Raw genomic sequence first — 144,179 nt, 5'->3', positions numbered from 1 at the left:
ACAGGACAAGGTGTCTGAGCTCCCAAACTGGGAGTAGTTCTGCACGAGGGGTTTTTCCTGCATTTGAAGTTTTCTACTCTAGAGCAAAATGCTCCAGAATGACTAGGTCAGAGCAGCGGCAGGAGCAAGCGTGACTCTCCAGCTTAATGGCTGACACTGTGGCACAGAAAGCAAAAGAGTTCAAATATCAGGAGACTCTGTATGAGATCAGCAATAGTTCAAAGGAAAAGCCCTAAAATGCGTTGGGTGAGTATTGGGTCCCCAGCACCATGTGCTTCATTTTGTCAAAGTTTTACCTACTGTTCCTCAGGTGCTGCATTATTTGGTAAGGTAAACGCAGGCAAAGGCAGCAGAGCTCCCACCACAGTTCCAAAGACCCGCTGGTGTATTTTACCTGATGGTTGTGCTATGTAAAATACGTAAACAATGTCTGGCATGTAAATTCTGATGAGGTCGTACCATGCCTACGCCACTTTTTCCCCTCTTGGAGATTGTCCTTGATGAGGTCCCAAAGACACGCACCAAGTTTGCAGCAGACAGGAAAGCAGATGGCACCAGCAGATTTCTGGATCTTCTGTGCTGAGCACGACACTCCCTTGCGTCATATTATCGTATGTGATGCGCTAACTACCTTGCTGTCACAAACATAACAAACAGCTGTAACAAGCTATTCATCTGGGGGACAGGGAAACTGCCGGGTTACCCCTGTCACGCCCCGCAAATACTAACACCCAAAAGAGGCTTTCCGTATTTCAAGACTTCTTGTACTTCACCATGAAGTAGCTTCTACCTCATGAATATTCATCAGAAGGGGAACCACGGTAAATTTGCTGGGTCACGTCTGATTCCATTCAGAATTCAACAAAATCTGTTTTACCACTGTGCAAGCATTACACACGACTAAGATATTTTAAAAAACAAGACACCTGTATTAGCAGCGTTTCATACTTCCTTCTGATAACGACATAATTTTCAAGGCACTGCCACTTCAACGCCTTACTCCATCGGTTAGTAACAAGGTGGCTGACTGCGCTCCGCCACGGCAGCGCCTGCGGGCTGCTGCCCCGATGCGGGCCCAGAGGCTTCCTCAGGCCCGTCTCCGACCGACTCCCTCCTCCGGGAACGCACCTCGACCCCGGTGGGAACGTTTTCCGCCCGCCGGTAACGGCCGCCGAGCGCGAGGCTGGCGCGCTCCCGCGACCCGACTGAAGGCTGTTACGTGAGCCGCCATCAAGCGGGCCAGTTTTTCCAAAAGCACACGCAGACACGCACATTGCGGTTTTCCAGCTTCCAGTATTTTACCTTATTTTCAGTATTTTTTACCTAGGCCCCCAGACCGTGTCGCAACACGTTTCCAACCCGGATCGCCGTGCTCCAGATATGTCTCGGCACTTATCTCTAGGGAAGCCAGCGACCGTCTCCCTTGCTCAAACGAGGAAGCCGCGGGGGGCCGGGACGCCCCCCGCCCCCTCAGCGCCCCCCGCGCCCACCTGGCTCCAGGCGGCCGTGCGGAAGCCGGAAGCGGCGCGGTGCGCTGCGCTGCCCGCCCGGCCAGCCCCGCGCGGCGCGGCGGGAAGGTTCCGAGGGCGGCCCTGTCAGCGCTTCTCCCCGCGGCCAGCCGCCCTCTCCCGTCCTTCCACTCAGGGTGGGAAAAACGCCGCACGGCCGGCAGGCAGCCGGGGGGGCAACGGCCCGGCGGGCTGGGTAGGGGAGGCTGAGGGGGCAAACCGGGAAGTAAGCAGAGCTGGGGACGCAGGGAGGCGGGAAGGCCTGTGGCGCTGTCTGGCGGGGGGGGGGGAAACAGGTACCAGAATAGCAAGTGTGCGCTTTCTCCTCACAGCAGCGCAGTGCCCGCGGGTTGGACATCGAATGGTTGGGAACCAAGAAGGGACACGATTTCCACGCTGCAGGGCAAGGTGTTCCCAGAGTTTTGGAAGGAGACATCATAAAAAATGGTAAATACACGGATACCAAAGGCAGCACGCTTAAAAGGGAGTAGTTAGCACCTGCGTCTTGCGTGCTGCTAAGCACTCGGTGTTGTAACGCAAACTGCGTTTGCATGCACTTGAATCTTCCTGGGTTAAAAAAAAAAAAGCCAAAACTGTTATCTCTGCATGAGTGCCTGTGTCCTCAAGATAATTAAAGAAAAAAAACCCCTCTCTTGGTGTTATTTTAGGGGTCCTAATTAACATAATCTTTTTCCTCACTTAAAATACGCTGTGGGTTTCACTGTGGTTGGAAAAATCATTGCAAAAATTTTTGTAAGACGCTTGCATAGATGTTACTGTTCAGTGATTATTCCATCCGCCAGTTTTGTTTGCTTTCATGGCAATTGCCTGGCAACTTTCACTTGACAGACACCAAAGGTTAGGGCATAGTAATTGCAATAATTGGTTGTGATTGATTAGGGTTGGCACCTGAAAAGTTACCTCTGATATCTTGCATCAGTGGCTTTATCTGTTTTCAAAATACTGTTTAATCTTAATGGTAGGAATACAATGTAGCTTGAAAAGGGGAATGATATCCGTACCATAAAAAAAAACCAAAACCCTGCACACAGCTCTGTCTTGCCTGAGGTTATGCAAGTCCTGTCACAGATCGACTTGCCTTGCAGTAGGAGAGTTCCGTCTGTTTCCCAGCAATTTCTGCTCATTTCCCAACTTGGCCACCTAGAGGTCTGTAACCTACCTAGTGGTGCTTGCTTGAAGTCTGCAAGAGCTGTGAGCTCTGGAGCTTGGTTTGGTTGGACACGAAAGATACTACATGAGGTGTGAGGGATATGAAGTATGCGGTATGGACTTGCTGCTCCCTTTTCTATGTATGTACGATGAGCCCTCGTCTAAGTCCTCCTCATAAACGGCGTACAACACAAGTAGAAATGTCAGGATGCCTTTGATTCATTTTAATATCAAAAGTTCTTCCTACAAGCATGTTTATTGCTCTTCTGCATATTGCCTAGAAAACCCATTGTGAAATCGTTAGATGATGTATCATATAGATACTTAAATGACGATGAGTGCAAGAATCACGGAGCAGTTAGATTCCAGTGCATTTCATAGTCTCTTGCCGAGGAAGGGTTTGATACACGTTTCCTATCAATAAGTCCTAGGGTACTGTTTTATTTCTTGTGTGCTTTGATCAGCCATTTATTCAGGTGGGGCAATTGTATTGCTTCACACTGTGCTTGGTCATGCACTTCTTGCTGAAAGTTGGCTACTAGTTGTGGGATGTGATTTTGGCATAATGAGAGGCAGGTATTCACTGGCCACCATTGCCTTTCCAGGAAGACTCTTTTAAATTTTTTGAGGCCAGGGTTGTACCTCCCACAACGAATTGTTTGCTTGTCACGCCTTTCCTTCACACCAGGTTAATGGGATATACAGAAAACAGCAGTATTAAGACAAAAATTCATGATGATCATTTACTTGGACATTTCTGCTTTGTAAAAAAGCATATGGAGAAGTGATTTTTAACTATTGTCAGTAGCCGTGGCTATATGCTACTTAATGAACAATGTAAGTAGAAAATGTGATCTTTTGTGAAACCTTGGAGCTTTTTTGTGTCATTCTCATTTTTCTTAAGGAATGCCATTAATTATTAATATTCTTTTATTCTGGTTGTGACCATTCCAGTCTGTTTTAGGCAGCTGTGAATGCAAGAACACAATGAGAATAAATGATATAGCATTGGAAAAAAATACAAACAGAACGTTTTAATTTATTTTAGAATAATTATCCTAATCAGCTAATGTACTTTCATGAATGCATGGAGCTGTTGAAGAAAGAACACATACACATCCACAGACATGATGATTGTCCTCTCATTTGAATGGGCATTTTTACATAAACAAACACGTGAATGAAAAAGAGCGAAAAATCTAGAAAAACCCCAAGGAGACAGGCAGTCAGTAAGATTTTTATCTTAGTCTCACTTAAATGGCTTTTAAGCAGTTGTTTTATCCTGTGAGACTGTATCTGCCTCGATTATGTTCCGGAAACCACCCTCTAGATGGCAGGAGTTAGTCGCTTCACTCATGAACAGTAAAATGTCTTATTTTCAGAACCGGTAAAGTGGCCTGGGGCTGTAATACAAGTGAATAAAAAAAAAAATTAGATGAGAATAGCCACTTTAGAGCTTACAGAATTTCCATTAGCAATACTGGACTACTCTCTAGAGAACAATTGCAGACTATTGTTGTTTCAAAGATAGATGCAGAAGGTAGTGAGAGTCACCCTCATTTTTAAAGATGTTTTCAGTAACCTTTGTAAGAGAAGCCATGGAAGGACAGTGTGTTTGTCTCGGAACTATCATCATTCCATATTACCTTACAGAGAATCAGAACTGTCATGTTCTTGCTTAATGGCCGCTAACTGTCAAGCTGAGAAAACAGGACAAGACTCTGTGAGGGCCTCCCTACATTGCCTGACAAAGGTATTTGTCTAGTCAAGAGCTTGCATGACAGCACAAATATTGGTGACTCTCTTAACCCAAAGCTGTGCTACGCGCACAGTACTCGCTGTACACTAGAAAACTGGCTGTGAAAGTCACTCTTGTAAACTAAATGATGCAATAACAGCACAGCCATCTTGGTTGGTATTTACATGTTGAAGGCATACCCTGCAGCATGCATTGTTTTTCATTCCTATTTTACGCTGCTACACCAGCATGCATCTCATAAAGTTAGTTTCACCCTGTGCAAAGGGCCGCAGGATGCTAATAAATCAGAATCCCTCTAAAACAAATTGCTGTCCAGGGTGCAGAACAGTGCAATTTTGGGCAATCTTTTTCCACCTTGCTCCCTTATTTATTCATGTGGCAGGGCAGAGCAGTAGCACTATGGATTACACACTGCTGGTCAGATACACATTTTTAAGGCAGTAAATTCACAAACATTTTAAATGGGAATAATTCAGCAAAAAGAAGTTGTTGGGAACGATTATCTGAGGGAAGGTGGGGGTTACTTTTTCCAGTGACAAAGCTGAGTAGTACCATTGCAGCACAGTGTACCAGCTCATGTGGACACTAACCATTTTTAGAATTGCCCTGCTCATTCCTTTGTCATAGAAATTCCTCCTTTCCGGTGCGGGCATGTTTTGGGGATGGAAACTTATTTATTCCTTAAGCTACTCAAAAAAAAAAAAAAAAAAAAAAAGCCATCTCATTTCTACTATTGAAAATTACTGAGATCAGAAAGGAAAATCAGGAAATTAAGTGTGTGCACAGCCTTTATCAGAATGGCAATATTCTGGGAGAGACAGGACCTTCATACACAGTGACACTGGACTGTGCTGGTTGAAAATGAAACATTTTTACTGCCTTTTGCTGTAATATCTCAGTCCCTTTAAAGGTACAATAAAGCTTGTTAACTATCAACTTGAAATAAATACTGACCTGAGTTGTTGTAATTTACTTTTAATTTAATACACTGTGATTTCTTTTTCTCTAAATAACGTGCTGCTTGTGATCTACTTAAGCCCCCATTACCTACCTATTACCATAATTATCTTCATTATTCCAGTGTCTCCTTGCAGTATTCAATACGTTTGCCACCCTGGGGGTTGCCTTGTAAAATGGGTGCAGCATATACCTTTCTAACTGACCTTTGAAACGGCATACATCAAATTTAATTTGTTTTTAAATCCTGGCCTTGCAGCAGCTGACCTTAAAAGTCATGTCAATATTTGTTTGATGTAAGATAATTTTGTCTTTAGACATTTATCCTTGTTGATTTAACTACATAAAGAAAAGGGAAACAAAGACAAGAACTTGAGGCAAAAATCTTTACTGATGTTTACTGAATTGGCAGGTTAAAATATAGTATTTTAAAATAGGCCTTCCTGAATTAGGTGTTGGAAAGATTTTTTTGTGTGCGTGCTTTCTTTTTCCCCTGCTATTATAATGATGCTTACAATCATTAATCTTAGCACTGGAAAATTACTCCCCAAGAAATTTCTAAGTTGTTATTTTGTCTGGTCAATGTTTGTGAAATGTATCAAAAGGGAAAAGGAATAAAAAAGCGATAAAAGAAAAAGAGAAAATTTGCTGTTAAGTGGTTAGAGTCCTGATTCGGGGAGACCACTCAGTTGTCAACTTCTTTATTAAAATCTATTGATCTTTCCTGTGATATTCAAGTTGTATATTTTAACATTTCCTTCATGACTTCAACACAGAAGTGAACAGCATTTTATCATGGTAGTTTGTTGGGGCTTTTTTGTTTTGTTTTTTAAGATGAAAGACATGCAGTTAAGAATGCTGGGATTTCTGTAACGCATTTAGTGTGGTATCATATGTTAATCAAGATTGCTGAGGTGAGGGTGTAGTGCAAGACGAATCAATTACTCATTTTCTGAAAAAAGGGGTAAGTAATTATTTGTGATGGAAAAAGAACTTGTTGGCTGGTAGCAAGTTACTAGTATTGGTTTTTCATGATGAGATTGTAATACTGTAAATTATCTTGTTTCTCTTCTCTCTGACCCCATCAAAACGCTGGCACATGGTGATAAATTTGCTGCATATGTGACACTGGGAGGCTTTGTGTGTGAAGAAAAAGAGGGAGATACCTGACAGAAATAAACAGGAGCACCTGTGTGACAGAAATGGAAAAAGTTTTTTTTAAAAAAAAATCAAGGTCAGACAGCAGATGACTGATGACAAGAATTTTTCTCACAGTGCTGGAGGCTTATCAGGTGGAAGTGACAGAGGAGAATGAAAAATGTGAATGTTTTAATTGGACACAGGATATGAGATTAAGTCACCTAACTTCAGCTGTGTAATGATGAGCTTGTGGGTCTGAGCTTGTTGTCTGGCCTCTCCCTCAATCAACAGAGAGAGATGGGCACCTGAAGGAGGTCAGCCATCTCTCTTAGGACAGGATGATGACTTTTTTCAGACAAGTAAAGCTAGGTGCCATGAAACCTTCCCACGGTGCCTGCCAGCTGTCTGTGCCGAAGAAAGGTTCTGGGGTATACTGACGGTAGTGTTTCCAACAGGGCTAGGGAAGAGACAGTGGTATCAGAAAGGTCTCACAAGACATTTTCTAGAATACTTGGTACAGTTCCTGATCTGAGTTCAGCCCTGATCTAAAATGGGGGCTGCACAGCTGCAGCTGTACCACGTGAGTTAAGAGATGTGTTACATTGGAGGATGCTAAAGCAGAGAGAAAGGAGAAAGTGGAGCTGAAGTTCCTGTAGACTTCCCACAAGTCCCCCTGTAAGCATGGACCAGTTAATACCCGTGTATCCTTGTTCAAGGTAAAGAATTCATACAGACAGGTGGAAGGAAATTTTGCCAAGGTGATCAACAAACTAAGAAGCCTGTCATGTAGGAGGAGTCTAAAAAGATGTGCTATATCTGGCAAAATGAAAGGGCAAAATGGAGTGGGTCCATCAGTGTGCCATGTAAGGGGAGTGAGCAAAAAGCCTGTTCAGGCACAAGAGCAAATGGGTATGAAACTTTACAGCCTGGGGCCACGTGGTGTGAGAGAACAAGAGTGGGAGATTGTCAAGGTTCAGGGGCTGTAGTTGTACGATGTATGAAGGAGAGCTGAGGTGGTTTAATCTGGAGAAGGGAAGGCTGAAAAGATCTAATTGCTGTCTTCAAGGACCTAAAGGGAATTTATAGAGAAGACAGAGCCAGACTCTTCTCAAGGGTACACGGTGAAATCATGAGAGGCAACAGTCACAAGCTGCAGCAAGGGGAATTATGCCTGATATATGGAAAAAAAATTGTTTGGAGTGAGCGTGGTTAAGCAATGGAAAAGCTGCACTGGAGCCTCATGCATTGACAACAAGAAACTGTCTTGTAATTTAGAATGGATATTATTAAAAAAAACACAAGGAATTAAATTGGAAGGGACCTCTGGATGTCATTTAGCCAAGTCTCCTGCTGAACATTTTTGCTTCAAATAAGATTGGCCAGGGCCTTGTCTAGCTGAATCTTACATGTTGCCAAGGATGGAGATTGCACACACTGCTCTGGGCAACCTTTTCCCAGGCTTAACAACTCTCCCTGTAAAGATCCTGAATAGGAGGATCCTGTTGACTTCCAAGGCAGTTGAATTATGGCCTAGATGAGGCAGGGTATTTATTTGCCAACTTCTTCTGAAATATCTCTGCTAACAAATTCAGCATTTCACCTGTTCCATGTTTTTCATCAGTTATCGAGCTGTGTGACATGTTCCTCTTTTGTGTCACTTCGTATCTAGATAGCAATTTTTCTCCTTTAATTATGGGGTTTTTTTGTTGTTCAGTAGAATTCATTTGTAGAAATCCTATGCAAATATGAACTGAATGGTTTTCCTGTCTAATTATCGCTCCATTTAGATGAGACTAATATCAGTGGTACTAAGTACTGGCTGAATTAAATACTGAATTTATTCAGCTAATGAAAGCTGAAGGACAGATTGGTTGCTTTTTGGCATACAACATGGGTAGTTTAGCTGTTGGTTCAGAGGATTGAAAGAGAATTTTTGCATCAACAGCTCATTTCCCTGGTATTGCAGGGAACCCTCTCTTATAGTCTCTTTCACAAACTTAACAAGCTCCCATCTTATTTGCCCTCACTGTGTTTTTGACAAGCATTGTGGATGAAGAACAGAATTACACCCACTGTTTATAACAGCATCATGCAGCAGTTCATCCTGTACTGAGCTTCATATTGTAGATGATGTAATACCTGTATTATAAATAAGATGTTTGAATTCAGGTAATTGAGTATCAAATCATATGTTTATGGCATTATGAATAACAAGACTTGGAACCATTTCTAGGCATGGGCATCAGTCCTCAATAATTCTGATTGATTTAGAAAACCCATTTGGTTATGTTCAACTGCTGTTAGTTGATATTCTGAGAATAATTTCTATTCATTCTCATTTGTATTTTATCTGTTAGATTTCGTTTATAGTACAAAGTTGTAATAACACTTGTATTGCTTCTCAAGTACCTGTACCTTTAGAGTTATTGAAGTGTCACTATAAGTAGTCATGTGCTGACAATGTTCACTAAACTCCTTATTTATATTTATTGTGGAGTAATGAATCTGTAGTCCTACTCTGAGCTAGAGCTTGTCAATGGGTGATGTATTGTGAAATACCTTTTGATTTTATGATAAGTGTTCCAAGTGTGGTGGTGTTAAAAAGCAGAGCAAAAGCCTTTTTTATGGAGTATAAGGGGGAATTGAAGAGTCTGTTTATTTTATTTTATTTATGTATTATTTAAAACACTGATGGAAAACTGCAACACTGATGTACCTAAGGTAATCTCCAAAAGAAGGACAAGAAAAAGCAACCAGATTCTGAAAACAGCATCTGGTTTCGTTGCTAATTTTTACTAGGTTATAGTTCTTTTTGACAAGATGGAGTTCTCTCTAACTCATTGTAGATGTGCAGTCTCCTCATTGAGTGCATGCCTAATGGGTCATTGGAAGTATCATAAAGGTGTTTGAGGAGTTGGTTTTATTATATTTCTTGCTGCTGTCATGTCACTGGACAGTCTGATGCCATCTGCAGCTAGGATGTGGCTATCTATTTTATATGAAGTAAGTATCTACAAGGAATAGGGCCTTGAGGCTATGAATTTTCTATTTGCATGATGATGAGTGAAGTTAGATAGCGATAACTTTTGGTCACTGCCACATCTGAGCTTGAAGACCTTCCAGGCACCCTATGAAAGCTAGTTGTATAACAGATTTGGGCTGGGAAATGGATGAGATGCTCCTGGCAGCCGGTATGTTTGCAGAGCATTTCCATTTGTATCATTACCCAGCTGAAGTAAAATGTTACTTCCATTTGTTTTTTTCAAGCGGCTGCTTGGTGGAGTTTATTTGCATAGTGGTATTTTTGTCACTGGTCAGTTCATTTTAAATCTAATTTGTTTCAGAGAGCTGAGACCTTTTAAATGAGCATACTTTTTTCCAGTGTTAAATCCGGCTAAAACAGCCTGGAATGAATTGGAGCACTGGCCTAGAAAGGAAAGGCTTCACAGCCCATTACCAATCCCCTGAGCCATTTCATCCCCTTGACTGTCATGTAATGTTTGTTTAATGCAAAATTTCCATATGAAACAAAACAAAATAAAATCCAAAAAGCAGAACAGCAGCTCCTTGGCATTAAGATATTAAAATGTGAAGGTAGTGAAAATGAGATTTCCTTTCATAAGTGCATTAGCGACCTTAGGGGAACCCTCAGCAGGGAAATGCCACAGTAGTGAGAAAAGGCTCAACGCAGAGAAGGAGGTGGATGAGTGTGTGGGCTGGAGTCACTGGGGAGTTTTATTTTCAGCTTCAGGGGAGAGGAGGCCCTTGTGGGAGCCTGCAAGAATTTCTAACACAAGTGCCGTGGGCCACTCTGTCACTGTGCATGTTACAAGTGTGTCTGGGCAGGAGCGTGTCACTGTGTGAATTACTGAGGATTGCTATGCATAAGTAAGCACGTCATTTTGTGAGTCACTGAAGATTTCTATGCATGAGTGACCGTTTCTGTGCTGGAATATGAATAAATAACATCCAGAGCCTCCAGTCATTCTAAAAAGGTTTAATCAAGGCTATCAAATAACTGGATTGTCAAACAACATAGCTTGCTGAATTTATTAATGAGGTTTCATGGACTAAAGTAAACTCAGCATCCCAGCAGTTCCTCCCAGGTCTTTTAAAGTTCCCAGGACAATCAAAGACAGACCCCTAATTAAGATCCTTAAAAATGTATAGGATCACTTGTGTGAAAGGTGGAAGTACGTGTTCAGAGTCCTGTGCACACATCCCCTGTTGTGGGGTGCTCTCAAGCTCAACAAGCGTCTCCGCGATGGCGGGTGGCTCTGTCTAGCTTTGCACGGTGTCGGGCGTTGGCTGTAACGTTCATCCGTTGGTGGCTTGGGGATTGGAGGTACTTGACAATGAGGAGAGTACGTGTAAAATGTGAGTGACAGCCTGAAAATACTTGCTGAAGGTACCAGGAGAATGAGTTCAGAGCTGGGAGAGAATTTCAGAGCTCGCTCGCTGAGCATATGTTAACATTACGCTTTACCTAGCTGCCTTTTCACGCAGGCCTACCGCGTCTGGCACTTCCAGCGAGACGCTCGCCCAGTCTGCTGCCGCGTCCCGCTGCCCTCGCTGTCATCCCGGCCTCACCTTACCTCGCGCTGGCACCCAGGGGCACCTTTGTGTCGCAGCCCCCCCCACCACTCGCAGGTCTGTCATTTCACCTTAACCTCTCAGATGCCATCACTCCCACCCCCCACGGTGTGGCACAAATGACGTCAAATGAGGTGAGTAGGCTGTTCTGTAGATTCATATAAAGACATTCCAGGAACGAATACGATACAAAGAATTAAAAGACACCTGAAGGCTATCCAGAGAGGTCACGCTAGGAGGAAATGACTGGCTGAAAGGTTTATACAGCGGAATTCAAACACAAGGTGTCGAGGTACCTGCGGGGTCGGCAGAGGCGGTTAGGTCCCGCGGCCGGGTGAGCGCCCCAGCACCCCGCGCAGCTGCAGCCCTTGCAGGCTGTACCCGGGCCTGAGCACTGCAGCCAGCCAAGCTGTGCCCCGGCCGGGCGCGCTGGCTCCTCTCTTGCAGCCCCTTCCCGCGGAGGGCTTTCACAGCGGGAAGCTCCGAAGTCACCCTCTGCTCCCAGGGGAACCGGGTGCTTCTGTGGTATGCTTACAGCAGGCTGAGCTCTGAGTAAATGGATCTCTGCTACGAGCTTATCAGAGCTCTTCTAAAAGGCTATTTTTTTCACCACGGGTGTCACAAAGTTGGTGAGTGAGTCTGAGTTTGACCCTGAGAAGGCAAGACGCAGGTTTTGAAGCAGTACTAGTTAGAGAATGGTGTCATTTTTTTCATTTCGAAGTGGGTAGGCACAAGCCTAACGAGTCCCAGTGAGTATCCGTGCTGTACATCTCTTAAAGAGCACTGAGGGAGTGTGGAAAACAAGCTGAAGAAATGATACATTCTTTCTTCTCAGTAACACAGTCTGCCATTACATCAGACTCCCTTGGATCCACAGTTGCCCTTCAGCCTGGTGCTGATCTCATCCAACTGTTTGGGTAGCTGGCAGATGGCATTGTTTGCATCTGAAGCGAAGCTGATGTAAAGTTTGGAGTGATTTTCTTATTGCTGATACTTTATCCTTGCTGTGTAGCAACGTACACTAGAGGCTTACAGAGACGTGTGTGACACAGCCCATCTAAGAACAAAGCTGGGACCGAGGTGCTAAAATAAAAGCAGTTATTGAAAGCTAGTCAAATATTATCTGCATGGAGTTTGCTGCCCTATCTCTGTTGTGCAGCTACATCTGTCATGGAGCAGTTGCAACTAATAAATAGGGTATGGGAATACTACAGACATCCTTGGAAAAGAAGGACGCAGAGATAAATGCAGATAGACATAAAATACAATTATCCAGCTTGGAAATGGGTTGCCACACAATTCTTACTGCCTTTGGGGAATTTTACAGAAACAGGCCTTCCACTTTCATCCTCTGATAGAAGATGGCACCTCCCATAGCCTAATACATATTAGCAGCCCTCAGAAGCTTTTGTACAGTATTGACTGAAAGAGAACATCCTTGCTGTCTACTGCATCACTGACTGACAGGGCTGCGAGGTTTTCCCTAGCTGAGGCTTGTCGACAGTTGACTGATGAGCAAAACCTCTCGGCCAGCCCCGGGTAATCCCAGGGGTGCCCCACTGTGACCGTCAGCTGGGGGGTTCTGCTCTTACAGGGCAGGCAATAGAGGTCTCCTGGCTGCAGCAGCTGGAGCCTGTGGTGGCTGTGCTATGTCTGTTGGCTGACATTCTGGTTTCTGTCCTGAGCTCGTGGGAGTTGGCTGTTGTTTCTGTTTCTGGCCGTGGGTCCTTGGCGATGTAACTTTGCTCCAGCCCTTGGCCCTAACAAGTGGCTAAGATTGGTTGCACAGCCTAAGGTCGGCACTTCAATGCCCTCTCAGCCCACATACAGGGTTGTAGTGGTAAATCTCTGGTCACTTGTTGGTCTACACACATCCTTTTTCTGTGTTTTCAGCTCCTAGCTGTGTTTGCCTTTCCTGTTGCAGCTTTTCATGCCTTTCATGCTGATTTCAGAAATTATTCCTACAAACTGGAGGAAAAGTAAAGTTGCAGTTCTCTACGCAAGAAATTCAAATGGCTAAATATCTCATATTAATATTTTTTTGCTTTGAAATAGTAACTCATTCAACAAAACTGAGCAAAGTAAAACTGTGGGAGAGAGAGAAGGAAGTCCCCAGAACAGGCTATGTGTTTGAGTGCTTCCATAAGCTGTGTGAGAGGAAAGGGCAAGATATGCAGTCCCCTGTCATGTTGAGCTGGGGAATGTGCAAAGATCCCAACTGTGGAAAGTCATCAAACAGCAAGGAAGGCGGCAGAAGACTTATTTTCCTTTTGTTTTGAAACACATTGTATTACATCTTTGGCACTGGCAGATGGGACTTCCAACTCCTCCCTTTGCAATGGCTTCATGAAGTCTTATTTCTGAGTACCATGTAGCTGATGTAGCAGGTGCACCACTCAAAGCAGAAGCAACAGCCTAAAACCATGGTACCTGGTAGCAAGCATGGCCACATGTAGCATGTCTGTACTGGCCAAGTCCTGTAACAGAGACATAATGTAAGGCAGGAGAAGAAGAAACACGATTTCATAAAGTGGCCCTAGCTAAACCAGAGTATGGTGTGGTCTCTATAGCACCCCTTTTCCCTTGTCACTTGGGATTCTTTGCCACATTCCCTGGTGTAGTTATGACTGTAAAACTTGATAATGTAGGGAAAGCTTGTGTGACTTTAAGAGATAAACCCAGCTACACTTTTTGGCTCCTTATCTAGCCATCTGCAGGGAATTGGCAGACAGAACAGGTAAGCTGAGAGAAGGTGTGACAAAAGGTTACTAGATACAGCTACAAGAAAGGCAGTTACTTTGGGTAGGAGATGTTTGGGGTCAAATGCTGGATTGAAGTCATAAGCAGAGAAATTTGGGGGAAGGGGATTCCCTTGAACACAGAAGGAATCAAGGTTTTGTATAGGATTTATGAATAAAAAGAGTGAAAACTGTCATCTGTTTTTCCTCATTGCATTAAATATGTGGGGGATATTGAACTTTGAACTACCTAAAAGGGTCTAGATTCACTACTGATTGCGGAGCTGTGCTAGATTCATCCGTCTGGCTATCAAATAACTGATTTAGCAGAGTAATGAAAGCTAGTGTACTTTTGTAATGCTTGGGCATTAGTTAACAATATCTGTGCATATGCATAATATGATGATTTAGCAGATGGTGTTCATTTGATGGAAGGTGGAAGATATGAAATCTTACGTTAAAGCTAATATTTAGTATAAGAATTAAGAGAATTCTGCCTGCGTAAAGTATGTTGCAGTTTTCATGGGAAATACAATAGAGATATAAAACAATTGGAGTTGTTTTTGTTCCACTACAGGAAGTAGTCATAATAAGTTAGAAAATTTTAGATGGTATATTTTTTATCACATTCCTCTTGATGTAACATAAAAATGTATTTTGTCAGGACTGGTAATCTAGTTAGTATATTCAGCGTAGTTGAACATTAGACTATGATTCATATAGTGTAAAAAAACCCCCGAACTTTCTACGTGACGAGAAAGTCATCTATTTGATAGAGCTAGTCAGTATATTACAGCTTTCAAATGTAAGCCACAATGCTGTGCTTTTCTTATACATTAGTTGTATACAGTTATTCAGAATACCTAACACATTTTGTCTGTACTGCAAGTTGAATGTATATCAGCAGTACATTTATTTCCCCAACATAATTCTTCTTCAGTTTGAATCTCTGTTTCTCTAATGTTATTTAAGTGCAATGCTGATTAGAAAAAGTGAGATGAGGACAGTCATGGGTAAAATATGAAATAAATATTAATTGTGGAGTTCTTTTAAAATAATTTTAAAATACAATGATAAATATACTCTATAGCTAGAAAATTTGCATGTTCTAATATATCCATGAAATTAATGAATGGGTTTTCTTTCCTTTTGTAGTATCTGTCCTGCAAGCTTTTAGTACTTCAATAAATAATGGCTGCCCGTGAGAGTAGCCTGACACTGGTGCTAATTGAATGCTACTTGATTTTTAGCTTTGATCTGTGATGAGGTTTCCATGGTGATATCACCAGATGAGACTGTGGCCACTATAACAATTTCTTTGTGCTGATGTGATTCTGAACTGTCTACCTAGCTGAGGATGAAATCCCAGCTCTGCTGAAAATCAATGGGAGTTTGCTGTTGATTTTGGTGAATTTGATATTTTCTCTATCATGACTGGATTTGGAAACATTCTCTGGAGTCATATAGGTCCCAGATGAAGGCAGTCTGTAGTCAGGATAATACTTTGGTTTTAAACTGTTCACTGTGTTGCTTGAAACTATACGGAATTTGCTGACATTCAAACCCATTCGCAGACTGACCACGTCTCCACGTTAAATAAGTTACGCAAGCCATTTCCCTCATAATTTAAATCCTTAATCTGTGCTTATTTGATTTCATTGCATAGAAACCCTTAGAATGGAGTGAGATGATACTGCATAAGGGATCATAGAAATACAGAAGATGGTTCCCCTTCAAAGAGTTTACAGCTGGATACAGATGAGCTTATGAGAAAGACTGGTAAAGAGTGAGGTAAGGAGAACTGGCAGTGATCAAAGCAAATCGGTTGCCTGACTACGTTGGGTTTCATATTTTTCCATTTGAATAATTGACGTTGGTTTTAAGGAGGCTTTTGAAGGAAGACAAAGTGATTTGTTCTCCTGTGTGAAGCAAGTGGAAGAAAGCATGGCAGTACTTTTTGGAAATTGAGTGGGCAGCATGGGCAGAGGGAAGGCATCTGCCAGTACAAGACAAAAGGAAGCTCCTCTAACTACATGAGATGGGTGAAGCTCCTATTAGGACATGAGATGGCTTCCTAGCCAAGAATTTTTAGGTGCAAGTGTGGCTAAGACAGTCTGTAATTTTCAAGTGATTCTGTGAAAAGAAATTGGCAAGCTTTAGATGTAATCAGGGTAAGAGAATCTTTGGAGGGCTGCAAGTGTAAAACAGTTTTCAAACTTTTCTAGCTCCTTATGCTAGTGAGACAGCCTTGTATCAGATAACAAAGTAAAGAAGAAGTATTTCTGTAATATTTCAACTGTTTTTTAAAGTTGAGAATGGGACAAAGGACAGGGTTGATTGTAGAAGGTCGAAACATCTCATAAGGAAGGACGTGATCTGTGATTTTTACCATCCCTTCTTTCGGACTGATAAGTAGCTGTTTCTTCTAGCAAGAAAAATGTCCCAAATAATATCCCCTTCCTAGATCCTTGTGTCGAAGTTGAACTATGAGTGTGTGGAAAGGTTCAAGGAAAGTGAGAAAAGACGTATTAAAGAGAAAAGTGCATATTTTAAGAAATCACTTTGAATTTATGGTAGAAATTCCTTTTTTTTTTAAATGAAGAAGGCAGAACCATCTCAGTTGTGCCAGTTTTCTGTTTACTTCTTTAACTCGTGTAAATATTGAGTAAATCCAATACACTTAAGACGACACCAGTATTTTTCTTACTGGGCTGGAGAGAAACTCTTCTCACGGAGCAATGATGACCTCTTGTGGTCATTTGGTAAAGCTTCAGGTTTGTCCCGTGTATAAAGGAGTTCGAATTTTTATTAAATTAGGAAGAGTCACAACATTGTGTGCAACACTATTCCTGTACAAGTCCTTTATTTAAGTGGGGAGTACGAGCTTACTCTCAGAGAGTACGATTTTGCCTCTTTGCTAGAATTTCACTCGTGTTGAGGTTAATGTTCTAAGCTGAAGTGGGATTTTTTTTTAAATCCATAAAAATGACATAAAAATAGCAAATAACCTTTGTGCAATTAAAGCCTTCTAGGTAAATGTTCCTATCAGTCTAAATGTTTGCAACTCAAAAGTTGTGGCACTGTGCTTGTACACAGGAAAGTACTGTATTTTCCCTGTTTTTGCTGACTGAACTACAGAGACTAAACATTCTGCATCAGCTGGTGAAAAATGTATTTCTAAAATTACTTTCTTATAAATAATCTAACTTACATTCACATTGGCTAGTGTTTTTAATGATACTTCATTCTCACAGCATTCTTCTAGAGTTACAAAAGTACCTTTAATCATGTAAAAAGAATGTATTATTTAAATTGAAACTGTTTATATTCAACGATGGTCTGAAAGTTAAAAATCTTCTGACTGACTTGAAATGTGGGTTAAACCACCAATGGGTTTGAGGAAGGAAACTATCTCTCTTTTGTATAGCATCAAAATAATTGCTAGACTTCCTTTCTGCATCTGCTAGGCAATGCAGTATGCTCTGAAATGTGACATGTAAGTAGCCCTCAGCATCTGTGTAGAGCCCTAAGTTATGTCATTCTTCTTTTGTTATGCGTTGCCACCGTTAATGCAAAACCTGTAGCTTGAAGATTGGGAAGTCAATATAAAAAAATCTAATCTCAATATATCAGTGAAGGAGCACATCTAAAATTCTCAATAACCTTGGGAAGAAGGGCTTGATTAGAAACATACAGACAGACTTCATTACCATGAGATGTCATTGTAACCGAGAGTATTGGAAAACTCAGAGACTGAACTGTAAGGTATTTCAGGGTGCATCTGCCTGGTGGTTGATGCTAGCACAAAGCAAAGATCTTGTGCTTCAAGATTTAAGACAGTCATTTCTGGAAGGCAGTATAGTATGAGCTGGAGGGAATGATGAAAGGACAAATCACCTCACATCAGCTTATCGTAGGGCTTTTTGTACCTTCCCATGTGTTCCCTTCTTTTTGACCATTCAGAGGTGGGATGCTGATTCACATAGATTGTATATCTGCTAAAATACATCCATTTCCAAGGTCCTATGAATAAATCACTAGGTTGAGTACCAGAAAAAAAAGACCACTAGAAGAAAGCAGTTTTCTTTCTGCACAAATCACTCTGATATGCATGAAGGCAACACAAATATTTCCTAAATAGCGTGGAAATGTTGCCACTACCTGTGGATTGCAGCACACCAAGTATGTTATGTTTATTTTCCACCTACCCTGGTTGCTGTATCTCCATGGTTAGCGGGCACAATATTCTAGCAGTGTTAGCTGGCCTGTTATCCAGGACTAATCAGTCTCTACAGGACATCAGAAGGTCTGCAAGAAACCCAAATTTAGAAACCACCACATGTGCACGTTACTACACAGTCAACCAGGCAGTGCCTACACGCAAGCATTGTCATGGTCTGCTCCTAACTCGTGTCAGTGACAGACACCTGCCCATTGTCCCTACTCTCAGCTGGCCAACAGGCATGGGACACAAATGATGGATTTTCTTCTTTTGGTTTGGTTTTCTTTTTTCCAGGAGTCAGTAGCTCTCCAGTTCTGAAAGGTAGAGAAATGTTGCACTGCGGCTACTGCTTGTAAGCCCCATCTTGATTTGAAATACCATGAGGGAACTTTGGTCAAATCTCTGGGGTCAGTACTAAAAACACTTGAGCCGCCTGAAGTAACTTATACAAGCAGTCAGTTCCTCAGGGGGCTGACCCACAGCCACAGATGAACTCTGAGGATGTCTATTGAGTGCTTCCTTGTACTGAGGGATTGGCTAGCTACCAGGTACCACATAATTGCCCTAAAAGTTTTAAATGTATTTACAGAGGAAGTAGAGCATTTTCATTTTGGTGCACTTTTCCTTCTGCTTTAAAATAGAGAACGATGATTCCTGCTCACTCATGCAGAAGACCTTTCAGCAACATGAAAGGTGCCAAATGAATCCTCTGATCCTCAAAGATAATAATAATAAAAAATATTTTTTAAAAAGCAGAACATTGGCAGAAAACTCACAAGTATCGCTATCTCTGTAAAAATTGCACACACACATACCACCAGTCCTGTGATCTTCCACCACTCTTAAGAGTGTAATGTAAATGTTTCTCAGCCACAGCCTTCCTTCCCTTCCCCTTGTCCCTGCAGCACAGAGCCCTAACTTGCCCTGGCATGGTGAGGAGAGGAGGCTGTGAGGCTTCTCCTGCCTCAAGGTGGAGAGACAGTCTTTGCTTTCTCCGACGGTTTTGGAGGTCCTAACAGACTAAAGGGTTGAGGAGGGCTTCCTGCCAAATCATTTCAGCCTCTTGTCATTCAAAAACTTGTCTAAAGGCTGAATTTCTAAAAGCTGGACTGTGTAAGGCTTGATAATTACAATAAAATACTTCTCATAGACTCTCGGGGCTATTTGGAAGCAAGCAGGCATTTGGGGAGAAAACTTTTGTTAGCTTATGTGTGTCAGAACAGCTAGTTGCATTCAGTTACTAAACCAAGCACTTAAGACTGAAGTATTCAAGGTAAAGAAACCAGAACAAGGTTATGCTATGCCTAGACAAAAGAACCTTAGTTTTTTTCTAAATGCATGTTTTTGTCATCTACAACATGAGCAGAGCAGCCTTACTGCTTATTGCAACATTTGGCTTGTTTTTATTGATGGTTTGGATAGTAAGAGGAAAATTATTTATAGTAGAAGTAACTTTTGCCCATGTTCATGGGTAGCTTAGGATTCAACTAATGAATTTCTACACACTTAGTTTGAAGATCAAAAAACAGTTCGTAAAATTGGTGAAGCATAATGGAATATAAAACCTTATATAAATTCTTGAAATGCTAACATGTTGAAAAATTACTTTTTTTTAATGTCTCATAAAACATCGACCTAGGAATGAGATCTGATATTAAAAACAATATTAACAATTTAAATGTTAATAACATCATTAGCATTATAGAAAATCAGAATAGGTGATCATAATGGACCCTCTTACAGGAATCCTAATTAGTCTTTGCAATCTGTAACAAAACCAAATAAACCCATACTGACTCCAGAAAAGCCTTTTCTTCTCCCAAGACAACGTTATAATGAACTAATACATTGACAACAAAACTTTTAGTCTCTTCACAAAAAGAAGCTTTTAGACAAGATATTGACTAAGGCATATGCCAGATAAAGGTCCAATGTAATAAATTGGATTTGAGCAATTGGAATTTAACTCTGTCAGACATGCTGTGCTCAATTCTATATGAAAAAAAAAAAGCCCACATCAGAGATTAGAACTAGAACTTGATGAGCAAACTTCTTCTAATGACTTTTTTTTTGCTAAAAGTACTCATAAATCATTCATCAATTGTTACCCTGCATGGACCGTTTCTCTGTCGCTCTAGCATGGACCATTTCTCTGTGGTTCTAATTGTAGTGGTAAACAGTTTATAAATGTATGAGATAAGAGGACACAATACAAAGGATAGGGCTATTATCTAAAGCTCTAAATGCAATGTCTGAAGTATTTGAGTGATGAGTTCAGAACACTCACTTTTAAAGACTAGCCTTGTATAGGAGGACAGAGAGCACAAAGATGAGAAGTGGTAACAGCCCAAAATTAATAAAACCTATCTGAGCTCTATCCAATTTTTAAGTAACAACTATGTGTACTTTTTCCTTTAAGTCTGTTTAAAGTCATCATAGGCTGTAGTCTGAGTCACAGTCCAAGTAGCAAATATCCTTCCACTTAATTTTAAAGAAAGATCCAATGAAGGAAATAAGAAAATGAGGCAGCAAAATCCTGGGCACTCATCTTTTTCATGTGCTTGGCATCCCTAAGATTCAGTGCAATTTTCATTCAAACCAGTGCTAAAAATATCATTTGAAGAGGAATTTTAATACCTACATATGAAGGTGCTTCCATTGAGCAGTAGCAGTGCTTCTAAGAACCTGTTAGTCACAGATTTGAGCAGCAAACAAACTTTAATAGCATATGCAGGAACATCATAAAATATGCTTAATGTGACACAGCTACACAGCATTTTGGCCATAACCTGTAAAAATGGAAGCCTGGATGTGTAAGCTTATAAAACTGTCTGTGACAGCACCATCTGGTGTCTTCCAATAATACTATTTATGCTATTTTTAGGGGAGGGAAAGGAAAGAAATATCCTGTCGACTTTTAAAGCTAAGTTTGGATATAGACAAAGGGGATTTTCTGGATTATCTAGTCCAAACCTTGCTATTGCATGCAATCATTTAATAATTCCTTCACATCAGTTTATCATGTCATCTTTAATTCCAGTTAGGTAATTAGAAAGTTTCATAGTTCTGTTAATTAAAAACTTTCCTCCGTTTTTTATGTATTCAGTTACATACGATGAACTTGCAGTCTTTTTCTTAAGTACCAAATCCTAAATTGCTATTTTCCTTGTACTGCATTTAGCCTTCCTGATATACTAACAGTGAGCAATCGTATCCCCTTCGGCCTTCCCCTAGTTGCCAGGCTTTTAACTTTTTCATAAATAATTCTTCATTCCCTCACTCCCCTAGCTGCCCTTTCCTGCATCTTCTACAAGTGCAGTTCCTCTTACACACAACTCCAGGTAGGCTTTCTTGAGGCCTCGTGTGAGAAGATTTGTATGCCCCCCATCGCTGCTGATCCTATCTGTTAGTCATAGAATCATAGAATGGTTTGGGTTGGAAGAGACATTAAAGATCATCTAGTTCCAACTCCCCTGCCATGGCCAGGGACACCTTCCACTAGGCCAGGTTGCTCAAAGCCCCATCCAACCTGGCCTTGAACACTTCCAGGGATGGGGCACCCACAACTTCTCTGAGCAACCTGTTCCAGTGCCTCACCCACCTCATAGTAAAGAAATGTGAAGATTTTGAGATATGCCAGAACAGAAGCAGTCTATAAAGAAATACTCTGGCCATGTAGTATAAATGCATGTGCAGTCTTTGAGATAAAAACAGATAGTCCTATGCACAAAAAGGGTGACTGAAAAGAGGCTTCTCTTGTAAGGAATCATTAGATCATTTTCCTTAAGAATTATCTTTAATAAAACATATGCATTTTAAGGCCACATTTGAAGGGGCAGGGGTGTTTAATGTGATTTTTGTGACATTGACATCCTCATGAACCAGTATCCCAACGAATGAGCTTCCAGTTAAGAGCAGAGATATGTGGGTTTAGTCTGTGAATTCATGACCTGGCATTATGTACTATTGAGTTTCATCACATCTCTCTCAGATCAATAAGGTTCTCCTGTATTCCATACATGCCTTTCTCTCTATTGCCAACGGCACCTTATTTTATGTCATCAATGAATTTCCCATTTTGTTTGTATGCACTGTGGTCATTAATGATCATGTTAAATATGACCAATCCCAGGAATCCCTCCTGGAAAACCTCCGCTAGTAACCTCACACATCTGTTTTCAGCAGAACGTATTACTATCTTCCTTTTGGCCAAGCGTCTCTCTTTGCTACCTGTGTGGCACTGTGTAAATGCTCTACTGAAGTTCATCAGCAAGGTGTATTAGTATGGGGACAATGCCCCATTAATTCAAGTATATGCTTCCTGTCTCTCAAGCAAGACCAGGAATCTCTGCATGTGTCTGAATTGGGTCATATAAACATTCCCACCATTATCCTGGGTATATCTATTTTTCACTATTACATTCAGAGACTTGTTGGTAGAAGTCTTGACAAACATTAGCATCTCTGTGTCACTGGGTACACTCAACTTTTGATCTGAGTGTGGTAGCTTTTTGGAAGTGTAACGCTGTAAAGAAGATGTCACTTGTAAGCAATCTCTGAATCATAGCTAGAATGTGCACGTGTAGCTTGTCCCCTCTTACACACCTACTATGCTGGCAATTAATAGCTTCATTTTGGCAACGATGGAAGAATTTTAGGGGTGTCCTTCTCAAAAGTTGAGCCTTCCACTAGAAAATTTTTCAGTGTGACTATGCTACTCAGAACTTGTGGTGTAGCCTTGGTGAGGTGAGCTTTGTATTTTGTAGCTCTGCACCCTCTTCTGCTGGTGATTACTTAAGGAGCAAGATGCAGGATGTCTGTTGAGTGAGTAACTTTGTGTGAATACTGCCTCTTCTGCAGCATATTCACTGATATGTTTCAACCAAAATAGTGAGAAACAGGATTCGGATGCTGTTTGAAAAGAACAAATTAATTTGAAAACTGCGGTAATATTTAATACACTCTGTCCGCAATAGACAATGTGTTTTTCTGCACAGAGACTGAACTGTATTTCTTTTAAGCGTTAGAGAATGGCATGTAGGCTGGCAACCTCTACTTCCAAGAGTTACTATTATACCGCAGGAGTTACGAGCCACCTAACTAGCACTTGGCATGACTCTCTTTCATTCCAGATCACATGAACTTCCAGCATGAGGCACAGAGGATCTCTAATCACAAATTCCTATGTAGCTTCTGCAGGAGGTTCCACTTTTTACACAGTCTTGGCTAAAACATTTCCAATTTGTCTGTGTTTTTGGAAAGAACCTCTGTTACAAGTTACAGATTCATTTAGGTTCTTCACAATATTTCCCCTGGAAGATGATTAAAACACTAGGAACTGGCACCATTTTGGAGCTTGAATTCTTGTGTGTTAAGAAATTCTGCCTCAGCAGGACTGCACTTCATTCTGTGTGTATCTGTCAGCACCAGAGCAGCTAGCACAGGCACAGAAATACAAATTTGAGCCTAATCCCACACTTAAGCTGAAGGCTGTCTCCAGTCAGTCTGGCTGACCATTCAGGAAAGAAGATGGTACCTGGATCTGATGCTAGTCACAGTGGTTCCCTCCCTTCCCCCCAAGCTGTAGGCTGTGGAAGGTGGTAAGCTTAATAACAGTAGCTTGTTAGGTCCTAGTAAAACTTGGATCTATTTGGTTACACATGCTCTGCCTTAGAAGGAGACAGGTAGGAAAGGAGCAGTAAGTAAGGTGAGCACTTGTAGTCAAGTTACTGGCGTACTGCAGGAGAAACCGCCCGGCTGGGATGGCCCAGTGCTGGCACCTTGGCTACACTGCAGAGCTGGGTCTGGAGTTTGTCAGTTCACTTTTTCTCCAAGTAAAACGTTTAAATAACTCCCTTTATAGGAGAGCAAGGAAAATAACCTAGTAACAGGAGAGAACTTTGATATTTTAACATTGCAAAGGAAAAGCCAGTATTTTGACTGAGGGCTTAGTAAACCTCTGCATGAGATTAATGAGAAATACAGAAAATGCTCAAAGTTTAAGGGAGCTGAGTGAGCTATTATGGAAGAGAAAGAAATTGCAGAAAAAAATGCTCTTTATTTTTAAGAAGCTTTTAGAAGCTTCTTAAAATTAATATTTAGAAGAAGGTACAGGCAGAAAGATGTTCATCATCAGCAATCTCCTGGGTTCTTGTAGTTTACAAAAAAATCTCTGTAGCAAAAGCAGACGGTAAACAAATATGATAAGACATGGCAATTTTTGCCTGTGGGATACGGGGAGCACCATCTCACTATGAAAACTTAATGAGGATCAAACAAGATAAAGCTCCTTTCAACTCTTTTAATAATTTTTAAATGAAACTGTCACTTTCCCAGTACATTCTGTTGAGCCTTTCCTATAGCTCCAGTGAGGAGTTTATCTTGGCTGCAACACAGTTTTTTTCCTGGAACTTTACTCTGAAGATTTCTTTAAGGCGTCAGAGCATTATCAGGAATATTAAATTGACCCAAGTAAATGAAACCAGAACTACGGTAGCAACTATAGTAATTCAAACAATGTTACAGAAGAATGAAGCGGTATTCCAATCTAAGGCAGGTTCCTGTAATAAAGTTAAGTGACAGGCAATATAGCTATTAGCATATAAATAGGAAGATGGATGGAGTATTAACAATGTCAGTTAGGTCAAGAAAAGATGTATTGCTCAATTAACTCTCTAAATGAACAAACTTGGTTTTTTTAACTTAAAGCACAGTATTGGCAGCAAATGGGTGAGGCGATGGTATTGCTCTACCCTTTGTGTGGTCTCCTGCTGTTAACATCTCTTCTGTTCTTCTCCAGCTGTAAACAAAAATCAATTTCAGTCTCATAGCTAGGGAAGGCAAAAGAACGCGTTTTCCTGAGCAGCTGCAGAGAGGTTGTATTTCAGTCAACTTTCCCTGCTGTCCATCAGCATCAAGAAGCCTTCAGGCTGCATGGAAGTTAGCACTAAGTAAGTCTCGCCCAGCTGGCCCCTGCTGGGGTCGGGGGTCCTACCCCTGTGGGGACTCTTCACACTCAACGCAGAGGGCACTGAGCTGCCGACCGAAACCTCCTGAGAGTAGACGTAGAGGTGGCATTTCTCGCCTACCCTGTGGTGTGTATTTTCCATAGGTTTGCTTTTGCCTGTGCCCAGCTCAACACAGGATCACCGATCTTTGGCTGTATCTAGGTCCTATGTACAACAAGGCGTCAGGTTTGGATGCTCTGAATTGATTGCTGGAGGATCTTTCTATTAATGATAAAGGGAGACAACGCACCTAATTTAGGCTTTTTCAATACGCCGGAATGCCATCTTCAGTACTCTTCTGGATTAAGATTCCTAACTTCCAGGTAAATCCCTACTTCAGCAGAATTTAGGCAGCCTAGTCTTTTAAAGCCTAGCTTTTAAACCTCTTGCTATTTTACCTCTTGGCAATGATTGCCCGTACAGGCTGACGTAAAGGTCCACAGAACACCATGGGATTCCATAACAAAGGGGCTGTTACCATTAAACAAGAACAACAACAACAACAAAAAAGTCCAAAAGCATTCTTTATTTAAGTGCAAGATACAAAGTTCTTCACAATTAATTTATAATCTAGTGGTCGCTTCTCACCATAAAAGTACTCCTGAATAAAACCAACAGGATATTTGAACAATAATTAACTAGGTCAATGCTTTGACTTACAGTCACCCAGTTTGGTATAGTGTTGGTTGCCATCTACTTTTGTCTCTCAATGCTAATGTTCTACTTGCTAATTTTTTCTTCAGAGTTGTTGACTTTGCCTGTCCAGGAATAGGCTTTCAAGGAAAGTTGTTCTTTTGCTTGATGGTAAATTTTTTTGCAACCCACCATATTTTTCAGTAAAATTCTCTATTTTATTCACCTATTCACCTGTACATTTTTCTCCCAGATTCCCTTTTTTCAACTTTGGAGAAATAACTTTTTCAAAGCCATGTGTCTCTGTGTGTGTGTGTGTGTGTGAAAATATGGTTACGGCTGTCATCTGTTTGCTTAGATCAGTAGCAGCTATGAACATAAACTGGAAACAGGCAAATACTGATACTCGGGCATCTCATCTAAATGAAAGGGAATGGTATTTGTAGCAGCAGATTTTAATGACGAGGGGGGATAAAATAGGCAGTATCAATATCGTGAGACAACACTGGACATAGTTACGAAAAAGCAGAATTTTTGCTACTCACTTGCACTAGGACAGACAAACATAGGGTCAGTTGTCTTTTGACCCTTTTGAACGGCATTTGAGTCTTGGCCAAAACTCTCTTGGGGTGTTTTATATGTTAAAAATCCCCAGATCTGGGCTTTCACTGAGCCAAAATTAAACTACTCTTTTCTGTGTCCGTGGAGTTCACGTGTTTCCAGAGAATGGCTCTGTCATTCTTTAGAGGCTTCACCTTCGAGGTTCTCTGTCTCCCTTTCTGTTGCACACCCGGTTTTGGTCAACGTGCCTGTCAGCGTCGTTCTGAAATGTACAGTAAGAAATCTATTCGGTTTATGTTAAAACCTGCTATACAAGCGCTTCTCCCTCTAAGCTGTGTGCCATAATTGCAACACTGGCTTTTGCAATGTTTTTAACTTATCCTACAGCAGTCAGGAAAGGAGGAAATAAAAAAAAAAAACCCAAAGGTAAAAGCGCGAACCGGCGGCGTGGCGGACTGATCGCAAGGCGCCCCGCAGCCCGGCTCCCCGGGGCTCGAGGCGGCCGTTGGCCGCAGCCCCAAACCGCCGCGGCGGGGCTGGCGCGGGCCCCGGCGGCTCCCCCCGCGCTGCCGCCCTTCTGCCGACAGGTGTCGCTGCCGCGCCGCCGCTCCTCCCGCACCCGGCGGGCCCCCCCGCGCGCCGCCCCGCACCCCGGGGAGCGCAGCCCCTCCGGCGGGCCGCGCCGGGCGTCCGCGGGGGCCGGGCCCGGAGCGGGAGCGGCGCCGAGCGTTCGTGTGTGGCAATTCCATACACCCCCCCCTGCGCTTTACCCCGCCTGGCGGGCCTCCCAGCGAAGGAGAAGCAGCTGTGCGGGCAGGGCGAGGGAGGGGAGAGGGGCAGGAGGAAGCGAGGCAGCGGGGAGGGAGAGGGGAGGGCGGAGACGGGGGCCACCCGAGGAAATCCAACGGCCCCGACATGAATTAGGCAGCGGGCTGCAGAGGGGAGGACCCCCCTCCCCCTCCCCGCCCGCACGGCGCGCGGCGGGAGCAGCGCCGCCCCGCGCGGAGCCGGCTGCCGGGGGCACGCCACACGCGCGCGCAGAGGCGGGCGGGCCGGCCGGGCCGGGCCGGGGCGGGGGGGCCGGCAGATGAAGATGGCAATGTCTGTGATCCAAGCGTGCCGCAGCCTGGCTCTCTCAACATGGCTGCTGTCCTTTTGTTTCGTGCATCTCCTGTGCCTGGACTTCACCGTGGCCGAGAAGGAGGAGTGGTACACGGCCTTCGTCAACATCACCTACGCCGACCCAGCGGCCGGCAGCGCCGAGCTCCGCAGCGAGAAGAGCGAGTGCGGGCGCTACGGCGAGCAGTCGCCCAAGCAGGACGCCCGCGGGCAGGTGGCCCTCTCCGCCTCGCCCGCCGACCGCTACGCCTGCGACCCCGGCACCCGCTTCAACGCCCCGGCGACGGGCAAGAGCTGGGTGGCCCTCATCCCGCGGGGCAACTGCACCTACAAGGACAAGATCCGCCACGCCGCCGCCCAGAACGCCTCCGCCGTGGTCATCTACAACGTGGGCTCTAGCAACGCCAACGAGACCATCACCATGCCCCACGCAGGTGAGCCCCGACACCCTGCCCGCGTTCCGTGGGCGCGCCCCGAGATCTGTGCTGGGTGGGCGTACGAGACCCATTTTCCTGTGCGTGGCAGCCCGCTCTGCTGTCCCGCATCCTTGGGGTGGGAGCTGCTGGGTGGGAAGGTGGCCTTGCACCTTCTGGCAGAGGAGCAAGGTGGGCCATGGGCCTCGCCGGGAGGTGGGTACCCACCCCGGGGGGCTGTGGAGCACCTTTCCATGCTGCCATGGCAAAGGACAGATGCAACGCACACTGGTGCTCCAGGGGTGAAAAGTTTGGGTGATGCAAAGTTTGAGTCTAGTCGGAGGAATGGATGGGACCCTGAGCCCGCTGTGGGGCACCGATGTTTTGTTGTGTCCTGAGGATCCTCTGGCAGGTGTCATGTGGGATTGGGTGCGATTAAGATCTCCAGAAGAGGAAAAACATAGTGTTTATGGTACCGGCTTATCAGGAGCTGCAATAAAGTAGGGAACACAGCGTACACTGTCTTGTCTATGATACTGTAAAAGCTGTGGGATCAAGTAGGAATGCTGAGTATCTGATTTGGTAAGAACGTGAGATACTTTGTCCAGAATTGGGCAGGGGGGTGATTCACTCTCCCAGGTGAATACTCTGATGGAGTTTGTGCTCGCAGTGTCAGCACATGGGTGCTCAGGTCCCCACATGTGCTTGTCAGCTAGAACCAAGCAGAAATCCAGTCATCGGAAACAACCCAAGCCTCGGGTTATGCCCACAAAAAACACTGTTTTTGTAGCAATGTTTGATCTGAAATAATGTTGTTTTAAAAACAGATCACCAGATTTATATTTAGGGACAGTGTTTTCTGCCCGGGCTCACTGGTCTTTTATACCACCAGCCTATGCCATGGAGACTAAAATGCCACCTATTGTGAAATCTCAGTTTGGTTTGCATTCAGTGACTAATCATGCCCAGCTGTTTCATGCCAGTTGAATCTTAGCAGAGTTAGGGGTAAACTGAAACACAGAAAGGCTGCAAAACAGGATGTTATTCTAATGACATTTTAACTTTCCACTGTAAACTAGCTAGCATAGATGTGCTGGAAAACAATTTGTTGCCTAACTGTAGTGCTATATAATATTGCTGATGCAAAAACAGAGCTTTTCGAACCTCTTGTGTGCAGCCTCTTTAAGAGATTAGCTGTTTGTTTGGGCAAATTCATGTTTCTTTGGTAGGATTGGTGGAAGATGTCTTTTATTTTAGTATTTTCCATTGGTTCTGTGAGACAAGCGACTCACAACCTCTTGAGCTTCTTAAAACTGTGCTTTAAAACCTGCACAGTTCAGATAGCTGTTCAGATTATACTTCTTGGTGCTTTAAGTATCACAGATTATATACTAAGCAGTATGAAGTAGTTGGAGCATGGCATACTTACACACCCTTAAAGTAAAGCTCAGGCTGCTTCAAAAGTTAAGATGCATCGCTTGTTCTTGCCTAGTGAGTTTCTCTAAAACCGCCAACATGTTGGATCAATTAATGGTTTGCCTGTTTTTAAAGTATGCACTAAGCTGGTTTCCCACACAAATGGTGTTTTATTAAGAAACAGTGGGAGTAAAAAATGTGTCTAACCTTTTAAAATGTTAGAGCTTTTTTTTGTTTTAAAGTCTAAAATGAAGTAAGCAGTGAATCTTTCCTACTGAAAATGGCCTGAACATTCAAAAATATGAACACTGTATCACTTATCTTGGGGGCAGCTTCTTTTATGTCATATGACTCCTTACAGTTTATTCTGAGAATCCTTGTTGAGTACTGAATTGATACCCAGCATTGTGATTGTAACAGTACTATAGGCTGAAATGAAAGGGAACTTGCAGAAAATAATCTGGACTTGTTGAACATGGGCGGTGAGACTGAAGGGCTTTGCTGATTGATTGTGCGAGGTTGTCTTCGTTTTAAGGATTTTTTGTTATGCGAAGTTGAAAAATGGTTGTTGGTCCTTCCTTAGGGAAAACCTGCCGTCTGCGTACAGTCAAAACTCAGAGCAGTCTTAGAGCATAAGTCTGCTGGAACAGCAGGAAAAGTAATTACTCTTAAACAAATACTTGACATACTAGCAGGGTTTCAGAACTGGATTTATCGTTACTCGTGTACCATTGTTACGCTGGGACAAACTGAATGTACAAGCTGCGTAAAACTATCTTTCTGACTTGCAGCCTTTGACGTTTGCTTGGTCACAGTCTAAATGATAGCAAAAGATTCAAGGGAAGAATGAATCAGGTTCTTGGTTTCTGAGTTCAGCAGCATCTGTGATGCTCTACCCACGCCAAATCCTGGAGTGGGAAGAAGAAAATTCCATCCTGGAAAATACTTGGGGGGTGGGAGGGGAGGGTGAAACATGACCTAAAAAGCAATTTAAAAGTCAAAAGAAATATGATGTTACTCTCTCTTCTTTTTTTCTTTTTTTCCTCCCACAGATTTTTTTTTTTTTGAGGTTGCATATAAGCTTAAATAAACTCTTTCTATACAGAAAACCGTATATGCTGTTGCACAACAATGTGGCTCCTGCCCTTACTAAAGAACTATTACTCATAAAGAAGATGTTTTTCCTTATGTACATTCTTCTTTTCTGTATGCTTTGCCTTCTTTCTTTTACTGTCATTTTCTTTCTTTGTGCTTCTTTTTCTGCTCCTCTCACCTCCAGTCTCATCTCTATCCCTGTGCTTTGTTCTTCCTCTTGACCACGTTACTGTGCTACTTCATAGTGCTTTGCCCTTACCACTTTCTTCCCAAAGCTGTCTTTCTTCTGCCAAAGATCTTACCTCACAGCTGTACGTTTAATTATATTTCCTGTTTTCTGCTACAGTGCATGCCAATGATCCATTGCTAATATGGTGCCTCCTGATTTTAAAATCTATAGGCAACTGTAGCAAGATACCATTCTTTAATTTGAAGGAGGGTTGGTAAACCTCCCTCTCCCTTGATAACTCTACCCCCCCAGTCAAAACCAAGGTGGTATTATATGAAAGCTTGTTGTGGAAATCTTCAAATACAACTTCCCCAGGATTTATTTATAGTGCACCAGACAGAACAGAACAAGTGTTTGATTTGAACCAGTTCAGTCACCATATTGAAAGACTTTGCTTTCAGGGCACTTCTACTTAGCTCACTGCTTGCACGTCCAGAAGAGTGAGGTAGAGCTGTGACATCTGCATTCACAGGGACTGTAAAGCCCTGTGGTTCTCGCTGTAGGACACGCTTAGCTTTTGCATCATCTGCTACAGCCTTTGCAAACTGGCATCTTTATTTTTATTGGCTTGAAGTATGGTATAGGAGCTGTGAGTCCAACTTTGTTTGCTTTTTGACTAAGTACGTTTTAACCAGAAGGAGCAAAAGCATCTAGAATTTCTGTTTCAGATGCTTTTTATTTCTACTAAATCAACTTTTCTAGTAGACGAGTACTCTAATGATATAGAGGGTGGTGTTCTTCCTCCAGAATAATAATCCATGGTGTTGGCTAGGGTTTCTGATTGGCATTTTTTTCTTATTCAGAACAAATAAGCTGTTACTTAGATTTGAAAAGGCTCTAGCCACTCTGTCTACATTTAATAACTTAGTATTAATTGGAAGCATTCTTACTACTTGTTGTAGCACATGTCCTAACACTTCCTCTGAGCTCTGAATAGATACAGTAAGGAGCCTTCCAGAAGATGATTCAAGGTGGGAACTTCCCTCTCACCAACTTTTCTTTCAGGGAACCTACATTGACCACTTCTATGTCAGGTGCTTAGGGCTAGGGAGGGATGTTAACTGCGACTGTACACGTGATTCATGTGTGGGTAAAAATCAAATCTTTAGTATTCAATACAGTTTGTAACATTCAGTTTCAATTCTGGGGTGCATCAGAATATCTCACAGAATGGATTTGATTATTATGTGAAGTAAATTGCATCCTAAGTATTTCGCACCAGAAGCATATGTGAGTCAGGCAGTTTTGCATCCTCTGTATTCTGCTTTTCCAGTGCATGCCATCACAAATTTTAAGTCACGTGCTGCGTGTATGACAGCCTGTTTTCAATGAGAGGCAGATGCCTCGTTTTCTATAATGGCTGTTACACACTGTCAGCAACTGTCAGCTGTATCTTTGAGACATGAATCTCATATGTGGTGTAAGATGGCCCTGACTTCTTCCTTCCCTGTTCAGCTCTCAAGTGCAGCATGCGTGTGCCAGATTGCATGAGGAGGGCATGGCCGTCGCACTGCAAAACCAGGTGTGTCCCTCCACATGTCCTGTGAATGTGGCCAGCCTTTATCTGTGCACATTCAGTTCAATAGCAGTTTATTCCCCTGTACTCAGATTTTTGCTCCGTGATCAATGACTAGTCTTGCCTTTTATATATTTCAAGGTGTGTTGGTAGTAGTTTTGATTTTGGGCTCCCCTGTAGATTCGCACTGATGTGCAAATTAAACACTGAAGTTGAAGATTTCCCTCTTCACAGAGTTAATTCAGTACTGTAGTTACATTTGTTCCTTTACTAAAACAATTGTTTTCCTAAACTTTTGTTGAATTCTTATGAGAAAAATGTGCTGAGAGCATTCACACTGAATTTACATATGGATGAGTATGAATTAATCAAGGGCTGGAGATTTCAGGCTTCCAGGGCATGCTATAATTATTTTCTGTCCCAGGCACTCAGGATTCATTCCTAACAGAAATCAAATCAATCGGGGAAGGAGATGCAGATTAGTGCATCTCTGAACCTTATCCATCATGAAATTGAGGCATAGCTGGGGTATGCTGCCATCCTTAGGAGCTCAGAGGAGCTCCTGGATCCATCTGGTAGGCCTGGCTTTCAGTAGTTTTTGAAAATCTGGTTCTCGATATTTATCAAAATCAAGGATTTATAATACTGGCTGGAGCCAGCTGTAGTGCCGATAAGCCCTCCCACTGCATTCACTAGCGAGCCACACTTCTGCCTACTAGTTCTGCTGTGGTTCAGTGCTAGGCTTCTCTACTGTGGATGTGTTTAGTTATGCCAAGTGGTGAGGGGACTTTGTGATGTTAGGTAACTGGTTTAGCTTTAACTGAATGCAAAGGGGTGAATTTGACCTACACGGACTAGAGCAACAAAGTAATCTTAGTCTCCGGTACCACTTGGGACAGCCACTTCAGCACTGGGGTACTGAGTTTTGTCATTAGATGAGACGTGTTTTGCCTTGTTGAATCTTGCATCTTTCAACCTCACGACTGGCTTGTGCGTCTCCTTCAGAGCCCATTGCAGTCAATGGAAGGACAGTGAGTCCGCTGAGCTTTGGTTCAAGTTGTAAAGTACAGCTTTCCCTACAAAGTGGTGAAGTATTGATTCACTGAAGATTGCATTGATCCTCCAAGCTTACTGACTGCAAAAACAGTTAGATTTCTGCATGCCCTTTGGTTATTATCTGCAGCATTTGTTTGCAATGATATTCATACAAGTGCCGTCTTCAGATCTCTGCAGTAAGAAGTGACACATCCAGAAGAAAATCTTCCTCAGAAACAAATCTGTATCAGCATTGATTCTAACTGCTGCCTGGTAATCTGGAGCACCTCCTTTTGGTATACTGTCCATAGGAGAATGGCTTGCTTTTGATAAAGCAATGGTTTGTTCTAGTCCTATTGGTATTTGGCTTTAAAATGGTATATGTTAGCTTGGGTTATTAGAATACTGTGGCAGTCTGTGGCTAGTGTGGTAACTCCGTTGTAGCTCACTAATTCGTGCAGATATATTTCTGTGCTGCCCCCCTTCATAGTATGTCACAGAGCACGGGAACATTTTCAGCAAAAGGGGAGAGAAACCTACAGTTAGTGTTGGCCCTTTAGGAATCTCTTTTCCTGGTAAAACAAGAGGACACGTAATACTTTTCTTGTGTAAGTGAAGGACTAAAAGAACCCGTTATTCTGCCACACTTGTTTGATGGAGCTCACAGTGCATTGTGATGTGAGATGACTGAGTTTCAAGTGACCTCTGCCTCCTTACACCACGAGCCAGGCTGATGAAGAGTTAGATCTTTATGATGGGGTAGCCCGATGACTTCTCCACTTCCCAATAACTTCTGCATAGCTAACCTGCACAGAAAGAGCATTCATTTCAAGACAAGCCCCACTTTCTGCCCTTTCAGTTGCATTTGAGTGCTAGTCACTTGATGACTTCTTTGGTACAGAAGGGAGCAAACAATACAATCATTGACTCATGGTAATCAGATATGGAAAACACTGAGTAGTCCCATGTAATCTGTCACTTTACTAATGCAGGACTGCTTCCTACAGTGTTACCATCTACTACTGTCAGTGCTTTTTGCTTAGCATCTTGGAAAGAATCTTGGGGTGCTTCAGAACCAAATGCAGTCTACTTAAGCAGCAGAATGGTGCTGAGGCAAAAAGAAATAAAATGTAGGATGATATTAAATGGTAATACTATATTTTGCAATAATATTTAATTCTCATAACTTCCACAAAGTCATCTTGGCGGAGGCATAACCGCTAAAGGATAAGGTTTAAAACTAACCGTATCCAGCGTACCACACAGTTTAGGGGAGTATATAGCAATTGCAAGAAGAAAGAGGAGGCAAAATATTTTGTAACTGGTTATGTCCAAACAGGCTTACTCTGCTGTGTCTTGATTCCATAGTGGGATGTGACCCAGGACTTCATTAGTGCCCAGGTCTCTCCTCATTTCACTCCATAGTGTTTTGGTTTCTCTGGAAGAGAAATCTAAATGGATAGGCCACATGTCAGCCATTGCACAGTTTGACCAGGTCCTGAATGTGGATGAGCAGGGTCGAGGACCCACCAGGGTACCCTGCTTGTTTGTGAGTGCATTTAGATGTTGTATCTCAGAAGGTAATTCTATTAAGAACTACAATTTCTGTTACCTGGAGGAGAAGACCCAAATAATTTAGTTGAAACCTCAACTTTTAAAATTTACTGTATTAAATCTACCAGCTTGGTATCTACTGTCTAACCCACTGCCCATGTTAGTGGATGCCAAGCTTCACAAACCTACAAGTTTGCTAATGAATTTGCTGTGAATTGAAGCTCATCAATAATAGGAGTACTGTTCTTCAGTGCATTTTGTGGACTCCTTAGAAGTAATCCTCCAGCCAGATTAAAGATGACTGATTTAGATGAACTTACCACCCTGGTGGAAACAGTATTTTTTTAGTTCAAAAATGGATGAGTGGAAACATCTCTTCTTTCACCAGTTCCAGTAGATGGAGAAAGGTTGATGAAACAAGAGTACTATGCAGCTGTGTTTTATAAGAGAGGCTTAACAAGGGTATTTATTTTTTTGAGTCCTCTTCAATAAATTGAGATAAACCTTAGAAAACTGAACTGAGGAGAACTGAAGGAGATGATGAAAAGATTAACCTGTTTGTTTTATTGCTATTCTACATTGAAATATGAAAAGCTAGCGTCTTTGATTCTTTGCTACTTAAAGATATAATAGCTTTTTCAAATAATTGTTCATTTCTTTCCCCTCTCAATAGTGACTTACAAATAACATGAATAAAGTGAAATGCCTGTTCATTTGCTGCTGACAATATAATCATAGTGATATTCAATTATACTGCTAGACCTAAGGGTCTGTCAGAGTTTTGATCTCAAAGTTGATGTGTTTAACTGTGTTTATGTATTTAATATAACCTGCTGTAAATTGGAAGGCTAGCCCATTTATTTTAATCTTATTTTCAGTTTGAGACAAAATTGGAGGGAAAAAAAAATGTTTATCTTTTCCCAAAACACAGAAATGTAAATTACAGTCATGTAACTCCATAGTGTCCTGGTTTGAGTATACCTTGTATACTCCTTAAACACAGATAGAAGCATTACATCTGCATAGGAATGTAGTTCCTCCAGGGATACATGGAATAGGATGAGTTGGCAAGTGCTCCCTTGTGCTACATCCTTAATGAGACATAGCTTTTTAAAATTAATTTGTATTCCATAGCGTCTTGAAACCTTTATCATGAGAGAAGACCCCTGGCACTGGGGTGCTCCATAACAAAGCAGTTCTCTCTGTATGCTCTTCTACCAAGACAACACCCTACTACTGACATAGTTGTCTATAAACCATTGTCATTTGTTCCTGAACATTGGCTTAATTATACAGGATATTATTTTTCTTCATGATTTGTTCCATACCTTGGGCTTCCTCCCTTTTTATATGCACTTTGGTTTGCCTCTTACTCTTCAAATCTCTCTTTACAAGGCATCTCTTTTTTGCAAGTCATTGTAAGAGTATCTCACCAGATAATAATATATGTATTTTAAAGAGAATTATGCATCACTTTAATCTCTAGCTTCCAGCTTTATAAATCATACATCATTAAACTCTGCTTATCTATTTGTTGCTTGATCTTGCAGTCCCTGTCAAAAAATTCATTTCTAGCACAGTCACTGTTACATTGTGTTGAATGTCTGACATTACACAGCAGCGCTAAGAATGGACTCAAGAGCTGAGTAAGTAGATTCACCTTTAGTTAACATATATGTCTGTCCTGGTGGGTTAAGCCACAGCAGTGTCTAATCTTAAGATTACTGTAAAATATGTTGACATTAGTTGAGTATGTGTTGTGATTTGGCTGGGTTCAGACTCGGTACAATGAGCTGTATGGTTTTATTGTTTTGCTTTAATTGATTTGTGGAACACTCGAGAGGCTTTTGCACCTAGTTGTTATTGTCATACTAGCAGAGCAATTCCAGTTCCTTGTGATCAAAGCTCTGGGTGTCTAACAGGTTTCACTGTAAAAGATTTCTTGGGTTTTCCAATTATGCAAGAGTTCTGTATCAGTATCTGATAAAGATCTCTCTGGTTTTACATCCTGTGATACTAGCTAAAATGTTAGTATTCTTTTTCCTTTTCCATTTTAGTATTTTCTGTTAGAAGACAGAAATATATTTCAGCTTTTCCTTTGCCCTTTCAGAAGTCTCTGTATTAGAGAATCTTCAATCTTCGACCATATTTCTGGGGCATGTCTGTGTTTGTACTAAAAAAAAATAATCTTTAAAACAGAACAATCTGATGCTGCAGTCTCCTTTATGATTGCTTCTTATCCTTGTCCAGAATACGCTTTCCCCCCTTGTGCCTTTTTAAGCTTTTTTTATACGCTCACTGTCTCCCAGTTTTACCTGCCAGTATCATGTTCCTTGAGTGAGGCAGCTTTCGCAAGACTGTGTAATCTCTGTGCCCAGTCTCTTATCTTCATGCTCTTATATGTCCATGTATTTAAAGTACCATCTAGTTGTCCATGAAATTCATACCTTTACTAAATACTGTATCAAGACTTCTCACACTAGAAAATGAGGAGCTGTCTGGGTAAAATCCATTATGTCTTGTTATAATATTGCCTTTGATGTCTTTCTCTTGCCTTATTTTCCCATCAATCCTCTATCCTCTTAATTTTCTACTTAATTCTTTCTCTCTTTTTTTTGGGGGGGGGGGGTGGTGGTGTGTGTATGATTTCTTTACTTTCCATACTTCTGATAAATCTTTCCCTTGGACTTCTCACCCTTTTTTTTTTTTTTTGTCGTCTTCACTTCTCATTTTATGTGCTCTGCACCTATTTTTCATCACTTCTAGGGGTTTTTTTCCCATTCTCCCCACCCCTTACCAGGTTGACACAAATAGCCAGAGGCTATTGCTTTACCTACAAAGTTCACTGTAAGGGGAAGCAGAGCAGAATTATGCTCTTTTGGTCACTTTTGCTTTGCAGCTGACTCCAGGTTTAAAAAGCATCAGCTGACTGCTGTCTGCTGCTGAGGGTCGGCTTGGAGAAGTGGGACACCAGCAATCAGTGAGTGTGGCAGTGCCATTTATGAACAGAAGACTGTCAATCAGGCATAGCACATTTGCTATGCATAGAATGGCTTTGTGCTGAACACTCCTAAGTCTTTTTCATGAATTCTTAAAAGACTAAATTATGGTCCCCTCTATGTAAAGAGACAGATCCTGCTCTTTCATGCTTTTGCAGAAGAAGATTAGGTTTCTCCCGCTGGGTGCTAGAAAAACTGACCAGGAATGTTTCCATCAAAACTGTTTTTCTTTAGTAGTGAAATGCATTTTCAACAAAAAAAAAAACCTGTTTTGGAAATCTTTGCTCTCAAGAAAAGATCTTACAGTTCTGAGTTTGAAGAAAGATTTTATTTTAGTAAATATTTAATGTCTCAGAATTTCAGGTTTGGAACAGTTTGGTTTCCCTTTTCTTTTTTTGATGATACATTTTAATCAGCTTCTACCAGCTTTAGACAGTAATTCCACCCCAGAGAATGAACTTGAGTTCTTCCCAACTCAAATGTTATACTTCTCCAGGAATCAATGCATGCATTTGGTTACAAGTACTATAAGAATTATTGTAAGAAATTGAACTCAGGATTGCAATGCTGAGTTTCTTTGCCCTGTGGTAGTGTGCCAACAGCGTTCTGTCTCCCGGTAGTGCAGCCCCTGAGCTATAAGATCTTTAGCCTTTGCTTTGTGTGTATATATCCTTACTAACAGGCTAGACATGACTTTAGCACTGTGTTCAGATACACATGGGAATGATACTTGGTATGAGATAAAGATTGCCCTCATAGACAAAGACATAACAAGGATCAGTAGTTGTCAGTGGAAGCGAGACAAATTCAGGGTGGTAGTAAGATGCAATTTCCTAAATTATTGCCCATAACATAATGGCTTGGATAGCTGTCAGAAGTCCCATCCTGGAAAAATTACCCCATTCTCTGGGAAAATTGTGGTAGTATGTGTACAAGGAAGGTTAGAGAAGGTGATCATGGTAGTTTTTTATGGTTTTAGGGACTATACCTCTCTGGAACTACCACCCAGCTCTTTTCCACACTTAGAACTGTCAAAACAGCTCTGGCAGGAGCTCTGAAGAAGCTCTGCACAGTGGGCAGAGGTAAACCCTATGCCCTGAATCATCAGCTTTTCAAGACAGGATCTCTGCGTAGTGTGTCCTTTATCACCTGGAACGAGCTTAGCTGCGTGACAGTGATGAGCCAATGTCAGTTTCTTATTTCTTCGTGACTGTTGCTTATAGAAGAGGAAGCGGCGAGAAAATGCGCTTGCAAGAAAAACACAGTCTGAGCAACTCTATTTTTTTAGTGTCTGAAGGTAGCCAACAAATGCAGAGAGCTGGCTTTAAGCCTCCATAAACAAGCATTTGCTGGAGCATCTGTCTCACATCACAGAAGAAGTTGAAAGCCTTTCTTTTCCAAAACTTTGTTTCAGTGTGGATGCCAGCACAAGGGACTGTCGTGATTAAGTGCAACCCAGAGCAGCAAAGATATCAGAGGTGGGGATGAAATACTTCAAAAGCCAATAGAACCGTCATTCACTTTGCCAGAGAAACAGCTAAAATAGCCATTAGATGAAAGTCGTGTGCAGGAACCTGAATCCTGGATAGGTGAATTCATGTTGATGGGAAAATAATAGCCATGGAAGTAGATTGTAACCCCTGTGGCATTGTGGCTGGGGAGACATTCTTTCTCGCAGAGACTGTGAAACTTATTTGACTACTCCATATATCTTAATCTCCATTTCAACTCTTTACTGACTCCCATATCTCACTGGTACCCAGTGTCATGATCTTTGAAGATTTCTTGTTTGCTGCCTCATTGCTGTTTGTTCCAGTCCTTCCTTGCTGCCTTTACAGGTGGTGGTAACATTCCTTGAGATGATGAGAATCTTGGTCACCTTGTGTTCAGGTTTGAGCTTGTACATTTTCTAATTGCTTTTAGCAGTTTTGTGTGTTGCTTGGTGGTTGAGTATGGGGGATTGTCTGGCTCACAGAATATTGCCCAACTGGATCCATAGGTGAATTAGAGAAAGCTACCAAGCAGCTTAACTGCATGGGAAAGTAATGAGCTATATCTAAGGCAGTCAGGATTCTCTAGTGCATATTGATTCTTCAGAGAACTCATCTGTCCTTTTCACTCTCTTAGCCTGCTAACCCCTGCTTAAGAAACCACATCGGAAAATATTTTTTTTTGGTTTTTTTTTTCTCTAGAGACATTCTCTTTTCTTTATCTAAGTCCCAGACAATCATCTTTTTTCTTTTTTCTTTTTTTTTCTCCTAGTCTACTAACCAGAACTTCTTGAGATGAAGTTTATGGGAGTCCATAGCCTGTTTTAAAGAGAAAAACAGGACTGTATAACTATTTTTTTCTGAATTTATAATTTCTAATGGTTGGTAGTTCAAGGAACGTTTTGGTAACAGAGAATTGATATTATCTGGTTTCTAAATATGCATGACCTATCACTTCTTTCTCCAATAATTAAGGCCTTCATTCCCATTAACTAATCTATATAACTATCTTTCTGCTATTAGACTTACCAAAAATAACTAAGCAAGCACTGAAATTTTAGTATAGAATATCTTCTATTGATTATCTTGTATATTTGATGTGTAGAATCTGTTCTTAGTTCTCCACCAATGCTGTGTTCAGTCAGCACAATGATTGCTCTTGGTCTTTTTTTTGTGTCCATAGACCAGAAATATTTTTCACCAACACAAAGATAACTCTGCTAGTTTTATCACAAAGCTGTTGTCTTTGGCTCTGACTAGCCAAATCTGTTGTGGATTAGCCTGCAAAATTGGTGCATATGTAAAGCAACAGACTGTTTGGTAGTAATGATAACAGGGAGGCAAGTATAGCTGTGTCTCACCTAGACCAGTATGTCAACTCTTAAAAATCTCTTACTTGCCAATGAGACTGATACTTTAAAATCACTTCTCACTTTACGGAGGTAGTGATTTTGCTGTCATAAAACTCACTAGTAGGAATTTTAAAATTTAGGTTAGACATTGTTTCTAATGTCCATTATATTAAGGTAATTTGGAGAATGCTTCATGTCCCAGTTCAGGACAATGTTTGTGCAAATGGTTATAGTTCCAGTCATGTTTAGTTCTTGCTAAGAATGGGCCAGAAGTTGAGGACCTTGACTAAATGTCATTGAAAGTGGTTTTATGAGAAAATGTCATCTATGAAAGAGGTAGAAGTGTCTGACATAGCCCAGAAGTATATTACCAAGAATGTTACTGTGGTAATCTTGGGGGATCTCATGCCCTCCTGTAGCATTGTGAATAGTCAAGGTCCTTGCAATAAGGTGTTCTTATTTATAATTGTAAATATAAGATATATACTTTATATTAAAACAGGTGCTTTATAAATACCTATTAAAAGAGGTGCTTTAATTATTTTACATATCTCCACATAGATTGGCTTCTGTTTTCTGGGTTATCAGGCATGTCTGCATCACAGTAAGAAGCAAAGGTGCCTCTCTCAACTTCCAGTGAACACTGTTCCCCTTCCATCAGGAAGAGTTGACCACCCAAACCCTTTAAAACCCAGATGCTATCTCTTCTTAGCTGTGTTCTATTTAATGTCTGTTACCAGCGCATGCAGAGGAACAATCATAGCTGTGAGAAGGGTGGGCAGCTGGTTAGTTATTTGCAGATGTCTTAGAGATTTGTGTCAACCAGTCAATTGTACTTGCTAGGTGAGCTAGAGGACTTCATGTAATTTAGAGTAGCCACACAGCATTTCTTGCTAATCAGGGAGTTGCCTAATTTGGAAATACATACATGTCTAAGGCCTATCAGATACACAGCAGCTCCATACCTTATGCCCATTTCAGTTTGGATGTCATGGTTGTAATGTTTTGCAGGTTAGGCTCCAGTAGATAAAATTTTGCGTCCTCCCTTGTGGCCTTATTAGTCTGTCAGCTTCATTTTGTTTTGAGAAATTCAGGAGAGGTTTCCTTGGTGTTCCCAGTAGTGTGTATCAATTTTGAACAGAACTTTCAGCCACATGTACAGTTGTTGGGGATATGTTGAGAGGATGGGAAACTGTAACCAAGGAGGAAGGAAGTGTAAAATTAACAGATATTCCTGCATTAGACATTCCTAACAGGTTAACTGCCATATTTAGTTAGAGATGTGCCTGGAAATAATACAATAATAACCTTTAAGTACATAAGCGTGCCCCGTGACAACTGTGTTAAAATCACAGTACGAATTGCCAGACCAGGCAACTATTAATGTATAATACACAAATATTGATGAATACCTGAGGTGACTCAATAGTGTCTTCAGTGCTCTGCAAGTCTGTATTTATCAGCACAGGCCTCAGAGGTGCTCCATAATCTCAATGTGAATCGAGAATCAGTGGGAGTGGAGGTGACTAGTATCCGTTTGTGGGTGCTGTGCTTTTTGCAGTCCTGGGCCTTAGTTTGCCTTCTCCTGTGTCTCCTTGTTTAATAAAACAGAATTGGAATCCATCCATCTCAGAGTTACTGCAGGTTTGATTGATTTGAAAATAAACCTGATGTTCATGCTGTTATCCAACAGTTGTCTCCACCTGGTGGAAAGAATTTCAGGATCTGAGAGTGCATGAGGTCTTTATTCAAGTGCACAATATTCCATTAGCTGCAAAAAAAAATTAATTACAATTCTGTTGTTGTTTTCCATCTTTAATAATGGCAATGTCCTTATCACTGAAAGCGGTAATATAAACAGCATTTAAGCACCCTCAGGCTATAGTGATGAAGAGATTGTACCTTTTTCTTGTGTAAAGATGCTATGCTGTGCAGACTTGGTGTCATGGAAACTGAAAGAATGTATGAAGTTTTATATAGGCAGATGAGTTTTAGGTCCACCTCTCTAGCTACTTTGAAGAAGCACACAAATGACTTGGCTGGAAAACTCACAAGAAGGTCACAGGAAAAAAAATCTCCAGCACCAATATGATGGTCTCCATAGTTCTTATGTGGGGTATTGGGATTAGACTGGGCTTTAAGGCCATATTTTCTTTATGCAGACTGCTTTCAGGCCAGCTCAGATGCCCATTTCTGAACTTTCAGGTTAGCCGCTGTTATTTTAACAGCCTCCCAAGTCCCCGTTTCATTTATTTACATTTTTTTTAATGTTATTAAGAGAAAACCAATAAGCATCCTGTAAAATTCCAACTCACAAATCTTTCCTTTCGAAAAAGCATTGTAAGTTTGCTGATTGCCAGCAATGCACTTACCTATGCCGTTAATTTGTAACCTCTGCTTCTGAAATCCTAACCCTGGTGAAATCACTGCCAAAACCTCCTAAGGATTTCATTGTGAAGTAGTTAAAGCAGGAAAATAAGTACCTGAACTCATTATCGATCTTCTGCTGCCCCCATAGTATTTAACACATTGTTGTCAAGTACAGAAAAGCCCCATTCATTGAAGCCCAACAGAAATAATACCAGTCTTTCACCAGCAATCTCAGTGAAGTATTAACAGTCTGCATTTCATATGAATTGCACACATCTGTCTGAATCACGTAACACAACAGACAACACCAGGGCTTCATTAACATCATTTTGTAATTAAGTAAAATGATGGGCCAGTCTGTGAGTGCCTTGAAGCTGTATTGACTTTGCATGAATTCTCCAGCATGTTTAATAAAAGGTCCACCTGGCCTCAAGTGATTGTATAAATTATGTAGCCATTGTTACATTTATCATATAGGTAGAAGTTAATTTTCTTGCCTTTCAATGTGGTTGAGAATAGTAGGTCATATCTTATGTGTATTTCTGACAGTGGGCTTCAAAACAAATTTTTCTGAAATCTACTGACTAAAATTTAGTTCTTGAAAAGCTTACAGCTTTTCTGTGAAATGAAAGGAATCGAGGGGTGTGGTGGTGTCAGAGCTGCGTTGCAGGAAGATGCTGAAAAGCTTGGTTTGCAAGGTGCATGTGCCTGCTAGCTTAGCCCCAAGGACAAGGAGCAGCTGGGCTCCCAAGAGCTGCGAGAGATGTTGCTGCCTGACAGAAGTCATAGTTGAGAGAAAAGCGTCTAAATCTCGAGCAGGTACTGGCTGGATGCACTGCAAAAAGATTTGTTCTATATTTGTAGGGTGAGAGCAGTGTGGTTTTCACACCTTTCTTCACTAACTGGTATGCTAAGAAGGAATGGCAATGATGACAGCCTTATCACGGGGGGGAATGCTTCAGTAGTGCTTGTTAGGAGAATGCTCAAAATTAGTATTTGCAATCTCCACTGAAGGAGTAGACTCTATGTTTTACACCATCCACCTATATACCGAATAAATGTGGACAGTTGTCACAGAAATAATTACAGAAACAAAGTCTATCCACATTAAGCCTAGCAGAGGTCATTCCTTACCTTACCATCCTTACCTTGGTCATTTCCAATTTGACCAAGTTAAGATGGCATTTAATATGGGCTGAATTTGTTCCAGACAACAGGTTAGTTATTAGATCTTGAAATATGGGGTTGATTGGTGATATTTTTTTTTTCTTAATTTGCCTGGAAAGACCATTCAGCTGAAGAGACCACAATGCAGGCAGTATTGCATGCTGATTTCAGAGCCTTTGTTCTAACATGTATATTGTGTTTTGAGTGATGCTGATCTGTTCTGAGAGCTTGTGGGATTTTCAAAACCACTGCTATGTTAATCTCATTTGGCTTCTATAACATGCTTCAGATCACTCTCTCTTTTCAGGGTCTGATGACAAGATATTGAATGGTGTGATTTGTACTGCAAATGGTTTATTTTCAGTTTTCACTACACCTTCATTTTGGAAATCTGCGACTGTTTAACCCCTTTGTAAGTCTTCAGCATGCCTTATTACAGTGAATTTCTTTGCTAATCAAGATGTTAACTAATGAGAGAATCTCTGTCTCTCAGTTAGTGTAGGCATTGCTGTATCCTAAAGACACTTTGCCTTTTAATCTCTTTGATCCAAATTAATTGTAGGAGACTAAATGCAGACAGAAATACCAAATGCACAACTATGCTTAACAGAAATGCTACAATTACATAAAGGTGTCAGAAATCAAAGGAGAGATCCAGATAGGCGATTCAGCATAGAAGTAACAGGTTAGCTGAAGTTCATGGTTTAAGCTGTTAGTTCTGATCTGCTCGTACTTAGGATCTGAATCATCCAAGGCATAAAAGCTAAATGAAGAGAGGGAACATAAGCGATCATACAAGAACCAAGGTAAATAGAATTACCTTCCTTTCATGTCCTCTCACATATGGGCAGAACTGGTCTCTGATGCAATCCAAACACAGGAATATATGAGCAGCAGGAATATTACCAGCAGAGGGAAATTTCCAATAGTTATCACTAGTATTCCTCCCTGGGAACCTATATGCGGTTTGTTTGTTGTTGGGTTTTTAGGTTTTTCAGGCTTTTTAAGGGGAGGGGAAACAGGCATGTAAAACAGTATGTAAATGTCCGAAACAGCATCTAAGTTGCATATTGAGGGAATAACTAGAAGTTACCATTAAACTGAAGATTGGCTTAAAACAAACCTTGGTTTAGAGTAGGCTGTGTAACTTAAATACATACTCTTCACATCTTCAGCTGTGTCTTATGTACTAAGATTTGCTGAATTTGGTGCAAGATTTAGTTTCTGAACTTCCTAGATTCATATCAAGTTCCTGAGTCTCTTCAAGACTTATGAAATTCATATTTAATCTAGAACTCTAATCTGAAATTTCTGGCTCTGGTACATGTTCAGATAATCAGATTTAAGTAGGGGAATATGGCACTTACCTTATCTGTTACAGCATGGAAAACCCTTATAATCAGCAGGTACTATCTTGCACTGGTATTCATTTGAGTATTAAAAATAAGGAATCTAATTAGCAATGTACTGTGATATCAGCATTATGTTAAGTGCATTTGTTTTCATCATCCTCAAAGCTTGCCTGAATCTCACAGAGAAATGATGGAAACCATATAACGAACCATATAACAACATTGGTCACAGCTGTACAAAAGGTAGTGTGGGCAAAAATGTACATTTCTGTGAAGCCTGCAAATACTGACAGGTAACTGACAGATGCTTTATTTTAGAAATATAAGCGCATGCAACAACCTCTGAAGCGATCATTTCAGCAGAGCATCATGAAGAGATGCCTGACAAGTTATGTGCTCACAGGAATTTTTTTCTGACTGAATAGTCAGAAGCAAAGTCTAATACTGTATTGCCATATTCTTCTAAAAGGAACAGTACACAGGAAGGACTCTGCCTGCTTAAAACATATTTGGACCCAGTTATGCACAATAACTTCCATGTAGGCATCTAAATACCTTTTTTTAGCAGTAGGTAGCATGAATCCTTTGCCTATAGATACAGATGTGAGTGTATGTCTATGTGTCCTTATTCACACACATGTATCTATAAAAATAGTAACTTCTTCCAGCGAGATGGGCTACAGTGGATAACTCGCACCTACTCTTGAACTCACAGATGAGCCAAGGCATGTAGATATCTGATACAGTTATTTTGCCAATGAATGATCTATGTAGACATAAACAGCCCTATTTTGAGTCCACATGGCAAGGTGGTAGTACTCTTGCAGGTTGCTTTGGGATTCATTTCAACTGCAGTTGTGCAGAACATGGAAAAAATGAAAGAAATAGAGCGCTCTTAAATTTCTAGGCAGTTTTAAAGAAACATCTTTTCTGTGCTCTTTTCTGATTTGGGGGACTGAGGAGAGAGGAGAGAAGAAAACTTGTATCTCAGCCAGCCCTAGTCCTTAACCTTTCAGGCCTTAGGATGTAAATAAAATGTGTTACACAGTCAACTTACAATGCTGTCCTGCAGCATGTATATGCATAGGTGTAACAGAGTGGGGACAGGAATTTGTCGTCTGTCTTTAGTATTGCAGAGTACTACAAGCAAGAGATTCCATCTGGAGATGAATTTCTCAGTTTCTGGGTACAAAAATGAAATAAATGTTGTTCCCATATTGTTCCAATTGCTTGATTAGAAATTAGTCAGAGAGTGGTGTCTGTGTTCTTCACCATCTGGACATATGTATGCCATGATAAGCTTAGATTGGAAATAAAAAAATTCTGTTAGAAGTTTTTGTCTCTTCAGCTAAAAAGACAAGGTTGGTTGTAGGAAAACTGTAGCCATTAGTTTTACAGTCTTAGGCCCTCATGCCAAAAATACTCATGCAGGCAAGTACCTCATGCATGTAATGAACTTAGTTGTTCTATTTATAGCTTTACTCAGTGTATGTTTGTACCCAGATGCTGCTCCTTAAATTTCACTGGGCTGTGTGTATGAGCAGCAGTTCACACTACAGATCACAATGCAGGACAAGAATCCAGGTACCAAACAAATATTCTTAATTAAGTGGATGTTCACAATTAGTTAATACAATACTTAACAACTTTTTTTACCGGTGTTTCTCTGCAAGAAGGATCTGTTACGGATAGAACTTGTAAAATTGCTTTTAATAGCTTTTTAAAAAAAAGTTTAAATAATTTTCTTTACAAGGATAAACAAATAACATTCAATTTTAAGACTGGAGAAATTGACTAAAAGGGTGGAGTAGCCAAATCTTGCAGTGTGTGTCAGGAGCAGATTCCAACCTTCCAGAGTCCCCTTCTCTTGGTAGTAATGATCATTCCCATCTCCACAGCACCTTGCTTCTGCAAGCTTGTACTTTGCCAGTTTTGTTTCTTTGTTTACTCTTTCCATATGCTTGAACTCCCAACAAGATTGGTTTGGATTTCTTTTACAGTAAGACTCTCTGAAATTTTCCTCTGTGCTTAACCTGAAGTCCATTTGTATTCGCTTCTTCCGTAAGCTATTCTTGTAATTCCATTTAAAAAATATATATTAACATTTTAATATATATTCTGAAATTCTACTTCAATCTACCAATCCATGGTTTTGTTAAATCTCAAAAAAATCCATAGCTGTGAAGGGGGAACATAATCCAGGCAATGAATGCTTACATTAAACTATAGTTGGAGCAAATGCATTTCCCTGTGCCCCTCTCCTCCTACTGAGATACTAGATTTCATGTTAAATACAAATTTTGAATAATACACTTTTTTTGCACATCTCCAGCTACTGAATGGTGTTTCATCTGCTGACATCCTGATACTTGTGAAAGGTGTGTGGTACACATGAACACACCTACGATGGCTTTTATGACTTTTAATAGGATAAATTACTAGATTGGGATTACATTAAAGGAACTGTAGGACTATTAGCATTACAAATGTGCTTCTTGGTCAGAACTATTCAGCACATTGAGTTCAAGGTGGTGACATTAATATATTTCTGTAACATGAATGAAATCCATCTCAGGTTCTAATGCAGTCTCTTGTGCGCTGCATATAACTTGACTCTGTAAGTAGCCAGATGCTATGAGGTGGTAATTGCCAGTTTTAAGCTAACGTTAATTTACTGGCTCTAATTTAGGAGACACTAGAAGTTACAGGGAAGCAGTGAAGAAAGGAATATTGCCTCTTTAGGCATAGTACTCACAGCAGGGGCTCTTTCTTTATTGTAATTTCTATGTATTTGGCATAAGACCTTTATTTTTTAGAAAACATTTTTGTCACTGTTCTGAGAGGACAGAGTTGAAACGGAAAATGTCCTTTGAAAAAAATCTGCAGGCTCATTTTGATGAACTTTTAAATTTTTTCAAGATATTCATATATATGTATGGTTTTTAATACCATTAGAAGTTCTGCATTAGTCTACTCTTTCTTGCTCTTCTGTCCATGGCACAGTCTCTGCTTTCCTGTGTTCATGAAGACCCCAGGTAGAACATATTCTGCAGGTTGTCTGCAGAAGCCCTGAGACAACAGGAGAGTTAATGATCCAGTGTATTTTCTTCAGAAGCATAGATGTCTTAGCAGTCTCTCCTCATTCTCTCTTGCTCTCTTCCTTCCTTGTCTTTCTCCAGGCTACTTGTGTTCCACTCCCATATTGCAGTTTTCTGCCCTTTTAGCTGTTCCAAAATGCTGGTCTTTAAAGAGGTGGTCTTTAAACAGATTTTTTTTTTTTTTTAATTAAAAAAAGAAAAAAAGTCTTGTTTGGTTTTTAGATCATATTAGACCTGATTCACCTTGCAGTCCCTGTAGTACCATGTTGGCCCAGCTGAATGATAGGTGAGTGGTGGTGCTGCAAGCAGGAACAAGGAGCTGTTGGTGAGGAGGGCCAGTAACCTTGTAAAATGGCTTTGTTCCCAAAGAAAGTGCGTGGTGGAACTGCATATGGATTAAGTCTTCAGTTGAGCATCAAGTGCAGCTGTGTTTATTACACTGTCTGCAAAATAAAGCAGTAGTGTGCAGGCAAAGCTCCAAAGCCCCTTAGCGGCTTCCTAATCTGAGGTCAGTTGAGAAAGGATTCCCCTGTTTCTGGATGCAGCTGCCAGCTTAGAGGAAGGCCCTGTACATACATCAGCTGTATATTCAAATGTCATTTGAAGTGGTTTGGGCTACAGAAAAACAGCTGATAGCTTTGTTAGAGGACCAAGGGACTGGAATTAGTGTAAATAACTTACATGTCTTAAGTGGGTGTGGGACTGTCCACATAATGTGTATGCCCCAGCCTCAGACTGCTGACATAGTCCTTCCCTGGCATACAACCTCAGGCTATTCATGTTGGTTTTTTCTGACAGCACTTCTATCACACCAGCTGCAGCTTCCCACTCCCCACATCTTGGCACACCCTGTGGTTTGGCTGGCTTGATGATATTCCCTGTTCCAGCAGAGCCATCTCTTCCTGTAGAACATCTCTCATAACCTTGATGACCTTAAGGTTCCATAAGCAGTTCATCCTCACTTTCAGTCTCTTTCCTCTCTATTCCAACTGTGATTTCAAATTATGTCACATGCCACACTGTTACAGGACACGTTTGCTCTTTCTTAGGCGTGTGCTTGCCTAATCACCTTTAATCAATGCTTTTTCTAAGGGTGGTCTCTAGTCTTCTTGCAGTTTCAGTAGCTGCAGCTTGTTGAAACAGTTATAATATTCTGACATGTAATAGAACTAAATGTAGAATGTCTGACTTTCTTTCTAAAACACTTTAAGGGTCAGGGAGAGATTTTCAAAGAAATGTAGCTAGAAAATCTATGAATGCATCTTGGGTAAATCTGCCTGTGGCCTCTTGGTGGTGGTGGTGGTGATGATGATGTCAGTAATTCCCAACAGCATGTACAAATGCGATGTTCATGCTCATTCTTCACATGACATGGCTGCATGGCTGTTCATCTCCTATCCATACCCCAGTCAGATAAGGAGGAGCTATCAGTAAGCTGTATAGTAAGTGCAACTCTTCCCAAGTAAGCTTTTCTGATCAAGACTAAAAGTTGCATTTTTCTCTCTATGCATCTTCCTTCTGTCCTTTATGACTTCAGTGGAAAAAATCCGAAACCGTTTTCTTCAACATTTCTTTCATGTACATAACAACTTATTTCCTTGTTGTAGCTTCAGGGAACCATTATGGTTTTCTGCTCTACCCTCCGATTGTCACCAGCCTCTATAGATCATCAGTTGCTCTTCAGACCTACCAGAATTTCACCTAAATAGCAGAGACTGAATATTGCAAATCATGTCAGGATTGTGAAAAGCTGCCTGAAATGCAAAGTCCAGGTCAGTCCCAACCTGGAGTTGTTGGCTGTCTCTTCTGCATAGACCTGAGCATGGACAAGTATAGTTCAGTCTGTCTTCAAAATCAAGGCAGACCTTATTTTATGGAGGTGTATGTGATCAGTCTAGTACATGAGTACCCAACTGCACATCTCTCGCTAATGACAATGATTATCTGATTAAGTTTCTGCCTGTATCATGCTGTCTAGGCAGTGGACAGCATCTTCTCCTTATTGTTCTTCACATCTCTCTGAGTTTTCTTGTAAGTTAACAGAACTGCTATTAAATCATTGCAGACAAATAGAAAATCTAGTTCTAAAGCAATTACCCCACTTTGAATAAAACTTGGTGAATAAACCTATCTTTGGTTAAGATGCTGGACATTTTAAAATGCATTTTAAATTACTAAAATCATTTTATAGACCCTATATTTAGTCCTGTGCTGTCTCCCTGTCAGAGATATGCTGTTAATTCATTAACATTATTTTCTCTGTAATTTTGTTAGCAGGCTTGGCAAAGGTGAAAATTACAGCAATTGAAAAGGGGAGATAAAAAGTGAAGGCATTCACTGACCACAGTAAAGAGTGGAAAAGCATTTTTCTCAGCAAATGAAAAGGTTTTTATTTTATTTTGCAGATGGGAGATGTAATAGGCTAAAAATGCAACTTAATATGCTTCCACATCTCATTTGAATAGACATCAAGAAAAGCAGAAGACCTGTATAGCATCAGAGTACTTGGCCTCAGTATTGCATAAACATGGATTGTTACTTTTTGGCTGTTTTGGTCTCCCACATTGTCCAGTATATACTTTGCATTTAAAATATGTGCTCACATTGCATTTGAGATGGGGTCTTTGTGTATTAGGAAAATTTACCAAAAGGTCTGTGATAGGCAACAGAGAATAGCAGCTAACTTCATTAAATACTGCTTTTAATACATCAAATGTTACAGAATAGGTACAGATTAGGAGAGAAATATTTTGCCTCTTAAGTCAGTGAGGATGGATGGGGGCTTAAAAAAGCTGTTGGATTCTGGTATTAGTATAGACTTAAAGTCAGACTGTTCATCACCAGCTGGAAAGCAGTGCTAGTAATAATACCTGTTATCACAAAACCTTGTTAAGAAGCACATACTCAGGCTGCAATTTTTATATCTTGATGCAAGAAGAATGCGTTCTTTGTTTTTGGCTCTAGAAGAAAAAGAATTAGTTACCGCATTAAAAGACAAGAGGTGAGCATAATTAAATAGTATTGTGTGATCTTATTCCATTCCTGCTTCCAGTGTTAGTTTTCTAAGTGCCGTATGTACCAAAGGCATTGTGTACAGTGCTAGCAGCGCTGAGTACCTACTCACAGCAGACCAGTCTATGGCTCAAAGGCAGTTGTTTATTTTGTTTGTTTAAACTTCATCACTAGTAGAGTTGACTGTCCAATACATACCTCAGCTCAGTAAGGCTACCTGTGGCACAGCAGTCTTTCAACATTGAAATAGTCCCGTCTGAAGTCAGAGACAACTTGTTTCTAATGTTGGACTTGTGGTCAAGCACCCTGTTGTATCAGGGCCTATGACAAGGAGCCTTCTGAAGGAGGCTAATAATAAGTTTCCAGGTTTCCTTATTGTGTAGTGCATTGTCTCAAAATTACATGTGCTGTGCCATCACTTCACACAGTTTCATTGACTCACCAGAGGCTTGTTGCCAACATTGCGCTTCATCTGTTACTGCCAGGAGAACAATCTCGTGAAAAGGCAGGCGTGCATGTTATGGAGCTATTCAGAGCTCCAAACAGGATGAGAAAGAGGAAATAGAAATAGAAATGACAAAAAGCTACAGATGTTTGGAGAGCCAGAAGACTGCTGCAGAAGAATGCCAAAGGAAGAACAGCTAACAGCAAAAGTAAGTGGAAGTGAAATACAGGAGGGAAGGATGTGATAGAAATCCTTATGAAGGATTATGAAGGAAAAGATTTGAAATACTTGTTAAGATAGGAATAGTCACTCGAGCATGAGTGGATTATGGCATTTCCTAAGGTCTTTTCTGTTTCACCACAGTTTGGTGATTTGATTATATTTAATAAGGTGGTTTTATTTCTGTTTATACTAATTTATCCAGCTGAATGCTTGTGAGCTAGCAAAAATATCATAGGTTTATAAACTTATATAGGATTATCTTATTGTAATGTTTGATAACATTCAGTAGAAAAGGAAAGCTGGTGGTCTAGAGTGTTTGAAATGTAATTTTATACAAGTATCTTAAGTGGGGTTTTTAATCAGTATTCTGAAAAGAAGTACCTGTTCTCTGCATTTGTGGAATTAAGTTCTGCTCTGCATATGCAGATGTAACACTAATATCATGAATACACAATGACAAATCAGGGCCAAGCTTCATCCCACCAGCCAGCTTAAAGTATGCTCTCCTAGAAAACAAAGGTGTGTTTATAACCCCTGGGGCCAAGTAGTGTTACCCTGGACTGGTGACAATAATAGTGAGTGCTCAAGAGCATCAGTAGTGCCTGCATCAGCAGCAAGACTGTGTACTCCCGGCCTCTCCTACTCTGTTTACTGATGCATGCTGACACCTACTCCCTGTATCTTCAGTGTTACTGTTATTTGCGCTAGCTGAAGTAAAGCATGACAAGTAGGCAGCTTCATGTCGCTATATAAACATACTTCTAGGCAAACTTTGTGGCTTGCCCAGCTGCGAGGTGGCAAAAGGAGGCCGTTGTGGCAGCCAAGGAGTGCCAGGGAGCACAGGTACCTTGTTAGCCATCCTGCTCTTTTCCCATATCTTCACGCTGTTGCTTCACTCTACAAAAAGGTTCCTCGCGTCGTGACTTAACCCTGAGCAAGGGAAAGCACAAGTAATACAACTGTCTGCATCATGGATCCTGACTTCAGTATTTTTCCTTCTGTCATGTCTGTATTTTTCATGCTAGTTAAGAGAGCCCTATCTAGCACCCACTGAAGCCTTCACTGAGGGCTGTGGTGCGAATAAGTCCTACAATGCAAAAACCTTCGTAAGGCATGTGTTGTCCTCAATGAGGAAGAAAATGCTGCAAGCTGCATTTCCCTGAAGCTCAAGCAGAATCCTAAACAGCAGCCCCTTCAGGTTATTTCCTATCTCCTCTGTGCAAAATATCAGTCTAGGCCAATCACAAACTCATTTTCTGCAGTGCTTGTAAATATAACATTGTACATTTGTTAGTAAGAAGAAAATGACTTTGAGTTTCCCTGTGAAATATGAAAAGAAGGTAATCACAGAGACATGGAGGGCTCTGAGATGTTCTAATGCCACAGCTGTCAGCCTCTCTGTACATGCAAATGTTGTACTGTCAGAATTTAATAGGGTGAAATGGGTTTTCATTTTAGATGAACAAGAACTCCAATTATACCTTCTTACAATTCTAGTTACTGTACTCTGGATGAATGTGTTTAAATGCAATGCAATATATGGCACAAAAAAAGTCCTTTGCATGTTAGCTGGAATTACAGTGCTAATTATAACATCATGCTGTCTGTACAATAGGGTAGACAAGGCGCTTCCATTAATCCCCCTGTATTTTGTTTTTGTAACTTTTTTTAATATGACTGTTAACCTTGAAGTTGTCACTCTTCTCCTTAGTCCAGAACTCAATTTCTCTTGATAATTGGTGAAAGTCCCACCTGGCTAATTTAGAGCTCTCCTGGTTTTTAAAAATGGAGGTTTATGATTAGCTAAAGAAAAATAGTCTTGTTTAGTGTTTTAACATTTCTGAAATGTGCAAGATTAGAGTACTTAATATCATGAAAGAATTGTGATATCTATAATTGTAAGCATAACATTTCACTTGGCATTTTTGTTGTATTTCTGAAGGCAGTTGCCTGAAAAAAATTTTACTGAAAATTATGTAATTGGTAGCAAAGTCAGTAAACTCTTTCCTAAGCTGTATATGTGATCCTGAAAAATCTGGTTTGCAAATAGGTCCTCACAAGAGAATGTTCACGCATTGAAGTTAAAGAAACTCTGTCTAGGTTTTATGTATCCATTTGCATATTAAGATTAAAATATTTCAATTGTGATTTTTAAGAATTCAGCTTCTAAAAAGGAAGTGTTTCCATTTTAATTCCTTTTTGCGATAGTTTGGAATCACAATTAAAGTTTATTACAAATTTACAACCTGATGCATCTTTCTGTACTACTTATGTGAAAACAACATTGCTTTTTATCAGGATGGGCTAATTTGTTACATTCAAATCTATGCAATTTTAAAATACTAAGTTTATATCTTGACATCTAGGCCATTTTAAGATACTAAGTTTATATCTCCAATTAATCATAGTCTTGAGTTTTACAAACTGTGGCTTAGTCCAGGAAACACCCACGTGCCTAGAGAGTGCAAGGGTTGATGAGACAAGACAGGAAGAAAAACTATTTCATTTTACTTTTCAAAGGGAGCCTCTGTTGTGTAAAGTAGCTTTGGTGCGATATCTTCTTTTGCTAAAGACATCTTCCCTGTATACAGTCAAATTAATTCATGCTTACGGTAGTTTTCTGTAAGGATTTGAAACATTAACATGGCAGATAATAATTGTCAGTACGAAGTTCACTTTGACTGCCTGTTATGCTTAAGCCTGTGTCTATTATTGTGGTGGTGAACAGTTGTCCTTTGAAGCCCTATGTGAAGACTGGAGAATACTGAAGGTATACCAAGACTTAACAGCTACAACAAAGCTTGACTCATTCATTTGCTTATTTATTAAATGTGAGATGTTCTTAATCAACAAGTAAAATTGTTTGATATGCAAGCTATTGAAAAGAACTAGTTAAAACTTCATGTGTCTCTTTTCTTTGAAATTCCTTGCAGAATAGAACTCTGTTTAAAAAAAAAAAAAAAAAAAGGATCTATTACTACAGTCTGAAATGCTAGTATTAGCATTAGTATATATTTCTGTTGTAACAACCAAAGAAAGCAGTTTGCTTAGAAAACCTATGTACCTATTATGGGCTTGTCATTTGTATAGCCTAGCAGCCTTGGTCTGTTTGTGTAGGTCTGTGGTTGCTTTGCAGAGGGGTTTTTTTATTTTAAAAAAAGAACAAAACCACAATATCAACACAGTTTATTACGTATATATCTATTTCATGATCTACTAATTTAAAAAAAAATACATGCAATGCAATACCTATAAAATAATACACAGCTATAAAGCTATAATAGATTATAGTATGCAAGAGTATTATTTATGAGACATTTCATCACATTTCAACCTGAAAAAATAATCCATATCTGGGTTCTGTGATAAAAATAACAGTGGGATATATTTTGATCATGAACTAAAATGAAATTCAGCAGTCTGTCAACACTGTTGATCTATTTCTGAATGCCATTTAATCTGGTAATGAAAGACATGGTATCTTCCCCCCCCCATGTTTAACTGGAATGATTTTTTCAGGTCCTAAGCACCTGTGGCTCCAAATGAAACTGTAAGTGCCTTGTCTAGCATAAATTGAGAATTCTGCTTCAATCAGAAATGCTCTTCAACAAGTCCTTGTTATTGCAGAGATGACCGTCTGCCCTTGTAAGCTCTTGACAGTGCTATTTTAGGATGGTTTCACTAGTTCACTCTGGAATGATCGGAACACATCTTAACAGCAACAAAAAACTGATCTAAAACAAGTGCACTTAACTCTAGCTCTAACATGCTGGTAGATGATTTGAAATCACATTATATTTGCTTCAGAGGAAAACACTTTGGAGAAAATAATGTGAACGCACAGTGGAACTGGCATTTAAGGCACACTCACAGACTTTAATTCCAGATTAAACTTTACTGTCTGAATGCCAGTGCACTCACTTCCTTGCCATAAAAAGGTCCTGTCTATCTCTTCACTTTAGCCGATTGCTGGAATGTAGAGAAAATGCTCACTGATGGAGTGAGATACAAAATGAAGTGCTGCAGATTAGTGCAGTCAGAACTTTGAGTGAATGGTGACTTCTGTCTCTGAGAAATTATCCTTTTAGGCATTTAAATGGGGCTTGGGGCGAGCGATTGGTTTTGTTTTATTTGTTTAGTGGCAATATTCATTTTATTGAAAGAGAAATATGTTTGAGAGCAGGGTATGCTTTTCACAAAATGAGTGTTTAACTTGTAATCAGTGCCTCCTTGACCATGTTATGCTCACATCCAGTCTGAAATTATGAGGAAAAATGCAAGTGGAGTTGAGGGCAGAAATTTCTGCAGATTTACTCTCCTCCTTCCACCCCCAACTGTGGCTCTCAAGTTAAGAAATGAACACACTTGGAGAATTTGAGCAAGAAATATTGAAGTAAGAGCCAATGAAATGCAGAATGTGTCAGAGAGTAACTGACGCTGTCTTTTAAGAACAGCCAAAATAGTGTGAGTTATCTCAGCACAGATAGCTTCAGGAGAAAAAAAAAAAAAATCCCCAAACCTGTTTCATATACCTTACGATGTAAATGTGAGCGTGTTTTCTAGTTATGCAGTATGTTTTTATACAAGCTGTTCCTCACCAACTCCCATTGAAGCAGGAACTTACTCTTTAATCTCTTACAGAGAGTGGGGAGAGTCGGATAGGGCATGCTGTTCCACATGGATGCTGCAGTGCTGCTCTTCAGTGATCACTTAGAAGGAAGTATGCAGTAAGATGCATGCAGCACAGCCTCTCACCACTGGTGACAAAAGGGTACATTTTGGGGGCTGAACCTCTTTATGCTGATAATAGGTACTATTTTTGTTCAGGAATACTTTCTTTTGCTGAACTGCTCTGTCCTGTGGAACAGAAACCTAGTAATGAGGTATTTGGATTAGTTTTGGTTTTGCTGTGGCCAAGTTTAGGTTAAAAGTTTGGCAGTTTTCCCTGTGCGGTGTTTCTTCCGTACTGGCTGAAAGAAAAAACAAAATTTACATTTTAAGCACACATCCTTTTGCATAGGTGTGAATCTTTGTTTGCTTGCTTTAGCCACATTAAGCCATTGTAAGTTGTTTTGTTGTGTATCACTGCTCCAGACTGTGTCGCTTTTAATGAGAAGATTTACATTATTACGCATGCCCTAATTTGATATGAAAAGTTGCAAATGGTTAACAGCAATGACCTTCAGCGATTTAACTTTGGCTACATGCATGGTCTCTTTTGAGAGATGCTAAGCATTTGGAACTCTTCTTTTCATTTAGTGGAAAGAGTGGCTAGTCAGGACCTTTGAAAAGCACATCACAAATCTACTTGAAAATAACCATGATCCTCAGAAGCCCATTTCTTGGCATAATTCAGAGCTATTAACAAAATAAAGGTGATTATCTCTGTGTAAATGCTCCAGTGCACAATTAAGGGCATAGTTTTGAGTGTTTCAAAATCAAAATTATTTTGACGCTGTAATATGCTATAGCACATCCCCAGGCTGCTTTCTCCCAGAAAACATCACCTTAAGCTTCATAATATCAAACCCTGAGCAACAAATGCATTTTAAACTTGAAATTTTTCTGGCTAGTCATTTGCACCTTTTGGATTGAATGGCTCCTTTTTCCCATCCCTGAGCATAGTTTTCTTACCACTACTTATCTATAATGATGTGCTCGGTGATTAAGGAGATTATTACAGCCATGGAATAATTTTCATTTGAACTTACTCAGAGGCGAATACAAATACCTATAAATAAGCAAAATTAACTTTCTTCTTATACCATTGCAGAGGCATCTAAAAGACAAAAATACAAATGAGAGTGGATGTTAGGAGACAAAATATGGTTTTGTTTACTCAAATTCATGAGATTCTGTTCCACAGAACATGGAAAATAAAAATAAAAATTAACAAACGAGTGCAGTTAACAGGAGACCAGAATGGGGATGGAAAATTGGAAAATTAACTTGACTAAGGGCATGTCATTGTTGGAAGAGCTTCTGTAAATCACCAAGTTATGGACTCTTTGTGTCTTTGGATTGTCCCTTTTCTTTAATTTTAACATTGACCAAATAGCCTTTCGCAGATCCAGGGAACATGCAGTGCTTGTTCTTTCTGAGAGTTGTTATTTAAGATGCAACAAGGCTCTCATTAGTATGGAGGCCTAAGTATGAAGAACACTTGTAACATCATAGCAGTTGTAATGAATTGACCTGCATTCCCTTCAGGGTGGAGTGAATGGCAAGAGCTTCCCAATACTTATTGATCTGGTTTTGGAGAGTTTCCAGTGCAATAGCTTTGTCCCATTTTCAGACTGCTTTCTGTTGCATACTGAGGATTTGAGTAACATGTAACATGCCTAAGTGATTGTAAGCCCCATAGGGATAAAATTAAAACCTTGTAAGACTGAGCTCCCTCATGAGAGATCCTATACTTTGAAATGGTAAGGATGAATCTGGAAAAGATTATCGAAAGGACAGGAAACAGATGAGATGAGAACTTTGCTAAGAGGTGTATAATACATTGATGGTCAGGAATAGATGTCTTGGGTGTGTTAAGAATCTGTTTTAATAACACCCTTTAAACAGGATTAAAAAGGAAAAATAGGCAGATAGAGATAGGGGATCTAGCCTTCTCTGAAAACATCAAAGACATTCTATCAGGTTTTTGCTAGTGGGTAATTTGTCTGATGATAGTGATGGATCCTTGATACCCATTCATTTTGCACTTCAGTAATTCCTCTGAAAAGTTTGGGCAGTGTGGCAGTAGCCTGTAATCAGTAGCTCATAGAGCACCAAAAATCAGGGAGATGTGGGCTGAGGAGAACCAGTATTCCCCAGTTGGAATTGTACTCCGCACGCTCCCCAGTTGCCAGCAGTGAGTATACAGTTGCCAGTGGTGGTGACTGGGAGGAAAATCAGAGATATACTTTTATTTATTAACACTTAAGTTAAAAGTCATTCCATTATCTGTATCATTGGGAAGTATGCTGCATACAGATTAGTCAGAAGACCAAAGTGCTGCTTAGCTCATGGGAACGAAGTACTTCAGGAGGATGCACAAGGAAAGCAAGATATTTCAGGCTGTAGTTTTAGGAACTACACAGATTTGCAGTCCAACAGTCCAATTTGGGTGATGTTGTTAAAGTGGGATCTCTCATCCTGGACTTCTGTTTTCATGTCAGAGCTCACAGACTTCCACAAAGCTTCTGGTACAAGCAGGAGGCTCTCTTAGCAGATTGTAAGGTGGAACTAGGACTGATACACTGGCTGTGGTTTGCCTCCGTGTCTGTGCTGTGATTTCAGTGCAGTTGGGAAACGTTTGAATTGCATTGTCTATTCAGCAATTGAATAGTATAGTTACTGGAATGTTTGATTAACCACCCTTTAAAAAGCTTTTTTTCAGTCCTTCCTTCTCCTGTTCTAAAAGCAGATAAAATATTTTTAACCACATCTCACTTTCAAGTTCTTGTGAAGGTGTATTTGGTCAAAGAAGATGTTGCATTTCCCTCAGAAAGCATCTCTTTGGCTGAAGGTTTAATCTGAGTTGATGGAATTAAACAGAGATTATCTAGTACTGCTTAATAAGCAAAGGTTGATTAGTCAGGTATAAAGGCACAGTACTCTTCCTTTCTCTGAAAGCCTATTTCAGATCAAATTCCTCAGTTCAATGTAAAAGATTACTTGATCAGCTTGTAGTGAGCTGTAGCTAAATTGTACATAATGAGACAGAGTTGTGTGATGGAAGCATCTGTATATGTGTACGAGTGAGAGGGGAAGGAGGGAGGGCTTTTAGCTTGTTTAGAAAATAAAATGCATCATTAATCTAAATATGACAGTAGCATAAGCTGTGAGAACTGTCTTCCAAACAGCATGCCATGAGCCTGCTTTGTTTGCTGCTCTCTGCCAGCTGCAATCACGTTTTTGCCTAACTGCTGGTTCTTATCCTGGCGCTTGGATGGACCAACCACTGCCTCTGCCAGAAAAAAAAATATTGTGGGGAAAGACTGTCTGAAAAACATCCACTGAAAAAATAATCTGCTTGGTTGCAGTGTAGTGGGAATGAAGGGGCGGAAAAGAGAGATGCCAGCTCGTCACCATTCCCAGCTGGATCTCAACACCGTAGAGATATTTCATGCCCTCTGCCTGGAGTCTTAGAAAGAGATGTGTGTGTTGGCGGAAAGCTGGTGGAAGAAAAGGATTTGATAAGAAAAATCTGGCTGCAAAAGCCGATTTTGTTTCATTTTTATTCTTGTTGGGAGTAATCTTTAGAATGATCACCTTTGTATTTTGCTTTTCTTCTTCAAAAGCTAGATACAAAGGTAGTTATAGGACAGACTATGTCCTATGGAATAGGAACATATGTCCTCCAGAATATGAACACCTAATAATTTCATGTATCTGTCACCATACTGTTTTGCATACACTGTAGTTTTCTCTCTTCCGTAAATAGATGTTTTTCCTTTAAACACTCTGCAAGTGGTTTTTTTTGTTTGTTGGGTTTTTTCAAAAGGACAAACAGGTCATGGGTGAGAGAGTGCAAAAGCTAACAAACATAAGGCAAACAGCAGTTATGCATAAGAAATGCATGGAGAAATATACATAGATCTATGGGAAGTTTTAAAATAAACTGAATATAAATACAGTGAAAGCAGAAGAGGCTGAACTGCTGTCAGGAGGATAATTATGTAATTGATGGGCTTGTCTATGAGACTGCCTAATGAGGTAGGTCTCAGTCCCAGAATTTGGTCTCCTGTTCCATGTGTAAGCTTTAGATATACTTGGACAGTTCTATGAGAAATATGTCTGCAGCCTTTTGGAAATGAAATACAGCTCTTCTAGGTAACGCTGAATGTGTCTTGCTGGTTTCTGGGCCACACTATTTACCACTTCCCATTCGGGGGAAGGTGGCAGTGGGAGGTGGTACAAACAGAAAATTACAGTCATCTCGTGCGCACAGCTATTCGCTTCTCCTTTCCAACAGGAGTCATGCTTATTTACATGTATTTTCCTGGTTGCTTTTGTAACTGAGTTCTCATTTTGCCTCCTTTGTAGATCAATCATGCTCTTCATCTCATGCTTAAGCAGAAACTGATCTCATGGACAGATTGATGTGCTGATGAAGTCCATGAATGTCAGAAAAAAGGATGTGGTTCATAGGTGTGTGACTGGAAGAATCAGGTTGTTTCGGTGTTGTGCCACACCACAGTACTGGTGTTTTGAAAAATAATTGAGTCTAAGCTGAAAAATGTGTTACCTGGGACCGATGAGATGAGACTGGTTGAAAATTTATTTTGCTGTTCTGTTTCATTTGAAGATTGTCAGATATTTTTTTCTTGCTCTGTCTTTTAGTTTTCTGCTACCTGAATTCAGTTTGTGTCTTTGTGCTTTCCTGAATTCAGTTTGTGTCTTTGTGCTTTCCTTTAACTTTGTTCCCTCCTTGTGTGCACGCGCACACACATGCATATACACTCCACAGAAGAATGTTGAGAAATTTCCAAGGTCCAGATCTCTGAGGGGCAGGAAGACAAGAAGTTCCTCAGGTTTTCTGTTTCCTCCTTTGCCTGTATTCCCATCTTGCTATTTCTTGTCTGAGAGAAGAAACCCACAAAGCAGTATTTCCTTGCGCAGTTGCTACTACCTCAGAAGCCATTAGTATTGCAGCAACTTGCTGGTGAGGGAAACTGTCGCTCAGCCCTCCCATTCAGTGAGCAGTGCGTCTTTGCCATAGTCCCAGGGCTTAACGCTGACAGACACATTTTGATGAATATTTTTTCTGTCGTTCTTAAGAGAATGATAATTAGTAACTAATAGCAAGACTCCAACACACTCCTGTTTCCTAGCATTCTGTCTCTTGAATCCCTGTATATTTGTGTGCTAATTTACGTTCTCAAGTGACAATTAGGCTTCAAATCTAGAAATGCTGCATTTTAGTAGATAAGCTTAAAATAATTAGAAGTGTTTTGCAATTGGTACACTTTAGACAAAAGCACGGAGACTAGTTTAAAGATACAAACCAGAAGTTCCAAATGTATATCCAGTTACGCATGATTGCGCAATATGTACCTGTAAAAGAGATCCCAATGAGATGGGACAGCATCTGTTCACTGAACCAAAAGGACCTGCTTTTCTGCCCTGCCAGGCTTTGCTTTGCCACTTAAGCATCAAAGCTGGCATTTAAACCTTTACTGGACTTATGAGTCCTTAGTTTTAAAAAGACACAGATCTTGAAAAAACAGGTGACAAACCATTATAAAGGCATTGAACTGCCAGAAAACATGGGTTATGTGCGTGCGGCCTCAGATGGGAAGCATGCCACCAGGGTCACTTAAGTATTACGTGACTCTGGGCACAGGATTCAGTCACTTAAACAGAGATTTCTGGTACCCTTGCAGGCACTGTAGGATACCCTGCTGCTCACTGGGCTCCGGAGGTCCTGTGTTGTACCTGCTGGCCCTGTGCAGGTTTCTCACATAGCCTAAGGAGTGTAAAGTGGCACTGGGCACATCTCTTCAGGCCACTGAATTTGGTGGCAGAAGGAAGTGGCTGCGGGGGGCTACTGCCAGGAGTTGGGCAGCAATGAAAGCACAGCCAGAGTACATGACAAGGGGGATATGAGTGAGGCAAATAAAAAGAAGAGTGTAGGTGCCAAGGAGCAGGCAGATAATTAAAGAAACTTAAAATACAGGAGCCTGATTTTTATACATTGACATGTGTTTCTTGACAGAAAATCCCATTAGCGACTTTCCTCCTGCAGTAACAGAAAAGTAGTTCAGGCTGGATTTGTTTTTCTGTAGGTCTTTTCCTGTGTATAATATGTTGCTGTTCTGTGGGTTAGGTTTGTTGGCAAACTTTCTCTCCAAAGGGTTTGCAGTCTGCAGGCTCACTTATTTGTCAATACTCTACATGCCTAATATGAACCAAATTGATGGTTCAAAATTGTTTTGATGTAGATTGGTCTTGGCATCACGAGATATTTTCAAGTAAGTATAAAGCCAAAAATAGAGGTAAAGAAAATATATGCAGCAGAGCCATGACTGGAGAGTCATTAGCAGTGACGTCACTAACTAGGCCACGCTTTAAAAAAAAAATCCAAATGAGAAGAAATCTAGTATATGTATGCTGCAGCAGGAAGCAATATCTGGGTAAGCTACTGAGAAATGACTGCCAGGTTTATGAATTTAAACAAAAAGTCTATGCATTTCAAAATCTGGCTGTAGAAAGAATGACTTGGGAGCAAGTCAGCTTTGTGGCCGGAAGCTGAATGTGAACGCTGCTCAGGACAGCACCGAGCCAAGTCAGTGCTGCTCAGCGTGGCCGGCAAAACTGTGCTTTGTGGCAGCCCAGTTTGGGCAAGGGCTCCCTCAAAGGAAGAGGCAAGGAGGGAGCAGGTGAAAACTGAGAGGCAAGGACCCCAGAGAGAGGGTTTTGCAGGACTGTAGCTGCAGAAGGCCGGTGTTTGGCTGCACCTCCACAGTGGCTGCCGAGCCACATGCTCCAGACCTTGTCGCAGCACCGGCAGCTGGCCTGGCTCTGCCCTGGCTCTGCCCTTCCCTGACCTAACGCTGTCTCAGGCACCTGTGTGATTTGTCTAAGCCTAGAGCTGGCTCCAAGTTACTCAGTGAATTACTCACTATTATTCTTAATGAGTTGTCGAGAGCTAGGTTAGCTCAGGTCTTAGCCAGCAATATGTTGTCAGTACCTTTGAATTATTATTTTTAACTTTGTAAAGAAAGACGACTGTTGAATATATTGTTTAAGTTGTGTTTCTTCTGGTGGTAAAAAGAAATTTCCTTTTAGTGCTGCCATATCCTTTAATGTCCTCCTTTACCTCTTTGGTATTTTTTAGTTATAACATCGATTACAAAATAACGTGTTAAAGTTTTGCAGTTTTTTACACAATGATAAGATTTCTTTCACCAAGGGAGGCCATTGCACTAGGAACTGATGACTCCTAATCCAGCATCTGGAATTGAAAAAGAAAACAGACCCGTTTTGTTTTGTGAGTGGCCCCTGGCATTCAGGTGCTGCGGGATATGCCCGGGAGCAGGCGTCTCAGTGCCTGGAGAAGTGTCAAATCTCGTACAGGCGTGTGCAGTGAGTTGATGTGCCGACACGGCGAGTGGGCACAGGGCGGCTGGAGAGGAGGGTGCTGAGTGACGGGGAGCAGGAGTACTCCAAGTCTCTCTAAGTCTGCATTTAGGTCCAACTCTTTGCAGCCAGTGTCTTTGGTAGCTCTTGTCAAAAATATAAGTCAATTTGACTGAAGACAGTGCAATATATGCTTGTACAAGGCCCCAGGGTCATCTTTTTTTCTTTTCCTAGCTGTAAATGGCAAAATATGTGGGAGACAGTTACATACTTGAAACAAGTGTTACAAAGGCTGGTATTAGCAAGATACCGTGGCTGAAAAACAATTGTTAAGACTTTGCCATGAAGAAGAAAGTGGATTAAAACTTTTGCAGTTAATTAAATTAGTTAATTAGCACATTAAATCAGCATCCAATCAAAATCCATAAATAAGTATGTCACAAAATTTATGCTTATTGTAGATTGCATGAAAAATATTGTTGGGAATACTGCTTGGGAACATAAAGGCACTATGTCTGAGTTTTAAATCTGCTTTACAAGGGTAGTTTTGATATTGTTAAGTGCTATTGTTTCTTTACAAAAATGTGTATTAGATGGCATCTAATATTTATGTATCAGTGGCATTAGTAATTTTGTGATATAAAAATTAGATCTGCGTAATGAAACCACTTTGAAAAAGAAAACTATATTTCTTTAAATTTGTTATGCTGTTATTCTTTCATTTTTTATTGTGTTCCATATACCCTTTTTTCCTAAACTTGCAGAGGATCAGTATGAAGCTGACCATACAGTATTTTTATCCTTTCTAATGACCAATTAAATTTACTCAACTTTGTCAATTTTGATACTTATGCATTTTCTGCATCATTTTTTACCCTCTTTGCCTAGTATTTAAGCATTTTGTTTGCTCCAGGTATATACTGAGAGAAGTCTTTGATATCCGTAGATGGCCATGGATGTTTGACTGATTTGATTACCTTCTCTTGTCCCGTTTTCCCTTTTTTCCCCCATTAAACACAAACATTATATTCATGCATATCCTTTGTGGTTGTTACACTTACATCCCTGCTTTACTCTCTTGCAGAAGAACTTGTTGTTGGAGCCACTGCCTCTCTGACATGTCATTTGTGAAGTTCAGGGGTTTTTTCTTTGGTTTTGCTGGGTTTTTTTTCCTAATATTACAGTCATGGGTAAATATCACTTGCAAATTCTGCTCCTGTCCTTGACAAGGTGAAGTTATCAAGACTCATTTACAGCCTGTAAGAGGAGATGTCTGGAGACGAAGTCTAGTGCTGCTAAAACATTAGTATATCGGTCTACTTGTTACTCATCATTGCCGTCAGGTGAGAAGACCTGTAATACATATTCTTATCTCATCATCTGAGAATTTATTCACACAAATCTTAACCAGCATTAGTCTGAGATGGAAGGAGGAGGGAGACATACATCTGGCAGAACAAAGACACACCTGGGAAATTCATGTTGCAATGAAACATAGAAAATAAAAACCACAACAAAAAAAACCACATGAATACAAATGGTAGACAAGTATAAAGATAAGTTAATTAAACATTGAGCTCTCTAGTTTCCACTAGCAGAAACATAAGTGTTTGCACAGAGGATGTTTTGCTTTTGTTTTCCTTTTGGTTTTTTAGTTAATGTTTTTTAAAACAAGCTATTTTCTTGTTCTGTTCATACTAGTTTTGTAATTTCCATTTCAGTGCTTTACAGAAGCCTTTTCACCCTCAGCTCTGCGAAGGGAAGCTGCTATAATGTGACCTTTTTAGAAACTACAATCAGTGTTGCAGAGGACAAAGCTGTTGCAGTAGTCCTCTGAATATTGGGGATTGAATGACCTCCCCAAATGGAAGAAGTAATGGTGATGCTAATTAATCCTTCGTAAAATATGTTAAGAGCTCTGATTTCCATATGGTTAATTTGCTTTAAATAAACAAGGAAGTTGAGAGACGTTTTTAATAAAATATGAGTAAGACTCTTATCCTTATTTGTCTATACATTACTCTGTTTATATAGCATTGCTTATACCTAGAGAATGACTGCAGGAATGTCAGAAAGTAAAAGGAGAAAAGGTGAAAGCGTTTTTTTTTAATGTTGCTCTCCCTTCCTTACCCACTGTGAGTATTTCAGTCCCCTGCTATGAATTTTACTGTAAGTATCCATTTCAAAATATTCTTTTACCGACACTGATATAGTCCATCCTCACATATTTTATTTCAGGCCTCCAACCCTTTGAAAATGCAGTGTTTTCAACCCTCAGCATTCAGATTTCCATCAGTTAAGTTCCCCTTTCCAACGCCCAAACTGAGACAAAAAGAGTGCTGTAGGTTTTTTCTTTGTCACTTTCTTGTGCGAGACTTGAAAGTGTAGTCATTTTAAGCTTTCGCTTTTTTTCTTAAGGCTTTTATTTTTGATTTTTTTTCCGCAGGAAAGCCTCTGAGGTCCAGAAACATTTTCTAAGGAAAGTTGTGGTTCACACATAATTGCTTAATTTTTCCTTCCTCCACAGTGTCCTCTCAGCCCCTTAACGCTTCTATCTAGCTGCTTAACATTCAGATAATCTTTTATCTGAGGACTTGTTTTTGGAGAAGAGGTGGATGATTTCCCCTCAGACTCATCACTGTCTTTGGACAAGACCAGCACCCTCACTGTTCTAAGAGGTTGCTGGAGCACCCCACACTGGGAGCATCCTGCAGTCATTGAGTGCTTTGTCATCCATCCCACAGGCACTACCTAGAGCTTCAGCAAGGTGTAAGGATGTACAGCTTCTGAGGCAGGATACTAAACAGGTGAGGATTTCTTTCAGGAAAAACTTGCAGAGCTGTGTATCCTCCGGTCTACTTTGTAGTGGGAGGGATATCAAAGTCAAGACGGAGAAACCAAAACCACCGAGTTGCTAAATACATTCATGAGTTTTCCAGCCCTAATCAGGCCTTCCGTTACAATCAGGTTTTCCAGTTATGTTTGAGAAGTTCATCAACCCCAGTAGGTGGAATTTCTGGATACATTCAAGATTTTCCTTAATTTTCCACAGTATGATTCCAGGTCATAAGATTAACTACGTTTGTTACAGAATCCTAACAGAAATTTAGGACCCTAACTGTACTATGTTGTCAGCCTTGTCTTTTCCCTCTCAGTCATTCCATGTGTTTCTTTGAGGCTTTTTTTTTTAAAACCATCTTTTACACTGAGGAAATGAAACTTCCAAATTAAGTGTGAGACAGTCCCTTTGTCAACAAATAACTTACTGTAGTTCTGCTCTGTTATGGATATACATGTTCTTTGAAAAATGAGCTGTTATTTCTGCTCTGGAAACTCACTCTTTCACACTTTGTACATGCTAGGAAAAAGCTTTTGTACCTTTTCCCTTTCTTCTTTTTCTCCCCCAGTGGGCTATTAATGAATTATTCATCCAAAACTCTCCATAAAAAGGAAGAGTACCTGCATTCCCCAAGGTTTTCATTTTGCATTGCTTTTTCACTAAAAAAAAAAAAAAAAAAAAAAAATCTTGAAGTGATACATACATCCAGGCCTGTGAACAAGCACTACCAAATATATGGTATGTGATCCTGGGAAGATCCATGTGTGCTTTAAGTGCAGGAGCCGTTGACTTCAAAAACACAGCTACTGGTAATAACCATTCTATATGAAGCTTCATATGTTGAATATAAAGGAGTCAATTCGGTGGAAAGAAGCTGGGCTTTTTTATTCTGCCAACCTATAGTTGTCTCTTCTCTTGATTTATTCCCTTATCTATCTTCATTTTTTTCATTACTCCTTGCTTTGTGATGCTTGCATGTAGAAATTTGTGATAGTTAATGATGGTAATAGAGAGAAAGCCAAGAACTATGAATAGTTGAAATCTATTTCAAGCATACTTGAAATCTCTGTTGTTCTGATGGGACCAGCATTTCCAATACAGCATTAATTTCAAAAGAGCTTGCTTGATGATGGAGAAGTCTTTTAGAATATTTCCTTTGAGACTTTATGCTTGGTTGCATCACATACCATAGAATCAGAGAATGGTTTGGGTTGGAAGCGACCTTTAAAGGTCACCTAGTTCAACCTCCTTGCAGTGAGCAGGGACATCTTCAACTAGATCAGGTTGCTCAGAGCCCCGTCCAGCCTGACCTGGAATATTTTCAGGGATGGGGCATCTACCACCTCTCTGGGCAACCTGGGCCAATGTTTCACCACCTGCACTGGGAAAAATTTCTTCCTTATGTCTAGTATGAATCTTTTAGCCCCTGCTAAAAAGAGGCCTGCCTAACATTAGGCATATCATGCCTAATGTTTTTAAGACTTTGTTAAAACAGGAAAATTAGGAAATCTGGGGAAAATAAGGAACTTAAAGATTTTCTCATCTTGATTTAAAACATCTTTTCTGATGGCAGCCTGACTTCTCTTAGTCTAAAGAGTTATTGTGGAAAAAAAGTCATAACTCAAAATAAAATAAAGTTTTTGCCTAGGTGCAAGTTTTTTTGCATTTGCATAGAAATTAGTCTCAAGGTTCAAATGTGATGCTTTAGAGAGTTGTCAGCATTTGTACCACCCTGCAGAAAGTTATTTCCTTCTTTAGTGAATTTTACAATAAAAGCTTTTTCTTATTATTCATCTCATGAATTTTGTTGGCTTGGTGTTTTCAGAGTACTTCAGTTACAAGACTCAAGATTCAGGAGAGATCTTCTGTCATTAGAGCATAACGTGATGAACCATTATAATATTAATTTGTATATTTGATGTGGTTCCTAATAAGTCCGTTGTGAGTAGTGTTCTTTGTAATTAGAATTATAGTACAGTTCCCATAATTGTTTTCTTTGTCTGGATCCACTCCTTGTCTGTCTGTCCTCCACTCTGAAAAGCCCAATCTAAGCTGGTATTAAAAGGCCAAGTTCTGCTGCACTTTATTTTGAAGGCTAAGTGATTTAGGAAAGATGGACTAATGTTCTTTTAATCTAGAACATGGAAAACATTTTGTTTCAGATTTTTTTTAAGTAAAAAAACTATACATCAAATGTGGATGGATGTGGATAGGAAAATGCATGGATATGGCAGAACATTTCATAGGAATTTTTGCAGAAAGTTTAGTTTTTCATTCTTCAATATTTTATTAATATTTTTCATAGAAATTAGAATATTTTTTCAATCTGTACTGGCATGGGTGATTCATTCTACAGGGAACAATTTTTTAGTTGTCTGATCTGTCATCAGATTCATGACCCCACATACCAGTCATTTCTGCTCCTATGTTTTAGACGCTTTTTAGTTAGAGAAGAATGAAGGATACTGTTCTCAGCAAAAAACTATAATGATGATGATACAAGTACTAACCGATTTTGTGAACTGGGCTGCAACAAAGTTACTCATGTCTAAATGCAGTATGAGAATGGACATCAGAGAGAAGTAAATACACTAATACTTGAAATCTGTTATACAGGATGTGATTCTAATATAATGTAAGCTAATGTAAAGTAATTCACTACATGTCTACCAGTAGCTGGGTTAGGGGTTGCTTGTTGTGAGTTTGTTTGTACCATAACGCCCACAAATGGATGCTTTTCTTTCTCCCCTACTCGTTTATGGATGCAGTAAGCTGTAACCCTGGAAAGCAGCCTTGGTTTATAAACGGACTGCAGCAAAAAGGCTTGGATGGTGCAGAAATGTTTGGATTATGCTTTGTCCCAAGAGAGAAGACTGGCCTTCTAAGTCCATCTTATTAATAACACGATGAAAGCAGACAGAGAAATGGGAAGTATACAGGTTTTCTTCGTTCATTCTTTATTGGACATTGGAAAGCTGATTTCTGTTGCTTGTGTAGTAAATCTAGGAAAATAAACATGTACAGAACTATTTTCCATTACTCAGTTAACAGTAGTGTTGCAGACAGAGAAACACATCTTTTGTCATTAGTCATAAAACATCATATTTTACCACCTGCTTCATACTGAATAGTTATTTGTTCAGTCAGGTTCCTCCTGGAGCATAGCAGAGGTGGCAGGATTAGGCCCAAAATTTGAATGACACCCTTATGCTCTGTTTAGCTGCAACATTATTGTTTAAATGGAAGTTGATCCATCTGGTATTTTCATCCTACATCAAAAGCTCTTTCTTGAAAACTGTTTGTTATGAAAGAGGATAATTAGACTGTCTAATTTAATACAGCTTATTGAAATTGAAAACTGCGCCAAATACTTACGTAGTCATGGAGGAGAACAGCAGTGGCCAAAGTGACATGACATCAAGGTCATCTATCAAATGCAACTTAGCAGAAGTTGGGAAAGTCTTTGATGTGCATAGTGCTTTGGCTTTTGCACTCTAGGGAATGATGAACCTACTAAACACCGGATTCCTAAAGAGCACTGTAAGACTATTCAAAAAGTAAAACACTGAAAACATACCATATTTACAGTGGATGTTTTTAGAGAGCATAATGTAACACAGTGGAGTACAATGTGATAAAAAATGTCACTGAATGACATTGTAAATCTTAAATAAAATATACCCTTTCTAGCTCAGAACTTCTGTCAGCCTTTCATTTGCTGACATTAACAAAAATTAATTTATTGACATCAAACTTCTGTATGGTGCTACTAGGCACAGAAGCAACGACCTCAGTTTTTTTCCTCCTGCCTCATACATTTACTTACTTGAAATGCAGTATGAAGGAGATTCACGAAAGATGAAAACCTAAGACATTTTGTACAAGGAATGGTCCAAATCCTTTTTCAGTCCAGCTGCCTCCAGTCTAATTACCGACTTTGTCCTGCTAGGTTGTTCAGACAGGAGGAGGAAACTGAAGAATTAGGTTGAAAAGCTGAGCAGCCTGCTCCCAATTTTCTGTTCTGTTGAACCAGTGCCTTGAGAGTGAGGGATTTAAACACTTTCCCTGAGACCTCATTGAAGGGGCATGCTGCTTTGGTATTAGGTTTGGCATCTCGCTTTGGTTTTCGCCACATACAAAGAGCACTGAAAAGATTTTTATAGTGTGTTGGAGAGGAAAGGGAACTTTTATATGGGGATGAAGAATCCAATGTGATAAATCTCTTTAGTTTAGAAGAGAGGAGGATGGCAGTTTTTCTACCTGTGGTGGTCCCGATTTCACTGTGTTTTGGCTGGTTAATCACTTTATGAACAGAAAAAAAAATGAAATGCCTTAACCAGATTTGAGGTATCTGAGAAGCTGTGTGCTAATGTTTACTATAGAAAACCTTGGAGGCCACACACACACACATGCAAAAGTGGGAGAGTCAAATAGCATCTTGTGCTTTTTGGCAGCAGTGACTTACACATGGATCCTCAAATGCAGAATGCCTGAACCCTCGTGCCTGAGGCAAGATACGTGACATGGCAGATGTGTAGCTGGGGTTCATCCAGGATTTCTCCTAGCTTAGACTGAAATTAGCATAAAAATCTTTCTTGACCAAGAAGAGGTTGGACTAGAACACCAGCTAAAATTATGGCGGTCTACACATATGTCCAAAATGAGGTAAGAACATCCTGAGTACAGAAGGCATTTGATCATAAAAAAAGACTTTTTTGGACTAGCTTTTAAAATCAGTTTGTGGGATCTTTGGAAATTTGGCCATGTAGGTGGTATCTTTCCTTTCTGCTTAGTTAAGGACTTAATCCTCAGAGGCTGATTGTGTTCAGGTCCAAGGATTTGGCTCAGCACCCGTTTTGTATGTTAATGACGCAAAAGTTTAGGAACTTTGCAGCTTCTTTGCACCCAGGAACAACTGAACTATGTACTTCTAGAGAAATCAGCCAGGCTCCTGCTAGTTAAACTGTGGTGGAAGAAAAGTCGCACACGTGGAACTTGAGTCTGTTTCCATTGAAGTCAAGGCATTTTCATTCCAAGAAGAATAGGATCTGTTTTGGTTTTTTCCTTTCAATATTGGAAATTAGTGTCTCACAGATTTTTGAACTATGTGAAGTACTGTCAGAGATATTTTTCTATCTAGTATAATCTCTGCTTCCACTTTCTGAATCTTTTTGTTTGTTTGTTCAAAATAATTATTGGCATTGTTAGAAAAAATATATATGCTACATTGAGTGGGATGTTGGTTAATTTTTAAAGAATTATTTAGTTGCCTGACATAATTGCAAGAGCACATTTCTATACCACTAAATGCATCAGACAGATAATTATTTACACAACTTTAGGCAGAACTAAAGAGAATGTTTTTGTGATTTCAGAGCTGGTTTTATGACAGTATAAATTCAATGGCTCCCCTACAAAAAAAAAAAAAAAAAAAAAAAAAAACCACAAAACACCAACACAAAAAAAAACCCACCACAAATTGCATTGCTTCATTGAATGTTGCCAGTAATTTTTGTGTGGCAAAGAATCAAAACATCCCAAGGAAGTTGTATGTTTGTTTGTCTTTTTATTAACAAGCTGTTGGCTAAATAAATTTCCATTGTTGAATGACTAAGGCAGTCAAATATTTACGATGCAGACATAGGGCAGTTCCTTTTAAAGGCTGTGTAAGAAACCTCTGGCCAAATGACCGAACATCTTTTGTAACAGGGAATTTCTGGGATTAATGGTCAAGGATTCTGACTAATTGCAGACACTAACTCTTAATGTGCCAAATGTGCGCCCGTTCACCTCACTCTAGCCCCTCCATAAATATGTTGCATGGATGATGTTCTGATGGGCGATTGTTTTGTACTGTAGCTTTAAGGTAATTTTCCTGCAGTTCCGTTTTATTTCACACATCTGGGCACATCATGCAGACAACAGGATGTCAGCGCTGTTATTCAGCTGTAATCTGGTGGCTCTACATATGCACTAAATCAGTTCCTTAGGCTGTACGTAAGAATTCTTCTTGTACTTTGTGCTCTGTATTAGCCAGCGTAGTCAACTGTTTTGTCAGTATTTGTCAGTTCTTCAGAATTTCAGTGATTCCGTTCTGAGATGCCTTCCGTGCCCTCCAGCACGTAACATTACAGCCTGAACAAAGGCAAAAGAGTTTGCACTGACGATTTATGGCCTGGATCACTACTTTTCTAGTTTTAGATGGATTTAATGCCACTGCAGGGAATGGAGCTTGGGGACAAGGTGCTCTGCAAATCACAGTCCATGTCGGGCAATGAAGTTTGCAGAGAATAGGCCTCAAATACCCTTTCCAAGCCCGGTGAGCACAGATCTCACTCCTCTAACCTGCACTGTTTGCTGAGGTACCTGTGCTAAGCTGTGCCTTTGCCCTCAAGGTGCTAAACAGGTTTACAGAGTGAAAATCCCTCATCTGCGCAGTCCCTGTGGACCAGGGCCAGGGCCTTCCTAGGTCTTTGGGAGACTTCCAGCAAGCAGGCACATCCGTTGCACAGAGAACCTACATAGGCAGTGAGTGCCGTTGTACGGAGAGAGCTGAGCGTCACCCTGCAGTTGCAACGTAGGCTCCCATGCACCCATGTAGCACTCGGTATCTTCAAAAATGGAGACCCAGAATATAGGGTTGTGAAGACCTCATTGCTTGAGTCCTCAGCACAGAGAGCGAGCAGGGCAGGACCTCTTACTGATGGCTTTCTTCGGGTCCAGAGTAGCAGGAAGGCAGTCCTGTGAAAATGTTTGGCTTCAATATTATAATGCAAATATGCCAGAGGGATAAAAGTGAAAAAAAAAAAAAAATCTAGAAAGGACAGCCTACAGGCAAATCGCATGCCGGTAAGGAAACTAATAAATGGGACGTTTGGTGAGCTAAAAGTAGTGTCCCTTTTCCTCAGTTTAGGATTACAATAAATGAGTTGTTGGACTAAAAATCAGTAAGGTGAAACTTTCACTTAAATAATTCTGTAATGACTGCTTAAATCCATAAATGTTGCTCTGTTGTGAAATGGGGTATGGGATAGTCTCCGGTATGACTTTCAGAACAGGGTGCTTCGCAGTACCTTTGCGCACATCTTTCCCCTTTTGCACTTAGGAATGTAGACCTTACTGTACTTTATAATACTGAGGAAATACATAAAGCCACACAAAATAATGGTTTGTTTCTGAAGCCCAGACAAAAACAAATCAAGATTGTTAGCACCTGTATAAATGTGATAAATTACAAAAAGCAAACTCAGGTCCTAATTTTGAAAAGCCAACGTATTGCTGTGGTTTTTTCAGCTTGTTGCTGTCCAGCTGCTCTGGAAAAGCAGCAGCTGCTGTGTTTCATTGCCTGCTTCTTTCCTGGAAGGTGCTTTATGATTTAAATCACTTCTTTGGGTGGAGAAAAGCAGATCTCTGTAATTCAACAACAACCCTTTACATTGACTTGACACCAAGAAATAAAACCAACTGAAAAGGATCACTGCAAGGATAGAGAAGAATAGGCTTAACTAATAAAAAGCTGCTGAAAGCAAAATAAAAAAAAAAAAGACAACATACTGCTGGGGATTAACTCTCTACTTCAGAACACACAGTTTTATGTATTTAAAAGCAAATTGTTGTTTGGTGGTTTGTTGGGATTTTGAAGGCAGGTTTTTATAATATGCATTGCTTATAGGTCTAGAATAATTTCTTAAGTCAGACAGCAGCATCCATGTGCTATGTGGTCATTTTAAGCAAGGAGCTGACTGTGATCACATGAAATCCTTTTGCCTTTTTTGGCTGGAGAAGACATGCTTCCAAACTCAGTGAAGAGACAAGAGGAGGACCAGACTGTACAGCCTTATGTTTGTGACTCTCTGTGCCATGTGCTTTTAGGAGAGTGTGGCATGGCTAGTGGGTAGCTTCCCCCCCAAGACAGATTAGATAATAGTTAATCTGTTTTGTTGATGTGCTGAGCGACAGCAGCTCATTCAGGAACAGACTCAGGGCAGGAGGGGGGAGCAGTTCTGAGAGCAAGCTGTTTTAACCGAACATTTTCCTTTTAGTGATTCGCAGGATTAAATTTCAGGCTGTTGCCTATGGAACTTGGCATTAACAGCCAATGCGTTCAGCATTCTAGCTTTTCTCCTGAACTTGCCTTACGGAAAAAAAAAATAGAGCCATAGTTTATCACCATCAGTCTCCCTTGGCCATCTTATAAGGCTGTGATTACCCTTTTTCATCACCTTTTAATACTGACCAAAAGCTAGGTGGTTAAATTCACAATCCCCTCACCTTTTTTCCTTTGTGTCTGTGTGTGTTTCTTTTCAGTATATACAGAATAGTTCTGAAATGAGCTGGAATTGATGTATGCTACTCTTAACCTACTTCCTTTCCAGACAGATCATTATTACTTCTCAGCATATGTATGTATGTAACCATCCATATTCAAGCTATGTAGCAAGCCTATTTCATCCTCACCTAAGGATGGTTGGAATATGTGTCTTGTTTTGTCAATATTTATTGTACTGTCTTTCTCTTGTTTCAGTTAAGTCCATTAGTCTGCAGATCTTGATGTGGCTCCTGAGTACCGGTTTATACAGTGCTTGGTAGTTTGTATAATGTCTGAATGGTGAAGCCTCTTGTAGTCATCTTTCTTTTCATGACATTAAAGGAGAGGGCAGGGAAGACCTAAGTCTAATTAGAGTGAATGAATCTGTGCCTTGTACGTGCTGCTTAGAGGCTTTGCTGTCTCTTATCCATATTACTGTCGCATCTGAGGAACACATCACAAGGGCATCCTGGAGCGGATCCCAAATACTTTATCTGTATAGATTACTGCAGTGTGTTCATGCAGGATGAATCCAGACTCTGCAGCTTCAGCTTTCACAAAGCCTCTTCACAAGGGGAAACCAAATTACATTAGCTAACATGTAGCTAACTGTCAGGAGGTAAAAACCTAATGAAATTAAGACAACGTGCAGATCTCACAGGTTGCAGCAAGTACTATGGGGAAGCTGAGAGATAATCAGAGCCTGGTAATAGGCACTAAAACTACAGATATCTTGCCTTTTCCAGAATGGCATTTCACTTTAGTCTATGTGTAAGTGGTGTAAGAACATATTTTGACATCACAGAGACAAGATTTCAGCCAGTACAAATAGGGCTGAACTAATAACAGCGTAGGGGACAAGCCAAGAACTAGACAACCTTGCCAGGATAACAGGAAACCTCAGCGTGGGGTCACAGGGTCACAGCATGTGTATTTTATTTGGGAATGCTGTGTTTGCTTAGCTGGACCTGCTAAACTTGTCCTAACCACTGTAGGGAAGTGTCCTGTCTCATTACATACCTATGTTATTTGTATCTGGATATTTCTGTCCATGGAGATTGTAGAAATTGCATGATACTTCTCACCATGGTGTTTAGAAGATCCTGAAGGCAATAAATTGAGAGATGCCAAGTGGCCTTTTGAAAGGGCTCAGTGGTGCAAAATGCTTGGGAGAAGCTCTGCTTCTGGTGGTGAAAGATAGGGCATAATATCCGTATATGACTCTGGTGGCTTCAGGGATTGTCTGGGGCTGTGAGTAATCTGGGAGCTGCCACAGTCAGGAAAGAGTCCCCTGGGGCTACCGGATTGATACAGGTGGGGTTTTAGCTTCTAGACAAATAGCTAGAAGGGTCACAAATAAACTTTCTCTGTCTGTGATCAAAGGCGATGGTCTGCCATTTCCTCTCCATTCCATTTCCAAAGGATGGCAAACAGCAGTGGCTGGAGCAGCCCAGGTTCTTGAGTCTTCTATTTGTCCTCTCTGAGCTTGCTTTTTTCCCCATGTTATTTTTCAGGTCTAGTCCTATGTATGACTCTTGCTCCTGTCCCAGCTCTTATCCCTATTGATTATCATAGTTAGTCAGTCTGTTTCTAAGTCAGCATCTGTCATTCTGAAGGGTTTGACGTGGTGAGACATCTTGTACAGTGCCGCGGGGTATCCAGCCCCAGCCCTCATTCCCTCTTACTCAGCAAGCTGCTCTGAATGCCCCCTCTGAAATGAAGTACCCATTTGGCGCTGTGTGGTTCAGGCACCAATTTTGTTTCATTTTGAAGCCCAGCATCAGTCTACCTTGGCCCAAGACACAAGACTACAAAAGTCTTCCTTCTTTACAGTTCCAGATTTCTGGCTCTTTTGGGTCAGTTTCTCCTGTTCCTTCTAATTACACTCGTGTAACTCCAATAAAACTGCTAAGGTTTTGCCATCAGAGCATTTGGCTAATATTGTATGCCAAAGATATTTTGAACGTTAACTATCTGCATGTCATGAGTATGTAAATACTTACTATTTGCTGATGTAACAGGTTTTATTAAGTGGTGACTTTTGACAGCTACAGTTCAATTTTACTGTTTCTTTCTAAAAATGAAGAAAATACAGGATAGCAAGAGCAGAAATGATACTTTTTAATGTAAACGAGTTGGTTTTAGGGAGTTAATGAATGAAGCAACTATTGAAAGATGTAAAAAGCATTGTATTAGCGACTAGAAACATAAGGTGTCATGTATAATTCAAAACCAAATCCCCCAGGAAGAGTTCACATAATGTACATGAACTGTTGAGCGGTTTAATAAACAAAGAAACTAAAAAGGGCAGCATTTGCTGTAATCCAGACATCTTGTTAATGCATACAGGTATTTGCAGCCGAGGGAAGAACACTGTATTTAATACTGAAGTGTATCTGAGTGAGAAACAAGACAGGGAACTGAGAATACCACAGTGGTTAAGCACATTAAAGTAATACAGCAGTCCTCTATTCCTAAAACTCAAGAAAATTTTATCAAACCTCCAAAACCTTTTGGGATTCACTTTCCCAGTCAGGGGTAGTGATACAAGAATTTCTAAACTGAACACCTGAACTCTCTATACTCCAGCAGTATTATGTGTCAGTAACTACAGAAGCCATCACCAATATACAACCTGGCAGTATTTGGCTTATTTTCAACCAGCATTGTAGATACCATGTAACAGTGATATAAGAGTTTCAGTTCCTCCTGTGGTAACTTCTTCCCAGGATCTTGACAAAATGGAGAGCTCTAAAACCTTCACATTGTAATCAATGCTGCAGTGAACCAAACTTTGCTCCAAGTTGGACAGTAATGTCATTGATCCATGGAAGTCACTTTGCATCATTTGGCCCATGTGTTACTTTTTTCCCAGCTAAATCTGAAATCCTAGCAAAAGACACTGCTGTAGATCTTCAACGTGATAGCTGAACTGCTTGCTTTTTTGGAGGGTCCTGCTGCTCTATAGCATTTTTGGTAGCACTCTCAGTGAAGCTTTATGTAGCAGCTATCACCAACTTGCATAGACTGCAACTTCCAGTCAGAAGCAAGCCTCCTTGCCTTGGCGTGACTGCTCTGCCCAGTTTCTCTAGGGCTAGGTAAAAGTTAGCTTTTGTTTGTCTTTTTGTGCTCTGCTTTGTGCTGTCTAATCTGCCTGACATAGAAGGACTGATTTTAAAAGCTGCCCACAGTATTTCCTACGAGAAGGAAGTCTGAAGAAATCTGGCTGAAGAGAACCTTACATTTTTGCATGTATTTTTTGGTGTATTTCTGGATGGCTGTGTACCGCCACACATACAGGGAATAAAAATGTAATGGACTAACGTAGGTTTCAAACCTCTAGGTCGGTGCGGCTCACTGTGGTTATTGCCTAGTGACCTCCCTTTTAGATCCTTGACAAAGCCTGTCTTTTTAACAACATGTACTTCTGCTATGACTTCTGATTACAGATGTTAAAAAAGTATTCCATTCTTGGTCTTTTTCTCACTTCTTGTAAACAAATAGGCGTTGACTAGTGTGGTCATTATTCCCTGAGACCCTTCTGTGACCATTTTTCAAATAAGTCCATACTGAGATGAACAGCTTTGTGGTTCGGGGCGGCCTTTAGTGTGTGGCGATCGAGTTCCTTGGTCTCCTACAGATTTTATTTAATGACAGATAAATGAGATAGCTAACTTGTTACTAACTGAGTTGAGGTGACATTAATTCCATCTTATGATTTTAAATCAGACCTCTCATTGATCTTGATGGGAGCACACCTGAGCACCCTTTTATTTCCTTTTCTGGGCACTGACTCATCCAGCCTGAGGCATCCCATGTTTAGAGTATTAGGTTTAACTTTGCTGTGTCTTTCTTATGATTCCTCTAACATTTAGATTACCATATTCACGTTTTGAGATGAAGCTCACAAACAACTGAGTTGCAGGAGCATCTCAGGCAGAATGCATTGTTTCTATGGGTTTTTTTCCATACCTCTTTTTTTTTTTTTTTTTTTTTTTTTTTTGGCAAGTACATTTTCACTAAATATTTTTAGGAACTACCATGATGCCTGTAAGTCCTATAAACTAGCAACTGAGAATCTTGGAAAAATAGTATTGGAAGGAACCTCAAAAAGTCATTCAGGCCAACTCTCTACACTTCAAGGCAGAAGCAACTGTTCTTACGGGGCACAAAGGCTTTATTTGCATCTCTGTTAACCTCAGTGCTCTTACTCACTGGTGCTTAAATGTTTTTCACAATGTACCAGGATTTTTAAAAAGGCATGTCTTTTATTAAGCTAGGTGCATTTTACTTTATTTTGTTTGTAGATGGGATAAATACTGTCTGAAATGGCTGCACTATATTTGTGGGGCTCCATCTTACATTGTTAGTAACCTAACAGTCCTTCACAGAGCGAAGTAGTAGTCCGTCTGCAGGGAGGAAAGAAGGTCTAAAACAATTCACTAACAAACCTGAAATCTTTGTGGATATATTTTGTTTGCACCTCAGTGCCGTGTTGAAAAAACATTAAAAAATTACCACCAAAAGTCTGGATAAGAGAATTTCATTCAGTTTGGGGTCTTTTTTATTCTTTCTCTTTTGGCTTCTGGAAGTGGCTGTACAGGTCTAAGTATCTGGAGTATATTTTTGGCATAGAAGACTTGTATGTACTGACTTGTAATATACCAGTCTTTGAGACTGCTAGGCTCGCCTTCTGGGGAAATTTTATATAATTGGAGCATCACATAAAGTGTGTTGCTTTTTGACTAAATTCCTTTAAAGTCTTTGGTATTTCCCTCTTTTATTTCTGAAGTTCCTTCATTTCATGTCATAAAAAACACTGAACTTGCTGAATCGTTGCCCATGAATTGTTTCAAGACTGGGTGAACAGAAACAAAAAGGGAAGTGAGAGAGGATTTATTCAAACATGAGCAAGTGGCACTTTGAGGCACTGCCCTAAATACTAAGAACCCCAAAACATTTACCAGAATTACAGAACTCACGTGCTACTTTAAAGCCATCCTAAGCAGAACCAGAAAAATTAGCAGGAAAGACCGAAGGTTAACAGTGCTGCTCTCATGACACAGAGATGTAAACACCCAAGCTCACAGACAGCGGTGTTATCATTGTTAAATGTGTATATAATACAGTAACTTCACATTAAAAAAATCCATATCCTTGTATTCTCAGAATTATCATCCTTTCTGAACGCGGGCTCTCAGGAAATCTGTATTGCTTTCCATGAGCTTTGGCACCTCACGCAGGCGCAGCTTCGATGGAAAGTGACCACACATTCCTTGGTTTCTGCTGCCCTTGCCTTGCATTGCTGCTTGCACCAGCGGTAGCCAACCAGTTCTGCCGACTTTGCAGCCACTCTGTGCTCCCATGCCTTATGCGGGTGCAGACATGCCATAAAAACCACAGAACCATTTTTTTGAGCCTTTTACATTAGCTGTTGGAATAATGCTGAGGTTTTTGCAGAGGATTATTGCAGACTTTGTTTTACGTTTCCAAATGAAGTATGGAAGACACATCTATATTCTTTGAGAATCTTGTATCTCTTCGAGTACTACATGAGGACTAGGTGTCTCCTTCCTGTGGTGGTAACTCTTCTCACAAAACCAGGCTAATCCCTGGATAGTAGGTAGGAGTGATACAATAATTGCCTGATTAGTCCAGAGTACCTCCCCATGGGGCAGGAAATACTGTTTTATTTCTGGATTTCATTTCCAGCCTTTGCTTAGTAAATGTCTTGAGAGACCCTGAGTAAAGGTAATTTTAGGAGAAATGTACTAAAAGTGTTTATGAAGAAAAATGCTTGAAATAAAATTGTTGGCTGATATTTTCACTGAAGGAGGTTACTCCTAACTGCCCTGGTGTTATAAATAGTGGTTTTAAGAAACACGAGATTTTCTTTGCCCAATATAGCATATACCAACAGAAATATGCAGTTGTGTGTATATCCTGCATGTCCTAGTGTGGTTAGAGATATTTCAACTTGATTTGAGTCATGTGTTTTCTTAAGTCTGCCTTTCCAGTGAGGATACTTAAAAGGCTAAGAAGCATTGCATGTAAGCGTAAAGAAAATCAATTTCTCTGTATCATTCAATTATGAAGCATGCAGCTCTATAGGATTTGATAATGGTGACATAAAATTAGTGGTGTCTTTAAAGAAATAGAGAAGTTTCATCTGAGAGGCACATCAGAGCTATAACCCTTTTCTTCTCGTCATGCGTGCATGCTTTTGACAGCGGAAAAAGGATGCGCTGAGCAGATGAAGAGGGATTCCTTTGTCTATAGGGGGAATGTTCTTCAATAAATATAATTCCTTTTAAGTAACTCTTTGGAAATAACATCTCTGAAATGAGATTGTGAGTTGCTTTAGCCAGGGCATATACCTGGCAGTGATTCAGACACTGTTTAAAATGGCTTTTCATGAAGTCTGCAGTTCTACTTTGCTGACAATGACAACCCGTAAAATGCTGGAATGTACTGTAGCATTTTAAGAAAATGTTTTTGCTCTTACACCTGCCAGGACATTTGGGGCCCTGTTCCCTTTCTCCAGGATGTCTGTAACTTCCATATATAATCAATAGGAATTGTTCATATCCTGTTCTAGGAAAATAAGGCCTGTGAGCCAGTGTTGTCTAAAGAGCAGTGTATAAATACCACCAGGTTTTTCAGTGGTGGTAGACGTTTTTCCTTCTCTTACGTAGACCTTACATAGTTGGCCTTATGTACTAAAGGTCTGGTTCTGCATCATTTTAAGCCAGTGGGGGGTTTAACTTTCATTTCGTGGTGGCGAGAACTGGCCTTACAGAGGAAAGGTGTGTGACTTCTCAGTGGAAACACATACCTTTCCTCGCTGGTTGTAAGGTGGGAAAAGAAGGTTTAGAAGGCATTTGCTTTTCATATATTACAAGTGTGCTTTTGAGGTATTTGTATTACTGTCATAGCAAGCTGTGCATTGTTTTTAAAAGAAGCTGCATATCCAAGCTCCCCATAGATTTAATAATCATCAGATCCCAGAGCATAATTGTTTCTCTGTATTGAGTTAGAAAGCATTCCAGCACTTTCTCCATGTGAAATCAGGAGAGATAAACAGTGTGCCTCTATAGAAGTGTAAATATTTTTCTCCAAGACATTTAGACTTTCACGTGCTGTTGAGGGTTGTTTTTCTTTTTTTTTCTGCTGTGCAAAGGCCTGCGTATTCAAAACATTTTCAGGCTTGATATGTAGTTTTAGCTAAGGGTGGGTGTATCTTGCAGAGCTTGAGGTTTGGTTAACACTGCCAACTATTTCTGGGTTCACACGGTTCATTCGTCTGGTTGAAGCCTGAAAAAAAACACTTCTCCTGTGTTTCATTTGTGGAGTTTTTCCTCTTTTTCAGTTTGTTTTTGTTTGTTCTGTTTCTTGTTTTGAATTAGGATTTCTTCTCTGTGCTCCTGCAACAGATGTTAGAATGTCACCTTATGAAAGATTGTGTGTGCTTTGTAATGTGCAGCTTGTGGTGCCCCTCTGGTCTCGCTCCTGGAGCCAAGGATGACCACCTCAATAATAAATATTAAGGAATTCTTTAGTGAGACTGTTACATGTGAACAGCAACGTCTGGCGATCTTGAACTTCCCATCAAATAATCTCATTTTCGGAACCTGGGTTACTTTAAACCTAAATGCAACGGAAGTTTCAGTTGCCATGGCAGGTATTGGTGACTGTACCAAATAAACACGGGCACGTACACGTCCTTGCTGAACGCTTGTCTGGAATCCTGTCCACATGGAAGGAAACCCAGTGAAGTTCATATTTTGTCAAACTTTGTTCTCCTGATAGCTGAGTGTGTTTGAAATTAGACCAGGTAAGTTTACCATCCCTAAGTTTCAAAGCTTCTGAGAAGCTGGGTGGTACATCTAAAAATGGCAGAGTAGTTTTTACATTTTTCTAATCTGATCTGTTTACTACAGATAATCACGTTTCAGTCAGTTTCTCCTGCACTGCCTGAATGGGTTAGTCAGCTCAGATTACATGCACCCCCCAAAATTACTTTTTTCCCCCCTGTCTAATCACCCTCACAGTTTAAAAATTTGTGATGTATTTATAATTTATTTCTGATTTGAAAAAACTACCTTAAGACTCCAGCTATTGATTTAGCTACGTTTTTTCCAGGTAGACAAAGGCCGTTTTACTAACCATTATTTTCTGTCATTGAGAGCATGTGTACATATATAGATAGATACAGAGATATATTTGTATACATATAATCAAGTCAACTCCTAATCCTGTTTTCAATAAACCAAGCTCCTGGCATTCTTCAAGTCTCCCCGAAATGTTTTCTCTGCATCCGCGAGCAGTTGCGTTATTCTGCTGTTCTTCTCAGTTGCTCTTTCCTTCTGCTCACCGTTTCCTGTTTATAAATCCCAGGATCGTACTTTTTTGCCACGAGGTTACCCTTGAACTCCATCCTGATGTGGCATATTTTTGTTTGGTTGGCTATCCTGCCAGAAGAACCGCTTTCCATGTTTCAGTCTCTTTTTAAAATTTTTTTTTTCATTTTTTCTTCCCACTTTTCTTTTTTTCCCCCTTATATTTGTTTGCCCAGTCTGACTTGCTGGGTCCCAGACACACTGCCTTGCTTGTAGGCATGTGTTAGGAAAAATGCATTGCCTCAGGGGCCAAGTGATCCCTGACAACCCTCCCCTGCCATTCAGTCTGCTTTGTTAGGCTATTTCATCTAAGAAACAGGCTCTACTGTGGTATTGCACGGTTTCCTCAGGAACTTTACTAGGTATGTGTTGGGGAGTTACACAAAGTAAAGGAAAGAACTAATGTATCAGAATATATTCGTATTCTGCATTGTGTCATTAGTGAGTTGGACTGCGCTCTCCTGTGCTTTAGTAGAGCCAGAAAGTGGGACTTGCAGACTAGAGCATGGGTGAGTCGGGAAAACCAGAGCTGCATTCCCAGCCCTGCTAATGATTTTTCTCTGTGAATTGGACACTTTGTCCCACTCTAAGCTGACAATATTTACCCACTGCATTACAGCCACTGGAGAGAGAAAATGATGGTGTTACAGCTGCAGAGAGTAACATCCAACTTTTCGGTGGGACTGGAAAGCAATTGTTTCTAGACAGGGTCAAATGCAGAAAAGCAGAATCCATGGTGCTTTGACCAGACTAGGTCAATTTGCTGGTACTGCTAAAGACTGGCATAGAGAGAGCTCAGTGGCTGTGATGGTAAATGGAGGATTTTTGCTGCTTCCAGACATTCTTTTGCTATGTGAGTCAGGACTCAGGTTGGTTATTTACTTAGACTGAACGGAAGTAGGCAAGGTTAAATCATCCCTACCCTAGACTACAGAGCTGACAGCTGAATCAGTTAGAGGAATATTAGCTAACACCAAGATAGCTCACTTGGGCAAAAAAAAAGCCCAAACAAAGCAAAACAAAAGTCTAGGATTTTATTTAGCAAACCCTCCACTGCCCCAAAACAGTGTTTTTAGGTGACTTGTTCTTCATTTTGTCTCAATTGTTCTTAATTATGTCTCCGTTCCTGACTCTGTCTCTTTTATCGTATAAACCAAACTGTTACTGAATTTTGCCTTTAGAAGACCCTGACACCATAATTAAAAATTGAGTTTGTTGCCTGCCTTGATGAGGCCCTGGGAGTTTTGTTTTATTTTACTCTAAAAAGCTCTCACGTCCTCTGAAGTTGATGTTCTTAAAAATTATTTTTAATCTGGTTTGCATTGGTGTAGGTAATTTAACTATATCAGTTTGAAATCCAATTTTAGTTAAGCTGATCTCTGTTCATAATGTAGGAAAGACCTAACATTTATCTTCTGCTTGATTTTTTTTTTTTCTTTTTGCATTAGATATTTTAAGTGTTGTTTACCCAAAGGGATTGTAGGGACAGCTGGAGAATTGGAAAACTAACAGTGTTAGAGACTAATGAAATAAAACTTGATTTCTTGACAAAGGAGGTGAATTTTATTATCTGAATAACATGGGTTTGCCCTGATTTTTGTCTGATTTATATTAGTTTTACCTTTTTGATTTCGAGGTGACATTTGGAGGGAAGAAGCCGACACTGTGCTGCATGTTTCCCTTCCTTTCCTTCCTCTGCTCCTCTTGCCTTAGCACACGGAGGGTGATTTCTTTCCCATTCTCACAGACCTGGAAGACATGCAGTGCTGCGTTGCTGGTGTGCAGAAGGGTTGCTTTGCAGGCGAGATGCGAGGCTGTTGTTGGACCCATAAGAGTGTGTGTTTTACCAAAGGGCTGGGAAGGCATACAGGGAAGGGTTACTTGAACTGAGAAATAAGGACATTTCCACATTTCTCTGTAGTTTTCTGAATGGTTTTGTTATCACTGATTAAAAACAAAGGAGGACTAATTCTACATGAAAGCTAGACTACCGCTTTTGCAGAAGGTGCAAAGACTTGTGGCATCGGTCATCCCATGACACTAACGTGAGGTGACAAAGAAGGTTCAGGCTTGTGGCTACAACGTACGCTGAGCGTAATGACTGAAGCCTTTTTTCTTCCTGGGAAAGTCTTTAAGATGGCAGCAACTAGAAAAAAAGTGGTGGCAAACGTGCCACTATTAATCAAATTTATCCATCCCCTGTATGGAACAGTATGTTCAAAGGTATGGAATAGCTTCCACATGAGGAGCAGCTGAGTAAGACAGCCATCATTCAACTTGGAAAAGAGATGTCTAAGGGCACATATTGTAGAGGTCTACAAAAATGTAATGGCACTGAGGGATGTTCAGCAATTTTGGGCATTTGGCAATGTGTTGGTGATATTCTGCCTCAACATTTGTCTTGTTTCATTCTGCTGATGTGTTCCTGGCCCTCTGCCTGAGATTTGGCTTATTTGTCCTCTTGTTTTGTTTTTACCATTAATTTTCACCATTGTCTTTCTTTTGCTCCATTTTAATTCATTGTTCTTATCAGTTATTTTTAATCCCATCCCCCTGCACAGTTATAAAATCAGTTTGTGTTTTTGCACCTCGGGGGAAGTTTTATCTGAGTTAAGAAAGAGGAAATCCCCTGAAGTAATTTTACAAAGTTCCTGGATTGCTGCTCCAAACCTGTTTCTTGCCCAGCTAATTCAGTCACTTGAACTGGAACATGCCCAGCAGCATTGCTTAAAACCACACCAAATGTGCTGTGCTGTTTTCTAGCTCTTTACTCTTTCAGTCGTCTGTGCTTTTTAAATAGCAGAGCCACTGGGGTTGTAGTATGTGGCTTCAGCCAGAGTTGTCTTAATCTCTTGGTTTGGGGATTTTCTGTGTTGGATGTGTAGGCAAGGGTGTCTGAAGGCCACTTATGTGAAGCTTCGTCTTCTCTGGAGGAAAAACGGGTGCTCTGTAAGGCTGTTCTGACTAGCAGGTTTGATGGTGCGGGAGGAGGATCTGCACAGTGGTGCAGCAGACAGTGTTGCCACGTCCCCTTTCCTCCAGCCAGCAGCCCGTGGCACCCAGTCCTTGGCTCAGCATGAAAGCAGGGGGAAGATGGGGTTGCAGGGAAGCTATGGCAGCCTCAAGCTGACCCTGCATAATAACTCAGGTGACAAGGTGGAAGACCTTCAGCGGGAGCTCTGCTAACTGCTGGGGTGACCTGCTGCACCGAGGAGGTGCAGGGAGGGATGGGGAGGGTGCAGAAGTAACGAAGGGTCAGAGCAGCACCGCGGTGGGGGCTCCGCAGTGTGCTGGGGGCCCTCACCAGCCCGTGGGTGCTGCAGTGCCTTTGAAGCGGCTCGGACTTGCGCTGGGAACTGACGTAGTCGCAGTCATGGGGACCGGTGGTGAGAACTAGTGATTAAGAAAGGCTCATCTGGTCCCCATCTATTTCCTTTAATGAATAGTTTTCAGCCAGAGTTGCAGATGAAGCCTCATGGGCTTAAGAGGTATTTTCAGCTGTCTTAAAAGTATTCGAAACATCATTTTAGAACACAGGCATTTCAGTTGAAGTGAGATTTTTGCATACGTGTCTTTCTCTCCCTCTCTTCTCTTCCTTTTTTAATGGCTTAGAAAGTTCCTCATGATACTTTACAGGGTCAAATGTTGTTTATTGTGCATATGGCACTAATTTTTTAACACTTTTCCTTACACGAGTAAATGGGCAGGATTTGTCACTACATCAAAAAAAACCTGATTCTGTCTCTAAATTTAGATTAAAAGCTGTAGTTAGTCTGCATAGTAATGGCTACATTTTTTCTGTGTATAGTCTCATGTTTACCTCCTAATTTTCTGTGTGTTTTCAATATTCTTTGTTCATGAAGTTCACAAGACACAAACAGCACATAACCCTGATAGGACATAATTCCATCCATGCAGGTTATTTCATTAGGCAAGCAGCAGCTCCAGTTACTTCCAGTGTCGCTAATTTGTTTCCCTTGTTTTATCTTTGAGTATTCCATGCATCTTTGCGTACCTGTAGGTTGCATTTCTACCAAACATGTTCATGTATTGTCAAGGTACGGGATTAAATTTTGGAAGGAGGAATTGCAGGTCCCTGCTGCAGTCAGCTGTGCTGGAGGTAGCTGGCCTGGTGTTTGCAGCGGGAAGCTGTGCTTCTTGCCAGGGTTCACCAACTCACGCCCCTCCCGGCTGGTGGCACTTTGCTGTGCGGTGTGTACTGCCTTCCGAAACCATTCAGGTATGATCAGCTGACTGGTTTTATGCCATACTCTGTGCAAGCCTCCTGATTCACCAAATACTGGCTTACCTGGGGAGGGTTCCGTAGTTTGGAGGGAGGAGGGTGTGGAGCAGGGGTACAGTGACAAACTCGGCCTGCATGTCCCCAGGCAGGGAGTGGACAACGACAGCATCTACCAGCTCTTGCCGAATTGCCCTGCTAGCTGAGGGAAGGGCACCGCGGGCAGGCAGGGCTGTGCTGAACCCTGCCCCTCTTCCTGAGGAAGACAGGAGCAGCTCCAGCCGTCTACTTATTCATCCTGCCTTTTGGGAGGAGTATTGGTGCTGCTTCCCTGTCGGAGATGAGGCTGGAATTTAGATGCTCTGCCCTTATCTTTCATGAAAGAGTCATTCAACACACTTGCTCTAGTGTCCCCATTTGTAAATGAAAATATATTTATACCTGTTCTAAGAGCGCCAGGCACAGTAACTAGCTTGTGTTTGCATTGTACTCTACCCTGACTACGTAAGATGCTATTTAAGACATTTTCTATTGGCACAATTCCACTGAAGATAGCAAAGCAGCTTCTGCTTTAGACAGTGGGTGTGTTTTGCCACAACTCTGAAAAGGTTACTAATAAATTATCCCCATGGCATATTTTGCTATGATTTGGAGCATATCCTAGCTGTAAGGCCTGCGTGAAGGAGTCTGGCCACTTTGTGCATGAAAAAAATCACAAAGCATTGCAGTGCAAATTCCAGAACAGAGGACTTACAACAAGCGGCATTTGCCATTAATAGTATATATTGTTTATAAACCAAGGGAAATTTCTAGAGAAGTCTTGAGTACAAATGATTAGCAGTTATAATGAAGTGCTATCCTGGTTATGATAACATAGTCTCAAAAATTTGTGCCTTGGATTGGGTAGGGGACTGAAGAAACCTCTTGGAGAACTGCCCATTTTCTGTAATTAAGTGTGAATAAGTAACACCACGCTGGTTCATTAGCATCGGTTAGTTCAGCAGACTGATGAACTGACACTGTGGGAACCAAGCCCAGGAAAAATGCAGCTATCATGCTGAATTTGATTTTGTGAGTTTTGTAGCTTTTTACTTCTTTTTCCTTCACTGCAGTTTCAGCATAAAATCAGAGGAAGTCAATATATTCTGAGCTCTTACAGCCTTGGCAAGATCAGCATTGATTACAAAAACATGAACAGAAATTTCTTTATCCCTAAACAGTAATAAACAGTGACTGAGGCTGCTTTTCATAGGAGCGATCACAGCCAGAAGCATCTTGCCTCTCATGGTTTTAGTATCAAAAGAAATGAACCCAGAGTAGCTCTGCTGGAGGTCAGTGTTGTTCACTTCGGGACTGAATAGAAAACTTTTGTATCTGTTACTTAAATACTGTAGCCCGTCATTAACATTAACATTAGTAGGTCTTTTTTCTTTACAGGTCACTTAATTATCCTACTAGATATTTGTGCTTCTGCAGTGAAAACTGTTTGGTGACAATACGGTTGTCTAAGAAAAAAAAATAGTTTGTGTAAAAGTGTTTCCTTCTTTTACAAATGAGAAAAGTGCTGTGGGGAAAAGGTGTCGCTCCGCTCTCTGTAGTTGCTGCATTTGCCTTTTAAGGAAGCCTGATTTACAGTTAAATGTTTTGGAAGACGGGCAAAGGACCAAGGCGAGTGCTAACAGTGCCAAGGAGAAGCGGGAAATGAGGGAGAGGATAAGTTGAAGGAAATATCTCTCTGCTTTTAAACAGAGAAGGAAAACAAATTGGAAATGTGGGCAGGAGGAGATGAAAGCACCCACGTCATTGCAAAGCAAGGGCTCTGGAGTAAAAAAGAAAAAAGATTATATGGTGAAAACTCGTGTTCTGATAACTTCAGTAGCTTGATATCCACAAAACTGGGGCTACGTGCTGCTATGCTGTCTTTGCTTCTGGCCTTTCCCTGCATTTTTTTTTTCCTCTTGGGCTGGGCACTCTAGCAGGGGGTTAGCTCTGCCTGCCTGGTGTGTCTTAGTTTTAGCAGCGGGGACAGAGAACATTCACGCTCCTGCTTTTCTTTGGTGGCTGGCAGCTCTCCTCCTCCACCCAGCAGGGTGCAAGAGCAGCGTGGGGCTGCTGCGTGGGGCAGGCAGTGCTTGTGGGCCCCACAGGTGGGTAGGCAAAGACTTCTGCATCGTGCTCAGTGGCCTTCCCTCCCTGTAGGGTGAAATCCTTCCCAAAACCTCACCAATCCTTTGCCCTTGGTGACAGTGATACTTTTCTGGGATTGGCACTGTGAGAAGAGGCGGACAGTCCCACCTGGAGAACCCAGGTGTGATGTTCAGCGTAGATGGTGATGCAGTCTGTCTCTCCAGGCCGGCAGGTGCATCTCCCATCCTGCTATTTACTGCTTTCCTCTGCTTTGCAACTGTGTTCATAGCCCTGTGGTGGCAGCTAAACACTTGATGCTCACATACGTGGTGCACAGCTCTGAGCCACCAACCCACCCTCCTGCCTCCACATCAGAAACACACCCTTCTGCCTTGGCTTAAGCCCTAACTGGGGCTTTGAGGAGCAAGAGGCACCAACTGTCTCAGCCCTGGCCCTTTCTTGTTCATTACCAGTCCAGAAACAGGTATAGTTTCCCCACTCCGGCTCAGAGAGGGTCTTTTTGGCATAATCAGACCTCTGACTTTGACCCTATTGTTTCACTGTCATGACTTGACTTAATCTTTCTTCTCTCCAGGGGAGATACAATTTTCAGTTCCCAGTTAATGTAAAACCAAGTCTGCAGTTTTAGAGGTCCATCTGTCCCAGCATTGTGTTTCTCATAATGACAAACAGCAGCAGCTTGGGGAAGAGTATAAGCACGGGATGAACATTTAGTCCTACCTCCCCAGAATTGCTCTCCCAGCCTCCAGCAGTTTGTGGTCCGTGGGTGTCGTTTGTACTTGGTGGCTCTCTGATGTTTTGGAACACCAGGGTCCTGGGTTTTAACCCCTTATTTTCTCATGTGGGGCCCTTTCTGTTTTATTCAGAGATGCCTTTTTTGCTTAAGAATCTTTGGTGAGGAACCTCACTCAATAACTTTGAACAACCTAATCTGTAGTTGCCCATGTCTGGCACAAGTTACATAGCCTAAAATTCAACTGAAATGCCATCTGATTAACCTATATACCATTTCCCATGTAATTTCATTGTAAAGAAAACCAAACACGATTATAAAGCAATAGTCTTTTCGAAGAAAGCAAGGTCTGTAGCAAAAGGTAGTATCTTCTAATAGCCCAACAGACCATTCTTGGTTGTAGCTTAGATGATCGCAACTACAGCACCATCACCATGGATTCCTTTTCATTCTCCTCAGTACTAATTTTTCAGCTGCTGTTCTGGAGAAAAAAAAAAGTATTCTTTAAAAAATAATGTCTGTGCTTTGCTCCAAATTTGCTTTGAAATGTTATACATCATCCAGATCATACAGTAAAATGCATTCACACAGACGCAGGCAGCAGCAGGAGCTACGGCAGGAAAGCACTCGAGTGGTTGGCAGCACAGTAAGTCCTTGTGCAGAGCAAGCACTGCTGAGCTCGCAGGAATCACCACCACCGAATTGGCTCATGCTGTGTGGGGCTGTCAGGACCCACAGACCACGGGCTGAGCCCAGGGAGGGTGCTCCAGAGCTGGGCATGGGCAGGCTATCAGATTGTTTAGATCTGTGTTTGGTTTGCTTTTTTCCAATAGCTGTTAGTTACCAAAATTACCTAAAACTGAAATTATTTCTTCGAGAAGTAAAGGAAGAGTTGCTTAGGTTCTTGCGCCCTCCTGCAACATGTCTATTCCTGGTCTCTGAGCAGGACTGAACACTGTCTGTTTTATCAGGGCAATTTCTGAGCTCTAAAATAGTTTGAGTTTTCAGTTTCAAAATCTGTAAAAAGGAATACGTTAGTACTTGATTTTGATGTGCAACATGAGAGAAATCCTTACTTCCATCTTGATAGAATATCTTGGAGAAGACTCTATATGCCTCCCAAGTTGGAATTCTATTCAAATAATTCAATTAATTATTTCTCTGACTGACTTCTGGCAGTTGCCAAGCATGAAGAATTAAATCATCTTTTCTAAGATGTGTCAGAAACATACCACTTTTTAGAGTCTGCATCAAAAATTGACAGCATTAAAGCAGCAGCCCGCTACTGCTGGGCCTGACTGCTAATTAGGAGAACAAAGGACCTTTTTCAGGATCACCCCTGAAACTCCCAGAACAGAATCAAGTATCACAGGTTTGTCAGCACAGCCTGTGGCCAAGGTGGGGAATTAACATATATCTTCTGGCCGTAAAATCTGTTCGTTTCTTCTACAAAAGCTACCGTTAAAGAACTGAAGTCTTTATTTTACCCTGTCACCAGTGTATAGATTGTTACACTTGAAAAGGTTCGCAATTTTGCATAAAAGCATCCCAGCTGAAATGTATCTCCATAGCCAAGTACTGTGGGGAGGAAGAAGGTTTGGAGAGAGTCTTTCTTCCGAAGTGCGCATCTTGCTGTTGAAAACACTCTCTGACTTCATCACTGCTTCACAAGCAGTCTGTCTTCAGACTGTCGTCTTCACAGGCTTCTGTCGTCCGCCGCCACACGTAGGTGTTGGAGGGTGGCTGGCGCCTGCTGCAGAGTCACTCTCCATCTCCCCTCACTCCATGGTTCCTCCTTGCTATTAGCAGTTCGGTAGAAGATGGGACTCCTTCTGCAGTCTGGGGCAAGGAAGAGCCCAGGATGACCCACACAGGAAGGTATAGTGCATGGGGGATTCAGTATATCAAGAACTATTAATTCCAGAGCAACTCTTCGTAAGCGCACAAAGTAGCCACAGCTTGGTGCAGCTCTTGTGCCGTCGATGGATTAGCCACAGGGCTACACGTTTGGCCCAGTGACTGGGAAACAAGCTGAGCCTGTCCACAGCTCTCCAGCGTGGCCCCGCCGGAGCCAGCAATGCCCGGGCCTGTCCAACGCCCGCCGATAACCGTGCCGATGGCCCTCCTGCATAATGCCGTGGGATGCAGAGCCCAAAAGCGGAACAGCTGCCTGAAGACCGGCAGCGCGTTTCCTCCACCCAGAAATACTTGATTAGGCGAATACGCATCAGCAAGTTAAAGTGGCTTAAATCATCCCAAATGCCTGTAAGTTCTACCTTACTTGTTTTGTTATTGGCTTATAAGGAGAGAGCACTGACATGTTAAATGTTTCCTAAGCCAAAAAAGAAGAAAAAAAGTCCATTCGCTGCAGCGTGAATACCTTTGATTTATGAATCTCTGATTCATCCTGACAGCTACTTAAAAATTCATGTCAGATTCTGCATTAATCTTGGCCAGAAAAAGAAAAGAAGTGTGTTAGGTAACAAGAGTGACACTAAATGCAGTTACCATTGTGGGTGTGTGTACTGGAAGGCATCGTTAGCATTTAACTCACCAGAGAAGCATCAGTACATATTACCAGATATTTTCTGGTTTTTGAAGTCTTTTATACAAATGTGTATTTGGGCGTAGAAAAGCATCTCTAATATTGATGTCTTGTTACATTATTTCTCCTCTTTAGTGTGTATGGTATTCATGTATGTCAGAGCTTCCCGTGTATCATTAGCTACTGAAACTGAGATAATACAAACATTTTGTTGTAGAAGGGAGAAAAGGGAAATAAATTACTTTCTCTTTTTTTTAATTTTCTTTTCTTTCCAATATTGAGCATTTTTTAGACTAAAAACATACTTTAATGACTTGACTGATCAAATAGCATTCTCTATAGTGCTTTGGAGAAATTATCATAAACTCAATAAAATGTTTTTAAAAATCCTGATTGTTATTTGCTGCTGATTTGGGTTTTTTTCCCAAGAATACTTCATTACAAATGGTAATGTTTTCCAAGAAAATAACCAGATAGCCTGCAATTTGAATATATTAAGGGCTTGAATAAATAAAAGCAACTGCTTTCCTCTTGCAATAGCTGTGTCTTCTACTTTGCATTTCTAAATGTAATTTTACTTAGCATATATCCATTGCAATTTACTTAGTATCTTGTGTTTTTTAAAGTATGTTAAAAGTCCCTAGGCCCGAGGTGGCAGTAGACCATCCTGGCAGAGAGTGGAGAAGGGAGGGTGTGGTTGCACTCCTATTGAAAACCAGTTACGTTTCCACCATGAAGCCAGAAAGCTGCACTATAGCTTGATCAGAAAGGGCAGGTGATGAAAAACAGGAATGAGGTTAAATTTATGCAGGAGATCACAAATTTTTTCTCCTTCTTTTTCATTACTTTGCTGTGAGGTGCTTGTTTTACTATTACAAAAATTACTTTCATAATCGAACAATGGTATGTGATTCTTTATTTGCAACATGTCATATCTGGCCTGTGCCCATTATTTACAGTTCTTCAGAAATATACTAAGCTATATTCAGTTGAATTAAACATGTTGTTTAAAGTTTTTAAAGAAATTTAAGGTTCAAGATAATTAAAGAGTTAATTTTTTCTACTGAAAATATTTTTGTCTGTATCTCCATTTTTATAGGCTTTCAGGTAACTTCATTCATACAGTGTCCCAGATTGTACTGAAGACGATGTTAGAGGTCTGTACTGGACAAGTGAGTGGGACAGAATGATGGCTTTTGAGAGGCTTTTTCATTTCAGTATTTTGGGCTGTGGGATTTTTCACTATGGGTTCTTTTTGGCTATATGTGAGGTGGTTACTTTGGTTTCCTGTAGAGTGATCTTAAAATTTTTATTTTCTTTAAAGAAAGGGAAGAGAACAAAGGCAGGCATGTGGACAACTAAGCACTGCTCCAGACAATTTGTTTTATTGACTGCAGGAAAATTACTGGCGTGGCACCAGTGCCCTTCTTAGCCACTTTGAGACTTGGCAAATTCTCCCTAGGCTGTTAGGGTAATGTTTGCATTAGCCTTTTATACTAAACAGGTATCAGAAGCATTTCAAAGGTAGACTTATCTTGGCTTCTGAAGGTGGGCTCTCACTAGACAAATAAAGAGAAATAACTGAAAATTATTAATGCTTTATGAAAGAGTATCAGCAGAAAGGTTAAGTTTCCTATCATGGATATATAAAACTCTAGACTCAGCTGAACTATTGATTTCCCCCTGTTTGCTGACTGGCCTGTTCATAATCAGGAAAGTGTTATGATGGAAAGTCTCATGAGAGGAAGAGTGGTGCAGTTTGCACTTCTACTCCAAGACTTCAGAAAGGAGAGTTCAGTTCCCAGCTTTGCGGCAGATTTGGTGTGTGAGTAGCAACAGTCCGTCACAGCTATTTCAGTACCTCAAATTGATCTAGGCACCCAGCAGAATTTGATAAAGTTTCCACCACGGTTAGCGTTTTACATTGAATGCCACCCACCTGTCTGCTTTAGTATATCCAAAATCCTGCTAGACACCTCCTGGTCTTTAGCATCTAAATACATTTGAAAACCTGGTTTATGCCTCCCAGGGGGTTTTGGTGGAGAAATGTCTGAGCTGGACCATGAGGACCAGGGCGCAGTGCTGCACCATTGAAGCTCAGGTTGGATATCAGCTTGTAGGAGGATGCTGTTGGAAACACAAGTTGCCTCTATCTGCAACCAAGTGATCCTTTCCCACCTCCACAAATGTCCCAAGGCAGGCAGCACTTTGTCCTCCTGCCACAGTCAAAATACAGGTAGCCGTGGGGTGAACGACATGTGGGCTGATTTCCTGGGATTTCAGCTGAAATTCTGATACCCTACCCCAGCATCGTCTCTCTGACTTCAGACATCCACAGTTTGTACCTTTCTTTCTAAATGCCCATTTGTAATCATTTCATATGCTGTTGTTTCTAGCACGTTTCTACATTAAAATATATCTTGTTTGTCCTTAGCCACTTAGTACAGTTCAGGATTTCATGTAAAAATTGTCTATGTACTTGTTTTGTGAAGTGGAAGAACAGAATATCCCTAATATTAAACCATAAAGGAGTTATAGTATGTTTATAAAGCCAGAAAAGGCATTTAACAAACTGCCTAGTCCCAGATAGTTTCAGACTATACTTGTCATGTCCCTAGGGGACATAAAATTATGGAAGGAAAATTGTTTCAGCAGCGTGTGATGCAAGTAAAATGAAACAGCACTGTACAGAAAGGAAAGGTGGTGCAGAGTCAAGGCTTGATAGATCTTTGGAGGGCCCATTTCACAGGGCCGTGGCTTCAGAAAGATTGACAGGACTGTAGGAAGTCCCTGCCCCATCCCATTAGTAGACATCACTTTGCCGCCTTGGCAGTGCTGACTCGTGTCCTCCTGGGGCCATGCTGCAGACTGCGTCAGGGGCTGATCTGGGCTGTGGTAGCGCTTTTTGTGGAATAAAACAGAGCTCTTGACTTTAAACTTGCATCAGTCGGTGAGTCCAGCTCCCAGCAGGGCTCCCAAACCTCTGCCTGGGCTTGGACTGTGGGGAGCCTGTGGCAGCACCAGGCAGCGGGTGAGCTGGGAACGTGTTGAGCTGCTCTTGTCCCCACAGGCTTTTCCTATTGCCAGCCCCAGGTGAGGGCATGATGCTTTGGTGCGTTCAGGTTATGACACCATGTGGGGATCTGTGATTGAAAGTATTTTTGATCTGAATGTGGAGTGGGGGGGGGGGGGGTGCTTCTCTGACAAAAAAAGCCCGGCAAAATGGGCTATGATAAATGTATGTGGAGTGTTGGACGGAAAGATGCTGGCTGCAGCGTGTCTCCCTTTCTGCAGTGCTTACAGCAATATTGTCTAGAATAGTGCTGGAAATCTGTGCTTACATCAACCCATGAAATACATTTTACATGCCTCACCAAAATTAGTTCATAGAAACACACTGTGTAACGGGTTCCAGGTGAAACCTTCACCAGATCCATCTGACTTATTTCCTGGTGAGCAGGAGAACGGGGAGCTTTTTTGTTACTGTTTTGCCTTGTTTTGTCACTTGTTTTACCTAAGGTTTCTTTTCTCTCTCTTCTGTCTCATAGGCCTAGAAGATGTTGTAGCAATAATGATTCCTGAACCCAAAGGAAAAGAGATAGTGAGCCTTCTGGAGAGGAACATTACTGTGATGATGTACATAACCATCGGGACACGCAACTTGCAGAAGTACGTCAGCCGGACCTCTGTGGTGTTCGTCTCCATCTCCTTCATTGTGCTGATGATCATCTCGCTGGCGTGGCTCGTCTTCTATTATATCCAGCGATTCCGCTACGCAAATGCCAGAGACAGAAATCAGGTGAGCAGTGCTGGAATGGCTGTTTGTGTTTCCAAAAAACCACCATGAGATTCAGCTTAAAGTTGAGGAAATTGTAAATGTGTGGTAAAAATTACAAACCAAACCAAAAAAAAAAAGAAAATTGAAAGAATGGGGAGATAAAAATGCTTGTGTTTGCCAGATGTCTTGGCTTTTCCCAATATAGATAGGATTCAGGAAAAAAGAAATTAATAAATATAGTGTATTTATTTTATGGGGTTTTTCTCCCATGCAAAACACACAAGAAACAGACAGAAAGTTCATAATGTTTATTAGTGAAAAGACTGCCTTGGTACATCTAGCCAAGTGACACAGAAATGTATATAACTAATGACCCTTGAGATCAAAATTATGACTAAAATATAGCAAGGTATATGAATGTCTGTGTGTGAAACAAGGGTTCGCAATAAGAAAGAAAAAAAAAAAGTGTTTTCATTTTAATACTTCTTTAGAAGGGTCCTGCGCTTGAAAGGCAAACACGTCCCTGTGTTTGACAATGATCACTGAAAATGTAAGTGCTGTAGTGATACCCACCAATATTATCAGACCATTGCATTTGGTTTTGGCATCTTGTCCCAAATCTCCTGAAAGAGACAGAAAACCTATAGAGCTGGAAAGAAGTCAGCAGCAGTGGGAATGAGCCCTAGGTCCTGAGGCCCTCTGGATTTATAAAGCACTGTGCGTCTTTATGGTAGTTCAGCATTGAATAATAATAGCAATAATAATAATAAATTTAATCTTTTCTTGTCTGGATGCAACTATCTCAGCATCAGCAGAACTGTGAAGCTGAGACTTTTACATTTCATTCTAATGGTACAGTAGAAAATGTTATCAATATATGAAATCTGAGGAGAAAACCATTTTACTTCAGGGAAAAAAATGCACTGTAATTCAGAGATGTTTCTGGACCCTTAATAAATTGCTGTTGGGGCAGCGGGAGAGTTGCCTTGCTTGCTCTGCAGAAAAAGTAAAACTGAGAGTGTTAATAATGATCTTATAGAGAAAAGTACTGCCACACACTCTGTAACGTATACGTTAACGTATAGGGATCCCTCACCTTCCCCCATTGAAATTCAGGCATCCTCTGACATAGAGAGCAGCTGCTCTGTATTTACAGACAGAAAGAATATATTTTCCTTTTAAATATACAGTATGAAATTTTGGATAGCAAGAATGAGACTATCCCAGCTGGAATTTGAACATGACTGGCAGCAGATTCACTGTGACTGTAATGGCTGTGATAATTTATAGATGCTTTGGCTGCAAAAGCACGTGTGCCTAATTTACGTATGTGAGTACCGTAAGTGTGCTTTCAATCAAGTAATTATACAGGCAGCTTAGCAGTGTAAATAGACATACATAAACATGAAAGTCAACAAAGAAAGATGCTCATTCAGGTAATATGCTATAGTTTGGAACTGATAGGTTTATATGTTCAAGCAGATTTCCATATTTTCTTTCCAAAGTTTGAATGAGACTAATGTGTGCACAAGCAGTTGTCCTGTGCAGAGGTTTTAATAACTTTCTTATTATACTAGTTCTGTTCTTCAGTAGAATAAGAAAGCATGCCTCCTAAGCAATTATGTATTATTAATTTTTTGCTGAAGCTGTAGTAATGACATGGGGCGAACTAGAATTTCTTCATGTACTTTCTTCATCCAGTTTTGCCTGACATCTTCTCTAATCTCTTCATTAGCTCTTTTCATATGAAAAATGGTAGCAATGTACAGACATTTGTTTTAATAAGTCGCTGTGGTTTGGTTGTTTTTTCTTTTAGTCCTGGCTATGGAATATAATGATGTAGGTAGTTCAGAAGAGCTCATCTTGGTCGTGCCCTTTCCATGAGAGTTCCTCTCTGTTCCTCTAAATTTCTGCTTTTTTTTTTCTTTGACACATTTTCTTGTAGCAAAAGGATGGGATCACAAACTTTTATGGTAATATCTTGGATATTCAGATATATGCAAGAAAAACTGTGTTGCTTTGCTGGAGCAAGATTCTTCTGTCGTGCTCAAAATCTTTTGCCATTATAACTTGCATGTGTCTGTATGAAGGTATTGTGCTTACTTGTTGGAAAGCCTTGCATGTGTTGTAAGCACCTTCATTGCTGGCCAACTTTAGGAAAGATGCTTCCTTCTGTTTGTATTTGATATACTCAGGCTGAAGTTTGTCCAAAGGTTGAAATGTTTGGATATACAGAGCATCAGATGAAGGGTGAGCCAGCTGGACTATTCAGAGAAAGTTGTGCTATCATTTCCTACCCCACAATGCATTATAATCTAACTATGCAGACTGACTGCCCTATTCTGAAAGTGCAAAAAATTGTGACTCATTTATTAGACTTCATTTAAAATTTAAAAAAATAAATAAAAAGCTTAAATTAATTTTGACATCTGAATGATTTAAAATCATACATTTTTAAACAAGATCTTGTGAGGACCTATGTTTTCAGTGTTGAATAAGAACCTATGCCTCCTCTTTGTTAACCTCTGTCATGCATGTACTTCCTAGGTTTGGCTGGTACCGGGAGCTACCAGGAGCAGTTCAGCCTCCTCTGGATTGGTAGTTTGGGCACTGCGGGAGGGAATGGGACAATGTGAGGGAATGGGGTAATGTGGCTGACTGCAAAATATGATTAGCAGACAAAGCCATTATTATCTCTGAGCCGGAGGGGTGTTGCACTGGTACATGACAGCAACATTTCTGAACATCTTTCCTTGATTACTCCAGGTCTCCCTAAGTCATCTTCCATTTTGCCTCTTCCAAGCTGACACATTGCAACTATTTCTTCCTTTCATGAAAAACATCGTGTGTCCTTTTGTCAAGCCTCATAACCACCTTTGATTCCTTGTCCTCTTTTATATAGTGACCCTCCTTTCCAGGTCCATTTCCCTTCTTGCACACCACTTAAGTTGCTGATCAAGCAATAAACCCAAAAGGAACCAATATAATTATCCATCAAGAAAGCAACGAGTCCAGCTAGTGAGAGAGGCAGCTAGAAAGACTGAAGAATCTCCTGGAATCATTTCCTGTGACTCCCCAGTGAGATGGAACCTGGACATACAGTATGTATATCTTCAGCCACCACTCTTCCTCACCACGTGTGCAAAATCCAGGTTCATGTGCCAGAAGGAAGACACAGCTCATACCAGTTAAGTTCCTGATTTTGATGAGCGGAGAATCAGGACTTCAAGGATTCTCGCTGAATGCCCTGGTCTATTCGTCCCAACTTGGCTGGCAATTAATGCAGTAGAGCGCAAAACTGTTCTCCATTATGGGCTTGTGCACCTGCAGCCAGGGTGTCAGCTACAAATATGGTTAGATTTCAATTTTGGTTTTAATACATTTAATTTTTAAGAGTATCTCTAGCACAGGAGACTGTACGGTACATGTGGAAGTAGAAGATAGGTAGTAATATTCACATGGATGAAAATCCAAGGCCTCCTCTTTTTTTCCCACCTAACAAGGTGTCCAGGAAGTAGGTGGTTGCCCTGATGATACTCCCTTTTTTGATATGAAGAGGATAAATTTGTATAAGGAAAGCATAGGCAATCTGGTTCCTCAGCAGCTTGTTCCTGGAGCCCTCCTGAACAGAGTTTCTCTGTGAAAGAATGTGGGAATTGTTTGTACCAAGAGACATCAAGTTGCAGAGCTAATTGGAAGCAGTTTGGAATTACATGACAAGTTAAGTCCTGGAGATAATTCAGCAAAATGTGACTTGTTGTCTCAGCCCTGTAACAGCCAGGACACAGGCTTAAAAAAACCCAAAACTAACTCTGTCAGTGTGTCAGATTTCATATTTCAGCAGTAATACTAGAGTTCTCTTTGTCGTCTGTGAGACGTGAGATAGGAAGATGGTCAGGGGATGATGTTTAAGTGGTAGACCTGTTGACCTTATTTCTTACATGTCATTTCTTCCCATTGGTTTCTTGTTAAGATGTTTTCTGTAAAGTCATTTTGAAACCAGGTGGGCTCCATGAGTTTTGCAGGATGGCGAAAGCCACAACAGGCAGTGATTGCACAGGGGCTGAGGAGGGTACTGTGTGTCCTGAGTTAATCTCCAGTGAAGGATCTACTTTAGTATGTGACTGGCAGCATGTGGCGGGTCAAGCAATTATCTGAGAAGGAAGACTGCTGGCTGTGGCTTTGGATGAGAATTTTGGGCCACTGAACAGAGACATTAATCTTTGAAGTAGTCTTGAGAAGATGCTTCCCATGATGGAGTCTGCAAACTATCTGTCGTACAGGAGATGTGTCTGATACCTCATCCTGATGGTGCGCTTCATTCTGCGCAAGGCACAAGGCGATCTCCTCCCTGCAAAGGTGACAGTTTAGTAAGGCCATTAGGAGAGAAGCACTTACCATAATTTCTCTTTCACAGCATCTACAGTCGTTTACTTCCTCTTTTTAACTAGTATCACCATCTCCACAAGACCGTTGCATCTGATACACTTAACTCCTTCTAGTCCAGTACTGAATGTTGCAGTCTTGCTAATGAAATCATGAGATTTATGGTTGTAAATCTCTAAGCCTCACTTTAAACCCTTAAACTATTGTAATGCCTCTTATCTTTTAGGGGAAATCATTGGTTAGTGATAGCATGCCTTTTGTTCATATGGTAGAATCCTTTGAAAGTATGACTTTATTCCAAGATATTCCTGTTCTTTCAAAAACTAAATTATTCTCATTTGCATATAAGTAATCAATTTGTCTATTTAAGATAGATAAAACAAACATGAAAACAAGCAGATCAAAGATGTACATGAGTCTTTAATCTTGTCCTTTCCCCTTGAAGAACATGCAAAGAAGAACTGAGACATTTCATTAGTTTAAGTAATAATAATGATGAAAAGGAATCACAAGCAATTCCTGAAGCAGGACATAATGGCTCTTGTCTTGCTTTATGTTATCAGTCTGTCTTTGATTTACATTAAAGAAACAAATAGCTGGCAAGAAATGTTTCCAATTCTCCACTGATCCCGTTATTTAAGGGAGACTGTGATGAAAATGTACCACAGAAAAGATGTTGTATAACTACAACATACTCCCTCACATGTAATAGCTATGTTGGAAAGCTTATATGTAAATCTCATATGATAGCCAAGATCGTTTTCACCTCTTCAGCTAGATCTGAAATTGCTCTCTGCTTTCAGTATTGCATGCGTTTTATTAGTCTCCCATGTCTTTGCAATCCAATAAGCCTACTCTCCAAATTTAATTCAGTGATTTTAATTGAATCTGAAGAACAAAATGGTAATTTATTAATCATATCTGTATGGTGATTAGGTCTCAATTTACAAACTACATCCAGCTTCCTTCCATTTTTGGTTTCATGCTCTCACCCCCTCCAGCTGGAAACCCTTCCCGCTGACAGGCCCCTCTGAACTCCGGCACAGGCGGTGGTCCCAGCCCGAAAAGTTGAATGGCTTCTGAGTCACCAAGATCCTAAGTCTCCCTCCTATCTAACAATGGCTGGAAACATGGATGGGGAGCGGAGGTGAAGAAGAGAGTTTAAGTCACGTATTGGTGGCAAACTGGGATGTACTGTATCATGAACTGTTACAAAACTGACAAGAAAACATCGGAGTAGGTGTTGCTGCATGAAACTGTACGAGAAAGGCATGAAAAAACTGGAGAGACTCCAGAGGAGGGTCACCAGTATGGTCTGGGGACAGGAGAACATGATGTCTGAGAAGAGGCAGAGGCAGCTCAGCTTGCTAAGCCAGGAGGAGAGCAGAGGAGGAGGAAGGCCTCTGCCTGCAGCCTTCAGCTGCATAACAGGTGGTTGGGAGAGGAGGCAGAGTCAGACTCTTCTCGGAGTGGCCAGAGACAGGACAAGGGTAACCGTCACAAATTACAAGGGAAATTCCATTTGTATGTCTCAAAAAAAAAAAAAAAAAGACTGAGAGAGTGGTTAAGCGCTGGAACAAATTATCCACAGAGGTTGTGAAATCTCCCTTCCTGGAGATATTCAAAACTTGACTGCACAGAGCTCTGACTTTGAAGTTGACCCATCCTTGAGCAGGGGGTGGGAGTACATGACCTCTCAAAGACCTTTCCAGCCTGTGAGTCTGTCTCCACATCGACTCGTTGTTGGGTTAGCACAAGTGAGCCCCCAGGTCCTTTGAGCACTGATACAAGCTCAATAGCACAGGGTGCAGAGGTAGCTCTGCTGAGCAGTGATTGTCTGAACTGCCCCATAATGTTCTCAGCCTCTTACAAGAGACAGGCATCTCCAACTTCAGCGTTTGAGAGCAGGGTGTTTTGCATCAGGCTGTTATTACATACTTTAATCCTGAGTGGCTGTGACCCTGCCAGCACAGTAACAGTGTTTTGGAAATATGGGAGAATAGTCAGAAACATCACGTGGTAAGCAATTCATGGTCCACTGGAGGGAAAGACAGCAAGGCAACGAACAAGCAAATGGGTATGTATGGATAGCATGTTACTGAGGACTATATAGTGCTTTACTTGTAAGAAACTGCAGATGCTTTCGCCTCATTTTAATACCTTGCATTGCTCCTATAAAGTAGGCAACTCTGTTGCAGGAAAAGAGAACAGCAGAGAAGATCATTCATATTTTTTGTGGCTAACAAATTAACAGCTTACTTTCAGCACTTGCATCTTGCTGAAGATCATGAACTTGTTCTGGAACAGCGTAAGAATAAAGACCTTCTGAATCTTAAGTTCAACGTTCACTCTGCTTCATTAGCCCAGGCCTCATTTAATAATGTATTTTTTACAAGTGTTATTAAAAAAAGAGAGCAAAAAAGTAAGATGCCTAAATAGTTGACTTTTTACATGTATTGCTACTCACTGGAACAGTAAAGATGGAGTCACATGCATTCTCCACTGGAACTCCATTAGAGTAGCTTTACCTCATCGGCCATGGGTTACCAGCAAGCTTAGACTACCTCCTGTGCCCTTATTGTGAACAACAGCATGACTGACCTCATCTGTTTATATTTATACAGAACTGTCCTGTTTCATGTACAGTCACTTCAGATTATTAAGAAGCCTAGGGAGAAAAGGTGATGATTTCTGCATGAAGAAATGCTTAAGAGCAAATTTTGTATTACAGCGCCGGCTTGGAGATGCTGCAAAGAAAGCAATCAGCAAGCTGCAAGTCAGAACAATCAGGAAAGGTGATAAGGTAATTTTTCAGATTGCTCATTACCAAATGAAACTCTGTGCTGAGGATTCCTTCAGACCACTGGGACAATGAGACAGAACAGAAATGGCAATTGCTTATTTAGCTACTATGTGTCCTTCAGGCAGGGAAAGAATACTGGTAAGCAATATACAGACGAGATGGAGTAGCGAGAGAAGGTGGTGATTCTGTGAAGATGCAGAAAATCCAGAAAGTTAAAACATGCTAATTAAATCTGCATGCTTCCCAGGGCAACTTTCCAACTGGAAACATGTTGGAAGATCTGACTTGCTTGTCAGTGTCTGTTTTACTTTGTCAGATAGGCTCTTGTATGAAGAGATTAGCTGACAAAATCAAAAAATGAAAATGATTAATGTTCTCTTTCCTTTAGGAAACTGAGCCAGACTTTGATAACTGTGCTGTTTGTATTGAAGGCTACAAGCCCAATGATGTTGTCAGAATTTTGCCTTGCAGGTAAGTTGAAGGTTGAAGGTGCTTTTAGCTCTCATAGTCTCTCTACTTCAAGACAGGCTCTTGCTGATGAGATTGCCTGAGAGCTTGGGGAGGGAAGAGTGAGTTTATAATTTTGATTATTCAAAGTCTGTTGGTAAAGGTATCTGAAATACCTCTTTATTCAACTTGAAGTAGTAAATAGTAGAAAGTAGTATTAATGGTGGCAAGAACCTGAGTTTAGCATGATAGTCAGAAATTTTGTCTGATCTGGACCTATTACAAAGTCTTCAGTAGTATTTTTAACCTAAAAGTTTTGATTTCTCAGTTCTCCTCACTGTTTTTATATCAGTCCAGAATAAATGCCTTAGAAGAATTTGCCCCTGACTTCAAGGTGAACCCCAGGCACAGAAGCCAGGGATAGAGCAGGCTGCTGCTCCCCAGAGAGCTGCTTCTTTTGCTGTCCTGGGCCATGTCCAGATGCTGAGAAAGGGATGACTTCTATCAAAAAAACCCAACCAACCGTAAAAGGAGATATGCTGAGTAGAAACAGTAAAGCATAAAGGGAATGTGATAAAGACCACGTTATCTATTGCTGCCATGAAAATATTCTCAGGTGTGTGGGACATGGAAATGACAAGCAGAGCTTTTGGGCTTGTTCTTTCTCTTCTTCCCCTCATGTGAACGTGCCCTGCGCAGCACGTACACTCGCAGTGATGTGACACAGGAGCACAGGCTCTTGCCACCCATAACAGCTGTATTCATCTCCCTGTGCTATGGTATTGTCATCTGTGAAGTGTTAGCTAATGAAGGATTCCTCTAAGGAAATCAATCTCTTAGGAAATTTCCTAGGAACAGTGGTTCCCCTAGGAGAGCAAGAGCAAGTCTTTGAGTTCCCTAGAAGTAGTAATCTCAAGTGCTGTACATACAGAGCAGAGATTATTTTTTTAATAGAGTTTCTTCTCCTGCAGACATGTTCACTGGCTTGAGAAACTGAAATATTTGTTTCTTTTCCTGCTGTGTTGTTCCCTAGTAGATATTTGAATGTTACAAGCTGTCCATTTCTGTTCATGTGACTCATTAAATCTGTTTACTGCTATCACTAAATGGCAAACAAAAAGCAACAGATTAATCATAAATTTGACCTACTGTAAATCCCCCACAATGACAAATTGCGTGTGAACTCTTTTTTTTTCCTATGAACGGACACAAATTCATCACTTCATGAAGCAGAAATACAGAAAAATGAAAAATTATCAGAAAATGTGGACCTTGGTTTGACAAAGCTTGTTTTCATAGAAGCATAATAAAGCTTGGAAATTTTGCATGATAGAGACAGGCAGTTTTGGGAGGCAGTTATACAACAGCAAAAAATATTTCTAAGCTCTATCTTTCACTTAGGTCTCGCCTCATAATTCAGTGAGGCTCCAGTCAGACTTTGTCATTGACAGTGTTGAGTCAAGCAGAGTGAATAGGAAATGCATAGTTAACAGGTGATGTTCAGTTCTTGGCTGACTTAAAAGGTCGCCTAGAAAATGACTCATGCTAAAAGGGTAGCAGCAGTAGAACTGTCTCGTGAAATACTAACAGTTTGAGCCTCAGCAGTTTTGAATTATAAAAACTCAGATATCTTTCTCCAGCAGCTACTTCACAAACCCTGGCTTCCCTGCTACACAAATTGTGAGGGCAGTATTTTACACATAGGCATGGGTTTGGACTTCCAAAACAGGAAATGGTAGTCATGATTCTTTCTGCAGTTGTCAGTCTTGTCTCACATCAAAAAAAAAAAAAAAAAAAAAGTGGATTAATTTCTGTCTTAAGTGAGTAGGAGAGTGTTATATCTTGATAAAAACCTACAGACTCGGTAGGTTTTGTCCTCCAGCATCCTCAGTTAAACTGTGTGCAGTTTCTAGTGTGGGAACCTCATTAGACTGCTGTTTAATAAGAGGCTGGCATTTCAGCAAGCCTTACAGAAGCCAGCACCATATGACACCAGTGCTGGCTGACCTTAGTGTTTCTATCCAGGAGGTGCTTATGATGTAGAACTTTTTACCTGCAAAGCCAAATATGCCCCAAGAGCCGCACATGAAAGATGCTGCTTTGTACTGCAGACAGTACTGGGAAAACCACTGCTAGCAGGCACACTCTTTATAAAGCCCTATATATCTTGAGATTTCTTTTTACGGCTGGTGGAGCCTGAATCTCTTAAGAAATTGGTACCAAAAATCCACCAGACAATACTGCAGTGGATGAGCTCTAAAGTCATATAGATACATGTTTACTAACACTTGCTCTGTTTTCCCACATGTCCTCTCTTTTCTGTTGGCAGAGAGCAAGCACTGGGATAGCTTGTTGTGTATCCCATTCTGGAGATCTAAGAGAATTTCAGTTAACTAGTGCTTCTTCTCTGTCTTCTTTAGCCAGCTCCCACAACTGACTGTATTAATAAACTTCACTCTACAGAAAGTATTAAATAAATAAGGACTGACACTTGATTAAAAAAAAAAAAGTGTTGTCTTGCAGCTGTTTTTATGTTTAATGGTAGCAAGCATCACTGAAGTTATTTTTGAGGGCACTGACACAACCTCAAATGTAACCAAGTTCATTGTTCCCAGAGTGACATCTCTTGTCATAGCCCTGGTTCCTTCTGCTTGTCCTCCATCTGTGGCTTCAAAACACCTCTGTCTTTTCTGCTCTGTCTTTGGAGAAGTTACTGGTGCTGCTGCTCCCAGCGTGTGCCTTTTACTAAACTTTACTAACTTGACTACACTTCCAGCCAGTCAAGACAATTCTTTCAACCTCATGTCTACTGAGTTCTTCATAACCTCTTTTTTTGGTTGTTTCATTTCTGTCACCAATAAATGTGCTCTCTGACCCCATTCCAGCTCTTTCCCTTCCCCTGAACCTTCACTCCAGGAACAACTATGATTTCAGAGACTGCTTCACTCCTCCTTTCTCTTTTTATTAGCTTTCCATGAAAATTATTTCATCACACACATTCCCTTTGATTCCTTCCTCTCACTTACCCTCATCATCACCTTCTTCCTCAAAAATAAACAAATAATAATGTACATGCACCTCTGAAAGCCCAGACCTTCTCGTTGGATACTACAGTGCTGCTCAGTCTCTCACCAAAATCCTTCTCAGTCCTCTGTCTCAACCCTATGTCTAATCCAGGCAACTGATGCTCTTACTCAGGGCCCCTAGAGATGTACCTCTTTTTCTGGTTTTGCCTCCTTTTCTCTTAGCTCACGCTTTTCTTCTGAGAAAAAGAAAGACTGCTAGAAAATAAACCTAGACTGCTAGGTTTGTTTGCATGCAGTTTGGAAAGTTGGGACTAGGAGTAGAAGGTGGGAGGATAAGTTTCCCTTAACCTGGAAAAAGAACTTCTCAAAATTGTTGGCAAGCTGAAAGCTTTATGATAGCTTTACAACAATCAAATTATTATCATTTTGGGGTAAGCCTGAAATGAAAATTTTTTTCTTGTATGATTAAAAGTAATTTCCAGTTAAAAAATATGAAACACTCTTTAGATAATAGTAAATGAAATGCTCTGGGATTTTGAGGTTCTTTTTCTTTCTTTGTGCTCTGTGAGCTTTACACAGCCACGTGCAGTCACAGAGTCACGGAAGAGTGCAGGAGGGATCCCAGGAGGCCACCACTTCTGGAACAGCACAGGGGCACTGGCCGTGCATGTGTCGTTCTTGGGAGTTTTTTCCAACACGCTGCAGTCTCCTGGGATCAAGACTCTGCAAATTCCCCTGATAGTTTATTGAAGTGCTTCGCTACCCTGACTGTGGTGAAGATTTTCCTGTTATATAACGTGGATCTCACTCGCTGCAATTTAAACAAATCCTTGTGCCTCTTATCCCTAGGAGAGGTGAAGAACAGTTGTTTCCTTTCTCCTTATGGAAGCTTTTGTTTTGTATGAGGATTGTTACGACATCTTCTCTCCTTTCGCCTTCCTCTCTTTCAGCTAATCAATTACAGTTCTTTGGAGAAACTTTTCAGCCCATCTGAATCAAGATAGTTTTGCAATGCATGTGGTTGCACACAACAAACAAAATCCTTATTTTTTCTAGCTCTGACTTTGATTGTCAAAGCCATGTCCTGAGCCTGTCCTTGAAACATCTCTCTTACTGTCTCCCTGTATGGGTCATTACTTCTGAACTCATCCATGATGCCTCTACCCTCTCATTCCTTTTAAAAGTTGCATCAGTCAGAACTACAGAGGGAGAGGGATTTTTGTTGCAGTTGATCTTTTTATATTTTTTTACATCTTTGTCCTACCATGTGACAGTTGCGCTCTCATCTTTGTGCTGACCCTTATTTTGCCCGATTTGGATGATAAACTTATCACGATATCAAACAATTGACAATTTGTTGAAAGCCATAAGCATTTATATCGTGCTGTAGCTAATAACAAATAAAATAAATTTTCAAACGCAAATCTGCAAAGCCTGCCACCTCACTTCTGTGCACAAATGTTTCTGTGTTCAAAAATAGATATTATGAGCACTCTAATTATATAATGTGGTATAAAATTTTAAAATGCAAATCTTTATCTGATTTCAATTAACATTCCATTTTTCTGTAGATATCTGTCAAATAATCAAGTATGTTCTGTTGTACATACTATATCTGAAATTAATAGAAACATAATACGCTGTGCTAGTGTAGTATTGAGAAGTGCAAAGTGACATGATCTGTCATTTATTTAAATTACTCTGCATTGGTATGATTTCTTTTAGAATACTGTTTTTTGAAGCTAACTTTAGGAACACTAAACTTCAGGTTTTTAAAGTCTTTAAGGCATGAAAGTTCCAAGCGTTTGGTAATTAACAGATATTATGAAATGCTGTAATATGAACCACAGTTTGACTGAGGCTTGCAAAGCTTGAACTTGAAAACAAAAGGAGACTTTCTAGTCTATGGTAAAATTGCTTCATAGAAGTTATGTATTTTTTTTATCCAAAACAGATTTTGGAAATCTAATTTTTTTTCAAACAAATAATAAATATCTCAGATTTTGTAAATGTAATGATTATTTTGGCACAAATGTGCATCAGATGTTTGCAGTTGAACATACTTGTTTATGAATTTGAGTATATAATTAAAGAAAACCAATCACTATCAAGAATTTCAGTTATCTCAAATAGCTGAAAAGCAAGACATTGACTTTCAGTAGCCTCCATGAATTAACACATCCAAGGAATTCTGTTGGTTAGACTTCTAAATGTAAAATTACACATGCCTGAGGACTGCTTTCAGCTATTCAGAATGCTTACCTGATGATATACTGACTATGTCCCTCCTGAGATAAAAGGAAGGAAGAGTTATGCAGGACAGAGACTGAAATCTGGTGCATTGTGTTTTTACCCAGTAAAGCAAGTCTTGTTTGGGAGGAGGCTTGTGAACTTTAGCAGCCTTAGTAAAGTAGTGGTTTAAACTTCAAGTATTACGATGCTTCATTTGTGTTAATCATGTTGACATACAGGATCAGATGAGGTTTGACAAAAGTTTGGTATTGCAGCCAACTGATATAATTAGACTAGGTTGAACTTCCAAGAACAAATTTGCCCTTTCCCATAGTTGTGTGAAGTCAGACCAAGTACAGGAATGCGATAATTTGCCACGTAGCTTTGTTTCACAAAGGACCTGTTTCTTCTAGAAGCAGTGAGAAAAAAAAAGCGCAGTGAAAAGAATACGATTCTGAGATTTCACACAGTTTTAGCTTTGAATGTCTAGTGTTATTTAGGACTGAAGCCAGCTAGTAAGCCAGCCAGCCAGCTAGTATGTCAGCCAGTATCGTGTTAATAAGAGCCAGGGTTGCAAATCGATATTGGTGAAAGTGCACCTCAATATCTTCCATTAAATTGCAAAGCTGTGTGTATTTTGTTGTATGAGAGAGCCCGCGACACGATACAGCGGCCGACCCATTCAGCTGAATACGTGCCACTTAAATATTTAAAATTATTTGATGCATTAAGTCGTGCCGGCTTTCTCGGAGATTGCATTTCCGCGTGGAGGCTGGTATGTGCCCTGCTCCCGACAGAGCCTTGGGCAGCTGTGAGCTGTGTCCACCTGCGGTTACCTGGTGGGTTCGTATGGCTGTGTTGTATGAGCGACGCACACGGGGCAGAGGCAGCACAGGGAAACACAGGCTGGGGACTGCTCAAATGTAAAAGTTCAAGCAGACTGAAACGTGACTTTCAGGCTCTGCCAAATAAAATGTGGGACACCTGTTGCAAGCCTTAGAAAGGAAATTTAGAGCTGATCTATATGGTGTTTCAAAACAAGCTAATCAGTCTTAGTTTACACATTCTGGACCAAGATTGTGTATGTATATTGAGCCTCATATTTCAGAATAAAATACCCTCTTTCAATTTTTCTTAAGTTATTAAGATGTCCCTGCTCATTGCAGGGGGATTGGACTAGATGACCTTAAAGGTCCTTTCCAACCCAAAGATTCTATTATTACTATTGTTATTGTTATTATTAGGTTATGTTAGGCAGTTGGACTAAGGTCCCTTCCAACTGTACTATTCTGTTCTCTTCAATTAATTGATTAAAACAGATTTTTAGAAAGGCAAGTCAATTTTCAATTTCCTACATGCCAGCGTGATTCCTGAGGCTATGTGCATGGTAGGAAACTTTCCCCCTTTTCTTCAGAAGGAGTGGAGCTGTACAAATTTCACTGCTGTGGGCTGAGCCCCGACTCCTCTACTTGGCCTACTCAAGAGCATTTCTTAAATCCCAAGCCCCACATTACTGCGTTTTATCACATTTGTTTTCTGCAACCACAGGGTAACAGAATATGCTTGCAAGAGAAAATAGACTCTCTCAGTCAGGTACATGCACTAAATACCTCTATATTGAATCTCGGTTTGTGTCAGGCGAAGATAGACAACGAACTTTCAGTTGCTCCACCTGGATAATGTTTAAGAAAAGTGGCCCTCAGCAGCCACAGGGCTCAGGTAGTCACCAGACCAAGCACAGGATTAGCTATAACCCCTTCGGGGCTGAAATTGTTTAGGAGCTCACTCTGATGGGCAACTTCTAAAGAGCAGGAAAGTCAGGGAGAATGTTTTAAAAAGCATCATCCTGTTTTTTACATTTAAATGAAAAGTAGCCTTTTTTTAAAATTAATTTTATTTCTTTATGCCTGCTTCCTAAAGAATACCAGACCCCTGATGGCTTTGCATTTAAATTATGTGTAATCAGGTTTGTTTGTAGAACCATCAAGAAACACTAATGTGATTTTTACCTTTACCAGCAAGCAGGTTTTGTTTACTGACAGCCTTTAACACTTAAAGAGTATGAGTTTTGCTGATACATTTTTGTGTAATTTTCATAATTCTCTAATTAGGTATATGTTTTCTTTTCCAAACTCAGGTGAGCAACACTGTGCACACATGCTTGAGATGCTGCAGAAATAATTTTAGTCTTGTGTGCACAGGGTATAGTTTTGGAGTCCTTGCAGAGGTCACAAACCACACCATTTGAAATACTCTAATTTTACTGAATTCAGAAGTGTCTGGTACTAAGTGGTAAATCGTGCTGTGGTGGATTTGAATTAAAATGTCCTGGTTTTCATTGCAGGCATCTTTTCCACAAGTCCTGTGTAGATCCTTGGCTGCTAGACCATCGTACCTGCCCGATGTGTAAAATGAATATTCTAAAAGCTCTAGGGATCCCGGTAAGCATGTTGCAGAGCAGCCGGTTGGGGCAGAAGGGAAACACCAGCTACTTGGGTATATCCCTATCCCTTTGCCGGTCTGTTCCCATCCTACTCTTCTTACCATGTTACTGATTTATTAAGGGGACTACAAGCTGAAATGTCTGACTCTACCTCTCTCCTTGCACCCTACTTTTATTAGCAAGGAAGAGAGTGTGTATGGGGGTCGGTTGGGTGTTGGGATTTGTGTGTTGCCTGCTTTGTGAAGCAGAGGATTGTTTACTGGTGTTTTGGTGGATTTCTAGATTCTTTCACATAGCTTTTGTTTGTGTTTTAATTCAGGACTGGATTTATTTTTTTAATCATGCTCTCAGTTCAAATCTCAAAGCAGAAGGTCTGCAAAATGAAATTTTCCCTGCTATACTAGTCGAGGACAGCTAGTGGCTCATTCTGGGAAACCAAATCTTTTTTCTGTCAGATTTCTCTTAAAGTCTATCTGTAGCAAGCTCCGTACTCCTAATTCCAGTTAGGGAACGTTTCTCCCAGTAACTAAGCATGCAGCAGACCACATGACATACAAGAAATTGTTAAGCTCTTTGTTATTTGGAACATTCAGATGCGGTTAGAATTGCCAAAGCAATTGATCTTTTTAGGTTGCATGTTTACATTCAGATAGTGCACGTCCTGTCTGCCATCCAGTTTCCTAACCACAGGGGCTTCTCCAGAAAGAAGTGAGTCACTTTCTCACACCATGCAAGGCTTGCCACGTGATAGTGAAGTTCAATACTGAAACACCACCGGTTGCTGTGTTAACAGGTGCTGTAAATACCCTCCCCAGTTAGAGATGGTGACATGCCAGCTCATATAGGAAAGAGCTATATAAAGTAAAATAGCTCATGTGAACGTATTAGGGGAGCTGATGCAGCCGTTCCCCAAGAGTTAATTTTCATTGAGACTAGGAAGCCAAGCAGGTTGCTGAAGAAGTGGTTCCGCAGCAAGTGATGAAGTATGTTTTTATTGAAGTAGGCAGATATGTTAACCTAATATAATCCCAGCTAAAAATATTGAATGAGCAAAATGAAGTAGAGCATTGTAGTTAGGGTGACATGTCATTACAGTTGGCCTATTTTTTCTGCTAAGCGTGTATATTATCTTTAGAATATTAAAAGTTGATACACCTGTTAAATCAGTATTTGAGATGTTGGGAAAGGCTGGAATGAAGGCTGGCTCTGCCATTCAGCATCTCTGTGCCTAGGCTTAAATACAAAAGTTTTTTCCTAGGTTCCATGTCTCAGTTCACAGGCCTGCCAGTGAGCAGTTACCCAGGATTTTGACACCTCTTCTTCATACCCAGTATATTGTTCCATGGCTTTCTTCTGCACCATGCAGGACCACAGGATTTCTGCTCTCACACTGGTCCATTCCCATTTTTGCCCAAGCATTTCATTAGTATGCTCTTCATCCAGCTTCATAATCAGGGGATATAGCCAAATCAGACCTCTACATTTTGGAGGCCTGCGGTGAGTTGTTAACGTCTTTCCGGAAAGTTTAGTACCATCAGTCAGTTTTTACATCCAGAATACAGCTCTCACTGACTTCACTGACAGCTGCTGAAGGCTAAGCTTGTCCGCAGGCTGTCTGAGGCTGGGTACATCAAGGGGAGGGAAAACATGGCCAAGAGGCCATGTGTAAAGGTTTTGGTTTACATGACTCACTTTTACTACGTATAAACAGCTCCATAGTGGCAGGTATAGAACCTAATTGCCAGGAATAATTAAAAGTGCCATTCAGTTTCCTCAGCCATTGTTTCTTTTCTCACAGCTCCCTGTCTTGTTCTCTCTGTATCATGTAGCAGAAGGGCAATCCATTCTGCTCCCCTCACTGAGAGCTTTCCACATGGAACTTCTGTGGAAATAATTGTACTGGGCAGGTAATTAAAGATACTGCTGTAACCAACATAAACATCTGGGTCAAATTAAGATTTCCGAATCAGCCTTAGTGCTGGTCTGTCTTAACACTAAAAATCAAGCCCTTGGATGTTAATGTTCCACTAACAAAATTTGATTAGAGGATTTTATTGTATAAATTTCTGTAAAAATTTCCCTAGGTTGTTCTAAGACAACAAACTGAAAAGAGCCCACTCCATCATTTGGAGGAAGCATACTGGCTCCCACCCGCAAGGATCATCAGTTAAGGTCATGAAGGGAGAGCTGACTTACAGTTGTCCATGGGAACTGGGAGCAGATGGTAGCCTTTGTGTCAGGGCTTTCCTCTGGCTGACAGCAAAGGAAGTAGGACTGTAAGAGCATCTGGTAGCTTGGGGGTTAAAAATTCTTGTACTGCTGTCAGTTGCTCCTCTTCCTCTGTTTTTTCTGTATTTCCCTTTCTAAAATACACCTCAACTCCTTGTCTCCCCCTCTTCTACCTCATGCCCTTTCCTGCTTCTCCTCTGCATAACCCCTCCTGCCCAACCTTTATCCTTTTGAGCTCCTGCTCTGGGGTTGCTGCTCATGCTCTCTGCTCAGCTCGCAGGACCTGTTCTGTGCGTCCTCACCCTTCGTGCTGCCCGGCACCAGTTGGGGGCAGCCCAGCATGGGCATCGGTCCTGTGGGATGCTTTCTGGTGCCACCATGAGCTTGCAGGCAGCATGCAAAGCCCACTTCTCTTTGGAGAGTGTAATTGTCAGTCCCAATAAGCCACCAGTCTCTATCAGCTCACATGAACTGGTATTTTCAGAGGCTCATAACTCAGCCAGATGTCAGTAGGCTGTTGTGGGAAAAGACATTTCTCTGGAAGAAGCTGTAAAGCTCTAGGGCTTCTCAGTGAGAGGTGGCAAACATTTCTGTTGAGTGGATAAAGCAAAATGCCATTCCCTAACCACATTCTTGAGTCTTGCTGAGCCATCTTAACTGAAGTTTCCACACACAGGAAAGCAGCCTTAGGCAGGCAGCAGTCTCTGATGGGAGACTTGAGCGCAAATTTGCAGAAGTGCTTTTGCAGGCTGTTACAATGGGAGAAATGAGGATATCTTACCATAGGCAGGGCTAATATATGGGTTTCTTTTCCTGCCAGCTGCATGTTTGTCCTTTGGTTGTTATTAAAGGGCTGGCTTGCGTGACTGTGGCTATACTGTGCTTCATTTAGCAGGAGGACTCGGGATTTTCCAGGAAATGACTGGTTAAAACTCAAATATCTAAATGTTTCAATTCAGTTCACATCTAAACTCTCCATTTACTTTGTAACAGAGACTTCAAATATTATCTGCCCTAAAACCAGCTTCCCCAGGCTGCTATGAGGCACCAAAATGACTGCATTTTCATGGTAGCTGAGCACCCTAGAATCTCTGCTTTTCACCGTGGCTCTCTGCAGCTCCGGAGGATTATCAACTAACTATCTTATCAGCAAACGGTTGGCATAACCTTTTCCACTCTCTCTTTGCTGGTGAATTCAGCTCAGACTATACCTCTTTTGGCTGTAATATTTGAAGTGACTTATCTGTGAAAGTGTCTTTTACTTTCAAAGAGCTACATTGCTATTGGAGTGATCGTATCACATAAAATAGTTTCCCTCTGCTTCTTCCCCTTTTCTGCAAATATCTGCTGGATGTGCAGACAGCTGCATTTTTGGCAGCAGATTGGGTGACTTGAAGCTATTCACTAAGAGCCTTAGCCAAGCCGTCAGAAGTCAATACAAAGCCTTCCCTTGACTTTAGTGGAATTGTGCCTTCAAAGCACTTACATGCAGGGAATGAGTGAAACCAATATAATTAAACTTAGCAAATGTATCTGGGTCACTCTTACAGCAAAAGCCATAATGTCTTTTTTTCGATCAGTATTTCATATCATTAGTTTTATAGGATGCTGCTTAGTTTGGGGTATTTTGTCCAACTAAAATTATTTAGGAGTAAAGGGATTAATTCTATTGAGCAATGTTATTTTTGCATCTTTAATGTTTGGTTTGGCTTTCAATTATAATCCCCGTTTTTAAAAGTTTAAAAGTTAGTCATAAAACCCCATTCTAGGAAAAACTGGAATCAGAGCAAAGGACAGACAACTGATCCCTTGAAAAAAATTTCAAATAGTTTTTCCTAGAGTAGAAAAGAAAACACAGGCCTTTTTTTTGTTCTTTAAGATACACTTTCATCAAAGCAAAATTTAAATTAAAAATGGAATTCTGAAAGCATTTGTTAATAACAACTAAGGGCGAGTGAGAGAGTGATAGATCTAAAGAATAATTTTGGATCCAAGTCCTACAGGTAAATGATTGATATTTCACTTAGAAAAGTACAGGTTCAATAGGTTTCATTAAAACCTGGTATAGCTTTATCCCAGATATATGCCTTTATCCCAGTTCTGAGGAGCTCTTGCTGCTTGTGAATTAGACTGGAGCCAGACAAAGACAATTCTAATTTTTATCCCAAATTTCAGTTTGTGGCTACAAGTCACCTGGGGATTGTTTAAAATGCCTGCCTTTTTCATTGTGAAAAAAATATTTATGAAGTGGCAACAATCAGACAGGGAATGTATGGGAAAAGAGAAAACATGCTAAATTCCTGGTTCTGCAAAAAATGTAAGCATGTGGTAACCTTCTATGCCTGAGTTCAAAGGAATTACTCTTGTGCTTAAAGCTAAGCCTCTGTTTAAGTCTTTGCTGTATCATATTTTGCTTAGTTTCTAGGTGCCTGGTGTTGGAGATAGGCAGGTAGTGAGATTTTAAAAAATGTCTTAGCAAGTGAGACAGCTAAGCATAGCAAAAATCAGATCCACAGAGTTGAATTCACCTCCTCTGACTTCAGCCATCCAGATGCTGGATTTCCAGTCTAACTTCTTAAGCCCCATCTTTGCTTAGCACTGAGCAGTGGGAAGGCAGAGGGGGCAATTCATACCACTTACCTTATGGTGGCATGAATCACACAGTGGAATTGTCTCCAACTGTTGAAGTTAGAGGAAACCTAAGTGACTGATCCAGATTAGCTGTCTGACTGCTGGACAATAAAGATAAATGGGAACAACTTAACTTCGTATGTTTCTTAACAAGGTATCTACGTAATTGCAGTTCAACCTTGCTATGTCCCTCTGCCATTTTGGAAGCTTTGCACCCTGACACGTAGCATCCTTACTTCTGAATTAGCCTTGTTTTTGTTACAATATGTTAAAACTTCAAAACCCAGTTCCTGAAATAGTTATGCAAACAATTTTTCTCCATGCCTTGGGGAGAACTAGACCTGGTTCTATGGGCAAATGGCACAAGAATCTGTTTCCTTTTAGAGGAAAAAGAGCTTTTTTTACTGTTATATTTGTCACCAATGTTTATGGGGAGCTCCATAGAAATCACTGCTGTATGAATGGGAGCATTCATAATAGGCCCAGAGAAATCAAGGGTTGAAACTAGTCTTGGACATAGTGTCTCTGGACAAACGATCCTCTTTGTTGCCCAGTGCCCACTTGAAGTCTCAGTGCAGTTTGTGAACAGGCATTCAGTGCTAAGGATATTTAGTTGCCCACAGTGCAAAAGGTGGGCACCACAACCCCCTCTGATTGCTTCCCTTGACTTGAAGAGCTTGGCTTGTTCTGGAGGTGTTGGTGTGTTCACTGTGTAAGTGCAAGAGAGAAGTGTCTAAATACCCCAGAACTGGGTTCCATCCTTGGTTTCTCTGAATCACAAAGTAAGAAAGACTATGATTCAAATAATACTCTTCAAATTCCTGTTATTGCTTGTTTGTTTCTTTTCTCATAATTTTATTTTGTAGGAAATATAGCATTAGCAAAGGAAAAGGTCTTTTGATGTTAAAAGACTTGTCTTATAAACAGCTTTAGCTTCTATTTTTGCACCCCACACATAGATGCGCCCACAGGCAGTTCCCTTGAATTCTGATTCCTTAAAGCTCTGATATAGGCTCTATAAAACGTATATTTAGGGAAAAGATAGTAATTTCCCTCTGGCTGCTGTCTCTGTTTACATTTGTAATCTGACTCAGCAATCTGCCTATATTGAGCAGATCATATCAATAAGTGAGTTACTTTTTTAATGTGCACTTGCCCAAACACTTTTAAAAGTATAAATAAGAATATTTAGAGATTGTAGGTGACACAGTTTAGTACTGAATATTTCCAATGCATACTTTGGGTCTCTCTTCCAACAGATTGTATTAAGAGATTTTAAGTACATGAAAACAAATAAACTGTGCATGTTTATTCATCATTTTCAGTACTGAAAGTAAGTGAAAAACTCTAAAGAAGTGGGAACAGGTAAATTAAATCCTCATATTGGGTAAAAGCGCTTTTTTTTTTTTTTTTCTTCCCATTAGCCAAATGCAGATTGCATGGATGATATACCTCCAGACTTGGAAGCGTCCATAGGAGGACCACCAACCAACCAGATAACAGGAGCCAGCGATATAACAGTGAACGAGAGCTCTGTAGCCCTGGATCCCCCAGTGCGGACTGTGGGAGTACTACAAGTCATCCAAGATGTAGACTCCTTTCCCCAGGCTGGGGAGGGTAACTTTACAACAAGCAGTAAGTTCCTCTTTCTGGCAGAATTTGCACAGAAATAAATGTTTAGAAACCCGAATCACAAACCAACCTCTAGTGTGGGCAAAGTGGCCTTTGAGAGCTTTTTCACTGGAGCAGTGGCCTTACTTTAAGCATAGCAGAAATCTACAGGGTAAGTAAATTTAAATATCATGTCATTCTGCTGTACTGCTGACACTTCCAACCCATGTGCAAATTAGTGTGTTGAATAGCAAACTCCAATTAGAGTCCCCTGCATGGACAGAACAAGCTATTTAAGTCAACACAAAACAATATAAACTTACGGTCATCTTCAGATATGTTTATAGTAAATGATCCCGTTCACTGTGATAACCCTGTATCATCTGGCTTCTTGGTGAAGCAGACTGGTGCATGTCCTTTGGCCTGCCTTTCCTCACTGGGCCACATGTTACCGTGTGGAAGTTATACTTACCTGCACATCATAAAATAAATAATGAATGCAGCAATCACTTTTACTGCCTTCAGTCAAGAAAAAAAGAATGCTGGATTTTGCTTTTGCATTTCCTTTTATCTTCTTACATCAACTGAAGTTCATCTGGTTATTTATTCATACTTGAAATTCTCATTTCAGAATAATTGCTGGTCACACTTCCTGCTCTTGAAAACCTGAGCGTAGTGAAATAATGCTGCCAATTTGTACAAAAAAAGAATTGTGGATGTTTTCAATATGTTTAGTTTTCACTTGTTTAAGGGGCACCATTTGAACCAGTAACTCTCAAAATATCTGCATGTCTCTCTGTTCCCAAAAATTATGTTCTTTGTTGAAAATCTACTTCTGACAGTTTAAAAAGAATGTTGTCAGCTGTTTTGAGTGAGCATTGTACTAGTCTAAAATTCTCATTTTTAGGTAAAATTGCAGATCAGTAGAAAATACTTACCTGTTTGATACCAGTTGGTGTATTAGTATGGGCAAGACTATTGCAGAAAATCATCAGATATACTTGAAGGGAGGTAGGAGAATGTGGTAAAATATAGATTTGTATATGTAGTCAGCATAGGTCCTGGAAAAAATTATACATTTTCAACCATTCCTAGGTACTACTCTGGGCCTGGGTGTAAAAAAGAAGGCAAGTAATAATATGATATGTAAAAGGTAGGAGGGAGAGCAGGGGACTAGGCTTAAATGATTTTACATTAGTCTCCTTATTCCATGGATAATCACATTTTCCCCCATATTGCAGCCAGTGTCATGGCAGTGAAAATAACTTCTGGAAGCGCTGGACTTACAACCTTAGCCACAAGTGACCCAGAAGTGGATTTTTAAGTTCTCCCTTTGTGGATTAGGTACTGGTTTCAGGTTTGGTCCTTTAACGGTCTAAGTCCTGGATCCAGCAGGGACTGAGCAGGAAGGTTATAGGCCCAGCTGTCATCTGTGGCCAGCCTGTCAGCTGGTGGCATACAACTTTCTCAAGCCTCCTTGAGTGCTGGCAAGAGCTGTTCAAAACGAGATGTTATTTTGTTCCTTCCAGTAGTTGTTTTTAAATGCATTTGAGCCTGATTTAAACCATGAAGATTTTACTTCATGGTACCACAATGTAACTAAAGACTGGGCTAGATACTGGTCTCAGCTCTACCCTCTTAACACTCCTGAAATGAGTAGCTCCTCTGGCAGATAATTGTCCTTGTCCCGCTGTTCTTTACAAGGTCGGCTATTGAAGTTGGGAAGGAGGGCCGTGGCGTGCCCTTTAAACCCGCAGCTGCATGGCACATGCTGGGAACAGCCGGCAGCCTGGTGCAAAGCCCAGCACTAGGGGTAGTCCATGCTTTTCATCCCAGGATCTTGGCACACCAAGAAGCAGTTCTTCTGGTCTGTCATCAGGGGTAACAATGGTGTTGAGGCAGCCAGGGAGCACAAGAGCTCAGTAACTCTCCGGCCACTCTCCCCTCCCAGTTTTGTTTCCAGAGTCTGCAGAAGGATCAGTGTCAGTCCACAGAAATTTGGTTTTCATTTTCCAAGTTGCCAGCCAAGCAACTGTGTGAAAAACTTGCTTTGAGCCATCAGGGTACTGCAAGGCCTGCAGAGATGCTTTGTTTTGCCGTGGTGCTCTCCGTTTTATCCCTGACCTTTAATAACGTTGGGCAATAGGCGCTAACATGGGGTATTCCTGAGGGCTGACAGCAGAGCCCATGGACAAGGAACTTGCACCGAGACCAGTGGTCTGTCCAGGCACATGGGTAATGAGGCAGCAAACCATGGAGCTTCAGGACATCTCCATCACCTGAAGAGGCTGGTCACGTGGTCTGGCAAAGGACTGTGAAGAGGGTTTTTCCCTGGTTATTTGAGAGAGGGAGAAGAGAGCAGGGAGGGGAAGCTGGGAGGTGGCCTGAGCTCTGTGAAGATTGTGAGCCTCACGCCATGACAGGAGTGGCTGGGGACCCACTGCTAAAAACAGCCCTTTCCAGTTGTTTTGTGAGGAAAGAAGAGTCCTGAGAAAGGCTCGCAGGACCTTGGGAGCTTCCAGACCGTGGTGTGTACCTGCCTATGCTGCGCCTGTCACGCACAGTCACTCGGGGAACTCTGATTTAATGCTTGGTTAGCTGTTGTCACTCACCCATCATTGATATGTAGACATGAATCTTCAGCTGGATTTCCCATCTCAAAGCGGAATACAATGCTTGAATATTAGTCAGTGGTAGGTGTGCAAGTTTGCATGCTGTCATCACCACATCTAAAGTGGTGCAATTTGCAGTAGTTCTGAGAAATGGAGCCATTTATTCCCCTTTTTTGCAGCACAAGCTCCAGCAAAGAAGAGGTCTTTGATTAGGAGTTAGGGGCTGAGTCCCAGCAGTGATGGGAATTTATCCCTCCATCTGCTTTAGGTGGATTTGGGCTATTCAACACTCTGAAAGGTAGAACTTAGCATCTTAGGAAGCCTGAACCCTTAAGCTGGCAAAAGGGGAACATCCAGGACCACTGCACAGTTGTGGTATGAAACCAAATGCTAAACTAAATCAGAGGGTAAGGTAAGTAAGGTAAGTAACTGGGTCATAGCTGTCATATAGATGGGGCTTTATAGGTGTTGGGTCTGTTTATTGTATTCAGGCATTGTATTTCTCATTTCCCAAATCCTCATAGTTACACAACTGCAGAGCTTGCTGAGCATGCCCTTTCTGTGAACTAGCCTGCCTGGTAATTTGTAAGCGATGACACTGATTGCTCCTAGGAATCTTTGCTGAAGTTGCTAGGTTCTGGCCTCTTTATATAGCATTAGTGACAGGAGCATACTCCAAGGCTGAATCTGTGCTAGAAGTTTTTCTTCCTTGTATTACTGAATCTGAGCAGAATGCCTCCAGTGTAGTCTTGACGTGGCAACGTGTATCCAGCACCACAAGTCCTTGCATCCCTCCTTATTCCTGGCAAAGTTCAGTAGTCCGGGAAATAAGGGTCTTGCTGCCTTTTTTCCACCCACTTCTGCAATACTTTTTGTTTAACTGTTGTTGCATCCTTTTTGTTTGTTGATTAATCATTCTGGTATTGTTGTCTTGGTTTGGGTTTAATTTCCCTTTCTGTGTTTCCAGTGAGTATTCATTGCCAGAAGAGCTCCCACAGTGTGTCTGGAGGGAGGATATTTCCAGAGTACTGTTCACATCGGGTGAAATTCTGTCTCCATTGAAATCTGGTGGCAAAGCTCCCACCTACTTCAGTGGGGCCAGATTTTCATTTCTGGAACTCAGCCAGTGCTTTTCTTTTTATTTCTCTATGTGTGCTCGGCAGACATTTCCTCTTTTCTCCCTCCCTTTTTCTCCTCATGCTCCTGAATATGATCATGTCTTTCATCGGACCCTGGGCAACGTGGTGTACTGTGGGCATCTGGATGGGACTTCATCTAGGGGTCCATCCCTAGGGTTCCTTACTAAACCAAGCATCTCCTGTGTAGTAGCACTGAGCACTTAAAAATGGACCAGCAGTTTCTTTCAGCTGGCTTCTACTAAGATACAAGCCTTCATCAAGTCCCTTGGGTATATCTACAGCCCAAAGTCTGTTCAGTATTTAGTCTTAGTGACTGTTTGCTCTCTGTAGTGGGATTTTTTGCAGGATCCTGGGATAGCATCTTGTAATGTGTATTTCTGTAATCAGTTGTTGAAAATGGATATATGGAAAAACTGAAAAACTGGAGTTGGAAAAAAAGGGGGGGGGGGGGAAATTGGGTGAAATACATAAGAGTTCATCTCAATTGAGTTTCCTGCTTTGACACTGTTACTTTTCAGCTCTCCAGGGGGTATGAAAGAAGACAAGCTAAGGCTCTTTTTCCACAGTAATGCATCAGAGCAATCTGTGTTGCCTAATTTTTAGTTGCGAGTTATGCTATGCTAGCATCTTTGGAAATTTCAGTGCGGGCGGAATTTCCTGCTCTGTAGATGATGTGAGTGTGAGCTGGACTTGGCTAAGATCTGAACTTGAAGATGTGAGCTACACCAGCTTTGGAGGAATGGAGGGTGAATTTGGGATTTGAGGGGGACATTTCAATATTCTTTGGGTCATGCTCAGCTGGGATTGAATTACATGGTTGAAAAAGGTAGTTCACTGGCATCTGGATATTTTAAAGGTTGTATGGTGACACTTGCAGGGGAGAAAGTAGTTACTCCTTTTTTTCATCTTTTGTAGCATCCATGGTCATTCATCTCTCTCAACCCATGTGGCACTTGTTAATTTCTGCAGTAGATAATGTGCACTGCCTGAGTCTTTGCTCTCTGTTGGTGAATACCTCTAGTTTTTCAATTTAGACAAGCTTTTACATTCTCTTCAGCGGGATGTCTCATCACACTGCATAAGGCCTCAGAAATGCCACCAGCACTCTGTCTGTAGTTGGAGGAAGATCCAGAAATAATTCTATGGCAAACATGGGCAGGAGTTTTAGTATGAAATCCCACAAGCTCTCCTGCAAAGTGTCACATTGCCTGCGAAGACCACTGAGTTTGGCAAGCTGTACAGCAGTGTGGGCAGTCTAGAGAGTACCGGCAGTTTCCTTTTCTGCCTCTCATATTGTTCTTTCCATAAACCCCTGCCAACGTATAGCTCATCATGACTGTTAGGACACTTTCAAGTCTCTATGGTAGCTCTTCATTAAATCTATTAATATAACTTCGCAGGTAATTATTTTGATCTGTATATGCCTAGAATGTCTTTGTGAAGAATAATCAGCCTTTGGAAGTGGATGAAAGTGCATGTTAAGAATCTGATCCACTGTTGTCTTTCAGCCACTTGACTGTTCCTCCTTGATATTAATACGGGGTTTTTTTAGGCACAATGTAAACGGGGAGGAAAAGGTGGAAAAACTCCCTAGACAGTAGTTAATATGGAAAGTTATTAACACTTGCGTTAGCACCTAACACTGTCCTGGAGACAGAATACTGATGGGACCTAGTTAAAGATTGAGCAAATTGGGTCCCATGTGCCTGGAGTATGACATAAGTCCTGGTGGCTCTATTAAAAGCCTGTGCGGATGTTGCACTAAATAGTTATCATGGACTGAAAATTCCAGTGAGCTGAGGTCCTAGATTTGTTTTGAGACTCACACCAGTGCCAGCATAGCATTGGCGGTTTGAAAGGTCAGCAGTGGTTTGAAGGAGTCACCAAGTGAAACCTAACTGGCACTGAAAATGTGCTCTGGACTATTACATACACTTAAAAGACTCCTGCCAGGCTCTGTGAATGGGCAGTGAAGTTTTCCTGTTACAAAACTGCTCTTCCTTTTCGTATGTTAAGATGTGAAATACAGACAAAGTTTCTGTACAGTGAATTGCAAAAGGCATGTACAAAAATGCTGTGAAACAAGGAGCACATTTAAACTCGAATTTTTTTTTTGTTTTGTTTACTGTTTCACATCTGCTGTGTACATTGACGTTGCGTACAGAGCAAGGATGCAACCATCGGTTCCCGAATCTCCCTTCTTCCCTGCAGACACACTGAGCTGTGTCTATAGCCCAGTCTTGGGGCATGGTAGGTACACGCGGTAGTCTGACCTAACCTAGGGTGCCAGAAAGGCTGCAAATCTTAAGAAACTTGCTTAATGATTGACTCTAGGGGGGAGATGTAGAAGAAAATGTTCTCCTTCAGTAGTGGAAACTCCATTTATAAGTCTGTCTCTACATATAAATGCTGTGGCAGTTGCCAGCTTGCCTCTCTCTCTCCCCCCAGATTAGTTGTTCCTGCCTCCATGTTGCTCTTCTGTTGTGCAGCTACGTTGTGAGCCCGATCCAGAAGCTAACCAATTCCTTCCTGTTCTTTTTTTTTCATTTGGATCAGTTCCCTGATCCAGAAGTAGTTGTGCCAGTACAACAGGAGGAAAGAAATGTAGAGCACAAGAGAAGAGAGGGACATATAAGCCAGCTTTCACAACACTGTTGCCAAAAGGAAGCACACTATCTCAAGCACAACTAGACCCTACACAGCTGTTTGTTTTGCCCAGAAATCAGGATAAACAAATAAGCAAAGTAAGCATGAAGTTTCAAATCGCATTTGAATGCTCATATCTGAGTATACAGGCGTTTTATTAATGATCAGCGAATATGAGAGACATAAGGGATTTTTTATCTATGACAATGAAACTCAGTAAGGAAAAGTGCCATTGTAAAAACTGTGATGACACACAGGCGTGTCCCTTAGATACATCACGCCAAATTGCTCTGAATGTGCATTGCATGCATGCAGGGGAAAAGGGGATCTGAGGACTGGGATCTGCGATAACATAGCTTCTATCTTTTTTTATACTTCACTGTCTTAAGCAGACAGCTAGATAAAACATTGAACAAGAAAACTTTTAAAGCAAAATGGACAATGTAGCATAAAATACAAATCTGACTGCAGAGAGACTAGATGACTTACTACTAGCTGACCTCTTTGATTTATACTCGAGAATGAAAGCCTTGTCTTTGCAAGAGAAGTTCATCATCTTGCATACAATCTGCTTGATTATTTAGGACTCATTCTTATATCTCTAATGTCTGTGGAGTTTTTATTCTCATCAGTTTTTACACAAAAGCCTCCACAGAAATCATCAGGAAGCTCTGTTTAAGATACAGTGAGCTACTGTGATTCTGAATCTTCTTCTGACCAATTCAGGAACAAAGACAAATGGGAGACACAAGGTACCAGCTTGGATCAGCACCTGAAAGTAAGAATTAAGAAGTAAGACTGGGCAATAGCCCTCTAGCTGGACAGGCAGAGAAAAATTTGGTAATAGTATTTGCTCATAAAATACCAGTCATGTCCCAGTGTATTTTTGAAACAACTCTTTCCTTTGTTACTTACCTCCAACTCCAGCAGAAATTAGGTGCCTCAGGGATCTTTTACCACAGTAACCAGGTCACTTCATATAGAAGTGCGAGTTCTCACTAAAACTTTACTAATTGGACTTACCCCTTTATTGTGCTGGATGTGGTTAGTTTTAAGTGAAGAAAGCACCTGAAACTCATGCTTTGAAACGGATAGGCCAGATGGAGAAACTAGCTTATGAGTGTCTACAGAAAACATGAATGATCAGAACAAAAGTAGGTAACAGGTCAAGCCCAACATCTAGGAGGAAATACCCAACTGCTGGCATGAGTGTAAGGAGAGGATTTTTTCCTGCCTCAGAGCCTGTGGGGATGGGAGAGGTGGGTAAGCCCTCGCATTTTGGGATGCGGAAAATAGGACCAGTATGGTTATAACCTAACTAGATGCCATCTTTGCTACTGCTGTGACAAGGCTGATATTCTGAGGAATGTACGCAGGCTGTATGCAGCAGAGTGCACAGTAGCATCAGAGTTGCATTAATGAATATCTGGGCTTCCAAAGTGCCTGGGAGATCTATGATGGAATATCCACCCAACTTGGCCTTTTATTGTGACTGTCGCTTTTGCAAGTGCCGATACCTTTGACTGTTCTTTTCATTTTAACTCATGTTAACCTATCTGAGGCACTCAGAGAGTAGACAGGAACATATGTTCTGTGTGGCAATAATTAAACCCTATGTTAATACACATATTACTGTGCAAAACAACTTACCTGGAGATCTCTGTGGTGAATTTCTGCTGTATTTGCCACTGCCTAGGTAGCATAGTGCTGTAAGACAATGAAAAACCATACAGGGAAAATGCATAGAAAATGTATAGAACAAAGATACCACTGGCAAAGTCAGAATATGAAAAGCCTTTAGCTAAAATGGCTTTATTAAATTGTAGTGTCTCAGTGAGGGAAAAAACTCACACAAAAGAGGTTTAAAAATCTGCCAGTTCCTTATGCAGGTAGTTAAATACCGCAATGTTTTCAGCTGGTAATGTTTTTTTGGGAGACAGCCACCAAATGTGGTACGTCAGGTACATACGACAAACCTTGCTTCAGATTTTGCCCCCATGGGATGTGCATGGGATATTGAATTCAACTGAGATGTTGCGAAACTTTACTACTTCTTTATAATGGCTTTTTGAAAAGGTAGTGGCACCAGCAAATTGTCTTTCTGTACATGAAAAGCTATCCAAAATAGTCTCAGAGTAGGACATTTTAGAAAAATGACCTTCGGCCAACCTGCTTTGGGAGGTGTAACGTACCCTCAGCTGCTGAGTAACCTGCAGCCTAATGATACATTTCAAAGGAAACAGTTTTGAAGAAAAGCTGTGATAGAATGATTATATTTTCAGTTGTTCACCCTCAAAAGTGCTTTGTTAAACTACTCTAATGGCTGCATATTCCACAGTGTGGAAATCAATCACATTTGTTTGCAGTAATTCATTCCTTCTGTCTCTTTTTTTAATTAATCCTTCAGGTTTTGCCTGATTATGACTGAAAGATGCAAGTCCACTTCCCTTGCAAAAACTGAAAATTTACTGTAAATTTATATCCAACTTCTAAAAGCCCTCTTTCCAGACTAAATAAATAATGTAACGATATTTTAATCTTTAATTCTTTCTAAAAGCTCTTGAGGTCTAAATATTCTTCTGGAACTGCCTGGGAACCTTCTGGAAACTACCACTTTTCAGTGAGAGGAGCTGAAATTTAAGAACTTGAATGGAAAATGAAAGGCAGAAGCGGTTAAGACCAAACTTAATGTCACAAAATTTTTACTAACTTTACGGTAGTGTTCCCAAGGGAAGTAGTAATGAACCAGTGCAAAAGCATTTATATTTTTTGAAGTTATAGGGTGGGTTTCCAGGTTTTCAGAGAGCTTATGTTATTTTTACTTTTCCAGAGACTTATTGGTGCATAGGTTAATATATCTTTTCTGCTGCTCAGAATGCAAAAGAGGGTGGAACAGGAGTATATATTCACTGAAAAGATTGAAACAGAGACAAAATGTTTTAATGCAGAGAAACAGTGTTTTAAAATTATTCTGTTCCAATGTGAGTTTCACTTGTAGAGCGTTAGGGAGGTCTTTACGGTAGTGGTGATGTCCAAGTGACCTAATGAACATATTTTCTAGCAAAATTCCAGCTGCAGTTTGTCGAAACTTAACTTGACCTTTCCTCTCCACTGGTCCGACAAGAAACTCTCAAAACGGATGTCTTGGTCTTGGCCTTTCTCATGTTCTGGTGAGCATTTCAGCAAGAGTCTCTGATAAAAGCAGTGGCTTGGAGGGGATTTTCTGATGCCAGAAGTTTTTCACTTGAAACTAGATTGTGATTGCAAGTTTCTTTGAAAGGAAATGCTAAATGGCCCTAGATTTATATAGCCTAGGACCAGTTTCTGTTATGTCTCTACTGGGTTTCCTACCAGCCAGACCCAGGCCTTCAAGAGCACTTGGCCAATGAGAAATTATCCTGGGTGCTAGGACTGAGGTGCCCTTTAGGCACCTTTAGTGGCCTTCAGGTGAGATTGAGTTCCCTCTGTAGTGTTAGCCTTGCTGGTTATTGTCCTGGTTGCCTCTCTCTGGGTTTTAATTGTCACATCTAGCATTTTGTAAGCAAAAAAAATGGAGCTCACTTTTTTGGTGATGTTACTTGTGTGAACCATGAGCAAGGAAAGGAGAAGGATCTAGTTAATTAAGCAGGGAGCATGCTTGCACTCTTGCTTTAGGCTGGTTAGACAAAACAGCTGGTTTCACATCTCAAGTCAAGAAGTCGGGTCAAGTAAAACTCTGCTGTGTTCTTTTTCATAAAGGCACATTTTGGGAGGAAAGGGGAGACAGGCAGGAAGGAGACAAGGGATCAGAGGGATACTCAGATTAAATTAATTTAAAATCTTTAACTCAAAAAGCTTGTTATTTTGGTTTTAGTCTTTGTAAAGGCTGATTTTTTTTTAATTCTTTACATAAGGCATTTTTTATAAATATATTTTCAGATAAGATTCAAATGTAGCAGGCCTAGCCAGGCAGATCAAAGATTTATTTTTTAATGGGAAAAAACAAAAATGTTGAGCTCTTGCAGCATTGTCAAAGAAATGTTCCAATTAAAATGAGATTGGCAGCCATTGATTTAAAATTTCTTAAATGAACATAACAAGAGAGAAACTGTTGACCTTTTTCTGTATGAATGCTTTTCTCAGTTGTTTTCTCGATTGTTTCTACTCATGTGTTTCTCCATGAATGTGCATTAATATACACAGCCTGGCTTGAAGGAATTTTATCTGGGCACTAGCCCTGCTGCAAGGAACAATAACATTTTGACATTTTTGTTCCAAATAGACAGTGTTTCTGTATACCTCCTAGTTGTATTTTACTCTTCATTTCATGTGCTTGTGATGACTTTTAAATGTACTTATTTTTCTTTCCTATAGAATGCTTTTGGTTACATCAAAAATATTGCTAAATGCTTTAAGCAAACTGAAAGCAACCTAAAGGAGATCCAAAGGGCATTTAAGAGGTTTTACTTTTCCAAAAAGAAAAGGTTTTGATATGGTCTCTGTTTGGGGTTTTATTTTTTTGATTTCTCAACTAATGAAAAAAGCCACATTTCTCATAAAAACTGTCATGCATGGACAGGTTAAATCAGGTTTTTTGCTTAAATTTGCAGGAAGTCCTGGCAAATGTTCCTGCTGGAAACTATGGGCTGTTTCTGGCTGCATAGAGCTACTTTACTCTTCCTGCTAATACTCAGTCACAGTTACACAGGATTCAGAGATTATACCAGCACTGACAATGTCATATCCCACCTGCCAATCCATAAATGTCAGCAGCAGTTTGAGTCATTTTGCACCCTATTCAAAATGCCAACCCACAGCCTGGCACAAGGCACGTTCTACTTACAACTGCCCTGGGGCACACATGAACCTTCCTGGTGCATAGACCATCCAAGTAGCGGTAAGGTCTCATTTTGGGAAATCTTAAGTACAAAAGTTTGTATTTTGATAGGGAGATGTCTGTTTGTGGCCATGGTCAAATTCGCTTCTCAATCAGAGAACTGGCCACAACTGTAGATAGAAAATCTTACTGGTAGCGAAACTATTGAGTAGGCTGCAGGGAAGATCAGAGCTGGAATAATTCATGTTCAAAAACTGCATAATTACACTGGAATGTAAAAGGTGTTGCAAGGTTTGATAGACTTGTGAGGTTTAAGAGAAAGGAGCGTTAGCAGCTGAACTCATCTGTCATTGTAGGATGTAAAAAAAAAAAAAATCTCTGTGGGTTGGTGTTGCATGAAGGATCCTTTTGAAAACCAGGTATTACAGCTTTTAACTGACATCCGGCTGCAGTTCTGCACTGGCAAAGAGATGAACGAAGTAGCTGGGGAGCTTGTACAGTGAATGATGCTAATTGCTAGCAAATCTGAAAAGGATTATGTTGTGCAGCCTCTACAATAGTGGAGAGTAGGCTCAACTACCCAGGACATCCCTTCCAGTGCAAGTCTCCTAAGGCTTCTTCTTTAAGTAAAGAGAAATACTCCACGTGTTGAAGAAGCTGAAGCTGTTTTGAAGGACGGTTTCTACACTATTTGCCCTTTTGCGCTGTTGTTTTAAAACAACATTGTCACTTAGACTCCAGAGAAGATGAAAAATCTGAAAACAGCGATGCATTTCAGGTTACTTATTTTGAAGGAGACATTTATGGTAGCTCCAGCAGTTGTTAGTGACTCATCTTTAGCATTTGCCAGTGCTCAGTGAAGGTCAGGGCTGTCCTTTCTGTGTGCATGTGAGGAAGGATCAGACACAAGTACCTACCAAGAGTCCATCTGAACACAGGGCACAAGAAATGAAGTGTACGCTGTTTTCAGTTAGGGTAACATTTCCTTATGTAAAGATTCTGCAAAACTGGATATTAAAGAAAGCTTCCTTGCAGAATTTTTTAATTATCCTAGGGGCCTCAAAAGAGAAGTGTATGAATGCTGTAAGAAGCCTGTAGGAAGGAGATTCAAATTAGTAGAATATGTTACTTTGAAAGCATCTAGAATTTATTTTTAAAAACTACTGCAATTCTAATGAAATTAAGGGGTGACTCTTTAGCTTGTCACATTAGTTTTCTTCATTGCTAATGCACATATAAACGGCTGAGGTTTTCTTCTGTATGGAAAACTGGATGTTCTTATTTTATTTAACTGATCTTTCTATTAATTCTTAAATGTTTGTGTAGACATAAAAAAAGCCTGGCTAACCAATTGAACCTTCCCCTCCATTATTCAGAAAAATGTCTGTTCACCTATGTGCCCGTCCTAGCATAGCAGAAATAGTAGAGCTATAGGGTATGGCTGTATTCATCTGTTCAGGTTCCTTGTTCCAATACATGCATCAGACCTGTCTGCAGAGTATTGTCCTGTTTATGGTGCCACACCATCAAGAACGACTACATCTTCCAGTGCCTGGTAGAGTTTGAGAGACTGAAAAGCGTGTGCTTTGCTTTTAAACAGGGGATTTCTTACAGAGTCACTGAGACACTGTACAATTGGGGCTCCATAATTCTGCTTTTTCTTTTTAACGAGATTTTTCTATAGCTGAATTGCTCTAAATCCATATTTATCTTTTGAACTACAGTAAGTAGATAAGCCATGGCCTGTGACAAAATACATAATTAAGTTGTCCAATTCAAATCAGGTTAGACAGTCCTGTGAAGTTCAAGAACATATTTTCTCTGGGTTGTTGTGCTGTTTCTGTCATGTATTCTCTGTTTTTATGGACTTGCGACAATTGATCTTTAACCTAAGCAGTGTACTTTGGTCAAATGTCTCTCAGTTTTTTGGGGGACATAGAATCATAGAATGTACTTGGCAGTCCTGTAGGAGCATGAGCATGTGACAAGAGACTAGAGGTGGTCAAATCCTGCAAGTCCACATGTGTCTGATGGGAGGCAAGACACTGATTTGTCTGCGAGGTGTCGGGGAAAAAGAAGTGTGACACACAGTGTTACGGTCTCTGCATATGTCTGTTGTTTCTGGGCAGCCTGTGGGTAGCGTGGAGGATGCTGAAGCTGTGTGGATGGATGACAGTAGTAATCTGCCCAGACTTGGCAGGCACGGTGGTCCCACAGCTGTGCCCTGCTTCAGGCGTTGGAGCTGTTGCTGCAACAGAGCCAGGCGCGTTCTTAGGCATGTTGTTTCCTTATAATGAACAAGAAAGAAGACTGTTTTCCCCTTCACGTAAAAGTTACGCTGTTAAAAGTCATATTTTGCTAGTGGCAGCTGTAAAAATGACATATCAGATAGGTGGGTTCCTCCACCACCACTGTGGGGTTTTCCTCTTTTGGCTTCATTACTGTGTGCATTTTTTTCACACCTAATGAGAAGGCATCCCTGGGTAAAAGTTTTATTATAGACATTTCTAATGGAATTAAATTTCAGCCAAACGTCACCATCACCAACGTGCATGGTGAGGAAGGGGTTCCTAGCGACTTGCACAAAATTCAAGAGCCCAGGAGGTGCTGGGCTAATGACTTGCCTCTTCATCCTGGAAATGTCCTGGAGATCTCAGGTGGAGCCCAGAGTTAGCAGCATTGGAAAGGAAGGCAGGGAGAGAAGATACACATGCACTTTATTCAATTAATTCCACCACTGTTGAGCTTTTCAGCCGCCTACTTGTGCGTTTGCTCATTAAATCCTCTAATACATGCACAGGCATTTTTGTGATGTCCTTGCACAAGAATGTTCATTGTAACTGCTCTTGAAATTCAGTATATGATTCCTCAGTACTGCGCTTTGCTAGTGACCTAGGTTTTTTGAGAGCCTATGCAGTAAAAGGTATTTAAAGAGACAGATTTGAAAATCATACACATGCTGCCATGACAGACAAACTCAGATCATGAGCTTCCAACCCCCTCATTCAAAAATTAACAGGAGTTGTCTTCAAAGCAAGCTGTTGTTTTCTGATACTGCTGTGTGCATACTTGTAATTGAGGAAGCAGTTCATAGTGATTAGGCAGAAATGTTTTTTTTCTTCTTGTCACTGCAGACTACATTTCACATCAAGTTCTCAGAATTAATTGCACCCATGCAGATTTTCACTGGCTAGTAGCCACCTTGTACGTGACCTGAAGTAGGGGTGAGAAACTTCCAACATCCGTGAAGAAAAGCTGCGGTAATCTGAGATCTCATAACACCAGCCTCGCCAGGCTTTGCTCTGCAGGTCCACTTTCATGTCCTAGTCCCATTGTGTGCTCTTGGTGAGTTGCTCTTCCAAGCACCAAATGTCCCTTCTGGCATTCCCCCAAGTGCCAGAGGTGGCATTCCCACTTCCCAGGAGGGCCACGGTCCTGGGTGCCTTTGCAGGGTAGGTAGAGATCATAGCAATGGGCTGCAATTTCACCCAGGCCATGCTATGTGCCAGCAGATCCTGCTGAGCCTCGGCCACCACGCAGCCGCAGGTGCTCTTGAACGGGCCCTTCGGTTGCCACAGTGGGAAGGAAGGTGCCTGTGGGTTGAGCATCCCTTTTCTCGCACCTCCTGGCCAGGGACAGGGTGCAAAGCAGCAGGACAAAGCAGAGCTGCTGTGCAGGTGGGGTCAGCAGGGATCTGCAGTCCTGAGGAGGAGTGATCTCGGGTGGCTTTGTGCAGCAGCTTCTTCCATGGAGTCCGCCCAGGAGAGGTCACAGCTCTGCAGCATGATCAGAGAAGAAGGTTTTGGAAACCACTAGTTTACACTGAGCCTTCTGGTTTAATACTGTATCATGCTTGGGGGTATTGTGATACCTCTCCGGTGTGACTGCTCTGAGCGATTTGTGTGGTGGTGGCCAGTACATCTCTAAATCACCCCATGAAAGGATGTTTCTTCCTCATGTTCCTTAAGAACAGAACTGAAGTTTCTCTTACCATTACACTCTTGCTCATTCAATCCAGCACATTATGTGTCTGAGTTAGGCTGTAATTTCCTAATTAGTGGTTGAGTCACCATCCCTGGAGGTATTTAAAAGACATGTAGATGTCTTGCTTAGGGACATGGTTTAGTGGTGGACTTGGCAGCGCTAGGTTGACAGTTGGACTTGATGATCTGAAAGGTCTTTTCCAACCTAAAAGATCGTATGACTCTATGTTTCCTTCTCCTTTCGGGCTTGCAGAAAGCAGAGCACACTGATGACACGGGTTTTTTAAATATAAATAAGAAAGCTCAGTCACAATAGCAGTCACCAGTATAGCCCATGGAAAATGAGATGGGCTTTAACACGACTAAATGGTGTGATTATACTTCTTGGCTGTAAAAGTCTCATTATTATGACAACCTGCCAATAGACCATATAGTATGTAACACATGCTAGTACATACAGAATTTAACTCTGCTTTTGTCACATACTTGCTATCCCTTCAGATTTTTAAATGGCTGGCAGCATGATTAAAGGCATTTGCTCACTGCTCAAAGCATCTATGTCTCTCCACAATCCTCGCCTTGGCTACTGAAAGCATCCTAGCAATATCCCTTACACACCATTAACATGACGAACCATGATTATTTTTAACATTATCACTTAATGCTCTTTGTTTTGCAGTAACACCAAGAAGCCCTGGTCATTTACCAGCTGCTAAGAAATACAAGTAAAAAAGTAGTCCCCATGCCACACCTGACATTTTAGACGTATAACATCATGGTACCGCAGGGACAGCTTGCAGATGTTGAATGCAAGGGGGGAGTCCCTTCCCTTCCTTTCTCTCTCTCTGTACCCTTGTTTCCTGAAGTTGGCTGAAGTACTCACCTTGTGACTGAGCCAGCCTGTTCAGCTGCTAGCCTAGCAAAAAATGTTTCCAAGGTAGTTTACAGACTTTTTTTAAAATTAAGTCAGCTCCCTGGGCAATTACAGGAATAGCAGAGCTGGCTCAGGATAGGTGGCAGGGGGGTGAGCTAGGGCAGGGGAGTTGGACTTCCATTGCTTGGCTCTGTCATGCTGCTGGTGCATGGAACTGTACTTCAGCTAAGTCAGAAACTTGGTCTGCATACAGAGAAATTAAAAGGAAGAATAATAGAAATGATCCCAGAATAATACCTGCACATCAAGCGTTGGTAGCAGTTCTTGGGAATGCACAATAATGGTGACTTTAGTTCAGTCTGGGCCTAAGAGACTTTTTTGTGAGTGAATTTGGTGAAGAGTTGAATTAGACTTTTTCACAAAATGAGAAACTTAATTTAATGTTTCTTAGGAAACATAAAGAAATGTAGGAAGTGGCAGGATGTTACCAAAAGTAACATTCTTTCAGAATTAAAGACTTTTTTACTATTTAATACATTACCAAAGGTAGCTAAGGTACTTGAGAATCAAAGCTGTCATGTAGTTACAGCCCTGTGCTTCAGTATTTTTGAATCTTTTTCTATGGGAGGATCATGGGATCTCATGTTCTGATTTTCCATCAAATACATGAATAATTATGCATGTTCTAAATAATAATAGTAATTTCTAACAACCCACATATCGAATGAAATGCATTCAGATTTATTTCTGAAACTTACTGTAGGCATAAAAAGAACATGCTGTCCTGACCAGAGGTGCATCTGGCATCTGGTGCAGTATTGGGCACTGAGGATGGCCAGTGGTGAACGGTAAGGAGGGTGTGCAGTGGCATCCCACTGTCACTTTCCCCTTCCAGACAGTGGGAAGGCTTGGAGGGGGAAAGAAAAAGGAGCTTTGCAAAGGTTTGAGAGGCTGGATGCCCTGTTGTGAAGGAAGTAGGATGGTTCTTGTCTGGCAATAAAACAAGGGAGAATTTGGGACTGAAGAGTGGGGTCAATCAAAGATGGAAGAAAATACTTAGTAGTGAATGAGACCAGATGTGCAGATAAACTGTGAAGGACCTTGACTAATATGAAAGATTAGCTCATATGACAGCATAGAGGTCAGTGCAGGAGACCTTGGTGTGATGATTCCATTGACTGTTCAGGTAATCCTTCTGATCATATTTTGACTGAGTTTCCAATAGGAAAGAGGAAAGACTCATCATGGGAAGAGAAAATTATATTGCAGTATCTAGGCCACAGAAGGAGTTTCCCTGCTGGTCCCAGGGCAAGAACATGATGAGCATGACCCATAAGAGTAAGGAGAAACAGGAAATTATACTGAAAGCAAAAACGGTAGGTTTTTGGCAGAAGCACGTTCATTCTATCACAGAGAGGGTTGGCAGCTCCCTGCTAAGACAGCTGATCAAGGGTTCCTAAAACATCAGCCAGCCTCTCATAGACAGAATACAGATCTCCAAAGTGTTGATTCCTAAAATAATGTTAATACATGCTGTGAGTTTCAAAGGCCTTGTCTTCTGATTCATGGACAAAATCCCAAGGAGCTAGTATATGCTCATTAAAGATAGATCTAGATATATACATATAAAATGAAAAAAATGCTTTGCTTTTTCAGACAATCAGGTCCAACTGTCTCCATGCAATAACATCTGGTATGTGTTCTTCTCCTTTTGCTCAGCTTTCTGCAAATGTGTTTGCTATCAGCTCCATGTGTTTTATGTCATATGTCCGTATTTGGACAGAATTTTTATTTCCTTTTTTTGGGTAGAGCATTTGGGTGCTGATACTTTCTATGCTGTTCATGAAAATGAGTTTATTGGTCTTGCCAAAACACAAGCTGTCTTCTCAGGTAACTGGTATTAAGGTTTATTGCACAAGTACAAAATGTTCCAAATTTAGGCTTCAGAAAATTGGTTGTATTACTAATAATTTCCCCTTTGTTTTTTGATGCCAGTCTTGAGACACTGGGATATGATTTCCAGAAGCGCTGAGTACTTAGTAGAAGATGTACTTCGGGCATACAATGTGCAGGTTAATACTGTAACTGAAAAATCAGGTTTACAGTGTCTTAACTGGGCACCCAGAATCAGTGAATGCCTTGAAGCTCGTAGCTCATGTCTAAAACGATGATGATGATGATGATGTTACCCCTTCGTACTGCAAGATGTTTGAAGATGAGGAACTATGTCTTTGGCTGTTTACCATTAAGAGATGCCGTATGTTCTCCTTAAATATATATCCTAAAGAAAGATTAAGGGAAGAAAGTTTGTTGCCTTTTCACTCAAGAAAAAGGAAAAAACAAGTTTGCTTTGGGAGAGACTATAGTGTTCTATGTCATATCCAGGCCCATTTATCAAGTCTCTCAACCACTTAGGAGTTTGATCCAGTTAAACAAATTTTTGAAATGTTGTCTTGAATGAATCTTGCCAGGTCATGGCATTTGTTTCTTTCTGGTGTGCTGATGTTTGGGTATTCTTTGCAATGTGTTTCAGACATCATCTGCTTTATCCTCTGGATGAAGCCCTGTTGCTGTTAGTACATTCAAAGAGCTCTGGCTTGTTATTTATGGAAAAGGCTCTAACCTTTTCTTTCACAAGCAGTTACCATGCTCAAGTACTTTTTCCCCTTGCTGCTCAGATAAGTCTCTCTCTGATGCTAGGGAACAGCAATAAAATATTTTCCCAGTTCTTTATTTTCAATTGTAGCCAGCCAGACTTCTCCATCCATTTTATTAGCCTCTGTGTACAAAACGACTGCGTTAGTAACAGGTTTTTATAACCCTTTCTCCTCAAACATATTCCCACTGCTTCTTTTGCATTAGAGATTTTATGGGCATTTTTTTCCGTGTGTTTTATTTCAGTTGTTTTGCTAGTGCAGTTATGGCCTGCTCTAAAACATTATGATTATCAAGACGATATGGAAGGAATTTGAGACTTACTTATAAAATGATCCAATAAGTATTGGATGATTAATTTGAGAATAATTTTAGGAATCGATAGTGTTTTTAAAGAAGAGGATCTTAGCAAGAAAATAAATTTGATTGGTACTGTTGTGGAAGGAGTTGCCATTTGAGGTACTAACTGCATAGGACCGTGCTCGTCCTCTTAGACTGTAAGCAGCAAAGTGATGCTGTGGCAAGGCTGCAATGGGAGGCAGCAATAAACTTTGTAATGGTAAAGTGCATTCTTGGGCAGACAAAGAAAAACAGAGGACTCTATAAATGTCTTTCTCTCCCTGTCATAAATCAAACGATGCATAGTGTTCTGGTTGTTCTGATACTGGAAACAAAATCTGAATAACAGTGCTTGTGTTGGCAGTTCACTGTGGCTTCATGCTGAACAGAATCTGTTTTGATAAAGGTCCCGTATCAATGCCTCTAATGAGCCTCAGGAGATGGTCATCTTAGGAGATGGTCACATTTCTGGTTTCTTCCGGAGCAAAATGCTTCTAGACTCATCTGACTGGGGGTAATGTTTGTTTAGTAGAAGTGAGCCCCGGACTGGAATAAGGTTCATGCTAACACATAAATTTTAGATACTTGTCTAGATCTGAGAGCATACCTGTCACCAGGGATTTCATGTTTTGGCTTAGTTCTATCTTCAGAAAATGAAGAGTTCTGAAATAAGGTATATTTCACAGTAGCGAGAATGTGAAATGAATAGTGAAATCAAGTCCAAGTTTTGTCAAAATGAGGTTTTAGACAGAGTCCCATTGTCTGCTGTACAATTTCTGCCAGCTAAGGATGGGATAATAACTGATAAATTTTTCACCGCATTTCATTTGGTGAAGAAATCAATAATTATTCATTTCTTCTCAAAGCTGGGCATCTACTGTCAAGAACAGAAGATCTGCACAAAACAAGACTTGTTTCTTGTGCTAAATGCTCAACTTCATAGCTAGGCAAATTGGTGACACCTAAGTCAGTAGCATGGTAGCAGCTTTTTCTTACCCTCTGATTCCTGTGACTGTCATAAGGTGAAGAAAACCACTAGCAGCTGCCCAGCTCTGTTCAACAGTTTGTGTGTGGAGCAGGACTAAGCATGCTGATTTAGTTCCTGGGTAGCTGATAATAAATGAGGGAAGGGAGATTGACTCCCAACTGAATAGTCTATTGCTGTGGCCCATGTTTTTAATCCACAAGAATGCGAGATTTGTGGCTTTAGTTACACTTTCAGTAGATGAGTTACACACTTGGTGGCAGCTCTCATTTGACAATGTAATAATCGATACTTCTCTGCTTACTCACAAATGGGTGTAATAGAGAGCTACCTGAAAGTCTAGAGAATGAAAAAAAATCTGTCATTGTAGACAAGCCTCATATGTACTCAAAGCTGAGGATGCTTTTGCTGTATGACATGTTAGTGTATTCTTATTTTCCTACTGATTTCCTGGAAGCAAATTGCTTGTGGACCTTTTAGCCCAGTCATGGGGTTCTGCAGCTTTTCCAGCTCCATGAGCTTGGCGGAAATCTCAGCCCCTGGAGCAAGCAGGAGCGATTTTAGGAGCGCCCCATGGCACTGCCATGTCCTAGGGACATCAGAGCACATTGTCAGATGTGGCCTCCTTGGGAGGAGCACGGTGGTGAGCAGGAGTGAAGCCTCCATGGGTGCAAAACCCACAGCAGCTCGTTCTTCATCCTTGAGTGGGTCATTACAAGTATATCTCAATTTGTGCCCATGCTTGTGTGCCTCGTACAGATGGCAGATGGTTGTTTTTGCAAATGCACTTTTCACTCACTGTTGAATGCTTTGGTCCCTCCCAGGACTTACAAACAGTATCAAATTCTTAGAAACTCATCCTCTGACCTTTTTCTTTTGGAATATTTATTAGTGTACAACAGCTACAGACTTACTCAAAGTGTCAGGAGTAGCAGCAGCAGTAGATAACTATTACTAGTGTGCAGCCTTACTGTTTTTAAAGCACTAGAGTAATTAGCTGTTTTCATCCTTGTTTGATTGCAATTATACTCAAACATAAACATCACTTAATGAACTTTGCAGTAAGTAAGGGCTGTACCACTATTATGTAGGGCAGATCCATATCTATGTGGTGATAATCTTCCTGCATTAGCATTAGTAACTTTAAAGTAATACTGGCTAGAGAAGTTTTATTGTACCTCTCAAATGAATGTGTGTCAGGGAATATGAGTGGAAAAAGTCTGTCTGGAAGTAGGCAGTGTGCTGTGGTGTATTGCGTTTCGCTGACATGAGAGGAATGTGGCAGTGAGGTCTACAGTTGCCTGCTGTAGGCACTAGCACTCAGGCTGAAAAGCAGCCTGGGATGTGCCTTTTGCTTAATGAAGCAAAAGGCTGTATGCCTGTGGCATGAAACGCTATAAAACACTGTGAAGTATAATAGCGTATGTTGTTAGACAGGACTGCCAATCTCAAACATCTAAAATCACAAGTCAGATATTCCAACATAAAATCTGTCTAGAAATTTTTTAAACTCTTTATGAATCTTAAGAAGTAAAAAGGAAATACATGTTTAAGTGGAAGCTGAAATCTTCACTGAAAGTTGAGATCCTCACCTGATGCCGGGGCTTTAAGAAATACACCAAATTTCAAAAAAAATGCAAAAATGTCATAAAAGTTCTTAACAGCAAATCAGGCATCTTCTGTAGAAGCTGTGTGATTGTATAAGCTTTGTCATTGTAAATGGGATCTAAAAACCAGGGATGCAAAATGCAGGCTAAGCTCCTGGCACTTGCAGTTTAGTTGAAGTTTGCTTACCTTTAACAAATGTCACTAACTGTGCTGGCTCACATCATTGAGCAGCCGGCCAGAAAAAAAAAAAACCCCACACCAACCAACCACCACCACCGCAGTCTAGAAAGCCTGTGCCGTGTGGGGGAGCCATGGTGAGGCAGTTTGTAGACCTTGCAGCCAGGGTTGCCTACAGCTGATCCGGATCTGGTGTAACTTCTGCAGCCTCCTGCAGTTTCATCCTGTGCATGTTGGGGTCAGTGGTAGGACTCCTGTGTACAAGAGGAAGCACGTAATGCTGAGGGATGCGTTAGTTTCCTTGTGTTGTCTTGTGCATCTTCCAGAGAAATGTGGGTGCTGACCCCTTCAATGAAAGGGAAGGTGTAAGGGATGGTGATGTCCGAGTTTTTCTCCCCACTCTGCTGAGGCAGCAGGCTGTAGCTTTAGGATTTTGGACCACTGTACTGTTAGCAAGCAAGGAAGTTGGAGCACTCATGTTTCCAGGCTCTTTCGCAGCCCCGGAAAAGCAATGCCAGGGCATAGGCATGGGCATTTTTAGGATCCTTTGTTCCTTGGTCCTACTGACCTGCACTTCAGTCCCAAAGAATACAAACTACAAAGCCCACACTTTGGAAAGACCAAGATCCAAGAATTTGAGTAATTGTATAGGATTTTTAATGTAAAACTCTATAGTTTGCTGGTTTGGAAAGCAGGTGCTCCTGTACATAGGTTAGACGGTTTGTAGGCAAGCTGTAAATCTGCTTCTGTTTTATCTGTCTGTCTTGAACTCAGTTGAGAACTTTTTCTGCTGCGCAACCCTAGAAGAAACAACAATTCTTGAAATAACATTTCAGCACCATAAACACTTCTCATTTGACACGCTGACACTTGGTCTTGGCAGCTCAGCCTGCCTCTTCAGCATGCATGTAGCTGTCACCATTCAGCCGGTCCTTTCCTGCACAGCTAGTTCAGATGAAAATCACCTTTCCCTCAAGAGTGCTCCCAGTAGCTGTTTAACATGGCTAAGCCTCAGGAACTCTGTCATGCAAATACAAACATTTAAAGCATCATTTTCATTGTCTTTAAGAATGCTATTAGTTATAGAGGAATGATAAATAACCCAGTGGTCTTGAAACCACATAGTTCTGGCTCAGGGAGCTGTTACCACCACGGATGATACTTAAGGTCTTGGAGGTGTATGTGATGCACTTTTGTACTCTTGGATCGAGCAGTTCACCTAATGGTTCAATGTAATTGAAGCCCACTGAAGTCTGCGCTTCGTAAGTACTTCCGCCACCTCCAGTGGAAACATCTATAGTCAGAAGCAATGCCTTGAAATGTTTTACTACTGTCATACTGATAGGAAAAAAATACACAGATATAAAGAGGTTGTGTGCATTAATTATTTATCTTGCAATCAAGAAAGTATAAAAATAATCCAGACCGAAAATCGGGAAGGGTTGTAAAGGAAAGCACTGGCTCTTTCAGTTTGAATAATGCAGACCCCGCTCAAGCTTTCTTCATAGAATATGAGGCCTAATCCCAGCACAAGTAAATACATGTTTTTTCTCTAAAACAGATTTAAAAATCATGCATCTCTTGAGAGGAGACTAATTGTGCTCACTTAGCTTCAAGTGAATAATTAAACTGTGAGGAGTAGTTATTTCCCTGGTTCCTCTGTAATGTTTCTTACTTATTAATTCTTAGATATTCAACTTTTAGACATTTTAACATCAATCAAGCTCTGCTTCTATTGTCTGAAAAATAAAATATGTAAAGGAAAAACTGCCACAGATTTAAATGTATTGTATTGTTACAGTGTAAATACCAGCATTGTAACTAAACCTCTTCAAAATACGAACAATCAACTTTTTCTCTCAGGGACTCAGACACCTATTGGATTTTTGTCTCTTTGGAAATCTCCCCAGAGATCCAGTGTGCTTTGCTTCTTCTGATTGTTCTTGAAAGGAGATTAGCTTTTAGTCCTTTAAAATCTATTGGCTTTTATCTGCTACTAAATATACACATAGTAAGTACTGTGGGATACAAACAAAAACAAGTTACTTCTCCTACGCTTGTAGTTCTGATGGGATTTGCAGTTTGGCAAAAGTCAATAATAGGACTTTTACTGTAATTGGGATCATGCTGGATTAAGGTAGACACCTTTGGCGTGGATCAAGAACCTGCAAGGTATCTTCAAATCAGAGGAAAGGGTGACTCGGAGGGAGACTGGAAAAGGATGAGAGAAGGCACCTGAGAGGGCGGGCAGCCTTGTCCTGAGTCCTGGGGCAGAACTAACAACATGCGTGTTGCTCCCTCCAGACATTAGCCTAGCACCCTCTTAAAAGTCTCCGCTAACAGAGATTCTGTCACCTAATGAGGGTTTGGGCAGATTTTATTCCTGTTAGAAATGTTTTCCTGACGGCCAACCCACTCCACCAGGTGCCTGTGACTTTGTCCTTAACTTGCTGCCTTTGTGGGGAGAGTAGGATCATGCCAAGTTGAGGAGTTGAAAAGAGACTGGGAGGGAAGCACTCAGGCAGTGGGAGGAAGGTCATGGAGATGAAGGGCCTGGATGGAGAGCCCTGGGAGGATTAGGAGGAAAAGAAAGTGGTACCCATCCAGGCTTCTTGTCATTGTGTTTCTCACTACTGATGGCTTGAACTTTGTCATATTTTTGAAATGCTTTGGACAGATACTGAATAAGAGCAAAGTTTGGAATCTAAGCACAACCTCAGTGGTGGAGAAACCTCTGGGTCCCATGTGCAGAACTAAAAAATAGTAATACGTTGACAGAAAGACGTGACCATAATGCCCTTTTCCTGTCTCTTTTACCCTCACAGATGAACAGGAGCCAGCAGTCAGCAGCGATTCAGATATTTCATTGATTATGGCAATGGAGGTTGGACTGTCCGATGTGGAGCTTTCCACTGATCAAGACTGCGAAGAGGTGAAGTCTTGAAAAACAAACAGAGATCCAACACTAAACTACAGGGGAGGGTCACAGGGAGGGACCGAGTCAGCTTTCTAGGATTTGGACCAGTCATGCACATGCCTCCAGAGCACTGTCACTCCTGCACACTCCATTCTGAGATGGTCATGAAAAGCAATAGCAACAGTTGTGTCTGGATGCAGTTTCATCATCTACATACGTTCATTTTGCTCACATGGGAGATGAATGCTTCCAGTTTACCCATGTGCTTGAAAGCAGTCATGTAACTCTTCAGTGGCTCATAAATACACAACTGAAATGACAGCTTGAGTGTTTTCTACACTTGTTTGATTGGGTTTTTTGTTTCTTTTTTTGGAAAAGACATTTGG

At 40.9% G+C, this 144,179-nt stretch overlaps 1 protein-coding gene across 1 annotated transcript; it reads left to right on the top strand.

Moving 5' to 3' along the window:
• Window positions 1-27,375: 27,375 nt before the first annotated feature.
• On the top strand, window positions 27,376-143,820 carry RNF150 (ring finger protein 150; the record flags this gene model as incomplete). The annotated part of the gene is made up of 7 exons (XM_081998994.1): window positions 27,376-27,841; window positions 97,005-97,255; window positions 104,352-104,423; window positions 104,812-104,894; window positions 112,473-112,569; window positions 118,856-119,066; window positions 143,702-143,820. 7 exons carry the CDS (start codon window positions 27,376-27,378, stop codon window positions 143,818-143,820), a joined length of 1,299 nt encoding a protein of 432 aa, XP_081855120.1.
• Between the last annotated feature and the right edge of the window lie 359 nt (window positions 143,821-144,179).

This window comes from Phaethon aethereus, assembly GCF_964289735.1.
Source record: "Phaethon aethereus genome assembly, chromosome: 4".
Taxonomy (NCBI): domain Eukaryota; kingdom Metazoa; phylum Chordata; class Aves; order Phaethontiformes; family Phaethontidae; genus Phaethon; species Phaethon aethereus.
Note: the sequence above shows the minus strand (reverse complement) of the source record. Positions and strands in the feature narration are given on the sequence as shown.